This window comes from Rattus norvegicus, chromosome 1 (genome assembly GCF_021556685.1).
Source record: "Rattus norvegicus strain SHRSP/BbbUtx chromosome 1, alternate assembly SHRSP_T2T, whole genome shotgun sequence".
Classification (NCBI taxonomy): domain Eukaryota; kingdom Metazoa; phylum Chordata; class Mammalia; order Rodentia; family Muridae; genus Rattus; species Rattus norvegicus.
In genome coordinates, this window is record NC_141534.1 from 248,641,384 (window position 1) to 248,785,562 (window position 144,179).

Consider the following 144,179-nt stretch of genomic DNA (forward strand, 5'->3'; position numbering starts at 1 on the left):
TAAAAGAAACCCAACAGTGGGCCTCTGGTCTTCTAGCTCTTTCTGGGTAATTCACATGGCACTTGCCTCTCCCGAGGTTGTATATTGCCTATGCTCAGGCTGGCTTTTCTTCAATGTGCTTTGCTGTTGCATGAGAGTTGGGAAGCATTTGGGGACTGAGGGATGCTGGGAGAACCTGGAGGCCAGGTCTGCCTTGGTCTGTAAAATATGCATCTCAGTACCTTGCTCCGGGGTCCAAAACCAAACAGCGTTTTTTTTTTGTTTTGTTTTGTTTTTCACATGTTTATCTTGATGCTACTCTTCCCAGTCCTAACTCTCCTACGGTTAGGTCTCTCTGAGGGGAGACCTCTGAGAAGGTGGGATATCTTGTCCGATGATTCTAATCGGGACACTACTGATTAGCCAATTAGCTCCACAGATGAGGCTCAACCCCCTAGGGCTCCAACTTCTGTCAGTGGGGATCCCCTTCACTGCCAGCATCCAGCCGGTGTGGCCTGGCTCCGCAAAGGGGTGGTGGGTGGGAATAGGATTCCCTCCTGGCCTGTCAGAAGCTTACGTGGCTACAATGAGTCATGAAAGGTCTGCTTTAAAACTGGACTTTTTTAAAGGTCTAGGGAGAAAAAGTCGAAACCAAGCAGCTGTCTGGGATTAGCAGTCCTTAAGCTCTTAAGAGCAAAAGTCATCTGGATGTTCAGGAGAAGTGCAGATCCCTGGATCCCCTCACCGGATCCATGTGTCGTAAAGTGGCCCCTATTAGACTCGTAAAAAACACTGCTTTCAGCACAAGAGGATAAGAGATCATTTATTCTGAGTAGCCATAGTCCAGGAATGGAGATTCAGGCTACCTCAAATTCCATGTTCCAAAATGATAACTGTTTTATGAAGCTTTTGTTTTTTAATATAGTAAAGGGCGATTTTCAAATACATCGTTGGGAACATCAGGAAAAAGGTGTGTAACAAACCTCACTATAGACCTGAGATGTCTGATGACATTCTTTTTTTTTTTTTTTTTTAAGATTTATTTATTTCATGTGGGTGAGTACACTGTCGCTGTCTTCAGACACACCAGAAGAGGGCATCAGATCCATTACAGATGGTTGTGAGCCACCATGTGGTTGCTGGGAATTGAATTCAGGTCCTCTGGAAGAGCAGTCATTTTCTTAACCCCTGAACCACCTCTCCAGCCCCATCTGATGACATTCTTAGATTATTATCATTATCATCATCGTCATAATCATTATTATTATTATTATTATTATTATTATTATTAGCACCTGTCAGTCCCAAGAATGGTAGGCCAGAGCCAGAGTAGGTGTGGAATAACTATTAAGGGGGCTAAAAGTGGCCAAAGATAAACTACAGTTGGGCTCTGGAGCAGCTGCCCTAATCTCTCAACAATAATTTACCTTCTAGCTGGTTAGTCAGCCTTGTAGAAGGGTTAGTGTCAGGTGTAGCTCTTTATAGGAACTTTCGTTCATAGAAATTTTGTGTTTTACCAAGTTCCCAGTGGTCACGGAACACATTCTCACGAGCACTGCTGTCCCCCAAGCCACTGCCCCTCCAGCCATCATCCACCCCCACCACCAGCCATTGGCAATATGTCAGGGTGAAGTAGCACATGCGCACTGACGTGCGGGGCTCCTGAAGAAGGTGAACCCCAGGACAACCCCCTAGAGACCTGCTCTGAGGGTGAGAGTTATGCGGGACTTCGTAAGAGCACACAAGGCATTCCACCAACGCCAGAGACATTGGAAATCCTGGCCAGTAGACAGTGAGTCTAATGTGGGGTAGGGAGCAAGGAAGGACTCATGTCTTATTGCAATGCTTGATTTTCTTCCTGATTCTACAAATTGTGGGGACCGTGGAATAAGGGCGAAAGAATTCTCTTCTTGGCTTGGCTCTGAGTCAATCCCTTTGTTTATCACAGCCATTGTCAGGCACCCGCAAGAGCCCTGGGCCCCACAGTATGGGAACCCCTACGGAGCCTGATTGTCACTGGTGGGGGCTGTAACTATTAGTATCAGAAAAAAAGGACTTTCAGTCAGTAACCTACTTCCCCAGAGAGTCAATTTGCAAGAACAGCGGTGGTGTGAACACACAGAGGAGCGATGGTGTGAACACACAGAGGATGCGTGAAGATTAAAGGAGACAACTGATAAAATAAATGTCTGGCGAGTGGCAGGGAGCCAGGGGAAATCACAGCAGTTCTGACTGCTCACATCCTGGTGTTCTGGTTGTCAAGCGCTATGAGAGGAATCCAGTCTGTTCACGGGGCACCTGCTGTCCTTGTCTGATCACAAACAGGTGGCTCTAAATGCCCCACACAGTGAGCGGCGATCATGTAATCATGCAATAGTCAAGCACCTATTTTTTTAATTAGGGAATTAAAAGAATTGTACGGAGGACATTTTAAGCCGTTTTTGATGAGTTAAACTTGCCCAAATTGTGAATGATGCTAATGACTTTAAAATTACTTCCTCCCTCCAGATGCAAGGATCTTGGGAGAAAAGGCCCCACTCCCCACCCCCACCCCCCATCCAGAACTGGCACCGTGACTAAGAGACAGAGAGAGAGCCTGGGCCAGCTCCAGCAATGGAAGTTAGTAAGGGCCAATGACAAGGTCAGGAGATATCCCATTGGCTCTCTTCCCTCAGGACAAAGGTCAGAGACTGGCACGGCAGGCCCATAGACATAATGTCCTTCACATTAGAGGTTAGCAGGGTCCAGCCAGACTGCAACCCACCATCTCTGGTCTCACCCCTATCCACCAGGTTTCAATTCTCAGTCCCACGAAGCAAAACCAACCAACAGCAAAGCCCTGACATCGACAGTGACCTGTAGCTCCATTTTTTTTTTTCAAGACAGTGGGGTCCTGACTGTCCTGGAACTCTTTATGTAGCCCGGCCTGTCCTTGCACCCACAGAGGTCCGCCTGTTTCTGTCTCGCAACTGCTCCGATCAAAGCCACGCCCCACCACGCCCCACAATAGCTCCAGTTCTTTGTGTTTCCTGCAGATCACGAAAGCCTCGCGGAAGAGGCTTACGCTGAGCTTGGCATACTCCGAGAGCCACCAGATCCGAGTGTCCCAGCAGGACTACCGGCTCTTCCGAACGCTCTTCCTGCTCATGGTTTCCTTCTTCATCATGTGGAGTCCCATCATCATCACCATCCTCCTCATCTTGATCCAGAACTTCCGGCAGGACCTGGTTATCTGGCCGTCCCTTTTCTTCTGGGTGGTGGCCTTCACGTTTGCCAACTCCGCCCTAAACCCCATTCTGTACAACATGTCGCTGTTCAGGAGCGAGTGGAGGAAGATTTTTTGCTGCTTCTTTTTCCCAGAGAAGGGAGCCATTTTTACAGAAACGTCTATCAGGCGAAATGACTTGTCTGTTATTTCCACCTAACTGCTGGTGCCAGGTAAACCATGGTGTGCATGTAAAGGGAGTTAAACACCAGGAAAAGCCCACCAGGGTACCCTGATTAAAAAATGTTCAACTTCCAACAGTGCGCATCTACAGGACCAGCAAATTAAGGAACGATCGCTCAGTATAAAAAATATTTTTCCTTAAAAGAACTTTCTATGGGTTCCTTTTGTGAACTCTTATTTAGTGTGTTTGTATTATGATCAAGTTAATAAATTTTTATTTATCGCTGTTCCTACATATAAAGCTGTACCTTGTGGTTGCTGAAACAAACCTTAGGGCTGATTCAGGACTCAGATCTTTCTGTAAAGGGTCATGGCTACCCTGAGTCCCCACCTTGTGGATCATTTATTCATTCCTGTCAAGACTGCTAAAGGAATTTCCAGGGAACAATTAAAAATGACTTTTTTTTCCATGTATAAAAAGTGGGCTGGGGACATGGCCCAATGATAGTGTGGCCCTAGGTTCAATCCCTAGTACATGAAAGGAAGGAAGGAAGGAAGGAGAAGGAAGGAAAAGAAAAGAAAAAGAAAAATACTACAGACCACTTGACCATTTTAGTAGACGGAGCACCATAGTATCAAAAAAGGGAGGACAGGCTATAAAGGTGGAGAGGGAGATCAAGACTCGATGCTTTGTCACCCCACCTATGTCACCCCACCTATCACCCCTTTGAAACACCTGCCCTGGCTGTGCAGTGGTTTGGAACCCAGTGGTAGAGCTGATCGCCCTGGCTCTGTTCTCAGGGAGCGCACCTTCTCATGGAGGCGGAGGACCACATATGCTAACAGAAGTCACGCTGCACCCGAGAGTGAGCAGACACACTGGAGAAAGTAGGACGGGGTGCTGTGGGGTGACGGTTACTTAAGTGGGTAGGAGTGGGACTGGGAACACTGAAGAGCAGTAGTCAAGTTGAAAAGCAAAAGGTAAGAAACAAAGATGTGGATCCAGAGGAAGGACCTTTGCAGGATGAGCTAGACTGACGGGCCACGTGGTCTGGGAGGCTGACGAGCCACGTGGTCCGGGAAGCTGACGAGCCACGTGGTCACGGGTCAGTGGCAGCAGGCAGAGCTCAGTGGGCAGCCCTGAGGTTGACTGTGGGAGGTCTAAAGGATGATTGCTCAGGCGCAGGCTTGAAGGAGCAAGAATAAACATGGAGACTAGGTATGTGGCTGATTGAAGGAAAAAAGCTGGGAAGACCTTGAAGATGCATGGCACCAGTGAAGGATTGTGTGCAGCCGTCTTGGACTGTGCTTGGGAACGTGAGACACTTTACACGCATAGGGCGTCTCCTAGACTTTAAGCCTGGCACTGGTTAGATAGAGGAGCAGGACAAAGCTAAGGAAACCTGGGAAGCCAACAGGATTTCATTTACAGCATATGCTTGAAATCCCATGAGGCAGCTGGATGAAGAAATAGGGAACTGGGTCTAAGGATACAATGTTGCTGGGGAATGGGATGGTTGGCTACGAACCAATGGTTTTATGAAATAGTCTGGGAGAAGATGAAGAAAGGAAAGAAACCACAAACACTGAGCCCCAGGAGATGCCAAATCATAGGTCTGAAGTAAGATTTATGGTGACCATGACAGTAAGTACTTTGTTCCTGTGGGGTTAATGGGTTTGATGCACTGATGCTGTCTTGAAGGGGTATGTGAGTATCTATGGCTGTGGTGTCAAACTGAAGCCGAGGAGCTAGACAGTCCGCTTGTCCTGAGAGTGGAAGGTGGAGTTTTCTCATGGCTGTTTCCCCTGCCTTTGCTAGACTACAAAGCACACAGGCATTTGGTGTGAGGTCCCCATGGTCCTTAAAAAAATGTCAGCAAAGCAACTCCAATATATATCACAGATGTCCTCCTGTCTGAACCGTTTTCACAGCTCCTTCACGTGCTTGCAGACATTATATTGACTCTATCCTGTTAGGCAGGGAGCAATTGCTTCCCAAGTTTAATGAGAGAAGTCACAAAATCAGCCCCAAATCTTACAGCTCCAAACTAGATTCGATTTTAAAACCAAGATCCTCTGGTACCGCAGCCTTACTGAAAAACAGGCTCCTGGGAACCTGTGGGGAACCGAGACAGGTTCTACTGATGGTATGGTCCTGGCTGCTTCCTCTCCTGCCTTGATATTTCCCCGCATACTCTTGCCCCATCCCTAAACTTCTCCAAGGGAACACCAAGGCAGCCTGCTCTTCAACATTCTGCTGCCATCTGAAATACAAGGTGAATCATGCTAGAAGTAACGAAGAGCAGGGTGGCTTCCTAGAGTTCTCTCAGACCCATGTTTCTCAGCCTGCCAACTCTTTCCAGAGGCGAGCCTTCTGTCCTGCTCACCTCATGGGCCCTGGGCTGACAGCCATAGGTTTGACAGTGTGGCCACTCACTTCCTCTTTTGGCTGTCAGTGGCTTAGTAGGCCATTTTTAAGACCTTCTTAGTTAGGTCTTAAAACCCTTTCCTAGGATATTAGAAGCCAGTCTTTAATGTGGAGATCAGGTCTTGGCATCTCCAAGTACAGCCCACCTGCAGCTGGACCACAAAGAAGTCTGCAACTCACAGGAAGATGGTGACTATACGTTTAATAAATCAAGTTTGGAATCCCAAGCCTCAAACGTCTCTCGGGGAACTTCTCAGTAAGATACACGTTTGTGTGAATGGATTCAGGCATTCCCATGTATTTGGACGATGGTTTTAATGTCCACCTAGAGAAGGGAGGGGAGGTGGGGAAACTAAACTTCTAAGATAAATAGAGATGAAGACTGGATGAGAGCTAATCAGAAGTTTTCCAACTTTATACATCCTTGACGTTGCTACAAACTGTTTCTTGAGGGTCTGCTTTGACAGTAACCTGAAAAACAGAAAATAAAACCATAATGACAGAGAGGTGGATCAGGGCTTATGTAGATAAATGAACACCCGGGCTGCCATAGAGCAAGCCACCATTCATAGGCTTCTGTGTGACTGCATTTCACAAGTTCCCTGACAGTTGGCACTGGAGCTCTTTGAATTCTACAGGGAGCAGCAGGGCTGAGGGCACATGGCCTGTAGCATGAATCACTTTCCACTTACCCTTCGACTGATTCCACCCCACTGCATCTCCAAGTGACTCAAAGCCCATCCTCCTGCCTCAAGACATGAGGGCCACACCAACCTGAGCTCAGCCTCACTGTTATAGCTTTATAGCCTACGTGGTGTCCCTGTCCTACCTGTGTCACCAGAAGGCAACACAAGAAACTCCATAGTGACAAATATCTGAGTTTGCATTAAACTTAGCTATCTATCGGAGATCTTAGATAAAGTGTTTAACCTTCCTTAGCCTTGATTTTATTTTCCTCACTGGTAGAGTATGTATAAAGTGTCTCCAAGGGTTAACTGGGTTAACTGGGGTGACTTGGGTGAAAGGCTCTGCGATGCCTGGGGGGGTAACACAATCCTTCACTAGCCCCACTTTCAGCCTCCTCCCCCACCCCACCCTTCATTATCTATATGTCTGAGCTCACATTGGTGGTGTATTGGATCACTGAGATGCCTAAGAAAAATGTTCTTTTTTTTTTTCTACACTTCAGCGTGACCCTTTTTGGATTTTGAGGCCCAATTGTTCATACAAGTGAGTGCAGGTGAATTCAAAATAGACAGCCCACTTCCCCACCATGTTTCTGAGTTTTAAATTAGGATCCGTTAGGCAATAGCTATTAAAGTTTCCCACAGTTATCCGGGGACTCTCCCCAGGAAACCCGAGTGGAGGTCCCTTGAGCTAATTGGATGCTGTTTGGTTTTGTGAAGGGTAAAAAGTATCTCAGGCACCGGTCTTTACAGACCTTGCTACACTGACGCCTTTGTTTATGGTTTTACACAAAATGGATGCATGTTGCACCCAGTTCTCACTAGGGACACTTCCTCTCCACCAAACTCTAATTCCTGCAGAATGGTTTCTCAGGCTTGTAGCATCAGCAGCAAAATGTGGGGAGCAAAAACATAAGAAGAGAGTGGTTCCACAACTTTGGTTATAGAAAAGTGCCAGCGTTTAGGGGAAGAGAAACCTTTGGTCCCTTGTCTGTGTGGCTGATGGCAAAGCCCTAGGAAAAATTTAATCAAGACTTGGCCCAAAGGAGGCTCCTCGGGCAACCCACTTGCACAGATGCTGCACCTCTTATCCTCCCAGCCCTGCTAAGTTCCTCAGGAAGAGTTGCTCACCATTGTGCTCGATCCATCTGTACTGCCTCTCTAGGCACAGCTCCTCCTGTCGCTGCCTCACCAGCCTCCGTGTCTCCGGGGTCAGGCCATTGGGGTCACGAGAAAACACAAAGGAGTAGCTGTCTGCACAGGTGCCATCCAGATTCTGCAGGCGGCAGGAATACTGCAGAGCGAAGGTGTCGTAGTCCGTATCGATGATCCAGTGGTCATCGTCTGTAAGTCAGAGAGACACAGTAGCCCCGGGGCCCTGACCAACTTGCTAACCACTGACTCCCTGGAACGGGCAGGCAGCCTTTCCTTAGCGAGAGGAGGCTGCAGAGACTCCTGATTGCTTCTGTATAAGTGGGCAAGTGAAAGAGGATCTTGCTCTCTTTACAGAAAGGTGTCCTGGCACAGAAGGCACCTCCTGGTCTAGAGGGCACCTTATTCACCCCAACAACTCCTTGATAACTGATAGCATCATGTTTTTCTGAAGGACCTCTGTGGACACACTACTGTCTTCACTTCCTACCCGACAGTAGCACATGTCTCTGTCTATGTCTCTCCCAACTCCAGGTCATGACTTATCAATGCTCTATGGGATCTACCTCCCACCATCTCACTTAGCCCCACTGTTCTATTGGGTGAGCTAGAGACTGCCACTCTGACGGTGATAGTCTTTCAGCTCTACCCTTCTTTACGCTTGGGAATCCTATTCGCTTCCTCAGGTTGACGACTGGGATGCCAGGGGACAAAAGATGCTCACTACTGAGCTTCAGATACTCACTCGAATTTGTATTTTGGGGGTGCTAAGGGGGTGCCCAGTGGGTAATTGTGTTTGCTCTGCAAGCATAAGGACCCGAACTCAAATCCCCAGCACCCACATAAAATGCCAGACTGGCTACGTGGGCCTGAAAACCTAGCTCTGGGAGGCAGGGACAGGCAGATCCTGAGAGGTCACTGTAAGGTCAGCCTAGTAGAAACAGCGAGATTCCCCGTGCAGTGAAAGGCTGTTTCAGAGGAATAAGGCTGTCAGCAAGTGTTCTGACAGCCAATGCTCTGCTCTGGGCTGGTTCTTACGCCTTCACACTCACATGTATACAATGAACGCATGTACACATGGATGGCACGGTAGGCCATTCATGTCCCCACTGTAAGTCAACTGTGTGTGTGGCTCTCTACAAACACTTGGGATCCGCCTAGGATCTGGCTCAGCACAAACCCAGACCCACAGGAGCACTGCTCACTCAGGAGAGGATGTGCGGCCCTTCTCCTCAGCTCCTGCCCACAACAGACAAGAAGAAGATGAGCCACTCCTTTATCTCTAGGCTTTCAGAGGCCTGGCTTGAAAATGTCACTGCCCACAGCTCATCTGCTAGGCGGTGACCATGAAGGTTCTCAAAAGATGGACCAGGAACAGAAGCCACATGGCTGCTGCTGGGCCGTCCTCACCACAGACTCTACCCTCCTCCCCAGGCTCCTGAGCATGGGGCAGAGCCTTCCCGTCTCTGGATAATATCATGGGACCACTGTGTCACAAAGTGCATCCTGGGAGCCTGCCTCAGACAAAAAGGCACTCATGTTTCAACTAGTATCTCAACCCATTGTCTTCACAGCTATCAGTCTCTCACACCTGCAGCTTAGCAATTTTATCCCCAAATTGTTGCCAGAATATAAAATATGCCCTCAGAGCTAACTTTTAATGCCCGATTTTAGTGCCCTGGCCTGCTGCTTCTGACTTAAAAGAAGGCCTGAGTTGGTTTGGTTTATCTCCAGATTCTTTTTGGCAGCATAGTTCAGTCACGAAGAATCCTAATGAACTTCACCAGTTACTCCCTCCTAACAGTATTTGCCAGAGAAGCTCTGCCAGGGCACAGCTTGAAAGAACGAACTTAGCCCTCCAGCCCTCTCTCCTCCCGATGGGTGGGGTTCCTCCAGAAAGTCTTCCCAGATATCACCTAACTACACACAGTAGCTGTGGAGAGAGTGCCTGAGGCAGAGACTATGTGGCTGGCAGTCCCTGACTCCCCTCTGAAACCCCAGAATATGACCTTACACTGTGGCTGTGTCTACAATGAACTGAGCAGGTAGGCTGAGCACTTAGAGTTGCCTGGTTTCAAATGTTCAACAGAGGGAACTGTTTTGGTGGTTGGCTTTCTTAAAAGATCTGTCATTCACTGCTCTCCCTTGCTGTGGCCCTAGATAATGTTCCCTTGGCTCCCTAGACCCGTGTCCTCCAGGAGAGAAGCTCGCTATGACTCTCAGGCCTAAGGATCCAACTAAATGAATCAGGGTACAGATTCCACCCAATTTCCAACTAGTAACCTTAGTAAAGGAGTAAAGTCTGAAACCCCCATGGTTTGAATTATCTAGCCTACTGATTCTCAAACTTCACTGTGCAGAAGGAACTCGCCAAAGGAGTGGATTGGGAACGGAGATACAGTGCTCTACTCTGAAGAGTTTCTGACTCAGTGAGTCTGATTTGGACCCAAACATCTGCACTTTGAAAAAAATCCTGCAGCTGATTCAGCTGAAGTTCGCCCAAGGCAGTCAGTGACTTTGAGAAACACTGATGTAGACGTTCAAGCCCCACATTAAATAATTGTTCCTCCATTAACAAAGATCCCTTTGCCAAGAGAGTGGCGACATTTACTTGGGACAAGGAAGACATCTTAGTTCGTGTTTTTCTGGGAAGGCACAACAAAATAATGACATAGCTAATATTTAATAAGCTCTTATTGTGCACCAAGCTAAACACGTCCATGCATTACCAGGAGTGATTCTTTCAACAATCTTTTAAATAGGAACTATTCCATAACTCAATTTGATAGCAAAGAAATCAAGTTTCAGAGAATCTAGTCTTTAATTAAGTCTACATTCAACCAAGAGAGGCTGATGCCAACGTCCTTCACTTTTGAGATCTTACTCCGTGCTGGTAGAGTGAGAAGAGAAAGAGATCAGCACAGAACATGGCCACGGAGGGGGCATCAGGTCAGAGCAGTCTGCTTGCACGGAAGGATGGAGCACAGTTTTAGAGCTCTTGCCTAACATGGTTCTGGGTTTGATTCCTGGCCATTTATGGGGGGAAGAAAAAGTAAAAAGAAAATACCAAGAAGTCACCTCCTCATTTCACCCAGCTGACAAGCTCACTATGCATTTAGCTCTCTAATCTGCTACAATAGGGATTCAGAATGGCTGGAATTTTCTCGGAACTCCAGCATCAACTATAGAGTTTTATTTTATTTGCATTGAATTATTTCCAATCAGCCTGCCCTATTACAAATATATCCATCTGGTGAGGTGTAGAATGTGACAAGGAGAGAGACAGAATTTTGACCTCTTTGTGTGGCCTTCAACTTCCTGTCCAGATTCATGCTTAATGTAAGGTCAAGGAAGGAAATTAGCACAAGGAATGAACATGAAGTTTGTGAAGAAGGTCCCCAGATGAGCATATGAGACAGTGGAAGGCAGACACCTCAAGTGAGTCACAGATTCAGAAACCGTGGTAAAGGTGGTGTAGGCTAACGGTCTTTTACATCATTTGTGTCCCAACAGTTGCTGTGTGGCTGTTCCCCTGGGACATTCACTTCTGAACTTAAATAATAAACTTGAACTTAATGGTGTCTGTGGGCTCTCCTGCTCCAGACCCAGTGTGTAAAGCTATGATTTCTTTACCTAGGAGGTAACTAAGAAGCTGAAATATCAAACAGAATGTATGCCTCAGACACTCTTCTTAGTGCTTTCTGCCCACTAATGTATTATATCTTCACAGTCCCATGGCCTGGGTGCTGTGATTCTGTTTACTTTGCACCGGAGGAAACTGAGGCACAGAAAAGTTAAGTAATAACCCAGGGTCCCACAGGTAATAGATTAGTTAGGATTTGAACTCAGGTTGTGTGTGTGTGTGTGTGTGTGTGTGTGTGTGTGTGTGTGTGTGTGCCCCGAGCGTGATGTACAGGTGAAATTTATCCTGGATACCCCCTTCGTCCTAGGGAAGTGGCTCTCAACTTTGCTAATCCTGTGTGTATGTCTCTTTGATATGGTTCCTCGTGTTGTAGTGCCACCAACCACGAAATTATTTTTGTTGCTACTTCCTAACTGTAATTTTGCTACTGTTGTGAATCATAGTGAAACATCTGAGTTTTCAGATAGGTTTAGGTGACCTCTGTGAAAGAATAATTCGCCCCCCCAAGGGGATAGCAACCCACAAATCTAGAACCATGGTGAGATCTAGAACCCCTCCTCTCTGAGATCTCACGATACTTCTTCCCACCCTGAATTATCCCTTAGTTAATCAAGTAGCTTTCAGATTTATAATTTAAGTGAAATGGACTGGGGGTTAAAGAACGGGTAGATTGTCCTGAAAAGTACCCTAAGCTTTAGGGAACTTCGTTGGGAGTCCTCAAAATCCTGCCTTACATATGAGGTCTTAAGGAAAGGAGACTGTTGCAGCCAGAAAACTGCCTGGCTGGTGGTAGTCCACCGGCAAGGCCCGGGGGTTTTCACCCAGCTCAGACACTTGGTCCCTTCATCTTGGATATTGGTCTCTACTTCTGCCGATGTTCCAGATTGTCGAACTGTCTCAGGGATTCCACCCAACGGAACAGAGTGGAGTGGTGATGTGGGGAGACAGTGTGGTGATCAGGAAAATGGTACCCGACAAGCCCAAAGGCCCTTCTGAACTTGGATCAGGTATTTTAGGCTGAGAATCCAGTCCCTTCTAATCCCACGGCCCCTAAATTCAGACAGGGCCAGAGAGACTGCCTCTTAAAGCCCTTCCCAATGGTGCCACTGAATAGAATCACAGTGATTTGGCCATTTATGCCCCACTACTCACTTCCTCGCTGGAGAAAGGAGGCTACACCCCAGTACTTCATCTTGAACTTGGCAGGATCTTCTGTGTCTGTGAAAGTGCCCACCATGTCTGCACACACTTCCCAGTTGCTGAAAAAGCCAAGAGAACCCTGAGCCAAGCCAGGAAAGGGCTCCTACCCCATCCAAGGTGCTCCTTTCCCTTCCCAGTGAGGGTTGGGCTCCCAGCCAGCCAAAGCGGGGAGGCACCTTGGAACGCGGCACATAGCCCACTAGAGGCCACTGACCTCAGAAGACGGACTCGTCCCTTGGCTGTAGCGCTCATATGACCCTTCTCGTCCACAGAAAACTCAGCGATGATGTTGTCTTGCAAAAAGAGACCCTCGGGATCCTTTTTGGCGATGGCATACCAGAGCCCAGAGAACTGAGAAAGAGATAAGAGAGTTGGCGACTAGAGTCTGGGGTCCACCGCCGGCCCGCAGGAATCGGGGGACCGGGGCTGATACCTACACGAGCCTTGTCGAAGTTCTCCTTGACTCTGAAGCTGCTCACCCTGCAGTCGCGCTCGGCGCTGCCGCCTCCCAGAGCCGCCAGCAGCACGAGCGCCCACACCCACTCCATTTCACACCGGAGTCTGCCCTGCAGGACAGGCGCCGGGTGAGCGCGGATCCGGAGGACCGAGCCACCCGTCGCCCCCTCCCACCCCACCCCGCCCCGCAGGTCCCGGGGGGAGCGCGCGACCGCTCACCAGCAGAAGCCGCGTGCAAGCCTGGCCGCCGCGTTCGCGCGCGCGTGAAGCGACGGAGGCGAGCGGCTTCCCGACCTTTATAGCTCCGGGGGGAGGGGGTCGCGCTTTCGTAACCACGCGGGGTGAAAGACCGCGGGGAGGTGCCGGGGGCGGGCGGGAGGGGGGCGGCGGAGCTTGCATAACCCTCCCTGACTCACCGCCTGAACGCACGCGGGGCCCCTCCGTCAGCCTTGCCGCCCCATGATGCCTAGGCTACGAGCTCCGCTCAGGGTGGTCTTGGTGGAGCCAAACTCTCCAGCCCAGACGAGCCATCGGGGCCAAGAGCTGGGCCGGGAATCCAGCGACAGCACAGCCAGCTGCGGTCTTGAGTGTCCTCCAGGTCCTGTTGCCCTGGCTGGAGGCCTACGTGGCCATGGTGTGATGATGGTGGCCTCACTGAGCAAGAAGGGACCTATGATGTAGCCTGGCACATTAGTGTCCAGGCCCTGGCTTTCCCAAGTGGCCTCTGCTCCTACTGAGGAGCTGTTGTGCGAAGCATTTTGGCATATTTTGGCTGCGGTTTTTTCCCTTTAGAAAAGGGGCATATTTTACTCTTTGAGGAGTTGTGGTGCTGTTTGTGTCAATATTTATTCTTTCGTTTCATCATCTTTAGAAAAACTAAAACGCTCCCTGTTAAATATTCTCTAGCAACGCAACCTGGTCAGGGCAGGAAATCTTCTCGCAGCGCCAGTGGCCGAGTGGTTGATCGTCCACTTCTGTTGCCACACTTCCCTGAAACCACACCGAAAAACATAATTGCTAAGTGTTCACCATGCATTTTTATTTATAAGCCATACTAGGATTTACTTATTCCAAAACAGTGAGGAAAATTGGCTCAGGAAGAGAAAAAGGAGAGGGAAAGAATTCCATAACCTTAATGGTGGTGGCCAAAAGGTGTGTTGACCGGTTAATACTTTTTGCTTATGGCACAACACGACTCACTACGTTCCCTTCTGCGTTTGGAGTTTGCGATCTGTCAAACTGAACCCAGCAGTTCAAAGGAGGAAGATTTCGACCAATGAGATTTAGTGACTTTTTTTTTTTATGAGAAAGTATTTGTGTCTCCCTTGCCCAAAGTCTGAGCATTTGAGACACTGAATATTTTGCTATAGCTTTATAAGAGGAGATGGGGAAAGGAGAGGAGAGACGCCACAGAAAGAACTAGGTTGATGTTTCCTTCAACAAACAGCACCTTAGCCACATCTGGAAATCTTGTAAAGATACCTGTGGCTTCCTTCAACTTCCTGTGACCTTTTGGACATTCACCTGCCTGGTTCTCTGCTTTCTGTCCCTCTCCACCCCTGCACCCATTGTGTTCCTTGTAGTCTCTGTGGCACCAGAGACTATGTTTCAACTCCACAGGAACCTAGGAAGGACTACTGACCAGTAGCTAACTGGAGAATTTGATTGGACTAGTTTTACCAAAGGATGCATTTCTTGCCCCTCAGTTTCGGCTAGGGTTTGATTCTATATCCCCCAAATCCAAGGATATCCAAAGCCTCTGTATAAAATGATGCATTTGAATACAATCTATATGCATCCTCGTGTGTATTTTAGTCTTCTCTGGATTATAATGTTTAATAAAATGTAAATGTCATGTAAATAACTACTGTGCTGTAAACAAAGGACTATAAGTTCAGTATAGACACCAGGGTGGTGTGTTGTTACGCAAACTCTTTTTTTTTTTAAACTATATTGTTTAGAGAATGACGAAAAGTCAGCAGGGGTCTGGACATGAGTGCCTAACTACACGGTTCATAAACAAGATGAAGGTGTCCAGCACACACACTGAAGAAAGGCTGGGGGTCTATGGGATGGTATAAGGCCACCGCAGGGTATGTAGTATGTTACCATTCTCCTGAGTGTTCAACTGAGTGCTTCTTGTGCACGTTTAAGTCGTTTCTGTCGTATCTTTCTGTGCCCTTTTCTGCTAATATTTTCTGCTCACTGTTGGTTGAAAAGAACCCAGCAGCTCAAATAAGATGTGCTCAGAAGGTGGTGGAAGTATGTATTTGCTGGGATTGTGGTCTATATCTCTGTGCCCCGAAAGGACTTCTGGGTACTTCCCTGGCAACTGCCCAACACTGTATTCCTCTTCATACTCCAGAGCAGAGCCTTTTCCTGAGTAAACCCGAGTGACACGCTTCTGGCTGACCCATTGCCTTTGCCTGAGCATTTCTGAAAGAAAAGGTCTGTAATCTCTCCGGTCAACCAGTGCCCCTGAAGCATGTCCTGGTGGCTGGGCTGCTCGCTATATATCAAGATAAATGTGGAGGATTTCAGTGGGCCTCCACATTTATATCCTAGGTGTTTAGAAAGCTGAGCCATTAACCACTCTCTTCTCTTTCCCGCCCCCTCTCCTCCTTTTCCTCTCTTTCCTCTCTCAGACCTTGATGTTTTAGATCCCAGCAAAGAAAAACAGTTTATTTTGGCATTCTCTCCCGGATTTCTTCATGATTACAAATATGTGATTTCAGGTCAACTGATGCTTTGAACATTATAAGTAGCATTTCAAACATGCGTGTATATATACATATACATATATATACACATATACATATGTATGTATATATATACACACATATATATATACATATACATATACATATATATCCACAAAGGTTTAAATATTCACAGTGGTTATCCCTATATGATAGGATTTGAGACAATTCAAGAGTTAGTTTTCTTTGCACTTCTTATATTTTTTTTCAGTTTTTCTACAGACAAAATGTCAAACATAAAATAAATACTTCGTATGCCAGCATTTTTTCTGGCCCTTTTTATTTGCAAAGTTGTGTTCTGAGTTTGCCTGTAATGCACATAAAGTTCACTTCTTCGCCATTTCTCACTTCAAGGCTGAGAGCTGCTCCATTCTCCCTTCTATGAGACATGGCATTCACATACAACAGACACTGAAATCAATGATTTTTTCAGTGTAAGCTTCATATAAGTACATACTTAAAGACCAGTCAGAAACCAGACCACGCACCTTTAATTCCAGCACTCAAGAGGCAGAAGCAACCATATCTCTGTGGGTTCAAGGCCAGCCTGGTCTAAATGGTCATTTCCAAACCATCCAGAGTTACAAGGTAAGACTCAATAAAACAAAACCAACACAAAAACCTTTCTAACATCTAGTTTCTCAGGATTTAGCCTTTATGCCTGAGTTGAATACTTGTGCTTTTGTCTTTATGCCCCTTCCCTAAAGACTACACCATCAGCTCTTGCTTTCCTTGTACCATCTCCCCAAAGCTTCCTAAGGCCACAGCCTAAGTTCTGGTCTCTGGAATGTGTTACCTGTTTGTGTATGATCTGGCTCAAATGGGCTATGGAAAAGCTGCCTGTCCAACCAACCTCATTTATTTGCTGTCAATGAAACAGCCAAACTAGAGTGTGTGTGCGTGCATTCGCGTGTGTGTGCACACACAAACAGTGAATTTATTTGCATGAGAAATTAACTTGCACTGGATTACACCACTGGGACTGTGAAGGATCCTCTGGATGAGAAGTTAATATCAGCACTAACCTTGATGAGCAAGCCACTTCCTAGAAAACACTGGAAGATGTTTTATCACAGAACGAGTGCAAGGACATTCATGTCCCTGCCATCAGACAAGCCAAGCATTTTGATCACTACTCCATTTTGTACAAAGTGGTGTTGATCTTTTCAGGCTGTCCAAGAGGCCAAGGAAAATGAAAAACAAGGAAGTTGAACAGCATCTAAAGATACCAAAAGCATGGTTGAAAACGAAAAGGTTAGCTAGCGAATGTTGTTGGGTATGGAGAGTCAAACTGGTGAGGACACACTGTAGACAGTGGTCCAAGGGGGCAGGGTCCCCAGAGAAGCAGCTCTGAGAGTCTTGGTCAGCGGTCAGGGTGCCAGGAGGAATGGGTTTCATTTGCTGTTAGTCCCTGCCTGAAAGCTGTAAGTGAGGATGTAACTCAAGCAAAAAGAAGGTACACAGACACCAGGTCAAACCCATTCCCACACAGCACCCCACATTTGCCAGAAGCCCTCTAAAAGCTTCCTAGCTACCAGGCTGGTAGCATTCTATTTCTGGTGACTCCCCAACCTCGAGGAGAAGCCTTGGAACTCTTTGCTGTTTCCTCATTTTTCTATGTCGGGACTACTTACCTTGAGACCCTTTCTCCTGCCATGTGTGGAGTCAGCTAGGCTAACTGAACTAAGGGGCTTTTTACCCAGTGACGGAAAGCCTGTGCAATATTTTCTGGGGGTCCCTGTTGCTGTGTGGTAAGATGAATGCGTTTCCAGACTAACAAGGGTGTACTAGACCTCTAGGATGGGTTCTCTTGATATTTAGGCATAATTTCTTACATAAGGTAGCTCCTGAGTTTTCACTTCCGACAAATTGGGACCAATATAGTCAGCTTCTTCTTTTGGAGGTCCCTCCTGAAATATTTTTTTTTTGTGCACAGGGTTTGTCTTTTTTTTCCAGATTTGGAAAGAAAGGCAAGCTAGAACGTTTAACTAAGCAAATCATGGAGGTTCCAAGGAATGAGGAGACTTAGCTATGATATATTTCCTATGATTAAAAGTTATTAAACATCTACAGTCAAAGTTCAAACGCACATTTATTTATAAATCGATAGCGATTCTTAAGTTAGCGATCTGTTTTCGGTGGCTGTGCTGGCTAGTTTTATGTCCTCTTGACACACAAGCTAGAGTCATTTGAGAGTGAGGGAACCTCATGAAAACCCTCGCTGAGATCAGGCTGTAGGCAAGCCTGTAGAGTATTGTCTTAATTAGTGATCAATAGAGGAGGCCCCAGCCCATTGTGGGTGATGCCAATCCGGGGCTGATGGTCCTGGGTTCTATAAGAAGGCAGACTGAGCAAGCCATGAGGAGCAAGCCAGTAAGCAGCCCTCCTCCATGGCCTCTGCATCGGCTCCTGCCTCCAGGTTCCTGCCCTGTTTAGGTTCCTGTCCCGACTTCCCTCAGTGATGGACTATGATGTGGAAGTGTAAGCCAAATAAACTCTTTCCTCTCCAAGTTGCTTTTGGTCATGGTGTCTCACACAGCAATAGTAGCCCGGACTAGGACAGTAGCATTTATAAGGACTGGTTTAACAAACAACAAAATGTACCTCTAGTCAGGATTTATTTTAAAGTCTTTGAGTTTTACCTGAGCTTTATCTAAAAGTTACACAAAAGTCAAAAGTGCATGGAGCTAGAGATGGTTCAGTGATGTAGACCATTTTTTTTTTTTTTAAAGAACTCTGGTTCAATTCCAAGACTCCACATGACAGCTCACAATTATCTATAACTCCAATTCTAAGGGGATTTGACAGCATCTTCTGACTTCTGCAGGTACCAGCCATGCATGTGGTGAATACATATACATGCAGGAAAAACATTCATACATGTAGAATAAGATAAATCTTTTTTAAAATGGAGAAAAAAGTTAAAAGTACCAGACTGGTGCAACCAACATTCTGGGTGTTCAATAACCATGACTTGCAGTCATGCTAGTAGTTTAAGTAGTCACAGCCAAATAGTTTAGTCTTTGCTTTCCACAATCAACTAGGTAAAGGAGACTATAGGCCAGCTGCCAAAGACTCTGAAGCTCTGTCAAGTCATCTGTATGATGAGACCGGAGCCAGAAGCTGCACCTCACCAGTGTACATTTTTCAAAGAAGAGAGTCAACACAGAAACAAAATGCAGCCCCCCCGTGCTTCCAAAGGGAAGACTACAGTCCGTGAGAACCTGACCCCTCCCCAACAGGTGACACAACTGGAGAGAGGGGTGGGGGAGGAAAAGAAATGAAGGAAGGAAGGAAGGAAGGAAGGAAGGAAGGAAGGAAGGAAAGTTAAAGAGGAGAGAGAGGAAAGAAATTAAGGAAAGGGAAGAAGTTCAGAAAGAAAGAAAGAGAGAGGGAGAGAGAGAGAGGGAGGGAGGGAAGGAAGGAAGGAAGGAAGGAAGGAAGGAAGGAAGGAAGGAAGGAAGGACAAAAATAAGCAAGCAAGGAAGACCGGGGAGGAAGGAAAGAAGGAAAATAAAGGAGCCAGGGTTCCTCTGAAGCTCATGTAATTCTTGAGAACCAGAGCTTCAGCTGGTTCTCAAAAGTGGGTCTGTATCTTCATCTACACAACAGTCAAGAGTCATGGGGAAAGAAGTCCTGGAGCAGAACACAGAGTCATGATGGAGGAATAAAGCCAAGAGCAGTTAATTTTGGTCACCTCATGATCTTAATACCTACCGGGAAAGAATAACCAATATTAGAAAGAATGATTTTTCGCAGTGTAAGGAACCATACTCCCCTGACATTAGGCCTACATTAACCATATGAGATGTTATATGGGTGACCATTTCTCACTAAGGATTTTCTTCTTGGTGAGGAAAACTCTGCCCAGATACAGGACATTTGGCCTTGGCTCAACTTCATGATTGCTTCACCTATAGGAGAACCTGGTTCTCTGCCTAGGGCTTGCAATGTTAAAGGTTTCCATTAACTCATGCCATCTCCTACTGGGATGGAGTCATTTCTTCTGCTCAAGAGCCAATGCTTCTATTTCTATTTTGTAGACGTGAAAGCAAGAGAACTCTTTTTGTGTGTGTGCTTATGTCTGTGTGAGTATATGCACATATGTATGAGGTGTTCAAAGAGGCTAGAATCAGGCATTGGGTCCACTGGAATTGAAGTCATGAGCCATCTATGTGGGTGCTGGGATCTGAACTCTGGTCCTCTGTAAGAGCAGTAAGCAAAGTGGTCTCAAAAGTTGATATACCTTGGTAGCCATAGAGAGGGAACTCCTCTAAACTTATTCTACATACCCAGCATCCCCTTGCTACCAGATTAAACTGTAAGGAAGAGTCCTCTCCTACTTCAAAAGCTTCAAGCCCCCCAGCATAGCCTCTGAAGTCCTGTGACTGGGACTCAGTCTACCCTCCTAGGCTCATCTCCACTTGTTCTGTCAGCTATCCTTTTACTGACTCAATCTCATTGCCTGTTGTTTGATGTAGGGCTTTCCTATCCTGACTAGGACCTAATGTATCTAACGATGATGTGAAGGAATTAGTTACTTGACAAAAGCCCTCCTGAGGGGGAACTTGGGTGCTATATAGCAGGAATAGGAAATGTGGGCACCGTACCAGATTCTTTGGGGTGTCAAGTGAATCACCATTATATAAGTGGGCATAACTTTTAGTGCTGGCGTGAGTTCTTTCCCCTTGGGAATATGAAGAATTTCTGTTCTTGATCTGAACCCTGCAGTCTCAACCTTTCTCTTCCATGACTACTGAGATTACTATATTTTAGTGAAGCAGATCTTTGCATTTAGAAACTTAAACAAGACCTACCCATTGTCCTTTAGAAGCCGATCTAAGTGTATCTCAGGATACACTAACAACTGGTAGTCATTCTTTTTCATTTCAACGTTGTCTTGCAATGTTTGAAGCTTTATTGAGACAGTTAAAAGATTCATCAATCTTGGAGTCAGCCCTTAAATAGGCAAGCCAACTGGTTCAGAAAATGTTTCGTTTGATTTAGGATGTGTGATGGCGTTGCTTGAGGAAATGTACTTAATAGATATTAAAGCTTGATAAAATAAACATTAAACAAAACTTAGTAGCTCTGTGTACTCTGCTCTCTTGCAGCCTCTGAGATGGCGAGGATCCTAGCAACAGAAGACACAGCCCGTGTCCTGTAGATGTAAGAAGCTTCCTCAGAGGGAATGAAGCTTGATGCCCGGTTACTATTACTGAAAACAAATCCTGCCTAATATGCTTAGTGGTAGAAGAGCCAGTTAGGGACAACATGGGTCACTTCTGTAGTCATGTCCTTGACAGGCAATCAAAAACTGTGGTTACTTTGCACTTAGATTGCAGCCAAATGTTATTTTTAAAACTATATACCTCTAACTCTCTTAGTAGTAAACTTCAGTTTTGTTCCCTTGAAAGGGGTTCTAAGACCAAGCTTTCTAAAATGGAGGCCCTTGAGAAGGGAGACTTTTAGGGAAGAGTGGTGAGAACAGCCCAGGGCTTTCAAAAAGCGGGAAGAATTAGTGTTCTTTTGTGTGCGTGTGTGCGTGTGTGCGTGTGTGCGTGTGTGTGTGTGTGTGTGTGTGTGAGAATGTGTGTGTTACACGGAAACTAAAACCTTCTGTCTCTCTGACCCATACTCACTGAAATGGTTAAAGCTGCTATATGCATAGAAACAAAAACCCTAAGTACTTGATGTTTGTATACAAACCACCCCGATAGCTACCACGGAAGAGCAATTTAAAGGCGCTGCCTGCGCTGTTATAAGGTAACCGGTGGAGCGGTGGCAATTCTTCCTGGCTGTGGGCTGCGGCTGAGTTATTCTTCTGGGATAGACATTGCCACCTGACTCCTGCCCGGCTGCTCAAAAAGTCTCTGAGGACTTAGAGGCTAAAAATGTTAAGGATTTTGTGACTTAAAGCACTCCTTAATCCACTGCTTCCTGCCTACCATAAGCCAAGATCTCGTGAGTCCCAGGCAGCTTGGAAGAACTACTAAGCAACCTTCCTGCTTCTCTTTTGGGGATTTAATGAGGGACCACCTGCGGCTTCCTTGGTGATTTTTGACCAGGATGTATTTCCTCGTTATGCTGCTCAGGGTATCGCTCTGAGGAACCCTCCGCTCTGGGTAGCAGCAGCAACACAAGCCACAACATGGGGGAGATCAGCCAAGATGCCGTGGAGCGCTACCTGGAGGAGAACCCTTGTTTTGCCAAGGAGTACTTTGACAAGAAGCTGCGGGTGGAGACACCGGGGGCGATCTTCAAAAACAGCCATGCGGGGGTCCAGGCTGGCACGTCTCTCCCCCGGATGACACAGGTGGAGGAGTCGGCCTTGTGCCTGGAGCTACTACAGCATATGCAGGACGAGACAGGAAGCGCCGAGCAGGTGGCTCACAGGGCCCTGCAGAGGCTGGCTCGGCTTCTACAGGCTGAATGCTGCAGTATGTTCTCATGCCGATCAAGAAACGGCATACCGGAGGTGGCCTCCAGGCTGCTGAACGTCACCCCAACTTCTAAGTTTGAGGACAACCTCGTGGCCCCTAACAGAGAAGTTGTATTTCCGTTGGACATTGGGATAGTTGGCTGGGTCGCTCATGTGAAGAAAGCCCTTAATGTCTCAAATGTCAAAAAGGTAGGTGGCCCTCCCTGTAGTGGGGCAGAGGTAGAGGGACAAGGGGGAACCGAAGGGAAGGAGTTGACAGACCTAGCCAAGCTAGAGTTAAAATACAAAGTACCAATAGAACTGGGATTTCAGAGAAGAGGCGGATACAGCATTTTGGTGCAAGTGAGTCTTGATGTGAATTTTTGTCAGATATTCCTGACTAGGCCTAGTGTGTTCCTCCATTGCTTCAGAGACTTATCCTGCCAAGACCACCAGTAGTCAGCACAGTGAAGGCTGGCCTAGCACAGGGAGCCTTTCCATGCCTCTAGTCACAACCCTCGGAGATTGTTCTGGAATAAGCTGGCTCACAAACAGATTCTTTCATCTATAGGTCCACATTGGGGGGGAGGGGAGCATTTCTACTATTCAAATGTTAAAATATTTTATTTGAGTCATAACAAATGCGAATTCAGGAGAGTGAGTGTAATTGGCCCCTCCCGCACAACTGGGATGGTCACAAATTCCAATTGTCCCGGATTCCGATCCTTTAAGGAGGCATGTGCTCTTCACTAAAGACCAAGTCTGCACAGTGCTAAGACAAGGCATTGGTATCTATGCTCCTTGTGAAAACAGGAAATCAACTCTTTCTTCTGACCACCGCGCCTCTCCTGGTCCTTTGGCAGCACGGAGAGATCACACGCCTCAGTTTCTGCCTTCACTGTTTTCCTGCCTACACCCCGCTCCTGTGATTTACTATTGACAGAAGGGGTCAGCACGGATGGAGAAGATGAGTCAGAGGGCAGCCCCTGAAGTGCCCTGTGCAGAGTCCATAACCTGGCTCGTGACTAAGGGCAGCTGAGAGGTTGGAGCTAATCTCCAAATCCCTCCTGAAGCTGATTACAGAAGGCTCTCACAGACACTGGGGAATCAGTGTGTCAAACATTAGCACCGCTCTGCAAACAACTGCAGGGCGCTCCTCAGGTACAAGGGTTGATGTGTGCTCTGAAGACAGCTTCTCTTGACCCTAGCTAACAGGCTATGTCCGGACACCTGGAATGTTCTAATGAGAACCTGCTTCCTCCCATCTCCACGATTGCAAAGGCATCGAACTTCAGACTCTGACGTGCACATTTTTTTCCTAAGACCTTTTCCCCCCCTAAGGAGAACGGGGTAAAATGATTTCTGGTAGGGAAGAGATAGCAACGTGATGTTGCTGTGTCCCTGAGCTGTCTTGTCTGTCCCCAGAGCCTTGCTTTAGGGATGGTGAGCTCAGGAAGAAAGCATCTCCCTCTTCCTTCCCTTGGCACTCCTGATGTGCAGAACAGGACGGGGAGGCATGAATGGTAAAGACGGACATACTGAGCTCAGTGGGAGACAGACATCTCATTTGCTGTCCCTGTAGATTATAAGCCCTTCGTCCGCTTGCTAGCATGATACTTTTCAACTCAGGCTATACATTAAATCCAATTAATAATACGAATGCTTGAGACTCCCAACAGAACGGCCATAGCAGACTCCATTTGGGAAGTGGGCTCCCCAGGTGGTACTAATAGGTAACCAGTGCTGAAAACCACAGGTCTATTGGGTGAGCAGATGCAGGAGGATGAAGAGACCTTCCCGTTAAATGTGGGAGATATGAGATGGCAAGGCTTGGTGACTCTGTAGCTCCACCCTTTCCTGTGTCAGATGGGAAGTCTGAGGTCATAGAACAGTGTCTCTTCCAGACCAAGGTTCCCAAGGCCTTCCCTTCTCAACACACCACTGACCACAAACACCCGTGTCTACACTGCTACCCAGACAAGAGGAGTGTGTGATCAGTAGGTAACACCTAGACAAAGATCCAGAGTTGGTTACTCCTGACCGTGGAGGCCCTAAAGGGGGGTAACGGGGAAGCCGTGGCAATGCTCTGAGGTCACTGTAATGGACTGAGTGTCCACCCCTGAGAATGGAGACAATCAAATAAAATGGTTGACTTGCAGTACTCGCTCAGTTAACCACAGCGAACATATGATTATCTTGATGTGAGCAGGAGTTCGGAGACCTGGTAGCCAAGGTCAAATAAAAGGATCAGTGATTGTCCATGGTTGAAACTAGGTTAAGAGGGAGAAAACTTTCAACAACAGGAATCTGAGAGATACTCCCCTTACGCTGCTTCTTTTCCTGTTGGGGAAGCCGGTTATCTGCTTAGGCACTGCTCCATCAGACTGGTTGGGAAAGAAGGCTGCACGAGGCTGATGTTTTCAATAATTAACTGGATGTTTATAGACCCATTTCCTCCCTTCTCTCTTCCCCTTCCTGCCTCCTCTTCTGCCTCCTGACCTCAAGAGTTAGCAGTTAAAGTTCTGGCCTTTAGACCCACTGAGCTAGCGGAAATGGTGTCTTACTGCTACCGTGTCCTCCAGTTGTTTTTGGGACCTTCTTTGGAAAAACAACTTTGGGAGAATTTGGGAGTCCATAGAACAAAATAAACTTAAAAAAAATCTGGAAAGCCTCCCTCCCTACATCGACGGACAGTTTTCAGATGTGCTAACAAGTTAGCACTAAATTTTGAAAGTTAAAAGTCACCTTTTCAAATGGCCCAAGAGTATTTGGGAGCGCATGCTTGACTTTAGTACCTATATTAAAGTAATGTCAAGTGTGACACGTGTTCGGAAAGACACACTACCTACCTCCGGGCTACGTTTTTGGAGTTCCATTTTTCTCAGTTTGTGCGTGTGACCGCTGTGTAAAAGGAAGCTGGTGTAAGCAGTAGTGGGTAACAGGGTCGAAGCAGGTGGCATCTGGGCAGCGAATCAAGAGAAAGAACCTAAAGGAGTTTGGAGACATTCTGACCAAGGGTGAGGATGGCGCAGGAGCAGAGGTAGTAGATAAAGGGGCCAGCAGAGAACTGTGGCACCCAGCAGAGCACCGGCTCCTACAGGAAGGGAACCTTGGGCACAGGATGCCTCTACCCTGCTGAGTGCCTAACTTCTTCTGTGACTAGAACTGGTGAGAAAAGTGAGGACTAGAAGCAAAGCAGACACCATGGAGAAAGAACTGCTTCTCCTTCCTGTGAACGCGTGTAGGGGGAGGCTTCTCTTTTCCGTGTTTATCCAGTGTCTGATGTGCACAAGACCTTTCTGCCAATGGTGTGTCTCTCCATTTTCACACTGTGAACTCTGGACTTGACGCAGCACCACTTTGCTGTTTTAGATTAGAAAACACGGAATCAGGCAATAGTGGTTTGCATCTTTAATCCCAGCTCTCAGAGGCAGAGGCAAGTGGATCTCTGAGTTCAATCTACAGCATGAATTCCAGGACATCGAGGGCTACACAGAGAAACCCTGTCTTGAAAAGAAAAACAAAAAACAAAAAAGGAAAAGAAAGACAAGACAGACACAGAGGGTAGAATAGGATCACAGAGCTAGGAAAACAGGGAAACCAGAAAGCTTATTCCAGAACCTTCTCTCTCACGCATGCAGCCTGCAAAAGAAATGGTGTTCTCTCAGAAAGATCATACTATATATGGGTGAGGAGAGGCAGCCAATTGCCCGGCACCCCCATTTGTTTCATGAGCAGGACCATTCCAAAAATCTCCCAAAGCGGCCCTGCGTCCATTAGGTTGAGCATGGGAATTACACAGCACATCTAAATACCTAAATCATGTGTGGAATGTAGATGCTTGGATTTTAAAGGTTACAGCAATCTGATCTACCTGATGGGGTCCCCCATGGCACAGCTATGAATTGATGCTCTGACTTGAACAGTGAGTGTCACTGGCCTTTGAGGCCTTTGTCTGGGTGTGAATTCCAGCCTGTAAACCACACTCCAGTGAATTCTCACATTTTTCACTTTGGGAAACTAGACAGAGCAGACTCCAAGGTCTGTGCTGCTTCTAGAAATATAACCAATAAGGAAATGAAAATAATTCCATTTAAAAAAATGAATGAACGAACAAACAAAAACCCCCACGTATTTTGGGCCAGAGTTTCATCGTTCTAGAGAGTGTTCTCTGGAATTACAGAGCATATAAATGCCTCCACAACCCATTTATCTTGATTTTGAACACTTACATCCCCAAATTTACCTCAATTCTTGTCATGCTAGTCATCAACATTACCTTTGCAGCTCCTATAGGAGTTATATCCAAGATCCGGTTTTTTCCTCTTCTCTCAAAAAAAAGATTATGAAAGGAAAGACTTTAGCTTGAGATGGCCTTTGAGGAACCTGTAAGCATTGACAGTGGTAAGGTGACCTTTTCACACAGTTGAAGGGGTAAGAATTTTTAATGTGCAAGACATGGTGACATATGCCTGCAATCCCAGTCTGTACTTGGGAGGCCAAGGCAGATGGATCTCAGAGTTCAAGGCCAGCTTGATCTTCATAGCAAATTCCAGACCAACCAGGGCTACATAGTGAGATCCTGTCTTTAAAAAGAAAAGAAAAAAATCAATCACTGAGTGGTGATGGAGCAAGCCTTTAATCTTAGCACCCAGGAAGGCAGAAGCAGGCAGATCTCTGTGAGTTTGAGGTCAGCCTGACCTACAGAATTATTTCCTTCCAAGAAAACCAGGGCTGCACAGAGAAACCGTGTCTCAAACGAACAAACAAATACACAACATACCCAAACTTACAGGACACAAGGTGACTCTAAGAGGCAAATTCATAGCACCAAATGCCTACATTAAAAAATTGGAGTGATCTCATTCTAGTAATTAACAGCACTCCTAGAAGTTCAAGATTCTAGATTCTAGATTCTAGATCAGTGGTTCTAAACCTTCCTAATCCTGGGACTCTTTAATACAGTTCTTTGTGTTACTGTGACCCCCTAACCATGAAATTATTTCATTGCTACTTTGTAACTATAATTTTACTACTGTTATAGATCCTAATATAAATATTTGATATGCAGGATATCTGATATGTTGAGAACCACTGATCTAGAACAAAAGGAATATATCACACCCAAAAGGAGTAGATGACAAGAAATAATAAAACTATTTATTGAAATAAGATTAAATTAGAAACAAACAATAAATAGAAAGAACAGTGAAAGAGTTGGTTCTTTGGAAAAAATCAGCAAAATCAAAACCTTATCCAAATTAACTAAAAGGCAGAGAGAGAAGATCCAACTTAAATCTAGAAATGAAAAGGAGGTGACCACAACAGTCACCAGGGAAATCCAGAGAATCACAAGGACATACTTTAAAAAACTCCACCAAATTGGCAAACCTTTAAAAAATGAAAGTTAAATCAAGGTCAGGATAGCAGTTTAAACAGACCTATAACTCCTCACCCCAGTGAAATAGAAGGTCCTGGTGAATTAAAAGTTTCCAAACCATAAAAGCCCAGGGCCAGATGGTTTTAGTGTAAAATCCTACCAGACTCTCTCAGGAGAGTTAAGGCCAATACTCCTCAGATTATTCCACAACAGAAACAGAAGGAACTTTGCCCAGGTGATTCTCTGGCCACAGCTACCCTGATATCCAACTTCATAAAAACTCAAGAAAGAAAGAGAATGACAGAACAACCTCAGACAAAGTAGCAGGCTACAGAATGGGAAAAGATTTTTACCAACTGCACATCCAACAAAGGGTTAGTATCCAAAATAAATAAAGAACTAAAAAAGAGCTAGATTTCAAGAAAACAATTAACTCAATTTTTAAAATGTGCCAAACAGAGATTTCTCAAAAGAGGAAATGCAAGTGGCTGATGAACACATCAAGAAATGTTGAGCATCCTCAGTTATCAGGAGAAAAGCAAACCTAAACTGCTTTAAGATTTCATCTTACTCTAGTCAGAATGGCAATGATCAATAAAGCAAATGACAGCTCATGCTGGCGAGGAGGTGGAGTAAGGTGACCTCCATTGCTGCTGGGAGTGCAAACTTGTACCGCCACTGTGGAGATCAGTGTGGCGGTTCCTCAAGATGGGAATAGATCTACCTCAAGACCCAGCTACACCTCTCTTGAATATCTACCCAAAAGATGCTTCATCCTACCACAAACACGCTTGCTCAACCACGTTCATTGCTGCTCTATTCACAATAGCCACAAACTGGAAACGGCCTACACGTCCCTCAGCAGATGATTGGGTAAGGCAGCTGCCATGCATTTGCACAATAGAGCATTACTCGGCCATTTTTAAAAAGTGAAATCTTAAAATTCCCAGTTAAATGGATTGAACTAGAAAATGAAATTATTCAGAGTAAGGTATCTCAGACTAGAAAGACAGACATTGTATGTTTTCACCTATGTGCTGATATTAGTTATTAATTCATTGATAACCAAGCTACATCCACAGAAGCACGGAGGTTAGGGATAGAGTCAAGGAAGTGGAAATAGGATAGTAGTTATGGGTAGATTGGGGCAGGGCCTGGAACAGAAGGATCAAGCAGAGAGAGAGAGAGGAAAGGAAGAGGGGGATAAGGGAGGGAATGTGGGGAGAGACAGCTAAAATTAAGGGCTATTTGAGGGGTAGTATGAAAATTCAATAGAAGCTTATATACATATATGGAGGTGATCTAAACGAGATGGCCAAATAATGGTGGAGACAGAGCCCCAGATGGCCCTTTCTTGTCACCAAATGAAGCTTCTAATACTGAGACTGGGTGGCATCTAATTGAGTTCTTGGCTAAATGGATCCCGTGGGAAGCCCCCAAACAATCAGGTTGTTGCCAAGTCTTTTAGGTTGCTCTCTACAAACTGATTTCAAGGGCCCATTGTTTAAGACAACACTGCACAACTTATTAAACATGGAGGTGTTGAACTGGTGCTTACGTAAAGCCTTCACTCCTATGTTCTAGTGTCTTTGGAGAAATGCAAACACCAACCCAGCCACTAACCCATTGATTACAATGGGGTCCTGACTGCAAAATATACTAGGGCAATGGTGGCACAAACCTTGTGGGAGTAACCAACCAATGTCTGATTTGACTTAAGGCCCACTCCATGAGATGGAACCCACTGCTTGGGTAACCAAGCATCTGCAAGCAGGTGTCCCAGGGACCCAAGATAAAAACCAAATAACCACTGTTCTGAAAACAAAACAAAGTCCTAGGAATAAAATGACTCCTCACGACATTCTGCTATACTCATAGATCAATGCCTCGCTCAGCCTTCGTCAGGGAAGCATCCTCCTGTAGCAGATGGGAACAAGTACAGAGACCCACAGACAGACATTATCCAGACAATGAGAGAGCCTGGAACATTCAGCCCTAAAAATGGGTGTCTCTATCCAACCGTCTCAGGGTGACAAGGGTGGCTGCAGAAAAGGAGATGGAAAAAGTGCAAGTGCCGGAGGGGATGGAGGACACCAAGAAAGCAAGGCTCCCTAACAAGACAAATGCGTATGCATGCACAGACCGAGGCAGCAAGCACACACAAGGCCTCATGGGTCTGTACCAGATGGGGTCCTAGAGCTGAAAGGAGAAATGGACACAGGCCCCCATCCCTCAGAAGCTATCTCCAATTGATAGCCACTTGCGAATGAAAATGTATTTTCCTCCAAAGGAGTCTCACGGGGGAAACAAGCTACTGTAAATGGTAGCCCGCATGCCCAGCAGTGGATAGCCAACAAGATGACCTCAGTGCTGTCCTTAAGAAGTTCCTTGACTTATAATGTATCAGGGATTGTCATATATATATATATATATATATATATATATATATATATGAGTTTAATGATTTTATTATGATTTGTGTATGAACAAGTGGGTCTCTGTTTCTTGTGCTTTCTGTTTTTTGTTTCATTTTGTTTTGTCCTCCTCTAATGTGTTAGTTTTTGTTTTATCATATCATATCATATCATATTATTCTCCCTTAGACGCCTGTTTGTTTTCAAACAAGAGACAGAAAGAGGGCGGATCTGGACTGGAGGCAAAGTGGGGAGGAGCTGGAAGCAACAGAGGAAGGGAAACCATATTCAGGAAACATTACATGAGGGGAAAAAATCTATTTTCGATAAAAATAAAAAACAGATTGTCTTCAAAAATAAAAAGAATTTTTAACATTTCCAAAACAAATCTGCGTAAATAAAAACTTCATAAGACTTGTTCCTCCAGCCAAAGGGGCCTTCATTCTGAAAATCTCAGAAAACTCAAAAGCAGGAATGCCAGGGACAAGTTGTTCACAGAGAGAACTGTGGACAGGTTGTTCCTTAGAGGACAGCTCAGCCCACACAGGTACAAGCATGGCGTGCCGGCTGAGAATCCCAAAGTGGAGTCCACAGCTACATGCCTCACTGTGCAGGGAAGTCTCTAAGAGACAATGTTAAAGGTTAAGACATCACATAGAGCTAGGAAAATAAACTTAGAGGAAACTATAGTAAAACTGAAGTTTTATTAACGTTATGAATCACAGTGTAAATATTTTTGGAGGCAGAAGTTTGTCAAAGGGGTTGTGACCCACAGGTTGAGAACCAGTCCTCTTGAAGGCGTATTGATTTTTTTTTTCTCATGTTTTGCTAGAGAGGTTCGTGGTTCCAACTGTACATTTTGCATTTGCAGTTAAATAACGTCCCTATGTCCAGCGAGCTTTCCCTCCCTGCTCATACAACTGTAACCCCGTTCCCCCTTTCATCTCCTTTGCACCTCACTTTCCACCAAGTTGTGATACCACCTCTTTCCTCCTGATCCAGATAAGCTTCGTCTTCAGTGGGAAATGAGCATTCCAGAATGGTGGAACCACTGAACTGGAGCCATCTGTTGGTAGGATTTTAAATAGAGCGCGTCTTAGGCTCTACGGTTCCGACCTATTTTGGCAAACACGTGAACTTTCTTTTTTTTCTCTTCAGAACAGCCATTTTTCTGACTTTATGGACAAGCAAACTGGATATGTCACCAGGAATCTGCTGGCAGTCCCCATCATGACGGGCAAGGAGGTTCTTGCTGTGGTCATGGCAGTGAACAAAATCAACGCTCCCGAGTTTTCCAAACAGGATGAGGAGGTACTGCTAACCTGGTGCTTGGCCAGACACACGGGAAGTGACTTGTACAACCAAAGGAAGGGATCCCAACCGTAACTTGTTCCTCTCTGTGACCTATAGGTCTTTTCCAAGTACCTCAGCTTTGTTGCGATCGCTCTAAGGCTGCAGCACACCAGTTACCTGTACAGTGTGGAGTCCCGGAGAAGCCAGGTAATGGGACATTAGCTGTAATCCTCCCTTGCTCGTGTACTCTAGCAGAGGGAGCCAAAAACGGCAGCAAGCCAGGACCGTCTTATCCCTCGTGGGGCTTAAGTCACCTGGAGTAGATTCTCTTTTTTTCTTTTTTTTTTCCCCAGAGCTGGGGACCGAACCCAGGGCCTTGCGCTTTCTAGGCAAGCGCTCTACCGCTGAGCTAAATCCCCAACCCCTAGATTCTCAAACCGTAGTCCCAGTTGTCCTCTCAGTCATCCCTCCACCCAGCGGTCCTCCATCTGTACGCACAACCGGCTGGCTTGTTCAATCTGTTCTGGGTGCCTGTGGGCTCTTCACCTATGATGCGATGATTACAATACCCACCTCATACGGTTGGCATAATTATTAAACAGTCATTAGTTCTCATTTAAAGCGTTTAGTTCCTGGGTCACCATCGGAAAAGAATCACTCATTTGTGGTTTTTGTTTCCCTGGGATAGAGGTTAAAAGAGGCATATCAGCAGCCATGATCTCCGGGTCCCTCATTCGTATAATACAGTAGTGGGCCCTAGGATGAATGCATCTAGGTCCCTCCCCATTCCGACTTTCCAGGTTAGGTGAACTCTGAGTAGCTAAGGATGCATGGATGAGTCATGTGACTTCCTTCCCACTAGGTCCAGTGGCAGCCCTCTGATACTGGAACCTTCAAAAAGATTAGGAACATTTGTCCTCTGAGCTGGATCAATCCTGTGTCCTCCCTTTCATAATCCCATGGTTTGGAAAACATCTACCCATCACCCCACTTAGAGAACCCATGGTGTTTGTTGGTGGTTCAAACTAGAACTGCAGTTTCTTGTGAGATGTGTTCATTTTCTTTTTCTTTCTTTCTTTCTTTTTTTTTTTTTGATATACTTCATGCTTTCTTTGAACTAATATTCACTTTCTGTCTCTGTCTCTCCCCACATTCTTACTTGTTCTTCCTTCCTCCCCCTCCCCCTCCCCCTTCTCCCCCTCCTCCCCCTTCCTCCCCCTCCTCCCCCCTCCTCCCCCCCTCCCCCCTCCCCATCCTCCCCCCTTCTCTTTGCTCTCTTCCAGATCCTTATGTGGTCAGCCAATAAAGTATTCGAGGAGCTCACTGACGTTGAGCGACAGTTTCACAAGGCCCTGTACACCGTCAGAACATACCTGAACTGCGAGCGCTACTCCATTGGTCTTCTGGACATGACCAAGGAGAAGGTTTTCATGTTCCATGTGCATCCTCTCCCCTTGGTCACCTAGAAAAAGCATACCCGAATGAAACATGGCCCACTGACAAATGGATATGCTATGTAAAAAACCAGATAGCAGGAAGAAGCGCTGTGAAGGCACAGAGCTAGTGGGGGCAGTAAGGAGCAAAGTGACACAGGCTTAATTTAAAGTTCGTCTTTTCTATTCTGCACCCATATCCATCCAAGTCTCCTGTTTTGATTAATTAATAGCCTTTCATTTTAGACTAGCTTTATGGTTATAATAAATGGAAGAGAAAATAACGAGAGAGATAATGCAGAATGCCATTATCATCCACCACTCTCACCTCCAGTTTTCCTGTGGTTAAAAATGTTGGGTTGGTGTGGTGCATATAGAATAGCTCAGCTCTAAGAACCATTGGGATAAAGAAAGGCTATTGGTATCTTTGTGAGTTGCCACTTTGATGGGTATCCTGTCAGCTCTAAGGATTTCCTGGTGGAGCCTTTGAAGCCGTTCATGTATAGGATCATGTCATCTTGCAAAGTCATGTATGCTGACTTCTTCCTTTCTTGCTTGTGTCCCCTTTCGTTCATTCTTTCGTCTTAGTGTCCTAGCTAAGACTTCAAATATTATATTGAATGGGAGTGGAAAGAGTGGACATTCTTGTCTTGTTCTTGAGCTTAGTGGAAATGCTTCTAGATTTTTCCTCATTAAACACAATGTTGGCTGTAGTTTATCTTACATTTTCCTGTATTCCTAGTTTTGTCAGGGCTTTTATTATGAAAGAACGTTGGTTGCATTTTGTCAAAAGTTTTTTTCTGCTTCTATTAAATGGCCATGCAATTTCTGTACTTGAGTTCATGTGTGAGATAGATGCATCACAGTTACTGATTTACATGCCTTGAACCATCTCTACCCTTCAAGCTGACTTGATCAGGATGAATGATCGTTTAGATGTGTTCTTGAATTTGGTTTGCAAATATTTTTTTTTTTGGAACTGGGGACCGAACCCAGGGCCTTGCGCTTGCTAGGCTAGCGCTCTACCACTGAGCTAAATCCCCAACCCCCAGTTTGCAAATATTTTAATGGGAATTTTATCATCTGTGTTTATTAGAAAAACTGACCAGTAATATGAGAGAGAGAGAGAGACAGAGACAGAGAGAGACAGAGAGACAGAGAGAGAGAAGGACAGAGAGACAGAGACAGACAGAGACAAAGAGATGATATTTTATTAGGATATCAGAGTAATATGGTAATATTGGCTTTGTATAATGAGTTTAGAAACCTTGCTTCCTTTTCTGTTTTATAGAATTATTTGATAGGATTGGTGTTAGTTTTTTGCAGAGGTCTGCTAGAATTCTACAGTGAATCCACCTGAACCTTTACATTATTATTATTATTATTATTATTATTATTATTATTCTACTGCTTGAATCTTGTTACTTTCTATAGACCTATTTAAATTACTGGTCTCTCTTGATTTAACTTTGATAAGTAGGTCATACTCATCTAGAAAGTCACCTGGTTCTTTAGGAAATTTTGTTGGTTTTGCTTTTGTTTTTTGTTTTTTTTTTTTTAGTTTAGTGGAATTTAAGTTGTTAAGGTATGTTCTTAACAATTCTCTGAATTTCCTTGGTATCTGTTGTATTCTTCCTCCTTTCTTTGCTAGTTTTATTAACATGCCCTCCTCTCTTCTCTCTCTCTCTCTCTCTCTCTCTCTCTCTCTTTCTCTTTCTCTCTTCCCCCCCCCCCACATCTGGTTGGGTTAGCTAATAATTTGTCACTTTTATTCTTTGAAAGAACCAACTCTGTTTCATTAATTTTGTGTTTTTAATTACTTCTTTCATTAATTCCTTTCATGGTCTTAATTATTTCCTTTTGTGTACCGCTGTTGGGTTTGCCTTGTTCTTTATTTTCTCAAGGCTCTAAGGTGAATCCTTAAGTCATTGTGCAAGAAATCTCTGACTTTTTAAATGTAGGCACCTACAGCGGTGACCTCCCTCTTAGAACTGCTTTCTTTATATCTCATAGGTCTGGGTGTGTCTTCATGTTCTTTCAGTTCTGGGAATAATCTAATTTCCTTCTTGATTTCTTTAGTAACCTGCTCATCATTCAGTTGTAATCTCCATAAGTCTGTAAATTTCCTGTGCTTTCTCTTGCTGTTGATTTCTTGCTTTACTCCATATGGTCAGATATGACACAAGAAGCTATTTCTATTTTCACGTATTTGTTGAGACTTACTGTGGTTGTTTGAATTTAAAAATGTCCTTTACAGGATCGTGTTTGTTAACACTTGGTTTCCAGTTTATAGTAATAAACCTTTAGGAGGTGGAGCCTTACTGGAGGAAGTGCATCACTGGTGGTATGGGGATGGAAGTTTGTCGTATGTTTCACTTCTCTTCTTTTACTTCCTGTGTGTGATTGAGTCTTAGTTAGGGGTTCTATTGCTGTGAGGAGATACCATGACCATGGCAACTCTTATATAAGACAACATTTAACTGAGACTGGCTTCTGTTCAGAGGTTTAAAACGTCCATTATCATCATGAGGAAGCATGGAGCACTCAGGCAGACCTGGTGCTGGAGAGGTAACCAGTTCTATATCTGGATCAGTGAGACACTGGGCCTGGCTTGAGCATCTGTGCCCTCAGAGTCCACCCCCAGTGATGCACTTCCTCCAACAAAGCCACATCTGTTCCAACAAGGCCACAACTCCTATTAGTGCCACTCCCTATAGGCCTATGGGAGTCATTTTCTTTCAAACCACCATGCAGTGAAAATATAATCAGTTGGCTTCCTGCAAGTGCCACCAAGCCATGGCTTCCCTGCCATCATGGACTCTGTCCCTCTGGTTTTGGTCATGATACTTTACATAGTAACCGAAAAGTAATCCACTTGCATTGTGTCCTAATATGTGATCTGACTTCAGAGAAAGTTCCATTGGCTTCTGAGAAAAATGTATCTTCTGTAGTACTTGGATACAGTGTTCTGTAGACATCTGTTAAGTCCATTTTATCTAGGATGTCATATGACTTCTTGGTTTCCATGTTTTTTGGTCAGGATGACCTCTTTATTGATGAAAGTAGGATATTGAAATCACTTATACTGTGTTAAGGTTTATTTGTGACTTTATGTAGTGTCTTATGAAACTGTGTGTCTCTATGTTTGTTGTGTAAATATTTAGAATTGTAATGTCCTTTTTTTAAAAGAAGGAAAGTTGGTTTGTGGTTTCTGTTATCTAAATTGCTCTTGTCTTACTTTTCCTTATGTAATTAATTTACAGAAATGAAATGCCTTTTTGATGGATTATTCCACTGATCAGTGTGTGGCTTTCTTGGTTGCCTATGAGTTAATTTGATTTGAAGTCGATTGTATGAAATGTCAAGATACTGACTCCCATTCCGTGGAATATCTTTTTTCATCCCTTTCCCCTAACCCAGAATCTATCTTTGAAGGCATAGTGTGTTTCTTGGAGGCAGAAACTAGATAGATTCTGGTTTGTTTGACTCAGTATGCTAGTCTGTGTCTTAAGATTCGGAAACTAAGACATCGAAGAGTTATTATTTAAAGGTGTGTAATAATTTATGTCATTTTGTTGATTTTGTAGTGTCTAGTGTTTTCTTTGTCCCCACTTATTTAGCTATGATCATGCCCCCTTTGATTTTTTTTGTCTCCACTGTCCCTGACTGTGTTTATCGTTTTCTTCAGCTTGAAAAATTCTGCCCAATATTTTCTGCAGAGATGGCTTAGCATTCACAACATTTTTAGCATGCTTTTAAAAAAAATTCATTAATGTTTTTATTTCTACACCAATTGCAAAGATAAATTTTCAGGGTATGGAAGCCTGCTTGGCAGTCGAGGCTTTTCAGGACTTAGAATGCGTCTTTCTCTGCCCTTCTGGGTTTGTAAGTTTCTTTTGTGAGTATTGCTTGCAAACCCAACCAAGTCCTTTGTGGTGGAGGTAAGATGGCAAAGAGTCAATGAGCAGACTCGGGAGTCAGGCAAATGGCAAAAGTAGACTCATTTATTGTAAGAACTGGGCAAACCTTTATACCCACCTCCCAGAATCTCATTGGCTCTCAAGTAGTCAGATGTGGTGCTGTCTCTTTCTCATTGGCTCACTCCATTTTGGATCCCAGCATCAGCTGTTTCTATCCGTGCAGACAGATTCTAGGCTGGCTCAGGAGGAAATATGAGCTGTGTGTGCCACCATTGTGGCTGGGCCTGCTTGGCCCACATGCAAGTTTGGCTGTTACACTTATGGGCCTGCCCTTATATGTAACCTATTTTCTCTTGCCACTCTTAATTTGCGTTCCTTTTCTCTCTTAATTTACGTTCCTTGTGCTATGTATTTAGTGTTTTAACTGTGATATGATGTAGGGAGTTTCCCCTCCCCCTTGTTTTTCCTATTTGGATTTTTCTTGCCTCTTCTACTCAGACAGACCTCTGGTTCTCTAGGTTCAGGCAAATTTCTGCTGATTGTACTGAAAATATTGTCTATGCTCTTTGCATGGAGTTATTCTTTTCTGTGCCCATAATTAATACATTTTGTTTCATGGTGTTTCAAAGTTCTTGCATACTCTGTATGCCTTTTAATAAATTTGTTTTCAGCTGAGTGTACCGATCTTGTCTTCAAGGCCCACTGTTCCGCCCTTCCTGTGAGCCACACTGTCAGTGAGGCTGTCCATTGAGCTTTTAATTTGAGTAAAATCTTTACTCCCAGTATCGTTTCAGCTCGTCTTTTCTTCCGTACATTTGTCTCTTTATCAACCTTGTTTCCACATCGTATATTGACTTCCTTTCTTTTACGCAGTTATTTAAGAGTTCTCCTGGAATTGATTCAGGCATTGGTTTTTGTGTTCTTTCATTTCTTTAAACATTTTTATTTTTACTCCTTTGGAAATTTCTTGTCTGGAATCTAAGTCACTGTCGTTGAGGGGCATTTATGTGAGATTTTGGAGGGGACAAATGGCCTTGGGTTTTCATGTTGGGTATTGTTTTGAGATCTGTGTTTCAGGAATTGGACGTTGATTGCATTGAAAAAAAAAACCTACTTTGAACTTAAGTCACCTTTTCGCCTTCGGATGAAAGTGTGTGCAGTGTTCAGAAGAGAACTGGCCATAGTAGGTTGAGGCATCGCTCTCCTATGTAAAACACGCAGACACCAGACTGTATTCCCAGCCCGACCCTGTGCCGACAATCAATACGCAGAGGGACTATAGGGACTACCTAGGGAAATAGTGACAGTTGGTTGTGCCACAACTGCCCCTTAACTACTCATTATTTTAGGGAGTAAGAGGGTATTGATAATATCGTGTGTGCTAACAGATTAGTCATCATGGGTGTAGTCGGTGGCAGGGAGAAGTAGAAGAAATCCCAGTAAGATGGTCGTACTGGGATGATAGAAGAAAGTGGAAGAGAAAATGCATCAGGCCTTGAAGACAAGATATAGGAAAGGTACCTTCCATTGAAAACAATAATACATTTATTATTTGTAATAAATTGAATTTATTTTTATAAAATGTTATAATATATCTTATAAATTTATATAAATATATAAGTTTTAAATAAATATATTTTTATATTTTATAAAAATATAAACACTTTATGTTTTATTAAATATGTTTATATCTCATAAAATATATTTTAAAATATTTTAATATAACAATTTTTAATATTTTATAAAATGTAAACTTTTATATAAAAATGAAATAAAATTATTTTTGATACATTTATTTTGAAATCCCTCAGGGCGATGAGGGTATTTAGGTGACAGGCAGACTGGAAAGAGAGACAGACTACAAGACGGTGTAGATAGCCTTGTCTCTCAGATGACTGAGGAACTAGGACCCTACGAGCTATGCAGATAATGTTCTTTGGGAAGAGAAAGAAGCCAAGAATAGGAAGAGGCAAGTCTGAGAGGAGAAAGAAAGCAGGCAAGCAGGAAGCAAGCAATCTACAGCAAGAAGAGAGCCGAGATGGCCTGCTAAGATGGCCTTGGGTACTAAGCAGGAGGGACAGATGAGGAGGGAGAGAAAGACGAGTGGAGCCAAAGGTTGCAAGACTGATGGTCTGAGGCTGGCTCTCCCTCATGCTCCTGCCTTTTGCTGTCCTTCTGAGGCAGCGTCTTAGTATTTAGCCCAGGATAACCTCAAATTCAAGCAATGCTCCTGCTTCAGCTTTCTGAGTTCTAAAATTACAGGCATGGACCACCACGCCTAATTTTTTGGTAACTCACAATTTTTATCTTTTAATTTAAGGAAGTGATGGTTGTACATATCTATGGGATACAGTGTGATATTTTCATATATGCATATACATAAATTCTGAAATGGTTACACTAATCAACATGGTGATCGCTTTACATAGTGATACCATTTACGTCTAGTCCCATGACAGCTTTGAAATATATAATACATTGTTTTTCTGTAATAAGTCCTGAGAATTTACTGCCTGGATGGAACGCTGTGCTATTTGGACAGCTCCTTCCTGTCCAGTTGACGATGGCTCTACCCATAACCTCTGGTGACGATGTTCTGCCTTCTGCTCCAGTGTTGGATGCTTTCAGATTCCACACGTACATTGCATGTTTGTCTTTTAGTGCCAAGCCCATCTCTCTTACCACCAGGTTTGCTGACACTGTCAACATCTCTCTCTCTCTCTCTCTCTCTCTCTCTCTCTCTCTCTCTCTCTCTCTCCTCCCTCCCTTCTTCTCTCCCTCTCTCTTTTCCTTCCTTCCTTCTGTCCATCTGTATTTCTATCCTTCCTTCCTTCCTTCCTTCTTCCTTTTTGAGGCTGGATAGTATTTCATTGAGTACATTCAACGTTGTCTTTGTTCATTCATTGATAGATATGTCAATTCCATGTCTTGGCTAAAGCTCATATATTTTCATTAGAGAGTAAGAATCTGCCCTAAGGCAGCCTGATTCTCGGTAGTGAAGGCCATTGTGGTTGCTTCTAGTTTGGGGCACTTATGAATAAGGCTGCTGTATCCACCATGTACAGGTTTGTGTGTACATACACTTTCAAAAAAGTCGAATTATTGGATCATCCAGGGAGACTGTAATCCGTCTTGTCTTCCCAAGTGACTATCATTTTCGCATATCTGCATTCTCACCAGGTCTCTCTATTCAGGTCTCATCCACTTCGTGACATGTGGTAGTACGTCACCATTTGAATCTGCACTTCCAGCCGCGGACAACATTGAACGGTTTTCACCTGCGTAGTTCCCATGGTGTTTCTTGTCTGGTGAAATGTCTGTTCCGGTCTCCTGCTGGTTTATAGGTGGAGCTTTCTGCTTCCTGATGGTTAGACTTCAAAAGATCTTTACAGCCAGAAGTGATAGCACATGTTTACAATCCCAGCACTCCTGAGGCTGAGGCAGGAGGATAACTTGAACTTAAGACCAGCCTGAGCAAACTGGAGACTCTGGATACTAGTCCTGCAATTGCAAATATTTTTCTCCCAGTCCCTTCATTCTTTTCTGAGAAACATTTCTGGAGCAGACATTTTAAATTGCAATAATCCCCAGTACTTTTCTCTCTGTACACTGTGCCCCTGGGCTGTGTCAAAACAAAACAAAACAAGGAACGAAGCCACCTGCAAACTCATAACTCGTCTGGATTTTCTCCTGTGTCCACTTCCAGAATTCTTATAGTTCTGTGCTTTATATTTAGGCCTATAAGTCATTCTGGGCTTTTTTTTTTAAATTAAAGAAATAAGATTTCTTCTCTTAATGGATGCCATGGTTCCAGTACAATTTGTTGAAAAACCAATTTGCCCCTGTGACCTTTGCTCCTCTGCCAAAGATCAGTCGTGTGTGTATGTCTGTGTCTGTGTCTGTGTCTGTGTCTGTGTGAGTGTGTGTGTGTGTGTGTGTGTGTGTGTGTGTGTGTGAGCACACTTCTCTCCAGTCTCTTCTGCTTGCTGATTTCTCTCCCCGCTAGTCGCACACTGCTGTGGTTGCTACAGACCTGACGCAGGGCTTGAAGTCAGGCACTGCCAGTTCTCCAGCCTTGATTTCAGCAAGATTTTCCATCTCCCTGGTCCTTGGCTTTCTCACCAGCAAAGTGTGGACATCTCTTTTATCGTGATATACACACGGTATTGAGTACATTGTAGGTGCGTAAGGTTAGTAACTATTTGACGTTTCGTATCTGAAAAAAATCTTAAAGTAGAAAGGAAAGAAATTATCATTATTCGTAGTATGGTGCCCTCTCTCATCTTTAATTCTCTTGGAAAGCTGAGAGTTCAAAATCCATACCATTTGTCTTTCTTGCCATTCGTGTGATTGGCAGTTGTTTTTCAAAGTCACTGTTCCAAGTGGGCAACATAAGACCCTGCAGCAGAAGAAGAGCAGGGTTCTAATCCCTGCTTTGTGACTGCAAGGATGCTTGGGGTGCTTTTGGCCACAAGGGAAACACCGCTTTTATTATTTTTCAAGTGAGAGACACCTTGATCCTGTAGCCCCTCAGCTGACTCCCCCAGCTCCATTCACTGGTCTAAACGGAACCACATACCTGCCCTTACATTAGCATCTGCTTCACGTAGACCGCCATAGACTTTCCTGAACAAATTACCACCTGACATCTAAGCAAAATGAGGATCAACTGTCAAGGTGGGGGAGAAAGGGTGTTAATTAAGGCGACTGACACTGCAGGCTGCTGTGAGCGACCTTAACTAAGCTTCTTAACCCACCAGGCTTAGGTGCTTGCCTATAAAGCAGACACTGCACACTGCAGGCATTGTACATAGAGTGCATGCAAGAGTGTGGCATAGGTTGTTTATTTAATCTTGGCTACAGGCGGAAGTCGTGCTGTTCCCATTTAGCAGGTGAATACAAGATAAGCAACTTGTATACAGTCACAGGTTCGTAAGCAATATTGCTGAGAATTACAGGGTTTTTTTTTTTCAAGCCTAAAATTGCCAAACTATGTAGACTAGCATAAAGTATACGAGTACCTATAACTCAGATAAGTCATGGACAACTTGTTCAATAATGTTTAAATATAATTGTCTCCAGGAATTTTACGACGAGTGGCCAATCAAGCTTGGAGAAGTTGAACCTTATAAAGGACCAAAGACTCCAGATGGCAGGGTAAACTCGAATGTCTTCCTCACTGTCTGTGTATGATGCCAAGAGACTGAAGTGCACAGAGGAGAGACCCTGCCTGTCCTTCTCTGTCCTGTACAGTTGGGTAGACCTTAATCTCTCAGGAAGCTATCGCTTTCCTTTTCCAAAGACATCAAGCTTTCTGGGTGGGTCTGTGTATCCCTGTGTGGAGCGAGGCATCAGAGCCAATGGAACAACATTCTAAGATGTGCTTGGTCCCTTCTCAGCTGGGCAGGATGACTTCCTGGGGGCTGGGTTATATTTACAGCCGCACTCAACTGCAAGCTTCATGGGGGAACGGGGAGAGGGAGTGTGTTTGCTTCTGTACCACCATATCCTCAGACCACGAAAACCAGAAATTGACAAGTTTGTCAGGGCCTCAGATTCTTCATCTGCCCCTTTCAACTTCCAGCATTGGTAAGGCATCCATTAATCTCTGTTGTGAAGGTGCCTGCTGAGATTAGCCAGTGAGAAGAGATCTGTGTGCTTTCCACATGATAAATGTCTGCTTGCAGTTGATCAAATATGTGATTTCTTTTTCCCTAATGAAGTCATTAATGTCAGCTACATCTGGACAACGAGAAGTAATCAGTTAAAAGTAAAGACACGCTTTTGGGTGGTTTGGTAGTCAGACACACCCAAAAGCTATTTAGGTAAATTTAACTTTTTAACAGTGAACCCACTCATGTGTGTGTGTGTGTGTGTGTGTGTGTGTGCAGTCAATACTGTTTCTTATCTGATTATAGGACTGTAACTTATATATGAAGAGTTTAGTAATTTACATTATACAGAAAACTGTGGCTAGGAAATTAGATGCTATTTATAAGACTTGTAAAGCACACATTCTTCGGTGAAGACTATTTTGGGGGGGGGCGGTGGAATAATGTTGTGCCCACAATCTTTTTCCTTCCTAGGAAATCATCTTTTATAAAATCATCGATTACATTTTACATGGAAAAGAAGAGATCAGCGTGATTCCGTGCGTGTTTCCCTGAAGTAGTCATGGGAGTTGCCACTGGGGTTTCGTACCCGATCAGTATGTTCCAATGACTTTTCTAATCTTCTCCAAGGTCACCTCCAGCAGATCACTGGACACTCGTTAGTGGATTGCCAACATACATTGCTGAAAATGGATTTGTAAGTCATTAGACAAACTTAAAGGCTACAGTGCATTATGGTGTGCAAAACACTTACTAGTTACAAAATAAATATAGCCACTGAATCAAAAACGAACGAGACAAGGGTAGATGGCTTTCTTGGCATAGGAGAAAGGCTAGGGGAAAAAAATAAAATAGGAATTGATTGGTTTGTATCTTTAAACCACATTTGGGGGATCCACAGTTCAAGAAATAACATTAAATATTCAAGTTAGATCATGAAATTAAGGATGGCACCAAAGAGTCCTCGGGTTCTTAACTTATGACTGCTCATGGGAACAGCATGCAAAGCTACGCAGGGAAATCCAGACTCAAAGAAAGAAGCAAAAGACCCCCAAAGGAAATACGCACAAATAAAGAAACCAAAGCTTCAGAAGGGTTCCATGTTTTCTTTGTAAGGCTAGAGGACAAAGAGTAGACATGTTTCATCCACTCCTAGAAGGCACTTAACATCAGCTCACAGAGCTTGGAGGGTTGGGTAAGATACACTTCAACCTCAACACAAACTGTCGGGTTTTTCCCCCCAGAATTTCATGAGTGGGTAAATGCTGGTAGAAGTATTTACACCAGAAGTAGTCTTCATGGTAGGGGTATTTGCACTAAGGTTTTCCATGGTAGGGGTATTTGCACTAGGGTTTCTCCCGCCCTTACTCAGGAGAGCCCATCCCATCAGCCCATCCTGTCAACCCCTCTTTGGAGTTTCCAAATCATGATTCAAGTTTCACCCAGTGGATCTGAACAGAGCACTAAACCTTTTTGGACTTCAATGCCCTCATCTTTTAAAGGAGACAATGACTCAACCATTACCACCAGACTTGAAATGCTATCTATCATTTTAAGTGGAACTCTGGTAGAACGGAGAGTAGAGTCTTGCATTAAGGCCCACCTGTGTATACGACCCAGGCACAGACAATTCAGAGCAACTCAAGATGGGTATGAGAAACAGTCTCCGAATTCTGTCAGTAAGCGCAGTATTTCATACGGAATTCTTACTTTAGAGCGGGTGAAACATTGTCTGGCCTTTTCCCCTTGCCCCTCAAGCCACCTTACTTTTTTTCCCCCTCCATCTTTATTAACTTGAGTATTTCTTATTTACATTTCAATTGTTATTCCCTTTCTCGGTTTCTGGGCCAACATCCCCCTAACCCCTCATCCTCCCCTTCTATATCTATATGGGTGTTCCCCTCCCCATCCTCCCCCCATTACCACCCTCCCCCCAACAGTCACATTCACTAGGGGGTTCAGCCTTGGCTTCCCCTTCCACTGGTGCTCTTACTAGGCTATTCATTGCTACCTATGAGATTGGAGCCCAGGGTCAGTCCATGCATAGTCTTTGGGTAGTGGCTTAGTCCCCGGAAGCTCTGGTTGGTTGGCGTTGTTGTACATATGGGGTCTCCAGCCCCTTCAAGCTCTTTCAGTCCTTTCTCTGATTCCTTCAATGGGGGTCCCGATCTCAGTTAAGTGGTTTGCTCAAGCCACCTTACTTTATAAAAGAATAAAGCAAGATCAGCCCCCACGTTCAAACGTTCCTCAGCAGGGCAGTCTTTCTCTTTTGCTTGGGCTGAGGAGGTTGTTTGGTAGTTGAAGGGCATCACTCGGATGATGACATCACTTGGAAGTGGGAGAGTGGGGAGGAGCAAAGATAGCAGGAAATGCCACTCAATGGCATAGCAGAAGAGGAGGTGACTTCAGTTAGCAAATATGGCCTAATGTATGGAGCATGCCTTACTGTGTTTACCAAGCAGCCAAGAGCTTCGTGGGAAACTCACCCCCAACATGCCTTCTCTCACCCTCCTCCGTGGGCTTTCGTGGTCCTAACCTCACCATGTTTCAGAATGACTCTGTCTCTTACTTCACAGATCTGTAACATGATGAACGCCCCTGCAGATGAGTACTTCACATTCCAGGTAAGGGTGGCCATATCCCTGCCTCATCCCTCAGGACTGGGAGCTGGGTGGGTGCTCCCTCTTTCTCCTCATCCATGGAGTCTAGCTTATGTGTGCCTTAGGTGTAGTCAGCTGCCACTCACGGGGCGCAAGTTCCAAATCTCTAGCTTGGCCAATGACCATCAAGAAGATTCAAAGAAGGGGCCTCAGAGAAGAAAGATAAAAGAAAAGCGGGAGGTGTGTGTGTGTGTGTGTGTGTGTTGTGTGTATGTGTGTGTATAACTGTGTGTGTCTGTGTGTATGTATGTGTATCTCTGTATGTGTGCGCATGTATTTCTGTGTATATATATGTGTGTGTGTGTTTGTGTACGTGTGTGTGTATAATTGTATGTATGTGTGTCTGGATGTGTATGTGTCTGTGTGTGTCTCTGTATGTGTGTCTGTGTGTGTGCGTGTGTGTGTGTGTGTGTATGTGTGTGTGTCTGAGTGTGTGTATGTGTGTGTGTCTGAGTGTGTGTGTCTGTATTTCTATGTATATGTGTGTGTCTGAGTGTGCATGTGTGTATATGTGTGTGTATGTATTTTGTATATGTGTGTGTCTGAGTGTGCGTGTATGTGTATATGTGTGTATGACTGAGTGTGCATGTATGTGTGTGTGTGTGTGTGTGTGTGTGTGTGTGTATGAGCACATGCATGCACACTGCCATACCTCCATCCCCTCCCACTCTTGGTTCTGTAGGGGCAACAGCTGAGCCTGGTGCATGGCTGGTGCTTTTAGCCCTAATTTGCATGACTGATTGGCTGGAGACATTGTATGGCCCAAATCCAGCCTTGTGGCGTCTTTCTAGGCAGCCCTTCCTACAGTATATTGTGACCGTGATCTGAAAAAGAAAAAAGTTCTTAGCGGGTCCCTGGATTTTATCTCCTTTTCATCACCACCCAGGAGCCCACTTCCTGGAGAGGAGAGCCCCCAACCAGCCCCGCTGTACTCACCGCTTGGCTAACCCACCGCGGCCCACCATCACAGCTGTGGCTTGCGTGTGACCCCTTAGAGGTCACGTGTTGAAAGCTAAATCCCCCAGTGTTTGTACACATTAATTCTTCATGGCTATATTGAGACGCAACAGAGCAGATGAGGGTGGAGCCCGAGGCACGGGAGGGACATTGCTAGAAAAGGAAGAGGACTCAAGTTGGCAACTCCAGCCCCTCTTGTCCACTGATGCTCTCTGGCATGTTATGATGCAGGGAGCGGTCTCTCTGAGACGACGGGGCCATACTCTTACACCTCTCGCTCTCTCAAACTGCAGGAGACTTAAATTCACTTCTCCTTAATAAACCACCCAGCCCAGGCTAGTCTATGACGGCAACAGCAAAGCGATCGTAGCGTCGACCAGGAGCTCATCTTCTTCAGAGCTTCATCTAAGTCTCCGTAACGACCGGCCACCGTCTCTGCTTCCTGGTCCCTTTGAGAACTAGATGAAGTTGCTGTGCCAGCGTGCCGCAGTCTCTCCTCTCTGCACGCTGGCACTCCCTGTCCTGCATTTCATAAACATTAAATCCGCGATCGGAGTCAGAAGTAGAGACTTCCCTCCCAAGGGCACCACTAATGTCTGTCTTTCTCTGTGCTGTTTAGACCTGCAGAATCCCATCAATGCTTAAATGGAAGAGATAGCTTCCTCTGGGTGTGGGTGATCCCTCCCCAGCAGCGACTAAACCCTGCCTTGGGGAAACCCAGACACAGCTGTTAGGATAAACAGAGGCTTCCCCGGGCTCTGCCTGCCCATCCCTTTGCTTACTGATGCGGAAACACACAAACACCATATGGTCCTGTTGTTTCTTGTACCTCCCTTCCTGCAACCAGAACTTGCTTGTGGTTATGTTGTACCCAGCGGTGGCCCCTAAATCTATAGCAATTGTGTGCCAGGGTAGACTGCACTGATAAGAAAGGTGAACAGTGAATTTTTAAGTATCTGGACCTGGAGCAGCTGCTGTGGAAGCCGGGGGTGAGGGTTGAGTTCATTCAGCATAAGTAGGTGCACACTGAGGCTTGAGGAAGCCTGGAGCAACACTGTGAAAAGGATGGGGGCCCCTCACTGTGGTTTCACGAGTCCCTGAAATGTAACAGATCTCCAGTCTATAGTTATTTCCCCCAGAATCCCAGCACATTTCAGTATGGTACCCCTGGAAGCATGCTTATCAGAACAGGGCTACTGTGTTCTGCACTCGCTTTTGCTCCAAGGCCCTGCCTCCCAAATAGTTACTGAACATGACATGCCCATCCCAGGAGGCAGCCAGACTCCTCAGATGGGAAACATTGGCCTAGGAAAACCCAGCAGCTCTATAGATTGCTCCAGAGCTGGGCTGAGGTGACTTTACTCATGCTGTATCCAGCATTTTCGTCATAGTCTGGGTAAGACTCTTGTCTATCAAATAGTCATCTCTAGTTCTCTCCTCAAATCCCACCTCCCAAGAATGGACTAATACAGCCAGAGAAGGCTTCATGGTGAGCTGAGACTCAGCCTAAACCTCTGTGGAGGGCTAAATCAACCATGAAATGTTTGAAATACCCTCATTGTGGGGTGCTGAGTCTTTGGATCCACTTGCCTTAGCCACATACTTATAAATATACTCCGTGGATCTCTTACTTGAGAGGGCATTAGAATTGCTGAGAGAGGAGATGTATCCAGATGCATCCCTGAGACTACATAGGCTTAAAAAGAATCTGTTGTGGAGGCTGGAGAGAGAGCTTGGTGGTTGAGTTTGTTCTTTTCTTTCAGAGGACTAAAAATGGATTCCCAGAATCCATGTTGGGCAGTTTACAGCTCCCTGTAACGTCAGTGAATCTGGTGCCCCCTTCTGGCACCTGTGTGCACTTACACACACACACACACACACACACACACACACACATACACATGCACACCTACCCACTTGCCACCCCACATGTATAAACATAATTTAAAATTTTAAGTATATATAAAAAGAGAACATTTTTTAAAAAAGAATCTGTCACCTTCAGCCACACTTTGAGAAACACTTCTGCAGGAATTGGTCCTCATCTCTCACCAACGTGGGAGCATCTTGACGTAGGGCCTGTGGTTGACTCTCACTTGCCCTAGCAACAACACTAGCAACATGGCTTGGTTTTGGATAGTCAGCAGGCCTCACGGGTTTTTACTATAACCACAACCTACCATAAACTAAAAGATTATTTGATGGATCAGACAAAAATTATACTAAGTTCTTCACTAGAGAGATCCTAATGTCGGAAGTTAACTTCATTGGCATTGCAAGATGGTAAAGAGCAAAGGGAACAAAGAGGTCATGTAGAGATAAGAAGCTCTTTCCATCCCCAGAGCTGGGGAGGGGGGTCAAAGGAGAAAGTTAGAGCCAGAATGCAGATGCCCTTGTTCTGGTTTGTTTGAATGGATGGCTTAGAAACTTGTCCTAACTGTGTTCTGACCCTGAGATTTTAAAATAAGCCAAGCAGTGGGTGGGTCGGGGTGGTTGTAGGTGTAGTGGAAAGGTACCTCGTGCTGGTTGATTCAGTTGATTCTAATAATAGTGAGACCGGAATAAGGTCTATGGGTTGTATATTGTCTGTTCCATGCTTTTGGTACCATACCTAAGTTACATGAAATGTTTTCATTGGTGAGAACCGGATGAAGAGTCCATGGACTTCTCTGTACATTTCTTTCTTTTTTAAAGATTTATGTATTTATTTTATGTATACGAGTACACTGTAGCTGTCTTCAGACACACCAGAAGAGAGCATTGGATCCCATTGCAGATGGTTGTGAGCTGGGAATTGAACTCAGGACCTCTGGAAAAGCAGTCAGTGCTCCCAACCACTGAGCCATCTCTCCAGCCCTCTACATTTCTTTTGAAACATCCTGTAAATCTATACTTATTTCAAAAATAAAAAGTGAAAATGTTAAAGTAACAATTCCCTTATTGTTTATAGAAAGGACCAGTGGACGAAACTGGCTGGGTCATTAAAAATGTCTTGTCCCTGCCTATTGTCAACAAGAAAGAAGACATCGTGGGTGTGGCTACGTTTTACAACCGGAAGGATGGGAAACCCTTTGATGAGCATGACGAACACATCACTGAGGTAAGCGTGGGAAAGAACAGCAGATGTATCTGAGGATATCACGAAATGATGCCAGCCGTGGAGCTACTCCTGAGTCTGCAGGGATATTGTGAAGAGCACGTAAGACACGAGTCTCATAATTGTAATCAGGATATCGTTACTGTGCCATTTCTGTTTCCAGGTTGCTATATACTGCAACATTTTCTGTTTGATTTCACCCAAAATCTTTCCAATCCTATAAAAACATTGAAGAGTACTTTTTATTCCTCCCTTTCTTTTTATAATCTCTCTCCTTCTCAGTCTCAAACTTCTGTCTAATTTTTAGCTCCTACTTTATTTTATTCTCTTCGGCATTCCTTTCCTGCAGGAGAACATCCTTGAGGCTTGGCACTTTGAAAAGCAAAGCTTGTTAATTTTACTGTCTGGGCAATAAATTCAGTTTTTTCCCCCTTAGGTTGATACAAAGAACTGGGTTGGCATTGTGAGAGAAGGAGGGCTCCTGAGTCCCACCCCTTAGCTGAGGAGCCATCGTTAATTGGTGGCTGCTGGAGAAGGGTCAGTTTTCTTTAGGAAAGAGCCCCTGAGAAGCTACTTATGCTCCAGTAGCTGGTTCCACACCCACGCACATACAGGCAGCCCTGAGTGGCTCTGAACACACAGGTCATGAAGTCAGGAAGTAGGATGGTAGGGGAGGAACTAGAAAGAAGAGAACAGAGGTGAATTTGATTAAAGAGATTATATGCACGCATTCATTTCTCAAGCAATAATAATTTTTTAAAGGCAAGAACTGGGTTGGTGGTGGTGGAAGGAAGATCAGTATAGCAAAGTATGCGGGGTTTTGTCCACAAAGCAATTTTTATTTAATGTTAGAGGATCTGAGTCACCGTTCTTCCACTTCAGACTTTAACCCAGTTTCTTGGATGGTCTCTTTTAAACACCGATACCTATGAGCGAGTGAACAAGCTGGAAAGCCGAAAGGACATTGCTCAGGAAATGATTATGAACCTCACCAAAGCCACCCCTAGTGAAATCAGCTCTATTTTGGTAAGTGGGGAATCCAGGCCTGTGAACAGCAGGTGGCATTGGACTTCAGTTTCTGCAAACCACCGGTGAGCAGAGGCTTGCTTCTGGGGTCAAGAGATGAAGATAGAGGAGAGGTCGGGGAGGAAGGAGCCCTGTCAGCTGGTAAGCTTTTCTTCCTGGAATTCCAGACCACAGTGTTACATTAGCACTTGGTGAAAAACAGCTCCTGAGTTTGTAGGAGCAGAAACAATGTATCTGGATTCATGTATATCAGTGAGGAAAAGAATATTGTGAAGAAGGGCAACATGTCAACCATTATCCTAGCAGGCTGTGTAACAACCAGTGTTTCATCTCAGTGGCCTTCGTTAATAAGCATCTACCTTCTCCTTACTAGCTGTGGGTTGAGCGGGCTCTAAGTGACCTTGGTGACCCAGCTGTGAGTCTCGTTTGCCCTATGGCCTCTTATCTTTTGTGGACCAGCAGCAACCTGGTGATGTTAAAGTCTTTGCTCACATGACAGTCTCTAAAATTCTCACTGGCTAAAGCCAAGTCAGGCGATCGAGTCCAATATCATTTTCTGATGAGGAAGCCGGTGGATTTTTGCTGAAAATGTTCTAATTACCACAAAAGTAAGGGGAAAACACCCCACAATCACTTTTTTTTTGCTCTTTTTCTTAATTTTTTAGAGTGTGTATTTAGATGTAGTCTGGTGTCGGTGTCTGGTTTCGGTTTGCTGGGGCCATTAAAAGTTAAAAAGATTTTTGACTAAAGTATTTGAGATGATAAAGATGAGGTCATGGGCGGGAATCCTTGCAACTGCTATTGGCAATCAAAAACAAAACAAAAATCCAACCAATCAACCAACCAACCAAACAAACAAACAGAAAACCCCTTTTCCTTTTTTTGCCTACCTATAGCCCATAGCTTGGTTTTCAGACGGCTACTGCTACATTTTGGAGAGTGAGAGAACTCAATTGTTTTAGGACATTTCTTCGAAACAATTCTTCCTAATCACTTGCTATCAGTCTTTCCTCATGCAGAAAGTCTTCATTTGTAACAGATGGGTGGCCTATTTTAGATAGAGCTCAACTGGTTTTAGCATTAGAGCCACCAGACAGAAATCTCTGTAGTAATTCCATACTTAAATTGTGTTTCCATTTTAGAAATTTAAAGAGAAGTTAAACATAGATGTAATTGAAGAATGTGAGGAGAGACAGCTCCTGGCCATATTGGTAAGTGTTTCCTTCTGATCCTGGTGCCCTTTTAATAAAACCTGTTTTGAACACACACTCTCATTTTTCAAGCAAATGTTGATTTTCTTCTTCTTCAACATTATCCAAGACTAAAAAGAAAGTTCTTCTGTTGACTGACTGTTTTAGTCAGGGTTTGGTTTTTTTTTTTTTTTTTTCTACTCCTATACAAAACATCATGACCAAGAAGCAAGTTGGGGAGGGAAGGGTTTATTCTGCTTACACTTCCATATTGCTGTTCATCACCAAAGAAGTCAGGACTAGAACTCAAGCAGGTCAGGAAGCAGGAGCTGATGCAGAGGCCATGGAGGGATGTTACTTACTGGCTTGCTTCTTCTGGCTTGCTTTCTTATAGAATCCAAGACCACCCGCCCAGGGATGGCACCACCCATAGTGGGTCCTCCCACCCTTGATCACTAATTGAGAAAATGCCTGACAGTTGGATCTCATGGAGGCATTTCCTCAAGAGAGGCTCCTTTCTCTGTAATAATTCCAGCCTGTGTCAAGTTAACACACAAAATCAGCCAGTACACTGGCCTTTTGGTTTCCTGCTTTTTCTTCATCATGGTTCGATATAGTTCATCCCACAAAGACCCTTTACAATTGCAGCTAAACTAGATGGCTGCAAGAGTTACCTCAGGATCTAGGGAGACTGGCTAGGTTTATCGTCTTAGTGGCTTTGGGTTGCAGAATGGCCATCCCAGAGGGCCTGCCTGCCAGGGTGACAGAGCAAAGCCTTTCTCAGGCCAATGACCATGACAGGAGAGAAAGCACGAAGAAGGAGGAGTTGGCAGCAGCTGTGTGGTCTACCTCAGACCTACAGGGGAACTCATCTCAGTGACAGTTGGCCAGGTGCACTTTTTACCCTCAATACCGTGTTGAAGAGAAACGAAAGTACAGGAAAGCAGGTCACTTCCCTCCATGAGTGAAGGTTCCCCTGAGCTCAGTTTCCATACATTTGAGCACCAAATGGCAGGCGCATATGTTTGCTTTAAGTAAAACTGGTTTCCGAGGCCTGGGCTGCTCCTTGTTCTCTGCTCCCTCCTGATAGTCCCAGTGACCTCCTGTTCCCCCTCCTCACCACTATTTCCTCTATGACTTGTCTCCTGCCCTGGCAAGTCCTATCTCCTTCTCCCTTCATCCCCTCCTCTGGTCCTTTTTTCCTCCTAGTAGCTTAGCTTTGGAGATGTCCCTTCAGCATCTCCCTCATTTGATTGATGGGAACCTGTTCCCAACCATTGTTTCTCCCATAGCACCGAGAGCATGGTACTGTTCTCTAATAATCTCGAGCCCCCGGCCTTCCTTGGCCCCTGTTTTATAAAGCATTTCACTACACTAAACTCCTTGTTGAAAAGATACGACTTTTTGTCTCCCAAGTCACAGCCATGACTATGTGCCTCCTTCACCTCTCACCCCCACGTATCCCTAAGCCCTTTGAACCCACGACAGGAATCCCCACTGTAGAAAGAAAAGAGCCCCTGGGATTAGATTGGAGTCAAATCCGCTGAGAAAATTTTAAACGTGGCTCTAAATTGCGGCTTTACTGGTTATCGGGTGCTGGTGTACACGGAGCTGGTATAAGCAAAAGGGGAGTGAAGACAGAAGAGGGGACGGAGGAGAGAAAGAGGTTCCCGCGTGCGTGCGTGCGTGCGTGCGTGCGTGCGTGCGTGCGTGCGTGTCCGTGTGTGTATGATATAGGTATGGATCATGTGTCCTGGGCACACGTGGAGGTCAGAGAATAACTCATGGAGTCGGTGAGGGCTCCAGGGATTGAACTCCAGTCATCAGGCCTGGGGACAGATACCTTGAGCTGCTGAACTACTTCCGCATCCCCTCCTATCAACCCTTTACCATTGATAATGGGTGTTCTGCATGGCGGGCTCTAGGCTGGATGTATAGTGAAGCAATCTGTCCTTCCAACAGAAGGAGGAGCTGCCCGACCCAAGAGCAGCAGACCTGTACGAGTTCCGTTTCAGCGACTTCCCCGTTACGGAGCACGAGTTGGTTAAATGCGGGCTGCGGCTGTTTTTGGAGATAAATGTGGTGGAGAAATTCAAAGTACCGGTCGAGGTCAGGTGGCATTCTCAAAAGCTGACTCTGTTGCTGGGCTTCCGTGATGTTTTCTGCGGTTCCAAAGATTAGCTCAAGTTAGGATTTCAAACTATCATTAACTTTGTGACTACACTGGCTTAAACTCTGTCAACAGCACCAGCATACCATCTTAGATAAGTGTGCCCCGGGCCACCTACCCTTTAGAGTTCTGTTCTAAAGTCTGAATGGTGTTGTTGCCTTTGGGTAACAGGTTCTTACACGGTGGATGTACACAGTTCGGAAAGGGTACCGCCCTGTCACCTACCACAACTGGCGACACGGATTCAACGTGGGGCAGACCATGTTCACTTTGTTAATGGTAGGTACGGATGCTGGAAGCCACTGAAAGTCCTTGCAACTGTGAATAGTTCTCCTCTTGAGAAGTAACAAGAAAAGGATATGTCCTGTTGTGTCACTATCCCTCAGACTCCAACCCTTCTGCAGTTGGCTAGATTATCGACCAGAAATTCATAGGTTTACCATTGTAAAGGAAAAATGCAGGTACCTGCTGGGTTCTGAAACTTCCCTGGGATGCCACGAGACTCACTAAATAAAAACCTAATCTTTGGTAGAAATGTGGTAACTGCCCCTTTCCTTGCAGGCCAACTGGGCTATACCTGGAGTAGCCCGTATTGGCCGCTATAAATGTGTTCGTACGTCTTTCTAGACTGGGAGACTAAAGAAATACTACACAGACCTCGAAGCTTTTGCCATGCTTGCTGCTGCCTTCTGCCATGACATTGACCACAGAGGAACCAATAACTTGTACCAAATGAAGTAAGTGAGGGTGCGTGCTGTGCTGACGGAGGCTGGAAGATGCTGGGGAGGGATGGATGCTCCCCCTCCTGTCCTCTGAGACCTGGAGCCAGTCACTTCTGCTGCTTTTAGTCTCAGGAGTGTTGCATCCCCCCCTGAGCTTCAAGCTCGGGATATCTGCTTTTTTCCCATGGTGTCTGCCTCTCTCCCTCTCTCTGTCTCTCTCTCTCTGTCTCTCTCTCTGTCTCTCTCTGTCTCTCTCTCTCTGTCTCTCTCTCTGTCTCTCTCTGTCTCTGTCTGTCTGTCTCTCTCTGTCTCTCTCTCTGCTTCCACTTCTCAGGTTCCCAACTTTGTTCACATAACTTTAATCAGGGAATCACATTCAATTTTCCTAGTGGATTAAATCTCCCTTGCTCAGGTTAGAAAACATATCTTCTGGGGCTCCTAATCCTTCACTTCCTGGTCCTTTGGTTCCTCCACTCCCTCTCTCAGCTGGTTTTCTAGGCTAATGTCCTGCCACCTCCTTCTCTTGTCCCCAGGAAGGAAGTGTAATGATACAGGTGCGGACTGTGTCGGGCGGATTCAGATTCACAAGTCATTTATTTCCCGAACCCTGAGTTCCTCCTCTGGGCGATAGGAGTTACACTAATGATCTGCAGCTGCTAAGATTGGATGGCATCAAGCATCTAAAATCCCCAGCCACACGTCAGCCTCAGCTCTACCACGTGACCATCCTCCAGCAGTAGTGAAGTGTTCCAGAGACCATAGGCTTGGGTCTGTGGGTTCATGGGTTCCGACTATTTCCTGGTTGAAACGTAGGCAACTCACTTATTCCCAGACTCAGTTTCTTAACTTTAAAATGGCTCTAACCTTGGCCTTTCAGAGATTGTTGTGGGGGTCAGGTGAGATTACATCCATGAAACCTGTGTGTCAGGGACTCGAGATAAAGGCCAGTGAATGAAAAGCACATTCTAAATCTGAACAGTCTCTTTGCACTTTGAACAACTGGGCTGTCAGCCTTCATCTTGAAAGCAGCATCTCTACTGAGACTTGATCCCAGGACATCATGCCTGAGCTGGCCATTCTGTCCTTACTAAGGCAAGGGTCATGGGGGCCAATGGAGTCCTCTCTCATTCTGTGCCAAACAAACAAACAAAACAAAACCCCTAGACTTACTGGGTATCTTATTGGATATCTCTCTTTTCACTTATTTTTTTTCTTTTATTCTTTCTTTCTCTTTCCAAGATCATGTTGCCATCTAGAATAGGCTAACCTTAACCTTATAATCGTCCCACTTCAGTTGGGATCACAATTGAGTCCCACCATGCCAGCAGTGTGGAGCACCTAAGTCTTCGTAGACCTTCTCTGGTTCCACCTCCTGCTGCCTCACGTTATTCTCCTTTCAAGGATGAGTAAACAGACTCAGAAAGATGATGTCAGGCCTGCTTTAGGTTACAGTCAGCAGCAGAGCTGGATGAGGCCCCTTCTTGCTTGTGGGTTTTTGAGATGGATGAGGCCACATCCTGGCCTCATATTGCCCTAAGCTGTTGGTACTTCCCAGATATTTCTGCAAATTTGGCAGAAGGAATGTGTGGTGACAGAAGAGTTTCTTGACACCAAGACCAGGGACAAGCCGATCTTCTTCAGTTTTAGCCAAGTGGCACCCTCTGGCAGATTCATTAAGTTCCTCAATCAAATGCAGCCTTTAAGTACTTGCTTAAAAAAAAAAGGCCACAGCGAGCCCCCTTTATGTCGCCCTGGAGGGATTACTTGGAATTCCCCAGAGAGACTGCTACATTGGCAAATAGAGTCATTGGAAAGGCTGACTAAGACTGGATTGTTCTCGCTTTGATGGTAGCAGGAGGGGTGGGGGAAGACCACCTGCAGAGTGCCCAGAAGCTATTGGGACACAGGGGACATCTCCAGGCTTGACCCTGTGCCTTTGGTCTGATCACTTGCCTCCAGGATGTCTGAGTGCCTTATCTCACAGACTATGCCCTCTGACAACACCCAAAAGCTCCCCCCCTTTTTTTTTCACATTTTTATTGCCCTTCCGAGTTCCTGTGGACTCTGCTCATTTGTTTCTGCAGCCAGTTGGTTTTGTTTCATTCTTTATATTTTTAGATTTCTTTTCCCTCTCATCCCCTTTGCTGTTTTGTTTGGGTCTCTGACATGTCCATCTCCTTGGACAAATGCAGCGATAAGAATAATATTAAGAATTATGAATGCCCCCCTATACCTTCCTGTATTTTGTAGTCTCCACTTGACTGTTTTGCATAATGGAGAAGACATCTGCTCACACAGCTCAGCCCTCTCTCTATTCTTGGATGATTCTAATCACATTTAATGATGGTGTGTACTCCATGATATGGAACTGGAATTGATCTCCCTATATGCATTTTCTGCTTCTCCTGGTTTGGGTCTTTGGATCTGCAGGAATAAACATAGTCTCTCACCCATTGGCCTGTTCTCTATATATTAGAGAGAATTAAAACATCTTTATCCTTTCTTCTTAAAGTATTTCCTTCTCAGGCTAAATACACTAAGTTTTGAAAACTTCGAGGGGTATGCTGCATAGTGCAAACTGACTCAAATTTATAATCCTCCTGCCTCAGCTTCCTGCATGCTGGGATTATAGGTATGCACCACACCAGCTAGCATGAGCTGCTCTGTGAACATTAAAGTTCCCACCACAGAGTTTGTTTACCATGATTTCCCCCACTCACTTCAGCGTTTTTAATGTCATTTCCAAAGTATGAATCCCAAAGTTTGACATGGTAATCCAGACATGTCTTGAAATACTTTGTATTTAATCCTACTGAAATTGAATCTCCTAAAAGTCTTCAAAAATGTTAAAATTACATTTATTGAATGTGTGTGTGTGTGTGTGTGTGTGTGTGTGTGTGTGTGTGAGAGAGAGAGAGAGAGAGAGAGAGAGCACCACAGTACACATGTGGAGGTCAGAGGACAACTTTGGGGAATCAGTTCTCTCCTACCTTTTGAGTCCTGTGGATATCAAACTCAGGTTTGGTGGCAAGCACCTTTACTCACTGAACCATCTTCCCAGCGCTTAATTCTTTAATGTCTTCTTAATTGACATGTCCATTTAAGCCACACTTGTCAGACCACCACTTAAGTTTTTCCCCCCAGTTATTTTGTCATGTGGAGATCAGATAGTCATGTTTCCACTGATACTGATACTCATTTGAGTCTGGGTAACATTGTGCTTCAGAACGGAGCAAGGGCACATGACTGGAGAGATATTTAAGGAAACACCGCGTGGGTGACCACAATCCACATCCCAACACTGATGGGAGGAACCGTGAGGTGCCTTCCCACCTGACTGGCTGAAATCCCCACCCAGCCATCCCTAGGCTTCCGCAGAAGGACATCTCCTGCTGCCTTGGCCTGGCTTTCTCTCCTCAAGTCTTCTCTGAAGGTCTCAGTGACTGCTTATAGACCACCTGTTTAAACAATTACAGAACCAATCTACTTCTTGAATTTTAAGACAAATTTGGTTTGTGTCCAGCCTTTGGTCACCAAACTATTACCTCAGAATCTCCTAGGGAATATTGTAGATGGTCTCCTAACAGCACACATAGCTTCAAAGATCTGTGGAATGATTGGAAGTCAGTCATTTGGGCAGAAGTATCAGCCCTGTTGGAATTTTAACCTTCAAGGATTAGTCTCTAGAAGATAAGGAAAACCAGAGGGTTAAATGATCAAACTGCACACATCACTTCTGTGGTTCAAGCTTCTCTCTTCTCTCTAGTTATTTTTGCCTCCCCAGTTATACAACATCAGTCTGAAATAGGTGTTTTGAACCTGTCAAGCTCACTGTGGCCAGACATTCTAAAAATAGAAAACTATTATTGAATCTTATATTTTTTCTGAATCCTTAAGATATCTTCAAAATCCCCAGTAACTTCTCCAAAAATCCCCATTCTTGAAAATTGCCATGTCAAATTATTTTTCTTCCATGAATACACGTATATGATATATACGGATATGTATCAATTCTTTTCTGTTACTGGAGTATTTGTGAGTTGTCTGCAAATGCCCAGGCATCGTGTTCCTAATTATTTCAACAAGTGCTTTCCAAGCATAAGAGGGGTAAACACAGAGAAACATAGCAGCCCCACCCCCACCCCAAGGAAAATTTCCAGTTGAGCTGTGTCCTATTAAGGTGGTACAGACTAATTGTCTGGGCTTTTTGCAGTTATCTTAAGGCTGTCCCGCATGCGCAACCCCATCAGTTGACTTGAGATATAATCACGAGTCCTTTGTGGCATATCATTGTTGAATATCTCTCTTCTCCTTTAGTCTAGGGTAATGTCTTTGCCTTTTTGCGTGCGTCTCTCAGGATGTTGTTTTTGAAGAGCCTAAGCTAGTTATTCCCAGTATCCCTTTCCAACTGCTGTACACAATTGCTTCCTGATCACTATAAATAATTTTATCAGTTCTTTGTATCTAAGAGCCCAGGTATCACTGTGCCCCGTTTTCTGAGCTTTTAAACTGTGTATAGTTTAGATGGACATGCTACTGTGTTGTTTGGCAATCTCTCTGTGAGGTGGAACATTCCCCAACTCTGTAGCAGTATTATGTCAACAGTTATTTAACTTCCCGTTAACAAATTTGACCAATTAAAAGTTTTACAATTTGTTACTAGTTCTTTGAGGATTGTGTCCACATCTTAATCATATTTAACCCCTCTTCTTCCAGCTCTTCCCAGACCTACCCCTCTCCCTATCCACCCAACTTTATGTCTCTTTTCTCACCAAAACCAATTTGTACTGCCCAAATATTCTTCAGTGTGGTCTTCTACTAGAACCTGATCAGGGTTTGCACACTGAGAAAACTGACCATGATTTCCCAGCAGCTGCCAGCTGCCAATATTTCTACACCTAGGAGTGGGATTGGGTGCTCAACTCTCACTCCATTCTGGAAGTTGGTCTGGCTTGGGCTTACACGGTTCAAATGTGCAGTTGCCCTGCTGTGTCTAGAAGTCAGTATTTCCTGGTAGGTATCTACTGTCTCTGGTTCTTAGACTCTTCCTGACCTCTGCCCTTAGATTTATGTTTCATTTTGCATAGTTATCCCTGAGCAGTGGGAGGAGAGGGTACAGAATGTGCATCCTATTTAAAGATAAGAAATCTGCAATCTCTTAAAAGATTTAAACATTTCACTCTTTTCTAACTGAAACTAAACTTAAAAAGAAATCTCTGGTGCAGACACAGTGTAGATACTGACAAGTTTGTTTTAAATGATCACTTCTAATATTGGTTTACTGCACCTGTTGGTGATGTAGCAATCCATCCTCCCCAACAAAGTTCTGTTCTTTGTGAAGCAAAATGAAAGTTCTCGAAGGCAGCCACCCATGTTTCTGACATCTTCCTTAAAAATGTTTATTTGTATATCCATGGAAAATTTTTCCATGACCTGCAGAATTTTGGTCTCAGCCTCTTGTCACTTTTTCTTCCCTTTACCTTTTTATGTTTACTGTATCTTCTCCTTCTAGCACAGGGTCACTAGAGACAAATGGTACTAGGAGTGGGGTCCTCTCTCCCAAAGAGCTATCCTTAGTTCTTAACAAATGGAGATTGTTAGATGTCCATTAGTGTCTCGGGGAGGAAAGAAAGGACACTTTACACTGATTTGCATTTGTTTCCTAGATCTTGTATATTTATTTGTTTGCTTTAAATTAATTTGTTGTTTTTTGAGACAAAACATCTCAAAAAAAAAAAAAAAGGAGCCAGCTATATCCTCCTGTCTTTTGGTTACAGATTTGTGATGCCCCGCCCCGCCCAGGCCTTGCTTAGAAATTCTTAATGGAAACTTCCTATGCAGATAGCTTGGTGACTGCCACAGTTGCTAGATGTTACATAATTATAGAACACACATCACAATCACAAGCTCAGAGAACCTAAAGATTTTATATCCATGAGATACACCACACTTAACAGTTTAAATCATTCAATAACTTATACATTGGAGTCCCACTACCTTTTTACTATTTATTATTTTGGAAATGGTTTTACTATGTAGATCTGATTGTCCTGAAACTCTTTATGTAGACCAGGCTGGCTTTGAACTCACCAAGGTCAATCTGCCAGCTTCCCAAGTGCTAGGATTAAAGGTGTGCCATCATGTAACACATTCCTATTTTCTAAGCTAAAAATGTTTTTCCCAATATTTGGCCATTTTATCAACCTTGAGTAGGGAAGGAGACAAGACATGAACAAAAATTCTAAAAGAGTAAAGACAGTGCATTGTATGGATTTCTGTGTAATCTCTGAGCCAATGAAACTGCCGTTATCCTCTTCTTCCTAGGTCCACATCTCCACTGGCAAGGCTTCATGGGACTTCCATTTTAGAGCGACATCACCTGGAATATAGCAAGACTCTCTTGCAGGATGAGGTACGAGAGTTCTTCTCTAAGGAAACTTTCAGGTTCTGGATCTAAGATTACCTCAAGTACGTGAGAAGACTTCAGTTATGACACAGGCAATGTGTATCCTTGTACCAGTATGGTTCCCATTTCCCTGACTCAGCCCACTGACAGAGTTGCTATACTGCATTTGAAATGCCAAGGTATAGGTAGGAAAAGAAAGAAAGAGGCACGGAAAGTCATGGAATCTCTGGACCCATAGATAAAGAATGTGTCTGGGCTGTGTGAGCCTTGGAGCATGTATTTATAAATGTGAAGGGGGGACAACAGCTATGCAGCCACTGCTATTCTTACTCGTGGGGCACACCTTGCAGTGTGGGTTTGGACCTTGGAGAAAATCAAATTTTGGTAATAGATGTAGGTTCAGATCAAGATAAACTGCTTCTGCAAGAGAGGCCCTGTATCAGGGTCCATTTGTAGGAGGAAAGGGGGAGGGGTCATGGATGGCTTAGGCAGGATGAACGGACTTGAACCCATTAGGGCTGCCACTCACTGTATATCACTAACTTTCCATAGGGAGAGGCCTGGTGCTGCCCTTTCTTAACTTTGTTCCAAGGGTTTATGGGCATGTGCAAAGTCACAGACATGATCAAAATACACTTTATTAAGACAGCTCCAGACCAACAACAACTCAAAGGACTCGTTTTTAGAATGAAGGAAGCGGTGTTTTGCATAGACAGAGAATTTGCTTAGAGTCACACGTTCGTGTTTCTCAGTTTCAGTAATAAGGTCTTATTAAAGGCTTATTAAAGGAGCCAAATAAACAGACCCAGTCTAGTCTAGAAATAGAACACAAGTCTTTTAAGTGATGAAGGCCATGAAAGTCAAGTGGAAACATCTTGTAAGAATCAGTGATTGGACATAAATGTAGAAAAAAGGAAGAAGAAAATGACATGACTGGTTCTAATAATCAAGGATCAATACTGCACCAAATACCTTGTCTACCCTACACCTGCCATGATAATGCTTTAGCTACAACGCTGGTGTGATGCACTAATGTTATATCTATTTTCTTTTTCTATAACAAAATATCAGAGTCTGGGTCATTTACCTGGAACAGAAGTTTATGTTGGCTCATGGTTCTGAAGTCCGGAAACTTCAAGATCAGACAGCCACGACTCTTTGGCCTCTGTTAAGGACCTTGTGAGGGAAGGTCAGGCGGACACACACAAGGGAGACAAAACACAAGAATCCATCCCTTTCTAACAGCCTCATGCTCTGGTGACAACAAACCCAGGCCCACAAGAAAGACAGCAATTCTTCCTAATGATACAGTTACTTCTTAAAGGCTCCGAGTCTCCTTCTAACACTGTGGACACCAAGAATCAAATGTCAGTGTGGGCTTGGGAAGGGCCAAACTATCCCAGCCATTGATTCTTTGTGAGTATAGATGGTGGGTCTCAGAGAAGGGCATCTGACCCTGCTGCTCCAGGATCGTCTATTTAACAGGGTCAGTGAGTAAGAGCACAGACCCAGGCCTCTCTCCCACTTACTGACCAGACTCTCCTGAGTTGGAGCCTAGATTCTACGTTTCAACAACTCACTGTTGTCCTGATGTGCAGAGAGACTTTCTCTCCACACAAAATTCAGGCCACAGATGACACCTGTTTTAGGGTAACGGAAAGAAGGAGCAGATGAAAAAGATTCAGGGAGGTGAGACTCAAATGTCAATGTCTTCATGGGAGCTCTGGAGAAAGTATTTTCTGTGCATTCCTCTCTATACCATAGCGAGGCAGTGTCAGTTATAACCCATAAGCCAGACTGTGCTCCTTCTTTTTATTAAACTTTTTTTAAATGATTTTATTTTTTATGTGTTTTCCCTGCATATATGCCTGTGTGAGGGTGCCAGATTCCCTGGAACTGGACACAGTTATGAGCTGCCATGTGGGTGCTGGGAATTGGAACCCAGGTCTTGCAGAAGAGCAGCCAGTGCTCTTAACCTCTGAGGCATCTCTCCAGCTAGTGTGGCTTGTTGTTGTTTGGTTTGGTTTTGTTTTTGGAGACAGAGTTTCTCTGTGTAGCCCTGGCTGTCCTGGAACTCACTCTGTAGACCAGACTGGTCTCAGACTCAGAGATCTGCCTGTCTCTTCCTCTGCCTTCTGAGTGCTGGGACTAAAGGCATGTGCCGCCACTGCCCTGCTCACACTGTGCTTCTTGAGGCAAATAATATTTAAAGACCTTCCGCCAAGTAACTTAGAAGGCTCCTTGTAGCTTACATGTTTTGCCCTCTGGGGTTTGACAGTTTATAACAGAAATGCACTTTTCTATCTCTTTTTTTTTTATGTTATTTATTTTGCTGTCTCACCTGGTGTGATGGCTACTCTTGGCCCACCTCAGGGCTGTGAACCTCAGTTGAGGAATCACCTCCATGAGTTTTGCCCGTGTGCCTGTTTACGAACCATTTTCCTGATTGATAATTGTTGTAGGAGAGTCCAAGCCACTGTGGGCTGTGCCACTCCTGGGTAGGTGGTTTTGAGTTATACAAGAGAGTTTGCTGAGAATGAGGCTGAGGAACAAACCAGGAAGAAGTGTTCCTCTGTCAGTGCCCACCTCCAGTTCGTGCCCCAGGGATGAACTGGGATCTGCAAGCTAAAACAAACCCCTTCCTCTACATACCGCTTTTGGTTAAGGTGTGGATCAGCTTCAGAGACGCAAACTGGCACACCTGGCTTTGATGACTATGTAAATGATTATTATTCTTTCTGAAACGGAATATTGCCTCTCAGTAGTGTACACCATCTTTTCAAGGACCTGTCGACAATGCTATTCAGCCTTTAATTGCAAATGCTTAAAGCTCTGTCAACATGGTTGCTAGACAACACGATCACACAGCCCATTTATGAGCAGTCAAGTTGACCACAAAAAATTGACACTTTAGTTAATAATGCATGCCTCCTTTTATTATCCTGTAAAGAAATAAGCCCACTAAAAGCTTGCTTATGTTTAACATAAGAAATCCTTGGAATTTATTCAGCAATCTTGGCTCTTATGGGCAAGATTCACTCAGACATTTTGTTTCTCGTATTATAATACACTGAACTGAAATGTCCTCATTTTTCGTAGAGTTTGATGAACAGGATTTCCTGTGTTCCAAACCAGACAGGAATCAGCTTGTGATCTGAGCAAATAGGTGGAGACATTGTTAGTCAAATCTGTAGGAACACACACACACACACATGCACATACTCAAACACATACATACACACACATATACACACACACATACACATACACACTCATATACACACACACACTCACACACAGATTCATACATATACATGCATACACACTTTCATACACACCCAAACACAGGCACACATAGACAGACAGACAGAACCACAGCAGCAAAGCAACAGCTAATTAGGGGTTGGTCTAGCTAAACCTGGGCTGGAGACCAGAACTCTTGGTTTGTTTTGGCACTCCTGCCTCTCTCTACCTAATGTTTCCAGAACAATGTGCAGGTATAGGGAGATGAAATGTTGCATGCTTATATAGTTTAAGAATGAATTGCCTAGGACTTTAAAAAAACACACCTATGTCCACTATAAATATTCAAGTAATAGGTAAAATGTAGAAGAAAAATATGAATGGAAATTGATGGCCTTCATACCACCCAGAAATGGCCATTCCATTAACACTGGATGAACTTCGCTGACATAGCAGTCTGTTGGCATAGTGCTAGATGGCATCCCTAGCATCCCAACACTTGGAAGGTAGAGGCAAGAGCATCAGGAATACAAAGTTATTCTTGGCTACATGACCTGAGCTACATGAAACCATGCCTCAAAAGAAAACAAACAAACAAAAAAGCAAAAAACAAAAGCTAGGGACTGGAGAGATGGCTCAGCGGTTAAGAGCACTGACTGCTCTTCCAGAGGTCCTGAGTTCAATTCCCCGCAACCAGATGGTGGCTCACAACCATCTGTAATGGGATCCAATGCCCTTTTTTGTCATCCAAGCATGCATGTAGAGCACTCATACACATAAATAAATAAATCTTTAAAAATAATAAAATCATTTTTTTAAAAAAAGAAAACAAAATAGTCAAAACCCACATTGGACTGGACTGAAATGTCTTGTGGCACCATTGCGAACAGTTCCGAGTAAGAATAGTTTTTTTCCCCTTTAATCTGGAAGTTTGCTGGCCATTGCTCAATTCTACCCATCTAAACCATTGACTATTGTTGCAACAATGAACACAGTGGGTTTTTGTTTGTTTGTTTGTTTGTTTGGTTGGTTGGTTGGTTGGTTGGTTGGTTGGTTGGTTTTTTGAGACAGCGTTTCTCTGATTAAGCCTAGCTGTCCTGGAACTCTCTCGGTAGGCCCTGTCCTTGAACTCAGGGATTTGCCTGCTCAAGTGCTGGGATTACAGGTGTCACCACTGCCCAGCTTGAACTCAACATTTTACCAGAACAAATGCTAGATTCCTGTCCGCCAGTCACACATGCCCTGTGAATTACCAGTTCTTGTTCCAAATGATATGAAATGATGGCCTTTGTGAAAACTTAGTTTGTCTAGAACTTGAGTTCTTGGGCAAAAACTCAAGTCTTTGGGAATGACTGACAGCCAGATTTGGATTTTGGTTTAAAGATTTGTTTACTTTTATTTTAACCTGGAGCTGGTCTCAGAACTCTATCTAATACTATTATCAGATCCAACAGTGAGTTAGTTTGTAGAACTTTTAGTTTCTGAGGGATTCCCCAGGCTTGCCTCATGGAAGTGACCTTGTGCGGGTCTTTATTGAGCACAGACTAAGTAAGTGTTAGGCAGTTGGAAGGACAAGTTTACCCAACTGAGAAAACAAAGGCAGATGTTAGAGCTGTGTCCAGGAACACAGCTATCAATAGTGGGGCTGGGACCTGGTCCTGAGCATCTTGCCAAAAGGCATTGTGGGTAAAAGACTGAGACCACCCACTGTGTGGACAGATCACATTGGTTCAGATCAGGTCTGCCCTGTTCTGGCTGTTTAACCCAAAGCAAGTTGCTTAATGCCTCTGTGCTACGGTTCGCCATAGATTAAGAGCATTCATGAAGCATGTAGAAGCTGGTAGTGGGTAAGAAATACTCACGTGCCCTTATTATTCTGGAATTCCGTTCAGTATTCCTTTCTGCAGCATATTCCTCTTGCCTCTCCCACAGGCCTACAGGCTGTTAAATAGTCCTGTGCTTTGGTCACTACAACCTTCATTTAGCAACACCATTGCACATCTGGCCACTGCCCTGCATAACTAAAATTCTCCGTCCAGAATACCATGGCTTTTAATACCCAGTCCAAGTTTTATATTCTAGTCATCTAGAAAATGAAAAACGAAACAGATTCATATATGAAGAGATTATTAATGAGAAGTTCAGGGGGAAAAATCTACTAATTCTTGTAAACTATTGTAAGAAAACAGTTTTAGGACCAGGGGAGAGGTTCACTATTTTTCCCTGCATACATAATTATTAGTGTAGTTGGTGGTTTCTGAAAAATGGGTGGTTTCGTGGTTACTCTAGAGTTAGCTGGTCAGCGGCACCCCATGCCTAACCATTGGGCATCCCCAGAAATCCTTTATCTCAGTGCCTCAATTAGTAAAAGTAAGCTTTGATTCTGTTGTTTTCGTTTTTTCACACGGTCCTGAAAGAGAACAATTTATTTATTCCAAAGAGGTAGACGTGGAGTTTCTGAGGCTATTCTTAGATTTTGAATGACCTTGCTCAAAGTAGAATAGAGAAATTTACTCAAATCAGGAGATTAAAAACAACAACAACAACAACAAAAAGACCAGATGTCGGGCTGGAGAGATGGCTCCATGACCGCTCTTTCAATTCCCATCACCCACATGGCAGCTCGCTCCAGGGCATCTAACTCCCTTACAGACATACACGCAGGCAAAACACCAATGGGCCTGAAAATAAAAATAAAGAAACTATTAAAAGAAAAACCCAGACATTAAAAAAGGTAGACAGGCTATTATCTCATTAAGGATAGTTTGTGTTGTTTCTTTGTTTGTTGACCCAAAGGCCAAGTGGCGGCTGCATTTCACTGTGGATTGTTCGTCTTACAGAGTTTAAACATCTTCCAGAATCTAAGCAAGCGGCAGTTTGAAACGGTGATCCACTTGTTTGAGGTTGCGATAATAGCAACTGACCTGGCACTCTATTTCAAGTAAGTACGAGGCTGGGTGTCAGGACACTGTCCGGCCCTGTGTTCTGCCTGCTGGGAACTGCACTGAGAGTCCAAGGTCATGGAGAAACCGCTCATTACTTAAGAGCACTTGATATTCTTGCAGAGGACTGGGGTTGGGCTTTCAGGATCCATGCTGGGTGGCTCACGGTGGCCTGTAACTTCAGCGTGAGGAGTATGATGTCCCATCTGACCTTTGTATTCACACACACACACACACACACACACACACACACACACACACACACTATTTTAGAACAGGCTCACAAATCTGTTTTCTTTTCAGAATGCCAGTTTCCCCCCAAGATAGTTGACTGCCAGTAAACTTACTCTGTTTTTGGAGATGTAGTTTTGAAAATGCCAGCCTCTCCAGTTAAATAACCTGTGACCCAAAGAAGCTCAAACAGAAGGAATCAGTGTGCTCTGCCTAAAGAACAATATCACCAAATTGCACCCGTGGCTTTGTATCCCTGTGACTCACCATGGTTCGGAATCTAGTATTTAATTGGACTTGTTCAGTGCTTGCCCAGATTGTTCAGTGGTAGAATGCTTGCCTGGAATCTGGTATGTGGTATTTCAGGCTCAGAAATTTGATCCTGTGAGAGTTTTGGGTTGAACAATCTTGATGATTCTACCACACAAACTAAATTCACAAGACGTGAGCTTTGCACAGCAGAGGGCCAAGGAGACTAGACGTGCCAAGTGTCTGCACACTTTCTTCTAAGTAAAATATTAAGTTTCCTGGTGACCATTGATTAGAAAGAGGTGGGCTATTTACAGGATCTAAATATTAGGTGACATTTTGGCTCTGTCAAAGTTTGCCTTGCTAATCCTCCTTTAAAAAGAATCTAACTATTAAACAGAATACATATTTAATTGGATAGTTTTCAGATAGTATACAAGCTAGCCAGGACATAACATATAGATATTAAGCCTTTCTAAAGCCAGGATAGATAACAGAAAGTACTATTTAATTGACAAAAAATGATAGGCTGGGTGTTGGTGCATTTTATACTTTATAAATCACAGAATGGTAATAGCTGTGCTCAGCTTACATTTGAGAGAGAAGTTCTTTTCTTTTTAAGACAGAAAGGGTGAAATGTGGGTTGACATCCATATGCTGGTGAGGGCAGGCACGAGATAAGGCAAGGCCTGTGAGTGAAGAAGTAGGGCGGGCACAGAGTTTTGGAGAGAGGAAGAAGGAGAGGAACCAAGATAAAGGCGGAGAAGGACGACCCAGATCTGTGAGGCCTTCAAGGGCTACAGGTAGTTATGAATATTTCATAACGGACGGATTTCATAGGACAATTTGTCTTATCTAGGTGGGCAGTTTACATTAATATTAATTGGTTCAGAGTTTGTTGTGTGGACGTTTTGTGCAGTGAGGATTTACTGATATAAATCCGATGGATAAATAAAAGCAACGACGACAACGACGACAAAGACAACAAAACCAGTCCAGCTGTGACAAGTGCTTAGAATAACATGGTCTCCAGATACCCAGAGCTCACCTTCCCCCAGCGGTGACCCCCAGTGTCTCATGTGCTTCAGAGTTCTGTTTTTAAGGACAGCGAGGAAAGTCGTGGTGCAGTTGGGGCGCTCAACCCCCGTTTTATCATGAAAAGTCCTCTCAGCTTCCCAAGAGAGCCTCTGATACTGATACACCCCTTCCTTTCCACTCCTGTTCCTATGTGTGTTGAGTGTGTTTCGATATTTTCCCACGTATGACACTGGACTGACACTGGACTGTTTGCAAATACCTTTCTGCAACTCGCTTTCCCCGCACAGCGTTGTGTAAGGATTTGCCTTTGGTGACACGACTCTTCTAGTTTAAAATATTCCTGATGAGGCACTACCACTGGTTTATAAGGCATTTGCTAGCACATCAGATTCAAGACCTGACCTTGATGAAGCCAAGCAAAAATGCAATTAAGAGCTAATAAAAGGGCAGGCCAGAGGCTCAGTAAATAAGCATGAAGCTCTGAGTTTGGATCCCCTAGCACCCATGCAGGAAGCTGAATGTGGCGGGAAGTACCCGTAACTCTAGCATGGATGGGAACGGTAGAGAAGGAGGCTGGGTAGTGACCCATCCGCACAGACATCTGATGCCCAGCCTGGCCTTTACACACAGACGTGTACTCACCTGCCTCCCATCCTACACAAGTACACACACACACACACACACACACACACACACACACATACACACGTACACACACACGCACACACACACATACACACACATACACACGTACACACACACACACACACACATACACACACACATACACACGTACACACACACATACACACACATACACACACATACACACGTACACACACATGCACACACACATACATACACACACGTACACAGACACATACACACACGTACACACACGTACACACACACGTACACGTACACACACATATACACACACGTGTACACACACGTACACACACGCACGTGCGTGCGCACACACATACACACACGTACACACACACACACACACACACACACACATATGTCCCTTTGCAGCATCAGGTCCCACCACTGACATCCCACCTGCACTATGCCAGTGTGTGCTCTGGATCAGGGCACATCTGGATTTTCATTTGCTAACCGTTTGAGTATGAGATGATACCCTCTTCCTTAGATCTGTATTTACCTAATTGCCAGTGAGGTCGGCCATCCATGAATATCGGCTTCTGTGTTTCTGTTGGGTGTGTGTGCGATGCTGGTACAGCTTGTGGCCTCTGAGTTCTTTTGCTCTTTTCTTGTCTGAACTTTTTGGTTTTTATTGTACTTAAATGTCCGTGGGTTCTCTCCACTCTGTGGTTTGCACTTTTTCTGCCTCCAGCCCTTTCTATGCCAGGGATAGTCAGAATTGCCTGCTCTCTACCCTGGCTCTTGGCCCGTGCTCGGCAGACAGCCTGAGACAGAGTGGGAACACAGAATATGAAAGGCAAGCGTTTAAGATCATTTTCTGTGGTAAAATTGTTGCATAGCTGTATGTTTTCCAGGAAGAGAACCATGTTTCAAAAGATTGTTGATACCTGTGAACAGATGCAAAGCGAAGAAGAAACCATCAAATATGTAACCGCCGACCCGACCAAAAAGGAGGTCATCATGTGAGCAGACCGAATGTTTCTTCCTTTGGGGCAAAACAGCACATTTTGTGTTTTTTAGCATTTCATATTTACAGTTTAGTCATTTTTCTTTTCTTCATAAGGGCCATGATGATGACTGCCTGCGACCTGTCTGCCATCACCAAGCCCTGGGAGGTGCAGAGTCAGGCAAGTCTCATAGCATTTCCTTCCCTGTCACACACCTGTGACCTGTCAGTTACACACCTGTGACCCATCACACACCTGTGATATGTCAGCCACACAATCTTCCAGTTACATACCTGTGACCTGCAACACACCTGTGACCTGCCACACACCTGTGACCTGCAACACACCTGTGATCTGTCATACACCTGTGACCCATCACACACCTGTGACCCACCACACATCTGTGACCTGTTAGTTACACATCTGTGACCCATCACACACCTGTGATATGTCAGTCACACAATCTTCCAGTTACATACCTGTGACCTGCACCACACCTGTGATCTGTCACACACCTGTGACCCATCACACACCTGTGACCCACCACACACCTGTGACCCACCACACATCTATGACCTGCCACACACTTGTGATTTGCCACACACCTTTGATCTGTCACATACCTGTGACCTGTCAGTTACACACCTGTGACCCATCACACCTGTGACCTGCCACACACCTGTGATCTGTCACACACCTGTGACCTGTCAGTTACACACCTGTGACCCATCACACACCTGTGATATGTCAGCCACACAATCTTCCAGTTACATACCTGTGACCTGCAACACACCTGTGACCTGCCACACACCTGTGACCTGCCACACACCTGTGACCCATCACATACCTGTGACCCACCACACATCTGTAACCTGTTAGTTACACATCTGTGACCTGCCACACACCTGTGGCCTGCCACACACCTGTGATCTGCCACACACCTGTGACCTGCCACACACCTGTGATCTGTCACACACCTGTGACCCATCACATACTTGTGACCCACCACACATCTATAACCTGTTAGTTACACATCTGTGACCTGCCACACACCTGTGACCTGCCACACACCTTTGATCTGTCACACAACTGTGACCTGTCAGTTACACACCTGTGACCCACCACATATCTGTAACCTGTTAGTTACACATCTGTGACCTGCCACACACCTGTGATCTGCCACACACCTGTGATCTGTCACACACCTGTGACCCATCACATACCTGTGACCTGTCAGTTACACACCTGTGACCCATCACACCTGTGACCTGCCACACACCTGTGATCTGTCACACACCTGTGACCTGTCAATTACACACCTGTGACCTACCACACACCTGTGACTTGTCTGCCATCACCAAGCCCTGTGAGATACAGAGTCAGGTAAGTCCTATGGCATTTCTTTTCCTGTCACACATTAGGTGCTACCTAAATCCTATGAAAGGCCACACAGTGAACTCTGACAACTCCAGAGTCCTATTCTGATGTTCACAAACAGCAGCAGGCCATCAGGTCACTGGATCATGTCCCAGAACAAGGAAAGACACAGACGACTTTGGGGGGGTAGCAGAATTTGTTATTATTGGACAAGCTATAAACTTTTTATTTAGAATTCACCAGACATGATATCTCAGTCCTGTAATCTGACTACTTGCGAGGAGGCTGAGGCAGGAGGATTCAGGATTCGGTGGTAGCCTGGGTTACCTAATAAGACCTATTAAATGAACTCGCTGTGTGATCTTCTCAGTATGGGAGATAAGTCAGAAGAGGCCACAGTAGAATGGATGGTTCATTCTACTTAGCTGGCCTTGCTCCCATGGTCTCTTTACTGAACCTGGAACTTGCTGTTTGAGCTAGACTCATTGGCCAGTGAGCTTCAGGGATTCACGTGAATCCCGATATAACCACTGTGTGGGGGTTATTCCTAGGTTTTTACGTGGATGCTGGGGATTTGAACTCAGATTCTCAGGGTTGTGTTGCAAACACTTTGCCCACTGAGCCATTGCTCCAGTGTGTGTGGGTGTGTGCTTAAACCAGACATCCAGGATCTCCCTTGAGCTCATCATTTCTAAATCTTTTCTGTCTGTCACACCTAATATGGCCTCTGTTAAGACTATGTCGGGGGGGGGGGTAATGGGGGAAGGATGGGGAGGGGAACACACATACAGAAGGGGAGGCGGAGGGTTTAGGGGGATGTTGGCCGTGAAACTGGGAAGGGGAATAACAATTGAAATGTAAATAAGAAATACTCAAGTTAATAAAGATGGAAAAAAAAAAAAAGACTATGTCCAGGACTAAGGATGTGTCCTCAGTCGGGAGAGTGCTTTTCTAGAATGCAGGAAGCCTTGAGTTCAGAATCCAGCGCCTCATAAATTGGACATATTGGTAAATGCCTCTAATCTCACTTGAGAGGTGAAGAGAATCAAAAGTTCAAGGACATCCTTGGCTACCTACTCAATTTGAGGCCAACCTGGGCTACATGAGATCACATATTAAAAAGGAAAAAAAAATTTATCCAGACTTTGACGGGAAGTCTGGTGTTGGCCTCCCAGCTGATCTTCATCTGTGACTCCCTGTCCTCTTCTGTCCTCTGACCGGAATTATCTAGCTCTTCTGACTGCTCCATGACTGGAAAGGGTTGTCAGTGATGCACTGCAGAAATTTCCCAATGCATGCAAGAAATGCATTTTTTGAGCTGGGCACGATGATGCACACCTATGAGACCAGAACCTGAGACACTGAGACAGGATGACTGTGAGTTCAAGCTGCACGGGATAACATAGCAAGACACGGTCACACACACACACACACACACACACACACACACACACACACACGAAGTCTCCTTTCTTCTCATAACACTTGTACAGAAAAAAACAACCATTTGATAAAGAAGGAAGCTTTGACCTGGAGATCTGAGTTCATCCTCCCCAATAAAGTACCTGCCTGCCATTTATTACCTGTCCCTACCTCACACTCCTAGGGTCATCCCCATCACCCCAAGCTGTCACCACACACTCTAAACTCTTGGATAAGCCTCAGGCCGTCTGTTTCTCCTGGGGCATCGCCTTCTCCACCTTTATAATCTAAAGACCTATTACAAGCAGAAACACTGCCACCCTCCCTCTGGCATGAAGTGCCACTTTCCTTCCCCCTCCTTCATCCGTAGCAGTACGCCTATTAGTGTTGGAGTATGTTCACACTGAGGGCAAACTGTCCTCACTGCACCCTGAGCATCAGAAAGACAACATCTCATCTTGTCCTTCTTGGCATCCTGGTTTACATTGATGTTGGTCAGCAAACCAGTATCCATCATTAGGGTGTATTCATTTTTCATTATATGAATTAACCTCTCACTGCTATAAAAATGTGTGTATCCCCTCTTCTCTCTCTCTCTCTCTCTCTCTCTCTCTCTCTGTGTGTGTGTGTGTGTGTGTGTGTGTGTGTGTGTGTGTGTGTGTGTTCAAAATATGCAGACCTATGCCAGATGACCACAGGAGATTAAAACAGGATTGGAAACCATGAAAGCCCAAGGCAGTTTGGTTTGAGAAACTCAAAATCATCCCATCCCCCTCTTCACTGAGAAGTGATGGAAACGACTTCAAGACATGGTCCTCAGAGTTGGTCCAGAACCCTCCAGTAGACCTCATTTTATAACTCCAGAGGAGATTGTTTGATGACAGCTCAAACATTGGCTGGAAAATCCTACCCTCAGATATCACTCATGCTAACATGTTGGGAGTTCTTGTCTAGCAGGGGGTATCACAAGCCATGCCTCTTGTCTTTTGCAGGTAGCACTTCTGGTTGCAAATGAATTTTGGGAACAAGGAGATCTGGAAAGGACAGTGCTTCAGCAGCAACCAATTGTAAAGACCGTTTCGTAATTTGTTACTTATTAGAAACCACCCCTAAGGCCCTGGAAAACGACTAAAAAGGATTCACTTCTCTTTCTAGCCTATGATGGACAGAAACAAAAAGGGTGAACTCCCAAAACTTCAAGTGGGATTCATTGATTTTGTTTGTACTTTTGTATATAAGGTATGTAAACAAATTATTTGAATGGACTGTATAATCGTTTCATTGAGAAGTTTGCTTTCCGACTATAATTAAAGTGAGCTAGGTGTGGTGGTGCACACCTGCGATCCCAGCACTCGGGAGGCAGGAGTCAAGATTTCAGAGTCACCTTGGACTACATGCTAAGTTTCAAGCCAGCCTGGGCTACATAGCAAGACCTTATCTAATAAATAAATAAATAAATAAATAAATAAATAAATAAATAAATAAATAATAAATAAATAAAACTAACCAAAGTAAAAAAAAGTTAGCAATGAAGAAAAGCCATTAGGTTATTCCTCCCCTAGTAGTCTGAGTACTCACGTTTTTTTATTCAGAGTGGAGTAAAATGTACAAGAACTTACATATGAGCCATTGACAGACCTCAAAGAGCACCCATCTTTCCCAAGCTTCAGACACAGCCAGGCTCACCCCAGCAGCTCCAAACTCTGCTCCCCTCACAGCTTCTCTTTTACACAAGAACGCTACTGAAAGTCAAACATCTGATTAGCCAGTCTCCCACCTCAACTTCTCTGCAGGAGTTCTCTCGCTTTCACGGGGAGATCACCCCCATGCTGACCGGCCTTCAGAATAACAGAGTGGAATGGAAATCACTGGCGGAGGAGTATGAGGCGAAGGTGAAGGTGACTGAAGAGGAGGTGGGAAAGCAGGAAGAAGTTACCTCAGATGGAAAAGGTTAGCTGTGGATTCATCGGTTGGTATGTGTGCGTGTGGGGGCGGGCAGGGGGGTGTTGCTTGACAAAAACACAGACCGTACTAACAGGAAACTGCTTTGCTGATGCAAGCAGGTAAGGTAAGAAGTTTGTGGTTATCAGGGTTGTTTTGCTCCCCAGACAAGATCTTATGCATAATTCTGGGTGGTGTTAACTGTTCCAGACTGGTCCGCCTACAGCAGAGGCTACAACTGGACACTAGCGCCCCTCTCAAAGGAGGCTCTAGGGCTTCTCAATAAAACATAGGGCCAAGTGTCAGGAGTAGAGAACACAGTGCAAGTCTGACAGCCTCATCTGCTGTGACACTCTGGACAGCTTGTCTGGGAGTCTGGAAACTTTCTCTAGGTTATACAAGGGGTCTTACAGACTGACATTTTAAGGAAGTCCTACAGGTAAAGTTAAAGTTGGCCAACCACTTGGGGTAGCTTGAAGGAAACTCCAAGTCTCCCAAATACCTTCACTGGCTTGAAATTCCTACTCCTGCAGTCATTTCTGGGGTTTATTGCTGCTTTCAAAAAGCCTGTTAAAATGCTTACAGTGAATTATTTATTAGTTGTTCTACTGAGTGTTCATATTCACAGTGGGATGCTGGGCTGAGGCTGTAGTCAATGGTAGAATATTTCCTAGCATGTGCAAAAGCCCCAATTTTGATTCCCAGCATGTCAGAAAGCAGAATGCTAATTCGATGGTAGTGGTAGGTTGCTCGTGTGTGTGTGTGTGTGTGTGTGTGTGTGTGTGTGTGTGTGTGTGTGTGTATACTGAGGTTGGGGCCTGAGGAGCTGTGCACCTTGCCATGTAAGATAGGTTTTGTAACTGGCCTGGAGCCAGCAAAGCTGGCTGGCTAGTCTCACACCTGTCTCTACCCTACAACCTGACACCTGAGTACTGGGACTTCAAGCATGTACCATCATGCCCAGCCATTTCACATGGATTCTGGGACTCAAATTTGGGTCCTTGTGCCTGAGTGGCAAGCTCTTTTCCTACTGAGCTATTTCCTCAGCCTGGGATGTTAATGTCCGTCTGCAAAGCTTGGCACCATAAGCAATTCCTATTGGCAAAGAAACCATCTATGTGTAGAAGGCCGTCAAAGACGAAGCCTCTATACAATTCTACCACATGGTCAGATTTTACTGTTCATCGGGGTTAGGAAAACCAAAGTTATGGAGGTCCCTCAACAGAATAAAGGCAGGACTGTCTGATGCCCCTGTGCCCACTCATTAAAGCATTCGAGGGTGTGTTCCTACAGCTCCGTGTCAGACAGGCCTTGGGGAAAGACAGGGACCTTCTCTCCAAGCTCTTAACCTCTGAAGGGAGAGCTGGGCATTAAGTAACCAATACAAAACCCAGTAGTGAGCCTTGGCGTGTGCGTGGGGTATGTACTAGGAAGGCTCCCCAGAAAACAGGGTGTCTCTGCTAAGGTCTGAAGAAACTAAGTCCCAACTCACGCAAAGGAGCAGAGGTGGGTGAAGAAAACGATAGGATACGCAAAATAGCTACTGAAGCGGGAGTAAGCTGGGTGTGGCAGAATAATTGAAAAGTATGTCCATGTGTAGTCAAGAGGGGACAGAAACCGAAGTACCAGATGAAGCTGGTAGTGTGGGTGTCTGGCCAACAGCACGCAGACTGCAGCCAATGCATTACAGTCAATGAGGGGTCAGCGAGGGGAGGTGTGACTTGCACCCGGGGGACACGGGAGAAGGGATTTTGATTAATGTTATGCTGTCTTACACATGAGAATGGGAGTCCATAGGGAGATATTTCTTAGGACTAGGAAATTTGGTGACACTGACACCTTTTCCAAGTGACTCCTGACGTTTACGTATTAAGTTTATTGGAGGCAGGCCTTCATTCTTTAATACAGTATTTTTTATCAATCCTTTGAGAATTTCATGCATGGACACCATTTACTGTGACTATTTTGATTCCAACGTCTCCCCTAATTCCCCCCCAGATTGCACACGGGTCCTCTGTGCTTCATCTGCATACATTTACTTCTAATTTTTGTCCATTACTTGGAGAATTCATTAGGAATTAAGAGCACTGTGCTAGCCGTAGGCTTCAGGGCTCATGCGTCTGGCTCCGATTCTAGCTTGTTTAATCTTGCTGAGGCGGACGCCGAGATGGTTTTTTGAGTGTGTAACTGCTAAGCAAATGTACCTTTATTTTGTATTTGAGACAGAGTCTCGCTATGGAGCCTTGGCTAGCCAGACAGAGATCTGCCTGACTCTGCCTTCTGACTGCTGGGATTACAGGGGTGTCCACAGCCGGCTTTCTTTCTTCCTTTTTTTTTTTTTTTTTTTTTTTTTGAGACAAAGGCTCACCATGTAGCTTTACTGTCCTGGAATCCACTATGGCCTCAAACTAACAGAGGCCTCTGCCTCCCATGTGCTGGGATTAAAGACGTGTGTCACCACACCTGGATCTTGAATTTTATTTTTCAAATTTTTCCCAATGTCTGTGTATGAGGAGTACCCTGCCTGCATGTGTATGTGCACCATGTGTGTGCCTGGGGCACAAAGAGGGCAGAAGAGGGCATCAGATCCCTTGGAACTGGAGTCACACTTTTAAGGGAGCCCATTGTGAGTAAATGATTGTTAAACAGTCAAACCTTTGGAGTTGTTCGAAGCAACTGTTGTTACAGCTGTGACACAAATACCATGGGGATGTAATAGTACAAGCCCTGTGTCACGCTGACTCCTGATAATGCTTTTTTCTGGTCTTTCACTAGCTGCCACAGATTTAGGAAGCAGCACAGATGACAAAAAGTCCAAAACGTGCTTAATGTTATAATCTAACCCGTCTGTATTTCAAGTATCATCTTAGTTCCCATGGGAAAATAAAAATGTCCAAAAGAACCTCCTTGAGTTCTTTCAGTGACCATGAAATGACGGAAGAGAAGGAGCCCCAGAGACTCTGCTATGGGACTATGCCCAGATCATCTATTGATGACCCGGAAACCTGCGAGCTAAATAAAGTTCAGTCAAAAAACAAAACATGACAAAAACAATGGATTTTATGTGAGTTTGTTTTAAATTTTAAAAACTGCTATCTTGAAATGAGTTGCAGGTTTTATGTACTGTGTGTATCTATTAGGATTGATTTTTATGTGTGTCTTCTTTGAGTCTGTGTGACATATGTGCCAGTGCAGGCGAAGGCCAGAAGGGGGCTGGCTTCAGATCCGCAGGAGCCTGAGTTCCAGGTAACTGAGCAGTCTGACGTGGGTTTGGGATCCCAAGTGCTCATGAATGCCGAGCCATCTCTCAGCCTGAGATGCTAGTGTAAAATAGATCACTGGTTGTGGTCATTTTTAAAACTGTCATAACAAGTACCACATGTGAGGTGGCTCAGAAGCACAGCCATTTATTTCCTCATAACTACTGGGCTGGAACCTGTAGGTTTAAGACCAGGGTGCTGGCATGCTCGGTTTTAAGTGAGGCCCCCTGGGTTTTAGGAGGCCATTTACCCCGAGTTGTCACACGGACGTCTCTGTCCTTTGCTTATAAGGACGCCAGTTCTACTGAACTAGGACTCACTCCCAAGACTTCATTTCAGCCATACTTACTTCATCAATGACCTTATCTTCAACATGTTGTACTATAGATTGGGATTGGTAAGGGGAAGGGACTCAGCCTGTAACACTCACACTTGTGATCCATACTTCTGCTTTCCAAACTAAAAATCATTCATCAGCATGTTCAGAGAAGAGGCAGGATAGAGTGAGCCATGCATATAAATACAGTATGGAAGACAGACGAAAACACAAAGTCGGAAGAAATCCACACACTCTCTCCTCTCTATTTTTGTCCTTTGATAATGGCACAATGGCCAAAATATCTTTAATAGTTTATTAAAATCTGTTTTTCCCTATGCTTTCTCCCTTTCAAACTCTAAAATAATTTTTTCATTATGTACACTAAGAAGACTTTTAACATGCATGATTACTCTTATTGAAAGAATTTTGGTAAGACACCATTGGATAACTTTATAGTTAAGTCAGTTAATAAATATTCAGAATTAAGTATTTAATTGAGCAAGAACCTATTATCAGAAGACATCTGGAAAGACCAGTTAAGATTACTTTGGGGCTTGTGTTTATGGTTGGAAGGCTGTTTGTCCCAAAACCTAGCCTGTGGAGGTGGATCCCCAGAGCGGGCAGGCTTGCCAGCTCTGCATTTGATGAAGAGACCTTGCCTCAGGGACTAAGGCAGAAGAGTGACTGAGAATGATTTGCAACACCAACCTCGGGTTCTACATGCATGTCACAACATGCACAAACATCCACACATCCACACACACACACACACACACACACACACACACACACACACACACAAGAAAATTGGCAAAAAAAATACATAAAATAGAAATAATAAATTGTTAAGAGAAACTAAAGACTAACAGTTAGTTCCAGGACATGATATACGTCTGGTTGTATATCAGGAAAATTTAAAATGTCTTCTCTTATATATGTAATCACAGGCGAAAGTAGAAACAGAATAAACACCATGTATCTGGCCAAGCTTTTGCAGGAAAAAAAGATATATTACGGGGTTGGGGATTTAGCTCAGTGGTAGAGCGCTTGCCTAGCAAGCGCAAGGCCCTGGGTTCAGTCCCCAGCTCCGAAAAAAAGAAAAGAAAAAAAAAAAGATATATTACATTGAAGATTAATGCACCTCAAGTACATTACATATAAAATAAGACTCAGGGATTTTTATGTTATTTTTTATTGCATTGGTGTTTATGCCTACATGTGTATGTCTGTGTGAGGGTGTTGGATCCCCTGGAACTGGAGTTACAGACAGAATTGCCAAGTGGGTGCTGGGAATTGAACCCATGTCTTCTAGAATAGCAGCCAATGCTCTTAACTGCTGAGCCATCTCTCTAGCCTTGGTAAGATTCAGGTTTTTTTAAGCAATGCATTTTGGATGGGTGGAACCATGTGGCCTGTGTCCTTTCCTTTGTGTCTGCCACCTCCTCCTGGTCCTCACTAGGCCTGTGTTCCCTTGTTGACTCTCAGTGACAGTACCACTCCGTGCTCTAAGGGAACCTGGACCAGGACTCTACAGCCAAGCTCAGTGGCAGTGCAGGTGCCACACATCTCTGCACAGCCAGTGTAGTAATCAATGTGCCTACTTTGGTGTTCAAAGTAATCAAGAATCAAGTTTTTTGTCTTGAAGCTCCACGGCAAGACTGATGTAGAAATGCTCTCTGTAAATTCATGTTTATAAAGATCTGGGCTTAGGCAGTTTGGGGTAAGTAGAGATTACTATGGTCATGGAATATGAACTTGGGTTTGAAATCTCTGATATCGATGCAGAAAAGTTAATGCATCCATGAGAAGTTGAAGACTGCATGTAAGTGAGAAGGATGGATATGATAACACACCAGCGCCCTCTCCTCCCTGAGAGGCCTCGGCTAACTCTGGTGAGCAGCTGGAAGTGAGAATATATCGTGGCATCATGGCTGGCTGCCAGTATCAGTCAGAACTGAGAGCTCTGCCTTTGAAAATGAATTATAATAAAGCAAACAAACAAGATTTAGTTTTAAACAGACAAGAAATCAAGTACCACCTGCTTTGCTTTTACAAGCCAGGTGCCTCGTCTCTCATGTTAGTGACATAAAGACCAGGAAGGAGTTTTTGCCAGGTTTGCTCCGAGCTCCATCTTGGCATCTACAGCAGTGCCCGGCACATGGTAGGCACCCAGTCCATAGAGTGAATGATACTCCAAATGTCATTATGTGGAAACAGCTATGAGGAGAGACTGATGCATACACACTGCCTTTTCCCTTTACTTCACTTAAGACTCTTCTGGAGTCACTGCTATTTCAGCTACCAAATAAGAAACTATTCCTATAGTTTTTATGCGATCTTTTTTTTCTTAACTCCAAACTATCAGTCAGCTCAAGTAACTTCTCCTCCCTTAGAAGTTAGCACTTGAATTGAGGCTAGTGTTATGTCTGATGAAGTTCTCTAATATGCATTTGGCTTCAGAGTCTGGTAATTTGAAAACAGAACCCCACAGCCTCCTAGCCAAGGGCCTGATCAAGTCACCATCACTGACTGAACTGAGCCATAGCATGTAGCGGCTATAGAGGTGATGTTAGACTTGCAAAGACTCCGTAAAATGACTCCCATTATTGGCCACTGCCCTAGATTGCTGTGATTTTATATAATTATCTAAATTCATACATGAACTTGATATCATAGACTGTATTGCCATTCCAAAATACATTGTTCTACTGTAAAATGGTATGTACTGGTCCCAGTAACCATTTAGTCTTGCGGAACTCTATTTTCTGATGACCACTGAATGATCAATACATTTTCATAGTGAGAATGCTTAGCTATAGAAATCCCACTACTATACAAATTCCAACTTTGATGTTGGCTGTTTCAGATAATTTCCCTCAGAAATCAAGGTTGGTTTCTTTTTACTCAAAATAAGTACTAATATAAAGAAATATCACCTTCAAGCAATAAGGAGACTTACACAACATTTATCCCTGGTGCACTGACACTAATTCTGCTACTTTCTGATAGCTCAGAAAGGATTGTAAAATGACTTCCAAAGCAGGGCTCAACATAGCAGTTCATACACAGCAGAAGCCTGGTAAACACTCACATAGTGAGTTAATAACAATTATTCAACAAAAGGAAAAACTGACATTTTAGAATAAGAAGCTAAGCAATTTATTTACAGCTTAAAGCCAATCACTCCACATTCAATGACACTTGAAACAAGTTTGTCATATGCCAGAGAGCTAGAGCCCAAACAGGTGTTAGATGAGCTACTGAGAAGCCACACCAGGGAAGGAGAAAATGTCTGAAACGTCCCGTGCCTCTGAAGTATCTGTCCCAGTGCTGTCCGGACTCAACAGCATGGACACGGTCATTGAGTGTCTGCGTACGTTTCCTCACCAAGAAATAAACAAGGTTCTCTCTCCCAGGTCACAGAAACAAATCCTGAAAATAATCATCAAATTCTTCTTCCCTATTAAAAAAAGTACAAATATTGATTATAATCAAGAGTACTCAATAAAAATTAAAAAAATCAAGAGTAAAAATTAAGTGATATAAAAACTAATACAAATATTTTCATCTAGTATATTAGCTATCATTCTGTATACCAGCATGCTTTCAGAATTCAAACAATTCTTAGTCTCTAAACAATCACATCTATGCTCAAAATGGTTAAAATTGAATACTTCACATGCTGGTACCTCTCTCCAAACCCCTCAGTTTTCTCTGAAGTCTTTTGTGAAAAATCTTTGCCTCTCTTTGCTTCTCTGTTGACTTTATACCTTCTCTGTTCACTACCTCAAATTACGATCTGCTTAAGAAATGCCTGAAACAGAAACTATGTCTAAAAAAACAAACCAAGTCTCACTCCCAGGAATGTGAGGACATCTGTTCGGGCCACAGTGCTCTATTAGTCTGAGAACAGTGGATACGTATTTAGTTAGTAGAGGTTACATCTAAACGACGAACAGAGCTTTGAAGGGACACTACATTCAGTGTAACACGACACATACAGTGAGAAGTACCAAGCGCTAAATATCGTTCGTGTTTGCAGCCAGCTACAGCTCAGGCTTTGGAGTCAACAGCAGCAGAGAACAAGTGCGCTGAGTTATCTGTGGGTGGGAGGCTCAGACAGCTGCTGGCAAGGAATCCTCTACACCTGTGTAAATCTTCGAGGGGCTCCTCAGCATGGGTTATGAGACTCATAACACCATGGGACAGGCTGTCCTAAATGCAACTGAACAGTGTCTCAGAAAGAATCCAAGCAAGAACAGAGGGCTGTCTGTTAAAGTGAACTGACGCTGGACCCACTGGCTGTTTGCATCCCAAAACAATGACTGGCAATAAACTTTCACCTTACCCGGACAGGGAGACTTAGGCACTAAATAGACACCCACAGCATTCAATATTTCATTAACTGCTATCAAGAACGGCAGTATCCACAGCCTCCTAAGCTATGACGGGATGGAGCATCTACGAATCAACACTTACTGTGACTTTTCATCTGTCTCTGGCAGTGGACCCTTCCAGAGCTCAGAGTCTGAAGCACTGTCTTCCTCACCAGCGTTTCCTGCTCATTTAGAAGGAAATGTTGTCGTTGTTTTTAACAGAACACATTTTGAATTATTTACCAGTGCAATTAAATTAACTATGAATATAGCAGGAATTTAGCTTCAACTTCTAAGATTCCATAAAGTTTAACATATTCCTCCAGATACAGTAAATTTTAAAAATTAAACAATATGAAAAAAACCACAGCTTCAGCAAAAAGGGCGGGCAACGAATATCTTATGAACAATGTCACAGTAAAGTAGCAGCTGACTTAGTGACTTCCTTGATCACACAACGGAAATGAAATGGAGACTTCTGTAGAGAACACAGATGTACAAGGACCTAACTCAAGAACAGCTCCTTAGGCTATGGGTTGTCACTGGAGAGGAGTCACTTACTGATGTAACTACATCATGGGATAGTTTGTCTACCTGACACTACATTAGCCAATACTGAATAAATTTTAGTTGAGCATTAGATGATTCATATGAAGCCTATTTTGTTATATTTCAAAAATAGAAATATATTATCTTTAGTGATTTTAGAGGTGATACACAATGTCACTGTCTCAAATAAAAGCAATTTGGAAATGTTTGAAGTCCTAAGGAAAAGTTATCCCAAGCCACAAGTAATACAATCACTTTTGTAGTTTTGTTGGCCTTTATAAACTTATGATACCTAAGTTTACATGTATGTATATAACATATACCTTTTTAGATTAATTAGATTATATTGCATATAATTTTGTAACTATGAAATATTTAAGATAGCACAGGCAGTTTTCCTTGACAATACATATAAATATGTCAAAGTTTTTATTCTGAGATTTTTTCTAGAATTTATTTTATTTTTAATGATGCATATGTTATGTACAGGTGTTTGCAGAGGGCTGAGGTGTCAGATCTCCTAATGAAGGTGCCTGCAACTGAACTTGGATTCTCTCCAAGACCAATCAATATGTGCTGTGACCACAGAGCCATCTTAGCCCCATGAAAACTTTAAAAAAACGAACAAAACAAAACAAATACAGTTGTATAGAATTTGACTAACTGATCGTTAACTCCTGATTGGTGGGGATGTAGGCTGTTTCCTACTTTTATTTTTATTGGGGTGAGGGTGGGGAGCAGTCTGGTGGCTAAACCCAGGGTCTTAAACTTGCTGCTAAGAGCTCCACAGTGGGCGCACCGTCCAGCCTGGCTGTTCTTCTTGTTGCAAAGTTTGCATTTCTGTCCATGTTTATCTGAGGTGCTTATCTATTCCAAATAAAATATCAAATTCCAAAAGCAGCATCACTGGCCACCACACGTGTTCTAAACTCAGTAACAAGGTCAGGTTTTCCTCCAGAAGAAAGGTTACAGTTTCTATTCTTCTGAACAATGTCTGAGAAAGCCTCTTCTTCTCAGAGTAAGTTTCTCTAATTAAAGTAATAAGCATTATTTCTACAAAATGTCTGACAAATACTTTTTCAAATGTAACAGCACAGTCTCACACAGAAGCTTAGTTCTTGATGTGTTCATCCTAGCATAGTGTACTCTTTACAAACCTTAACTTACACAACTTCCATATGATTAAAGGAAAGATGCTAAATCTAGAATGACGTAATAAGAGATAATTCCCCTGTAGAGTTCTGACTTAACTCAGATTTGGCTTGCCAGAACAGAATGTCCCTCAGTTCAGCAGAGAACAAAAATAAAGCCACATTGATCTGCCACGGTGGTTCTAGCCTTTTACCTGCTGTACTCTGACCCTTGATCAATGTGGACGCCTGCACGTTGATCCTAACTGAGCCTGTTGTGGCACCGACTTTAACAAACAGCGGGGGAGGCGGTGTCTAATGAGCTATGTACACATGATGATGAAACAGTAAAGTCTTGGAGGAAGAGTCCTGTTCTGTGACAGCCACCCACAGTTCCCAGGGTCCTGAACTAATAACAAAAGAAAGAATAAAATCTTCCACTCCCTGAGATAAGAATGAACAGAAAACCCAATTATGCCTAATGAAGTTATCTGTGCAGCATTCTGTACAGATGTCAGAGAGCAGAGCCTACATGGCCTTTGAAACAAGCAGCTAATTGTAAAGTCACACACTGCAAACGGCTCTGGCGTTCACTCTCTTCCCTCTGAAGAATACTTTCCACAAGTCAGCTTTCCTACACTACTTTCCTCTCTCTGTATAAGTGTATTTGACTATGTGTGTGGTATGCACAGGCACAGTGTTTGCACGTCTACATGGAGGCCAAAGGTTCTAGTGTTATTCCTTGGGTATTGTCCACAGAAGGGGTCTTTCACTGGCCTTGAACTCACTAAACAGGTGAGGCTTCCTGATAAGGCCGCAAAGATCTGCCTGTCCCTCCCTCCCCAGCTCTAGGATTGAAAATGTCTGCTACCATACTTGGACCACTTATTGTCCACTTATTTTTATATAGGTGCATGCAGGGGTGCAATGCAAGACACAGTATGGAGCTAGACAAGTTATGGGAGGCAGTTCTATCCCACTGCCACATGGGTTCCAGGGATTAAAATGTCCTTCACCTTCACCCACTGAGCTGACCTTGGCCCAGTTTTTAAAGTGGCCTCTGAGGGCTGAATTCAGTACCTCTTGCTTTCATGGAAGCACTGTACCAAATGGACTATTGCCCCCGTCCATTGTTCATCAATTTTCTATTACCAGATAATGCAATTTTACTTTTAAATAGTTAAATCATCTTAAAATAAATTCCTTTGGCGAAGTATCCATTGGAAAAGCGGCTGTTACCTAAGAAAATCAAATCTATAGGAATAGACTAAATGATAAGTTCCTTCCACCCTGAGTCTAAAACTTCCCGATTCCCTGAGGGTGAGAGTCAGTACAAACAGTTACAACTACAACCATCCATCTGCCAGGGTGAGCAAAGGGTACTGCTAAGGAATGACAGGTAGAGCGGTCAATACACAACGGCTTCTTACAGCCTCACTGCCAAGTCTGCAGTAAGTATGGGCAAGAATTAGTTCTTTCCTTCTCTTCACTTTCATGTGTGTGATATAATGTGAACACCTAATGCATGTGTGCAGGTCAGAGGACACGTGAGTCCCAAGGATCAAATCAGGTCATCAGGCTTGGCAGCAACAGCCTGTATCTGCTGAGCCGCAGCCTGCTGCTCTACTGGTCTCTGTGGGTCTGCTCAGCCAACTCTGCCTGCGAAGTGAACCCAGCCACTGTAACACTTCCAATAATAAGTAGCATCCAAGCTGTCTCCTGGGACAGACCACTTCCATTTGCCAGAGAATTCCAAGAGGCAGTTTTCCTTAAATTGAGGCCAAAATGTGTTTTTAAGCTCTTTTTATCTACAGACTCAAGTTTTATGAACCAGTCAACAGAAATACACCTCCCATCTAGTGACAGCCTCCAAACACCTCCAAGTTTTATGTCCCCCCTCCCTCGTGCTTGCCTTCTCCTAGTCCTTCACCTTTCTCCAAACTAAATATCCACAGTTCGCCAACATTCTTCCCACGGCACAACTGCAGTTCTCGTAACATACTGGCGCTCTGTGTCTGACCTGCTTCAGCCTTCAAAGATCTCCTCAGTGTATGGTGCTTAAATGCTTTGGATTTTCCCAGATGCTTGCATTTGGTGGATACTATATGAAAACTAAAACTCACTCGACTGAGGGTGGTAAATGTCTCTAATAACCATAATAAATGGTCAGGTATTAACTTTCCATCTGATCAATTCAGAGAGCAAATACAGACTGTTTAGTGTCTGGCATTTTTCTTCTTGTTGGCATTGCAACAGTTACAGGTTATCAAGGATTTCCTTTGTGTATAACTGACTTTTTGTGTATATCTTCTCTTTTAACAATAATTCAATAAGGTTGACCTGTTTATACCCATTCTACAAAAGAAGCAAGACAGGGACAAATCAATCATTTAAGATGGATCTATCTATCTATCTATCTATCTATCTATCTATCTATCTATCTATCTATCTATCTATCTACCTACCTACCTACCTACCTACCTACCTACCTACCTACCTACCTATTACAATGTAAGCAAAATGCTCCCATTTGACTCCTGACAGTGAACAGTTATTGACAGTAAGGGTAAGGAAGCACTGAGTTGGGGACTATAAGCTTGTATCTAACCCATCTTTGACATTAACTATTTAGCCTTGAATAATTTCCGTGAGCGCTCTCTTCTCAGGGCATCTACTGAGTAACTGAGAGAGAGCCTGAAGGCATTTGCCTGTAATTCTAGAAATTTGGGAGAGTGAGACACAAAGATTAGAAAGCCAAGAATAGCTTGAACTTGTCTCAAAATAAATTTGTACATTAAAATGTTTAAATAATAAAAATAGTATCTTTTAAAGACGGAGGGAGGCCAGCAGTGGAGAGGCGGCACAGCATGCGAAGCGGATGCTGCTCTGAATGCTGCTCATAGCGGATGCAGCTCATGCCAAGAGCCTGGGTTGGCTTCCAGCAGCCGCACGCCCTCGCCATTCTATATTCCGGCTCCAGGGAGCCACTGCCCATTTCTGCGCTTCAAGCTAGAGCAGATATACGCACATATACAATGTAAAAAATAATAAAAATAAACCTTTACAACTTAAAAATAGAAGTTTTTTTTCTACCACAGACAAAAGTTTAAAACGATGTTTCTAATCCCGCAGGAGACTCCTCTCTCAAAGTTGCCAGGGAAAGGTAAATGAGCACCAGGGTCTGCATATCTCAGAAGGGCTTCAGTCACTCTGCTCCAGCTGTGGGGAGAACAGCCAGAGCTGTGGTCTGCCTTTGCAGTCTGGGACGAGCTTTGGTAAAAGAGTACAGTCTTGCTTCTACCTCTATACTGTGATTCCCCCTTGTTTCCCAGTACTCCCATATCATTAATTTTAAAACAACTCTGTGTACTTTTATGTCATTGTGAAAACTCTGGGAAGCATTTCATGGGAAATAGAGAATTTGCAGCAATCCTTTGGTAAAATCAGTGTTTTGAAAGAAGTGGTGATTGCAAGACTAAAAAGCACCATTCACAGCAAGAACTTCTCACAGGAGAACCACACTCCATGTGTCCAATCCAAAGCACCACAGCGCCTCAGACTCCTGCACAGGGAGCTGCTTTCTTTAAATCATATCCGCCTTTCCTTCCCCATCCCAACCTCGCCCTCTTCTCCTCCTGCACATCGTAGTGTGAAATGCACACTCCCCCTGCTTACTAAAAATGCTTCTGATGCTTCCTATAATTGAAATAAGAGACTTTTAATTGTAAAAAAGTAAATAGTTTACGATAAAATTGTAAAAAAGTAAGTAAACATTTTCTTTTTGTCCTTTATGATTCTTCTCATGTTATACAAAAATAAATATAATTTACATCACAGCAGGATACAAATAAAAAAACCCAAATTACAAGTGCTTTGAATCTATATAATTCTATTGATAAAGAAATGTTTGGTACTTACTGTTTCTAGAATCTTCTGACCTTTTCGAGGATGAATGTCCTGAAAGAAAACAACATTGTTTTACCAACCTTCTCTGGGTGGTGTTGATAGTTATAGCTAACAAACTGTCCTACGCTCTCACAGACGAAAGCCTTTTACTCTTTCAAGAGTCTTAGTCTTATCTCCCCAATTAAAATATTAGGTCCTTTTAGGTAATGTTCATAGAGCCTGGGACGGCTGATACTAACACAAAACCTAAAAACTGAAAGCCTATGAAAACTCTTACATGGCTTAAATAACACTTTATACGTTGCAAATAATAATGATGATGACAGTGACAGCAGTGACAATAATAAATTTCCTTTACTTTGTAGAGATGCTGTGCTCTTCCACTTGCACGGAAACTCATTTTCTAGACTTTCTTCAAGGTCATATACAAGTAGAAATGGAGATGGTGAGGAGTTAGGGCTTCTTCTTTCCATATAGCATGCTAAACAAATGTTCTACCACTGAGCAGCATCCCCAGCCACACTTGCCCACAATCATATGCAGCTGTTAAGGCATCATTTTGTCAAAAAAATTAAAAATCTCATCTCTGCAGTAATTACTGAGGAAGGCAAGAAGGAAAAAATACAGAACACCTATGGGTATATATATAGAATAATATATTACATATTTTATACATATTTATATGTATATATTATACATATTATATTTATATAATTAAATAATATGTTTGTTTAATTATATTATGTTAAGTAAACTATATATAATTTAATGTTATAAATTTTTAGAACTAAATAACCCATCAATAGGCATATATATATAAATATATATACATATATACATATATATATATAATAGGACATATAAATAAAGTAGTTTTAGAGATAGGGTTTCAGGGTTTCTTGTGTAGCACTGGCTATCTTGGACCTTGCTTTATAGAACACGCTGGCCTCAAACTCACGGAGATCTGCCTGCCAGTACCTCCCAAGTGCTGAGATTAAAGGTCCCCAACAAGCTATACATGTATAAATTACCACTCCACAGAACCCTCCGGAACAAGCCCTCAGGAGAGGGATTCCTGGAGGGTGATAAAATAAAGCACAGGTGACAAAACAGCACCTCAATAAACTGGATGAGAGGCCAAGAAGACTAAGTTTGAGTCTCTTAGAGGCCAAAGGAGATTCAACAAGTGCGGGTGTTCAATGGGCTCTTAAAGAGATAGCTCAGGAGTTAAGAGCACTGACTGCTCTTTCAGAGATCCTGAGATCAAATCCCACTAACTACATGGTAGCTCACAACCATCTGTATTGGGATCTAATGCCCTCTTCTGGTGTGTCTGAAGATAAATAAAATAAATACATCTTTAAAAACAAATAGGTGGAAAGGTTAGGGTTATTCTGCAAATCCAAGCAGACAAAGTGGGAAGGCGTAGGTTGTCAAGGGAAACCTGCCAACACCATCTGACATGTGAAGATTACTGTGGTGTTCCTCCTCCCTGAGATGCTAAAGCAGTCAGAACCACCACATGCCACAGGGCAGAGCCTCCTGCACACTTGTCTGGTGTGTGAGGACCCACAAATCACAGGGGCCTCTGACAGTAACTTCAGACCAAGTTACAGCTGATCACAACACTGCTGGCCAGAGCACCATAGTTTGAAAAGCAAAACACCACAACATTTTTATTATTGTGTTTAGGACGGATTTCTGGAGTTTCTTCAACTGTGAGAAAAATGAGTGAATTCACTGATTCCATCACTAATATCTAAATAAATGCCTACGGTCTTAGGAACTGGGGTTGAGTTAAACAGCTACATAATCTGTAATCCCTTTTCTCACAGAAATGAACTTTTGTAAGGATCCTGTGCATCTCTAAACAAGTACAGAGTGCTCTTAGAATGTATCGAGGGATCTAATCTGGGTTGAGGAAGTGAGGCTGACGTTGTTAAGAAGGGCCTTTCCAATTGAGCTGAAGTGAAACGTGAAGGGTGAGGCTGCTCCAGGGGGCATGGAGAGAGAAGATATTGAAGACTGGTCCAAGAGAGGGTATTTGTAGCCGAGTATTTAGTCCTTCCTTTCTTGCAAAAGCAAATAGCTCTTCAAACACAAGCTATTGATTTGTCTTCGTTTTCTCTCTACACATTCATTCTGTCACTCGGACTCAGTTGTCCACTCAGCCACTCACTGACGTAGCCCCTCTATGGTGGTAACAGTGAAGTTATAGAGTACATAGTCTCACATGAGGGGGCAAGGGATGTCTAGAGATAAAACCAGGAGCTCCTACTGCCCAGATGCTCAGTCATTGTTAAAGATTATTCCAAATTAAGAAGGTCTAGGTAGAGATAAGCTCTTCCTTAATTTATAATAAGCCATGATTACAGTAAGAAGATAACAATATTATTAATTCAAAAGTGGATATAACTGAATTTTTGAATGCCACATTACTATTTGAGCATATTAGAATACAAAATTTTAAACTCAGGTGAGATTTCACACTTATTAATTAAGACTTATTTTGGAGTTAGGAAATAAGATAGACATGAGAAGGCTTTCAGCTTCAAATGCCAGCTCTCAGTAAAGAACAGAATGACACGTCTACTAACCCCCATTCCGACTCAGTGACGCTTTATCTGTATGCTTTAACTGATGGAAACTGATACACAAGAGGGAAACTGAAAACATCTGAGACAGCTACCTTTGCATCTAGAGCAAGGGGGCCCTCTCCTGTCCAGATCTTACATTAACATTGGGCTAACTTCAGTAGACGTTACAGCTGGTTACCTTCTGGTGCGAAAAATCAACTAGAAATAACCTTCCTACCAGCTAACGCGGTGGGTATTCGTCAAATTGCTAATAAACTATCTCTATTTTTCCCATAATCCTATAAGACAGCTACTATAATCAAGATTTTTAGATTGAATGACAGACTGTAAAACTGCTTTACAGTTCTCTGAAAGCCTTTAAGTTCTCATCTGTCTCTTGACGAACATGCAGGCAGGTGTTCACATTACCCCGGCAGACATTACCCTGGCACACATTACCCCAGCAGACATGGAGAAGGTAAGCTCAAGAGAGTCAGTGTCTTTCTTATCCAAGTCACAAGGCTTGGATATAGCCAGGAATTGACCACTATTTGCAGTATTATATAATTCTATAGTATATGCCCAAAAGGAACCAAAACCATTTCTGTTTTTAAAACTGCTGTAAGTGACTGTAAATTCACATCTGAATTCCTGACCACTTTCAGTTACTCTAAAGCAGAGCTCTAAGCACCCCGGCTGGATGCTGAGGGGCACTGCGGCTGACTGGATCTCAGACCAAGGAGCTCTTAGTCCCTTACCTTCATCCTTCCCCTGGGAGGCCTCCTCTGAAGATGAGGATCTGGAGTTCTTATGAGGTGACTCGTCAGACTCAGTCTTGGTTTTAGACCTTTTTTTTGTGGACTTGATTTCTTTTCTCCTTTACGTTAAACAGCATAATATTGAAGTTAATTTTTTCAACTGATTTTATAAAAAATAACATCTGAATTAAAGAAAACAGTTAAAGTAGATATAATTTATATAATAAGGAACTTTGAAAGATTATGTACATTTTTTAGTTTAGTGGGGTTTTTTTGGGTTTTTTTTGTTGTTGTTGTTTTGTTTTTTGAGATACAGTGTTTAACCTTAGTTGTACTGAAACTTACTCTGTAGACCAGGCTAGACTCAAACTCACAGAGACCCGCCTGTGTCTGTCTCCAGAGTGCTGGGAGTTAAGGTGAGTGTCACCACTGCCAGGCTAGAGTATGTAAATATTTTAGGTCACTATATAAATTAAGATAATTCTGTAAGATGATAAAGCCTAAACAGAGACAAAGAACTATTTTGTAAATTCTCTACACAAACAGTGCACTTTTAATGTCCATTCCCTTTCCCAGCATGCAACTCATATCCACTGAGCACTGAGAAGTGCTGTGATGGATCTAGTCCACAGTGAGAGGACGCTCTTTTTTCAGAATAAAGACTATAGTAAACATGTCTAGGAATGGAGATAAAGTGCTTACACTTAACTCAGGGTCATCATTAAAGAACTTCTAATTTACCTTCTCATTGCTCTGGCTTTACCTCTTCTAGGCCAGGTTTACAACAGCACATTCTTGGTCAGTATGACAAGTGAGAAGCAATTAATTTTAATTGCTTAAGAAAAGAAGCATGGGAAAACAGCCCGCAAGTATTTGCTTGATAGACTTCTGCCTAAGAAACCCATGCTGATGTTATCATGCTGGCACAGCAGTTAATCATACTTGGTCTTTTATCAAAGTCATTCTAATTTTGAAATGACACTCAAAAGGGAAAGTCACAAAATACCTTCAGCCTCTCAGCATCACTGACAGAAAGAGGAAATTAAGGTTTGGGCTGGCCAATCAAGTATCATAAAAAATCCTGCTGGTTTTAAAAATGTATTGTTTATTTGTAGCAGATAAAACACAATGTAGACATGCTTACACTAAAACTTTATAAGCCACGTGCTAGCATACACTTAGAACCCCAGCACTCAAGAGGCTGAGACACAGGAATCACAAATTTGAGGCTAGCCTCAGATGCATTCTGAATTGAAAGCCAGTCTTCCTCAAAAATGAAACAAAACAACAAAACAAAAAATAAGCAAATAACAAGATAAAACCGAGACAAATATTCCCCACATGAAGGGTGTGGTGCAGGCCAGTGGTACTCCTAACTCACTCAACACAGCAGACACATCCAGATGACCTGACTTTATCAATGTCTCTCTTATCATTGAGAAACTCTAGCTAAAAGTCTATTTGACCCAGCACTAGGGAGGCAGAGGCAGGCATATCTCTGTGAGTTAGAGGCCAGTCTGGCCTACAGAGTGAGTTCCAGGACAGCCAGGGATACACAGAGAAACCCTGACTTGAAAAACAAAACGACAGGGCTGGAGAGATGGCTCAGTGGTTAAGAGCACTGACTGCTCTTCCAGAGGTCCTGAGTCCAAATCCCAGCAACCACATGGTGACTCACAACCATCTGTAATGAGATCTGACGCCCTCTTCTGGTGTGTCTGAAGACAGCAACAGTGTACATATATAATAAATAAATATTATAATAATAAATATTAAATATAAATTTAAAAAAGTTTGTTTAAAAGTCACAAGAAGGACTGGAAAGGACTGGAAGATGGCTCCCAAGAATCCACATAAATGTCAGGTGTGACCATGTTTACTGATAATCTCGGTGCTTGGAGCAGGAAGGTGGAGACAGGAGCATCACTGTGGCTCACCAATTAGACTAGTCAAAAATGGCAAGCTCCAGGTTTAGTGAGAGACCTTGTCTTAAGTGAGTAATGGAGAGAAAGTCAGAGAGCACAACACTCAGTGTCCTCCTTTAGCTTCCCAGGAAACACGTGGGCACACAGGTACAGAGGTACTTGGGCACGCAGGTACACAGGCATGCACACATGCTCCATTTATGCAGCCAGATTTATAACATCACTTCTAGGGCTGTTACAGTGTCTGGCCACTGGCTCCAAATTAACCACAGGCACCTACTGCCCCACATAGACCTTCGCATATAAACTTGCTTGGGTGATGCTCTCTATTCTCTAAACAAATCCACTTTCCAAACTGAGATTTAGACACTCAGTGTGATATGGCCTAGGTTACTAAACATGAAAAATGGCGTTTTAAAAGAAAAATTACCTGTGATGAAAATTTAATTTAAAGGAACATTCTTGGCATAATCCTAAAAGAGAAAAAAATACTACTGAGCTTCTGAATCCATGTAATTGTATTGCTACTCTATTTTAATTATAATTTCTCATGTTCTTATACCCCTTACTATACACTTAAAATAAAATAATACAAAGAAAATAATAATATTAAATCTCAAAATTATATTACAACGTTTGAGGATTGAAAATATTTTAACAATGCTTTGTTTTAAATTTTTTTCATACATTTGATCATATTCTTTCCCCTCCCTCAGTTCCTCCAAAATCCTACCTCCCTACCCACCCCACTTCATATTTTCTCTCTCTTTTGAAAAGAAAGTATTACTCAACTAAAGAAAGCTTATTTTCCCCTTTCCCAGCAGCTACCAATCACAAACAGCTTCCTGGTTAGGGGTAGGACTTTGTACCCACTTCCCCACGTCAGTGCTGGGATTCTAACTGGTTTGTCTTTGTGAGTTCATATGCGCATCAGCCCTGTTAAATCTGGAAGTGCTGTTTTAAAGGTGCTTTAAAAAGTCTTACCCATTGTGTCATAGAGAAAATTAGTATCTGACATCAAAGATCTCTCTTAATATAACAACATGATGTAATAATATGCACATATCAATGATAATGATTATTGTTATTATTTGGGTATAGCATCTCTAATGTGTTTAAGTAAACAGAGAATCTTCAAATACTTCCACTACAAATACTTCTTCTTTTCCCTAGTCTCATTCCAAACTAGTTGACTTTTCCAGACAGGTGCTTCTAAGAGGAACTCACACAAACCAGTCTGTACTAACAGGAGTAGACTGAAAACTCTATTACAGAGCCAGAAAAGCTGATGGTCATAAAAGTAAGGAAGCAACTGAAAGATAAAAACGAATTAAAAAACAAACAAAACAGTATAACACTGCAAACCACAGTTATGGGAAACTGTTGTCTGCTGGCGAGCTCCAAGTTCAGCAAGAGACCTGGTCTTGAGCAGTGCTGAGAAACTCAGAACAACACTCAAAGTAACATTTATCTCTAAACTTGTTCTTTCTTTTTAAAAGTTATATGTATGAGAGTTTTGTCTACATACATGCCACGTGCATATATGCTGCCTGTGTAGGCCAGAAGAGGGCACTGGACCCCCGGAACTGGAGTTACAGAGGGTTGTGAATCATCATATAGCTACTGGGGATCAAACCTGGGTCATCTGGAAGAGCGCCAATGCTCTTGAGCTCTGAGCCATCTCTCCAGTCCCTCATCACTGTTTCCCAATTACATTTCATTTATTTTGTGGAAAGGGGATGTGCATGCACCACAGTGAGTGTATGGAGGTCTGTGTACAGCTTACAGAGTCAGTTGTCTCCTTCCACCATGTGGGTTCCAGGGAATAAACACAAGTCGTCAAGCTAGGCCGTCTCACTAGCCCATCTCTATATTAAACAATACTGACTAGTGCTGCTGCTCCTCGTTGCCCATCACAACCAGAAGGGAAGGCTCTATTGAAGATGCCATATGCTTTGCTTGTGTGAAAAAGAAAGCTGAAGTGGAGCTGGAAGCTTCCTGTCCACAGGTGAGCTTTCATAGTGCTGGAAGGTACTGTGCAGGTTGCTCTGGGAGGATTGTCATCAATGGCCTTACTCAGCTATGAATCCTTCATGTTACACAACCCAACTCCCTGGCATGATGTGTCCACTGGTGTTACAGTGGCATGACCATCATGGGGTAAGCAGCTGATTTTGGATGGTATTTAAGCCTCACTCTACAGGAGAAAATTCACATGAAGTGCTAGAAACCTTACTCTAAATCTGGTCACGAGCATGTGGCAGGTTCTGGTAGGGAAGCTATTGCTATTGCTTTCCTGAATAGTCTGGTGTGCTTCTCAAATCATCTCCTAATTACTCAGAATGGTGCTAGGGTCAACTTTTTGGCAGTGGGAGACAATTATGAGTGCAGTTAGGGTGCAGAGATTCATAACTGGTCAAAGGACTGAGAATAACTGGCTCAGCTCTTAATAGGGCACCGATATTAGAACTCCCAAGGCCCAAAGCAGAAGAGAAAAAAAGAAGATCCAGAGGTTGCACAGTATGTCTTATAACTCTGTCCTCTGAGCATGACATAACTACTACACCCTTCAACTCTGGGCAGCCGTGATTACTTGTACAAAACCTGCAGACTATTAAATGCATGGAGTTGGGGAAGACTCACGAGTCTGTACTCCTGAAGATTTCTTCAGAGGTGTAGCACCTGGTAAGTAGGGTCCTGTAAATAATCCCTCACCATGTAAGTAGCCCTAACTACACATACTGGGTCACACACACATGTACATACACATATATACACGCATACACACACGAACACACACACACACACGCATACACACACGCACACAGGAGGGCCAATGAGGAAGAAAAAGGGGATCAGTCAGTGTGTGAGGATGAGAGAGTAAGTGGGCAAATATATATGGATATATAGGCATGTGTATATATGTGTATGTGTGTGTATATATGTGTGTGTGTGTATGTATATGTGTGTGTGTGTGTGTGTGTGTATAGGCATGAAAATGTCATAGTGAAACCCATTATTAAGTAAAATTAATATATTATATAAGTTAGTTAAGTAAAAACTTTTTTAAAAGGATACTTTCCCAAAATTTTCACTCACTATCAAAGAGGAAATTTATTTATGGCTGATACATTATGGCTACAGAATCAGACGTAAGTTCTACACTGCCTTTTCTGACACTGCTACTTAGACTCCTAATCTAGTGCCATCCTCAAGGTTGTGGCAGCTCACTCTACAAGCTACCAGCTGAAGTCTGACATTAGAGCTGTCTTATCAAGGCGCTTCCACAATGCTAAAGACTTTGGGTTCAAAATTTATTTGAGGTTTGGAGAAACTACAAGGAAAAAGAATACTTTCAGGAAAACATTCTTTTTAATTAAATTATAAATAGTACACACATTTTTCAATTCTAAATTCAAGGTAAACTGGGAAGAAATCAACTGCATCTCCACTGAACACAACTTACTTAACTTAACAAGCGCATTTCTCTTTTCACCATGCTCAGTATAACCAAAGTTGACTTCCCAGCTCTTCAAACCTTCTTTTTCATCACAACACTTATTTCCACAAAAAAACTGGCCTGCAAAAGAAAGGACTGTCACCCACAGTGCACAACAGGATTTGCCTACAAACGTATCCCTCTCAAATTTTCATTAAAAAAATGTAAATAAATTTAATACAAATTCAGCATGAAAAATAATTGACCACAATAATTATAGCATGCATATACAAAGTATGAAATCAAAGAGATGCTTTTTTTTCTTTTGCAATGGGAACTGAACCCAGGATCTTGTGCATGCAAAATATTTGCTTTACCATTAAACCACATCCCAGGTTTTTAAAAAACAAAAACCCAAAAACTATTATTCTTTCTTGCTTGCTAGAGTTGAGCTCTTAAAATAAAAACTGCGACAGTTTTTATTTCCTGTTGGTAAACTGTTTAAGTAGAATTTTAATGAGCCTATATTAGAGAATCTTACACTTTGCAAAATGAAAATATTAAGTGTATTAATTATAACCCTGAAAAAGATCATTTCCCAAAATACATGCTCTTACGCATGACATGAATCCTTTCAGTATTTAACTAAATGTTAAAATCAATGTTTTCAAGTATACCATTTACTTAAAATTCTAGCTAAAAACTTCTAACTAAAAACTTCTAAGGACAAAAAAAAAAATACGAGACAAGAAAGGACAACTCAAAACTCTATTTTGGCAGAAAAAGAGAAAGCACAAAATGATTTATACAAAGAACAATCTCCACCACAGTAATTTGTAACAAGAGTAACAAATAGAAACCATGAATGCCTTTTAATAAAATGCAAGACTGCCAAAATGAAATTCTAACATCAGCATCCAAAAGGCTAATTTGTAACTAAGTCTTTTGAAACAGGATCTATCACATGTACCCAGACTAACCTTACACTTACCATGTAGCAGAGGATGACTCCAACTTCAAACACATTTTTTGCATGTATGTATGTAAGTATGTATGTGTATATGTACGTATGTGTGTCTGTGTTTGTATGTGTGTCTGGGTATCTATCTATCTAGTGTGTGTGTATACAAACATGTCATGCCATGAACTGTGTAAGGAAGTCACAGAATGGCTGCACACGCCATCCCAGAAGAAGAGCTAATTAAATAAGCATGCGTTTAGCATGTTTAGTGATGTCTGTTAAACCGCAACCCCAACCTTCTGTTCCAACAGAGCAACGGCCTGTTCCAGCTTCCCCACTACTCCTACATTCACTTAAGAACTTAGAGGATGCCTGTCATTTGTTAAAGGCAGTTTCATATACTCTCCTAAAAATTTTACTTGACAAAATTAATAGATATTTTTATTACTGACATTTCAGATCTCTCACAATTTTAAGTAAAGATATAAAATAAAACATGACCTTAAGACAACTTTTGAATTGCCTTATTTTTTAAAATGTTTACTTAGCTGGAGGTTGGGAGAGTAGAGGGGAAGGGGGAGCTGGGGGTGGTGGTGGCAGTGGTGCCCACCTTTAATTCCAGCAACCAGGAAGCAGAGGCAGGGGGATCTCAAGTTCCTAGCCAGCTTCATTCACAGAGCAAGTTCCAGGACAGCCAGGGCTACACAGAAAAACTCTTGTCTCGAAAAAAGGAAAAGCCAGAGAAGTGTATTTAGCATTGTGTGTGCATGGCATGCCTGTGGGGACAGAGGACAAATCTGCTGAGTGTTCCCTCCTTCAACTCTAGCTTCCAGGGATTGAAATGAAGTTGTGAGGCGGGTGTGGCAAGTGTCCTTATCCACAGGCCACCTCACGGACCTGAGGGCTGCTTTACTTCATTCTCCTCCCTTCTCTGCCTTCATCACTCACAGACAACATCCCTGCCAATTACATAAGTGCACGTCAGGCCTGGTGCTGGGAGAGGTAAGAAGGCTCCACATCCCCTGGAACTGGGGGCCTTTGACCACCCTGAATGTTTGATGTTTTGATATTGGACTAAATATTTGAGTTCAACCTAGAAGTAGTCTGTATAAAACTTCTACTGGGTTCATGTATGATATTTAAGTTCTACTTCCAAAATATTGATTTTTGTTGGAATATTGTACTACCAATATTTTATTATAATTGTTAATCAAGCACTCACTTGTTCCTTGTTATTAAATCTTTAATTCTATAACATTGTCCACATATCTTCAATATTCTAAGGACCAAATTCTAAAGAAGTCATGAAAGCATTAAATTCTGATCTTTGCTAATAATATATTTATCAGAAATAAATTTTCCCAAACTTTATTTTAGATAATAATTTATTGTTTACAAGCAGGAAAAATCTCACCTAGTGATTTTAATTCATAACAAAAAAAGCTATATTCTATTAGAAAGTAAAATTTTTTAAAAAGTTACCTTTTCCTGAAATTACTTCTTTTTCTATTCGCCACCTAAATCCAAACTGGCAAAAAAAAAAAGTATATTTATATAAAAATAAATGCAAATACAAAATTTAAATTAATATATGTACATATCTAAACACGAAGTCAAGGATGATGACATTTTCAGCCTGAAAAATAACCTTAATTATTATTGTGATGGCTTTTTCTCTTTTTACAGAAACTTAAGGCTATCTCCCAACAATTACCAACCTCTGTTAAAAACGACTGTTCAAATGCCTAACTGCTGCAGGAGTTGAGGGGAACATCTGTACTTAAAATCTATGCGGAGTATGCAGTACTAACAAGAATGGGGTGCTGTGGTTAGAGCCAAGGGTATTACCTGAGAACCAGTATTCTAAGAAAGAATTCAGGGGCCAGAGAGATGGCTCAGAGTGTGAGAGCACTGGCTGCTACTGCAGACAACCAGGCTCAACTCCCAGCACCCGTGTAGTGGCTCGTAACTGCCTCCCACTCCATCTCAAAGGAGCTGACATCTTCCTGCCTCCACGGGCACTGCACACATGTGGTACACAAACATACATGCAGGCAAAACAGACATACACATTTTTTAAAGGGGGAAATAGAAATAATTCAGATAAAACATTCAATTTCTTGTTACCATTCAGCTTAAGTTTTTAATCATTTATTTCTTAATTTGCCAAATTTATGTATCTTAAGTTCATATTAAGATTCAAAAAAATGTCAAAACATTATAGTTAAAATGTAAATAAAAATGAAATTCTCCAAGTCTGTGGGGAAAAAAGTAGAATAAATAAGTATCAAAAAAGAGGTAAAAACTTTAAAATTTTATGCTCAAGCTTACATCTGTGTGTAGATTACATACATTCAACACTGTCTCGGAGTGTCTATGAAGTACTAGCAGGAGTTTCCCTTTTCTTTCATTCAGTAATCTATTTAACAGATCTGTTTGTTAAGCGACTACTTACTAGACTTGTATTTCCAATGAGAATGACAGGTAATTATTAACCATGGGACTGAGGAAGTGGCTCCGCCGAGAGTACGTAGTGCTGCTGCAGAAGACCAGGGTCCAATCTCCACAGATGGATCACAACCATCTGTGCCTCCAGTACTCGGGCGTCTGACACTTCTCGTCTCCACAGGCACAATACACCCATGCAGTACACATATACGCATGCAGGCAAACACTCATACACATACAACAAAAATAAATAAATCTTCACCGGGCAATATCCATCAGGAGGAAAGTTATAATCTTACGGGGAATAAGAAGCTACCCTGTGTCACCTCCGTAACCTCTGTATCCTTATAACCTTTCCCAGTTCTTCCCACTGGAGTCAAGCTGCAGCTACTCAAGGGTTGGTCGGTCCTGAACCCTGCTTCCTGCAACACAAATCCTGTCTACTTGGACTTTTTGTAAAAGAAAAATAGTTTTTGACTAATTTTTTTAAAAGATTTATTTATTTATATGTAAGTACACTATAGCTGTCTTCAGACACACCAGAGGAGGGCATCGGATCCCATTACAGATGGTTGTGAGCCACCATGTGGTTGCTGGGATTTGAACTCAGGACCTCTGGAAGAGCAGCCAGTGCTCTTAACCTCTGAGCCATCTCTCCAGCCCCTGCTTTTGGCTCATTTAAGGAGGTGTTTTTCCTTATGATTATGGCTGAATCTAATTCTAGTTGAAAGATGAACTCAAATACAGTGCCAAATATGAAAAGTTTTCAGAGAAAATAGCAGGAATGCAGAGTAAAAGAAGAGTCATTAGACGTGCCTTAAGTATCTACTCTGTAGAGCTGCAACAAATACAACCCCTCCAATCTTCCTATTCTCTCATTTCCACACGCAAACCCAAGTCATAATTTATTATCCCTTGTCTTCATTTCACATGCAGTTACCACCTTCTAGTAAAATACAATTTCTATCAAAATTATTCTCCTTAAGGTAGTCACACGAGTGCATGCACACACGTGTATGGGGCCAGAAGCGAGGCAGAAGAGTGGCTTAGATGCCTTACTCACCCTTACCTATTCCTTTGAAGCAGGGTCTCTCTTCTTGACCCTCAGCCTTGCAATTTTGCTGGGAACGGGGGATAGGATGGAAGCTAGCAAGCCCCAGAGATCTTCCTACCTCTGACTACATCCAGCTGGTACTGCAGGGTGCGTGCGTGTGTGTGTGTGTGCGTGCGTGTGTGTGCGTGTGCGTGCGTGTGTGCGTGCGCGTGTGTGTGCACGTGTGTGTGTGCGCGTGTGTGTGCGTGTGTGTGCGTATGTGCACGTGTGTGTGTGCGCGTGTGTGTGCGCGTGTGTGCGTGTGTGCACGTGTGTGTGTGTGCGCGTGTGTGTGTGCGTGTGTGTGTGTGCGTGTGCACGTGTGTGTGCGTGTGTGTGTGCGTGTGTGTGTGTGCACGTGTGTGCGCGTGTGTGTGCGTGTGCGCGTGCGTGTGCGTGCGTGTGTGCGTGTGCACGTGTGTGTGTGCGCATGTGTGTGCGTGTGTGTGTGCGTGTGTGTGTGCGTGTGCGCGTGCGTGTGTGTGTGCGCGTGTGTGCGTGTGTGCGCGTGTGTGTGTGCGCGTGTGTGTACGTGTGTGCGTGTGTGCGTGTGTGTGCGTGTGTGCGTGCGCGTGTGTGTGTGCGTGTGTGTGCGTGCGTGTGTGTGCGTGCGTGTGTGCGTGTGTGTGCGTGTGCGTGCGTGTGTGTGTGCGTGCGTGTGCGTGCGTGCGTGTGTTTACATATGTGTGGTTGCCTGCCTTGTTACATGGGTGTTGAAGTCCAAACTCTGGTCCTCGGGTCCTTATGACTCCCCAGCAAGCACACTGAGCCACCTTTCCAGCTCCCTGATTCTAGTAACTGTTCTAAAATAGAGACTTTAAACACTTGCTGTATCATCTCTTCTCCTCAGCTAGACTACAACACTGTTTTTGACAGTATCTCCCTCAAACTTGCTATGCAGCTTAGGCTGGCTCCTGCCACTACCTATTGAGTGCTGGGTCTACAGTTGTACACCACACCCATCTGGACTGCAGCTTTTTCTAAAGAACAGTCACTATAGTGTCCAGTCCAATTTCAATAAATACTGGAATGTGTCATAAAAAAATCTATGGCTTAAAAATCTACGTTGCCACATGACCCTAGAAAGGTATTTCAGACTTGGTTGACAATCTAGTAATTGCAAGTAGCCCGGGTTGCTGTGCTGGCCCCAGGTTAGTTACTGTGGTGATTAGCTGGTACAGACAAGCGCTATGGCACAGCACTCACAACTCATTTGTCAGGAACTGAGAAGTCTTTGGTCCACCACAACCACACAGATTTGTATCAGGAAAATGCAAAGTAATTATTGCTACTGTCTGTACAGAACCAGAAAACAACTCACAAACTAAAGACACTAAAGAAATTAAAATAAAAAAATCCTCAGAATTTCTTTTAAGATAGTTGTTTATAAATGGATTTTTTTCTTAATAGAATACAAATATTCACTCATTCCTTTTGGTATTTCCAATTGATATCATCAATTCTTGGATTACCTTCTCTAGTTCCTACAGAAGTTGAGCTAGGAATAAAATTTGCTTTAATATAAACTAAAGATATAATGTGAAAAAGGGAATCTGTCACTACTAATGAGCACTGACTGAAAGTTAATTTTACCAAAATAGAAATATTTATGTAGCAAAAGTGCATCTGCCACTCCATAAATGGCAATCAATCAAAAAGCTGTTGATTTAAAATATGATCTATAAATGAGACATCATTCTGAAGTGTTTAATCACTAGAGGCTCAAGATGAGAGCCCGGATGGAATCCAGTTGCCAACTGTAATTTTAGACTTACAAACACAAAGCACCTATCCTTCATAAATCCCACAGACCCTTTAAACCCAAGAGCACAGAGGTTAAGCAGTCAAAATGATATTCCAAAGTTCAAGATAACAGATTCAAATCAGTGCCATGAAAGAATAATGTGGGTCATGGTAGTTAATAAGAATCAATGCTATAGTTGAACAAGAGCTCTAGCCATAAATATTCATAGGGCATACCTTATTTTCTTTGTATCTACTGAGATCTGCTATGCAATATTCCTTGAATAATTTATCATAGTATTTCTTTGCAAGTCTCTTCTCCCTAAATCCATAAAAAGTATGTATTATACATTCAGAAATCCAACCATAGTTTGCTACTTGGAAAAAATATCAAATAGATGATGTATATATGATATAAATATTAATGCTCAAAGAGGCCTAATACAGACAAATATGACGACTGTCTGGAGATGAACTGTTGCGGCTCTCAGAGAATGAGCTGGAGAATTACTCTTCATTTATTATCCTCAGTGATGTCTGACCTTGAAAACCACTTTCATGTATTTTACTTTCCCAAATTATTCAAAGCATTTTATAAGGAACACATAATAGCTTATTATAAGACAACAGACAATAGCATAATTATTTTGGAAGACTAGGTCAAACAATTACAATTGAAATTAAAATTGCCAAAGATTACAAACCAGAATCAAGAGTCCTAAATGTAGATTTCTCTTCTTGATTCAGAAACTGTCCACGAAAGAGCAGAACACCCTGATAAATGATGATTAAGACAACATGTATTGGGACTGCAGAGAGGGCTCAGTGGTTAAGAGCATGTGTTGTACTTCAAAAGACCTTAGTTCAGTTCCCAGCACCCATGCTAAGCTGCTCACAACCTCTTATAATTCTAGATCTGGACAATCGGATGGCTTCCTCTGGCCTCTATGGGTTCCCACAAACATATGTGTATAAAGGCATGCACCTGCTCACACAGAGACACACATACACACACACACACATAATAAAAGAGAAAACAGAGTAAGAAAGATAAGACTATAACACTTGTTCCATTAGATTCTAATGGCAAAAATCGCCAAGCCTTCAGACTGGCAAGCCAGTCTAATTAGGAAAGGCTCTGCCACGAATCCTGATGATCTGAGTTTAAGCCTGAGAAGCACATGGTGAAAGAACTCTTCCCAGTTGTCCTCTGCCCTACACACACACACACACACACACACACACACACACACACACACTAGAGTAAAATTACCAAGTCATGTCTGCTTCATCCTCCTCATTCCATAGGAATCTGTGATTTTCTCGTATAACATCCAGATCTGTCTTATCATTCTCCCTAGAAAATAAAAACTTTAATTTAGCATAAAAATAAAACTAGACAGATTTAGGCTAAACAGTGATGAAATTTTTGAAAATTTGAATAAAAATATAAAAAATATACTTTTATTTGGAAATTTTTAAATAAAACAAATATTTCAATATTTTTAGAAAGTACTTAAAAAATGAAAGGAGCGAGTTCTATAGAGAAACAAATCTGACCAACTCTATAGTGGGTTAGTTACACAAATGCGCTTTGCCACCAAAGCAAGGACACAAAAGCTCACATGGACACTGAGTGAGGAAATGTGAATAAAAACAAATTTCAGAACAGAGCTCTCAGTAGGACACAATGTTACATCACTTTACTAGGTTCCTGGAAAGACCGATAAAGGAAGAAAAGTAAAGAGGCCTGGCTTGCAAGCAGAATAAATAAACATTTGAGCGGTGTGGGCTCAGTGGACAGGGAAGATAAAAGTGGGGTGACTGAGGCAGTGTTAACGTCTTTAGGACTACCTACTCAGATGTCAAGTCAGAGAGAGTCCATGCAAGACTCAGAGCCTCAACAAAGGAAGCATCTTCTTGGATGGGAATCCCGAGTGAAGTTTCCTGATTGCCTTATTTTTTAAATAACACTTTTACTTTTGTGAGATTATAAATATTACATCATTTCCATCCTACCTTTTCTTCCTCCAACTCCTCTCACATACCCTCCCCACTGCTCTCCAATTCATGGCCACATTTTCAATTGTACCATGAAAGCTAGTCCTTAGAAAGGAGGCTTTCAGATCAGAATCATCTCGGGTCATCTGAACCCTGTGTCTAAGTGTCTGGTGTCCTCAGCAGTAGGGACTTCTTGGACCTCTGGAAGAGACCAAGGGCAACAGCAACAGACTGTGTTTGGGGAGTCTTTTGGACACTGCCTTATTTTTGCAAAAGCAATCCTGGACACTACTGTCTAAATGTGTCACTGCTTCAGAGGTCCCATCAACAAGACACAAGAGCAATTCTCACATGTACTGTTATTTCCAACATCATTCTTGTTCAATCATGAGGACACTCCCGAGGCCTGTTGCCAAGTAATTTACAATAGAGGCCTCGAAGATCATCTGCACTTGCCCTATCATCCTCTGTAAACTTCCCAATACTTACCCCAACCGCTTAAAGTCCTCTCTTTTGCCACCATAGTACAAAATATAGTCATTTACAAACTTTGTGTGCCTTTGATACTGAAATGCAAAACATTAAGGATTTTTGTAACTGTTCAGAAGTTGTTCCATTGTAATATATTACTAAATAAAAAGAAAACATGGCATGAGTCTATCTAGCATTTTTAAATGTGCAAATCATGAGGGACACCTGCACAGCAGACTTCCACTTTCTGCTGAAAACATTTCAAGCATGTATTACCTGTAATGTTTGGAACCTTTTTCATGCATGCATTATTCTGTGGTAAAATTGTATAGACTGAGGGGAAAGAGGGAGCTTTCTGTTCTGCTTCTAGACTGCACACAGCTTTATTCTCTCATCCAGTCTAATAATCAAACATGGAAATTGGGGCTTCTAAATTAATGGTAAAAATTAGAATTTATCTTCCATTATTACACAACGTAATAATTAATGATAAAGTATATAAATATAGGATATGTTTATAAAATTAAATCCCACGAACATTAAGGTTTCAAGAACGAAACACAAGCATAAGCAGTCAGGAGGGGAGGTACGCTGGCTCCCACTTCGAATACCAGCATTCAAGAGGCAGAGGCAGGGGGAGCAACTAGAGTTCCTGGCCAGCCTGGGCCTCAGGGTAAGAGAGTGTCTCAAACAGAAAAGAAATCACAGTAATATTTTTTCTTCTCTTTTTAATATTCAGAGAATCCACAAAACCGTATCTATTTTTCATGTGAAATAACAAGATATATGGACATTTAATGTTCACTTAAAAACCTTGGCAGCACTCTCCATACTCAGGCATGGGCAAACTGAGCTGTCTCAGCTTCAGGGATGACCTCCTTCAGACACAGTGATGTTCCTGACACAGTGTATTCTAATAGAGTACTTAATAAGGACATGAAACTAAGGGGGAGGCAGCCCAAACACCTCAAGGTCTGGGTTCAAACTCTCCAACTACCACAAATGGGCATGCTATTTGAACTCTTAATTTTTTCTGTTAGGAGCTAGATGACAAATTTTGCAGGCTTTGCAGTAGTGGTTTCTGCGGTCACTGCTCAGTAGGCTAATGTAACATGAGGCAGTCATAGGCAACTGGGAGGGCTGTGGTCAATACAACTTCTTCTTTTGCTTCTTGAGCAAAAACATGGTGGTGGGAGACAGAGTGAACAAAGAACTATTCCTCCTCCCTACCCCTGAAACTAACAAGTCCCACTTTGGGCATTATTATAAAAGGCACACCAGGGACTGCCCTTGTATTGAACTAATTCATTCCCATTCCCCAGGCTTGTTTTTTGTTTTGTTTTGTTTGGGGGGGGGGGGTGTGCCTCATCTATCCAGTGAGACTAGCAACTTGAAAACACCAAAAGACACAAACTGAAACAATTACAACAGCCTGCTCTCCCTCACTGAAAAGCCAAGAGTAACTCTAGGAAGACTACTGTGGTGGATTGAATAGGTTGGCCCCTATATATCCATGTGTTTGAATGCTTGGTCACAGGAAGTGGCACTATTAGGAGGTATGGCCTTGTTGGAGGAGTGTGGCCTTGTTGGAAAAGATTTGTCACTATGCAGGTGGGCTTTGAAGTCTCCTATGCCCAAGCTCAGCCCAATCTGGGAGATATTCTCCTCCTGGTTGCTTGTGGGGGATGGGGGGGTCAGTTCCCTTCTGTTGACAACAGATCAAGATGCAGAACTCTCACCTCCTCCAGCACCATGTCTGCCTGCATGCTGTCATGCTTCCTGCCATGATGACAATGGACTGAACCTCTGAACTGTAAGCCAGCCCCAGTTACATGTTTTCTTTTATAAGAGTTGCCCTTGGTCAGGTCCCTTCATTATGAAACCTTAACTAAGACAGCCACTAACTTTTTGGTTTTTTTGTTTGTTTTGTTTTTGTGTTTTTGAGACAGGGTCAAACTATGTAGTTTTGGCTGGCTTGGAGCTTACTATGTAAACCATGCTAGCCTCAAATTCAGAGATCTGCCAGCTTCTGCCTTCTGAATGCTGGGATTGAAGGAGTGCACCACCACACCTAGCAAAATCACTGACTTTTAACATAGTGACTCTTCCACTATAGCTAAACACACCCCCAAACCGAGGTCCTCTACCATCCATGCCAGAAAAATAGCACCTATATTTTTATTCACATGAGGTGCCCTATTGCTCTCAATGAAATGTTAGATAAGGGATAACATGTTTAGCTAAGCTAAGCTTCCAAAGGGTAAGAGAGATTAAAAGAAAAATCTAGAACACAGTAATTTAAAGGAAAGGAACGACTCTAGTGTGGTGCTCCTTTCTGCAGTCCTGACCTGGGAGCGAACACTCAGGTCTTGCCTGGCCTCCCCTGTTCTCTAACAACCCGTAGTGGCGCGACGTCAGGGTAGCGGTGCACGACACAGCCTGACTTACAGCTTAAGTCTCCAGTCACACCTGAGGAACGGGCAACAGCAGGCCTAGAGGTGGCACTCAGACAGATTTAATTTTAAAACAGAAGTTTTGCAGAAAATTTAAAATAACCAAGAAGCAGGTAGAAAGGGAATAAATTAAAATGATACCAAAGAAGACGAGAACAGAAAAGGGAGATGCTGGGAGCCTGACAAGAACAGGCTGGAATACGTGTCAGTTCCTGGACTTTTTAAGTCTATTTGTAGACCACAACTACTATTTTTTCATTAAAAATGAATTTTTCTTCTAATTTTTTCTATATATTAGCAAAAGAGAATTACATCTGAAAATATAAATGGTAAACTTCTATATCAATAATCACTAACCTGTAAAAATAAAACTAGTCTACTTGACAAGATTTTGATGTTTAAAAGTTAGAAAACATGGCTAACAAGCAAAATACTCTATTAGTCATAAAAATAGGGCTATAAAAAGGATACAGCATCCATAGCTATGAGATGAAACCTTCTATTTCTTGCTTCTTCCCTGTTTAAAAGAGAAAAGTTTAAGTAAATTCAAATGTCCATATTTTATTAACATAACCAAACCCACAGGTTCTGAGACTATAAAACAGCTTAAACCGAAGACCGTCGTAACAGCAGAACACCATACCTGTCCAGCAAGTCTGCAGCAACTTGTTTATGGGCCACCTTTCCATATTTTTCTTTTTGAAATGGTTTTGTAAGCAGCAACTCATCTTCAACTGTCCTAGATAGTAAAAAGAAAAAGTGTTAAGAGCTAATTTTTCTTGAAGGATTCTGCCTGATTCCATGTTTGTAACTGCATGGCAGGTATTCTAACAGCGACCTCCACCTCAGCTCTTAGGACAGCGACCCCTGCTGGAGGAAGTGGATCGCTGCAGATGCATCGACATTCTATAACCCAGCCTCACTTTGTATCTGCTCTTGGCTTCCTGACTGCAGATACAATGTGTCCAGCTACTTCATGCTCCTGCCTCCACATGTTACTCCTTCTCACTGAACCCCTTCTTAAATCTTGACCCAAAACAAATTTTTCAGTTTCTTTTTGTCAGGTACAGGTTCACATCAAGGAAAGTAACTAACACAAAGTAAGGGTTTAACTTTAAAAGAGTTTCTGATCTTTTTTTTTTTTTTTTTGGTTCTTTTTTTTTTGGAGCTGGGGACCGAACCCAGGGCCTTGCGCTTCCTAGGTAAGCGCTCTACCACTGAGCTAAATCCCCAGCCCCGAGTTTCTGATCTTTAATGAAACATTTTGTTTCTTAATTTTATTTAATACTTATAAAATAGAAAAGATTAAATAAAATGGCTAGTTCTAATCAGCAGGTTCCTAGTTCAGTTCCTGACTCAATTATTTACCACCCTAAGTTATTTATTTATAAAGTAGGAATAAAGAAAACTCAAGAGTTAAAAAATATGGAAAGGAAAGTTTGACTATAGAAGACAAATGATCGGCCTTACTGATATAAATAAACAGAAGCCTAGACCATAGCACCCAACTAAACCTGCTCAAATTCTATTCGTAAGCCATTTCTTTCGAGGGAGGATCCTTAGTATCCCAGGATGGCCCAGAAATCACTATGTAACCAAGGACAAACCTGAACTGATGATCCTTAATCTACCTCTCAAGAGCATGTGCCACTTTCCTTTGTTTAACACAGCACTGGGACAACCTGGGGCTTCATATATCCTAGACAAACATTCTACCAACTTAGTTATATCCTCAGACCAGAAAGTAACATTTCTTAGTGAAAATCTACCAAAAAAAAAAGAAAGAAAGAAAGAAAAGAAAAGAAAAAGAAAAAAGAAAGAAAAGAAAAGAAAAAGAAAAAAGAAAGAAAGAAAGAAAAGAAAAGAAAAAAGAGAACAGGGCTGGAGAGATGGCTCAGTGGTTAAAGGCACCATCTGCTCTTACAGAGATTCTGAGTTCAAATCTCAGCAACCACATGGTGGCTCACAACCATCTTAATGGGTTCCAATGCCTTCTTCTGGTGTGTCTGAAGATAGCTACAGTGTACTCATATAAATAACATAAGTAAATCTTTTTTTAAAAAGAAATAAATCTAAAAAACATACATTGTTATAATAATTCATAATTTTACTATTGTTATTGATAAAGACTGACGATCTTCTAAAACATTCAGTCCTAGTTAGTGATAACATATTAGTCTCACTATAGAATAATAAACCAAATTCTCTAAGTTCTGCTACTATGAATCAAGCACTCCTATGTTACTACATAACATGAAATGTCTAAGTCCTGATAGCTAAGAACAATGCTCCCAAACACAGCAATCTGGTGAAGATGTAGCCTCCGGGTGGGCATGGCAGTCCATACCTGGAATCCCAGCATTTTTGAAGCTAACCAAGATTGTGTCATAGGACAGCCTGGGTTAAATAGGGAATTCCAGGCCAGCCTGAACATAATACAACCGTCTCAGGAAACAAAAATGACAACAAAAGACTGGGTGAGGCCCAGGCTTTGATGCTAGAGGATCTTGGTCCCCCCAATTCTGACCTGCTCGTTCAAGTAAACATCATAACTGCTCTGAATTACAGTTCACCCTCCACATGGACCTCACTGGGAAGACAAGCACTAGCAAATAGGCCTCCTTTAAGCTGTGACATCTGCAGGCACACACTACTAACAAATGAAAAAACAAACAAAACAAAACAAAAAACCATGCAATAGAGGAATCTTTCCTTTTCCCTCTATCCCTTTCAATAAAATCCTTCACAACAAAACTTCATTTTTCCCACAACTACTTCCCAATTGAAATCCATTTATTACGGTGTAATGAATAAAACCTCACTTGCTACAGCACTTGTTCCCATACAAAGTCAATCCAAAACCTTTCCATATTATTTATTTATACTTCATGACCGTCTAGAAAGAATGCAAACTACGGATCAATAAAGACTTACTTCTTCCTCTTTTTGCTGGATCCTCCACCTTGCTCATCATCACTAAAATCAGAGTCATAGCCCCCATGCCCATGCATCTGCAAAAGAGTGCAAAGTCAGCTGTGCGGACCTGAGAAGTCAAACACTCAGGAAACACAAGAGTGAAGATTGAGTGATCTTAAACGGCTACAAGCTTTACAAGTCACGGTAGGCAGAGCGTGGTCTGTGGGCTAACAGCCACCTAACACTTTCACTCCCTTTGAAATACGTGGACAGATACTTGAGAAACGCACAAATGTTGTCTACCTTTAATTGCTGTCAAGGGAAAAAGGACATTAATCATGCTGTGGAGCAACTGCATGCAAGGGACGGCACTGCATCACTTTCATCTGTGTTACACACACCCTAGAGATGTTTCAGCCATTGACAGACCACCGGAAAAAAGTCGACGTTATTGCCTAGTACTTCCAACTATGTCTTTTACATGTGCAGCTATGCCTGGCTGTGCAAACACCATTTTAATTTTCTACAGTAATAATTAAAATAACATGCTCTATAGGTTCATAGCCTAGAAAGCTACTCTTTTGGGGGCTGTCTGTAGTATAGGTGTTTGATGGCTGTGCCACTGTAAGCATACTTGTGCTGACTTGATGCTTGAATAATGAAAAGTTGCAAGAAGGTATTTCAGTGTCTCTCTTGTTAAGCAATGAATGACTACATCCTTACTTTGTCATAAACACAGTGATAAGCACTCTATAAACCATGTTGATGATTTTTCAAGTTAAAAACAAGCGCTTGCATTTTAGGAAGGAAAATGTAGCTAAACTGATCTCCTTGACTCTTAAGGCCCCAGTTTCGACAATCTCTTGGGAATACTAGGCACACCTTGCCAGAACTAGTATTTGTAAACAGTATATTATCAACTGATTAAACATTTCCCTTTAAATTTTAAGCATGAGTTCTGTCTTAGGTCTCCTTAAAATAAGTTTCCTTACTCCTGGGCTTAGTCAGTTTTATTATTTTCAGACTGACATTCTTGGAATTGCTGAAAAGCTTCAGCTGTCAGTCAGTCAGCCGTGTCTGAAAAGGCATCTGATTCCAGCATCACACAGAGCTTGGAAAACACACACGAGCAAAGGTATAGATGATTTCACCATTGTATCAAGTTATCAATATTCAACTCCTACAGCTGAAAGGAGCCAGTCCAGGTCAAGTAATACTATTTTCTAGCTTTGGTATTTGTGTCAGCAAGTACACATAATTTGTAACACACATTAATAGGAATAAGGGTGGGCTGCAATCTCTACAGCTGAAAGGAACCAGTCCAGGTAAAGTGACATTAACTTTAGCATTTGTGTTGGCGAGTACAGCTAGGACAGCCAGTGTTTCCATTCTTGACTACCTTCCTTATGTCATTCCATCTGGTAAAGGAGATATGTCAAATCAGTAAATTCTGTTAGTCTCTGTAACTCCATTTTCAAACTTGGGTATACCTCTCTTCCCTATCCCACCAAATGCTAAAGAGAAGAGGACAGCCAAGCTTGATGGCACAGGTGTGCAGGCCCAGTTCCCACCTTCCCTGACTGACATCTGTCATTGCCTTATACACTTAGACTTCACCTCTATCCTCACTTGCTTCATAGCTGATGGAGGAAAACCCGCAGTGTGGGGCCTGGAGCTTTGCAGAATCTTCTCGGCTTCCCCGCTTATGTAAAGGTTAACATAAAGGTTATGTAAAGAAGTCCGGACGTCGCAGGAGTAAGACGTCGAGCTTAAAGAGTTTGGGTACGGTATCCAGTACAGTAAAACCTGTAAATCGAACTAGCAGATCATCTTGACCCCCTCATCCGTGATCCACTTCCCTGCTCCGAATGCCCATTTCTTTTTCCTCTGGCAGCTTCATCCATCCCATGACCTATCCTAACTCAGTAGCTTCACTAAAAAGCTCTCACTCAAATCATGCTACCAATCGACTGGAGTTAAGGAAAGCTCGAGAATGGGGCATCTGCTGCCTCCCGAAACTGTCAAAATAAAAATTAGAATCAACTCCTAGGAGGAACCAGTTTCAAAGTCCTCTCTGATACCAAATACGCCCACGGCTCTCCTTACACACCCCTTCCCTTCCGCTCCTCTCTGTCTGGCAAGTTCGCCCCAAGAGTCCTGACAGCTGCAGCGACGACCCACGGCCTCAGCGAGCCGCTGCAGGTCCGCGCCGGTCCTCCAGAGCCACGCAGCGTCGCCGCCCGCGCCACAGCCACCGCCCGCTGTACGCCTGTCCCTACGGGTACCGGCTGGGAACCGCTTCCGGCCCGGCTCAGAGGCGTGTCACATCTACAAGACACCTTCTCCGGCGTGCCGACGGTGTGCTGCAGCTAGAACGGCTCGGGGTAAACAAGGACGGCGGAAGAAAAGGGCCGGAAGAGGAAGCAGAGGCTCCCTGCTTTGGTCCTTCATTTTTCCTTTGAGCCATCTTCTTTTCCCTTTAGGGAGTCCAACATGTAGTACAATGTGGCACTGCCCAGTCCACATCCTTCTTTGGAAAATGTATCTGGCTATAGAAAAACAACAACAACAAAACAGAAAAACAAAAAACACCCCTGTCTGTCACCTGCGATCCTCTCTCTAGTAACCTTAGTAACGCCTCCACGGAGCATCCTCGCCCAGCTAGCGGCTCAGCCTCAGATCTGCCTTATAACCCCCTCCTTTTCCCCTACGAAAACAGTGCTCATAATTAGAACAAAAATAGCTTCTCCGCGTTCCGCCACCCACACAATAGATACTGTTCCAAATGCAGTGCTGGCTGTTGAAGAGATCGAGTTGGCGAGGAAGAGAAAAAATGGGGAATGAGAAAGATTTCACAGGGTCGCGGATTCTATGCCAGTAAGCGACCTAGCACACGCGGAAAGGGCATGCAATATAGAATTAAAAAAAAAAAAAAGACTAAGGCAGGCAAAATTAAATTATTTTAAGCTCCACTCGGTTCTTCCTGCATCATGCATATCCTACACAGTGATGTCCCATTCCTCTTTTCACTGGGTTCAGATCTTGTTTCCCTCTAGTACCAGCGGTTTTTCATCTCACCCTAGGCCGCCAACACTGTGTCTTTGAAATCACAGGAGCTACTAAAACATTTGCTGAATAAAACTGGCATGCTTCTCGCTTTTACAACGGACCCATTTTAAAGAAAAACTCTGAATCTTAATACACGTTCTTTTTAAATCTTTTACCTTAAACAGTATATTGACAATAGCCCTGTCAATCAGTTTAGGACTATTTTTATTCCTCGCAGCAAATTATAGATAAATCCTGATTTATGCAGAGCAGTGAATGTGGTCTTGTTAATTACATGATTATAAATCCATGTATTTCAAGATAATAAAAATGTTTCCTTAAAAATGTAAACAGGAAGCCTTATAAGTTATTACAGCATTGAGTTATTTTGCCAAGCAGCCATTTTTGATAGATATCTAAAAACTAAATCTTTGCCCTTTTATTACTAATAAGAACACCAGTAGCCTATATCTAACTCTTTTATACCAATATTTGACATGCCTTAGCATTTCTGCTCCTTTTTAGCATTTTATGTTAACTTCATTTTAGTTTTCCAACAACCCTGTGCTGCCTTTGTAGTCCTTACATTTAAATTTTTTGAACTTTTTGCTTATGTATAATGTGTGTTCCTGATTCTCCATGTTACATTACTTGTGGAGGACAGAAGATGGTGTTGTAAGCCCTGGAACAGGAGTTACAGAGTGGTGTGGGCCATCTGTTGTGGGTACTGGGGAGCCAAACCCTGGTCCTCTGAAAGAGCATCAAGCCTCCCAATGGCTTTGCCAACTATGGTGGTTTGAATGAGAATAAGCCATATATATATATATATATATATATATATATATATATATATGGCATATATATAACAAGAATAAGCCCCATAGACACACACATATATATATATATATATATATATGAAAGGCGTGTGTGTGTGTGTGTGTGTGTGTGTGTGTGTGTGTCCATACCTTAGTACTCTATCCTGTAACTTGTAGATCAGCATGTGTGCTCTCAGCTACTGGTCCAGCACCATGCCTGTCTGCTGCCAAGCTTGCAAACCATGATGGTCATAAACCTACCCTCCAAAACCGCAAGCAGGCCCCCAATTAAATGCTTTCTTTTATAAATTGCCTTGCTCATGGTGTCCCCTCACAGCCACAGAACGGTAACACACTGTCCCTTCTATCCGTGCTTTTGTTTTACACATGAGAGAGCTAGGCATGGGCCTTGACCCTGCAAGTCCATGAGGGTTTGGAGCTGGGCAGCACTTCCCTTTTCCACGATTCAGGTCCTATCCCTCAGTTCATGATTCCATGGGGAGTAGTTTCTGCCTTGATATGTGTTTCTATTTTCCATTCAATCAAAGGTTTCTGTTTTTTGCTTTGAGGTGAGTAGCTACTGGAAACGTTAAATACAAAATATGTGCTATAGGTAGATCTTATAATCTGAATTTGAATCAACACGGGACAAAAAACTTACCTGATTGAAAAAAAATCTCAAGTAAGCAATTACAGTTCAATATTAAAAGACACAAACGCCCATTAAGAACTTGATTTGGGCGGAGCAGTCATTGAGATTACAGATATGTAAAAACCACTTCTTTATCTCAAAGACAAACTAGTTTGAAAGACAGAGAATATAACATAGCAAAATCAATATATTCTATCATACACCATAAGTATATGGCATATGGAAGCCTATGGGTCCCAACTTTAAGATACATTATCAATGATTAAAAAAGGAACAATATATTGATGCTATCAATATCACAATATCACAAAGCAACAAAATGCTATGGTAGGTATGATAATGGCCAGAGATGGAAGGTGGTGGCCATAAAATATAAAGCCATGCTTTTAATATATGTTCTGTTGATTTATGTCTGAACACACTTTATTTTCCAAAAATGATCACATGAATATTTTTTCATTAAGGTTGATGCGGCATTGATACTTCTCCATGGTAACCTGATATCTGTAGTCTCTGCCCCAGATGTCAAGGCACTATAGAAATAATGTTGAGTCTCGTGAAGATGAATTGTAATGATGATGCAGCTTCTGCCTGACCCCCTTCTGTTTCCTTGCCCGCAAGACAGACCCGAGCCATCTTCACTGAGTCCGACCCACATTGCAGATTCATGTAAATTAAAGGTTGCTTCAAGCAACCAGCTTTTGGGGTGGTTTGCTATTTGCTGTGAATTGGGATTCCCAGAAAAACAAAAAACAGCCGCCCACCTTAATCATTCTACAAAGTCAACTGACCGATTACAATTTCAATTTGTGGAAAGTCAAAATGTTTGCAGATCCAGTAACAAATACCTTGCACTATCTTTAACCCTTAAATAACCATGTATTACTCACCCGTGTGTGATCTAAGATTCTTGACAAGATTAGGTAAATCCTTTTGGAAAGCACAAACATCTCCTACCTTTCCCACCCCTTGGTGAAGAATGTAATTAGATGACCTATAACAAAGATTCTCCAACTTGGTTATAACCCACCTACTTCATATTGTCATCTGCATTAGTTAGGGTTCTCTAGAGGAACAACACACACACATACACACACACACACACACACACCACACCACACACACACACACACACACACACACCACATACCACACACACACCACATGTCACACATGTCACACACACACACACACACACACACACACACACACACACACGATTACAAGGTCCAAGAATCCAGTAGTAGTTCAGTCCATGAGGCTAGATATCTTAGTTGGTTTTCAGTATACACTGGAATCCCAAAGAGATAGGCTCCAATGCCAGTGAAGGAATGGACTTGCAAAAGCAATCAGGGAAAGAAAGCAGGCATTTTCCTTCCTTGTGCTTTATATAGGCTGTCAGCAGAAGGTGTGGCCCAGATTAAAGGTGGGTCTTCCTACCTCAGGAGATCTAGATTAAAAGTGGATTTTCCCACTTCCAGTGATTTAAGAAAAATATCCCTCACAGATGTACTCAGCTATTGAGTTCTCATTAATTCCAGATGTAGTCAAGTTGACAGCCAAGAATGTCCATCACATCACTAGTGTATCCGAAAGCTCCTTGATTTATGATTTCTTTACTATAAAGCTTCATGAAATTGTGCCCACATTGCAACATTGTATTTGAGATAACCTAAATCTGTCTTCCCTGGGCATGGTTGGCCTTATTTGGCTCTAGAATAAACTCTGTTACTCCCTTTGAAGTCAGAGCTATGTTTTTATGTCAGCAACCCCAACAGAAAACCAGAACTATCTGCTCTCTCAGTCCCCTCTGCATTGGATGAGAATCACTTCTTCCTCTAACTGGAATCTCCTTCCTGTTTACCTGCATAACCCCTCCTTATCCTCCCAGCTTCAGCATAGATAAAAGGAAAGCTTTTCATAACCAAACTGGCTTAGACTGGGTGAGATTACCATAATGCACACCTCCCTTTCAATACCAACCACCAACAAATATGGGAATGGAAATTTACCACTAATGGTTTATCCGGTAATGATTTACCACTAATGGATAAACATTAATGGTTTATCCCATTCTCCATCACTGAGATATTTGCTCCACTAGAATAGGGATTATGGCTCTCCTGCAACCCTCAGTCAGTCCTTAGCACAATGGCAGATAAGCAATCATCCTAAATATTTGTGAAAGGGCTGGAGATGAGTCGATGGCTTGAGTGCTTGCCTTGCAAGCTTGAGAACCTGAATTTGAATCCTCAGAATCCACATAAAAAGATGAGCCTGCTGGTGAGCCCCTGTGATCTCAGTGGTGGTGAAAAAGAGGCTAAAGAGGTGATTCCCGGAAGTTCAATGGACCAATTAGACTAACTACCTGTCAGAGTCCAGAGCCAAGAGAAGCACTGTCTCAAACAAAAGGTGGAAAACCTCTGAGAACCAACATCTGGGGTGTCCTCTGACCTCCACATACATGGTGAAATACCCACAGGTTCATACCCACAAAAATGCACACGTGTAAACATCATTAAACAGGACAAAGTAGTATCATCCCTGTTTTACAGACCAGGAAGCAGATTTAGAGAAATTGTCTTCACCGAAGTTGTGATGATGTGAATGGGCCCAAATGCTACCAGCTCTGAATTCCAGGTTTGCGTTTAATAGATCTATTGCCTTTCAATGAGGCCGATGGCAGTTGTGATACTTGGGCAAATTGGGAGCTATTTTTATGGAGAAAAGTGACCAAATAACTTGAGAAAGAGATTAGTAAAATGTGGGAAAGATTTTAGAAGAAATGAGACTTGAGCTATAATTTAAATGCAGATCTTAAATACTAAAGGATATGGAAAGGGGGATAATAGTCAAGACAGTGCACTTTCAGGAAAAAACTGGAGGTAGAAATGTCTATGACTTGTCTAGGGGAGCATGAGGGGTGTGACCTCATTGAGAGCAGAATTTAAAGGAGTAGTGAGGGTAATGCCACAGAGGGAACTTGAGGCAGATTTAGAATGTTCTCCAATACTAAATGTTGGCATTTGGTCCATGATAAAGGAGAGTTGTGAAATAGAGGTGTCATTTTGGATGGACAGGGATGGGAAAATCAGCTTAGATGTTGCATTTATAGGGTTCCGCTTTGTAAAGGAGACACTATGGGTAGTGCTGTAGTCGTATATTATCCCTTTAGTAGAATGAAGAATAGTCTATTACCCACTTAATAGAATGGCCAGAGGCAGGAGGGACCGTGGGAGTTCATCAGGACAGATGGCAGTCAGTGTTGGGAACTGAAAGAAATAATTTAATAATTGAAAGAATAGGTGGTAGAAGTTGTAGCTGATAAGCTAATAAGGACGTGGGACAGAGAAATGAAAGGTGCTTCTAAAGCTGAAAAGATTGAAGGGTTGTAAGCATCCCAGTGGAACCCAAGAGGATAACTTCAAAAAATTATAACATTTTTCTGGAGAGATAATTCATTTGCTTTGGAAGGAATTTGAAGCTTTAACAAAGCTCACAGAAGATTAAAAATATCTCTTCTGTAAAACAAAAACCTTGATATCTGTGTACTTCAGTTAAGACTTTTTTTAAACCTCTTCATTCTTTTCTTAAGATTTTTAAATCATTTTTATCTTGTGTGCATGGGGTCTTTTGTTTTTGTTCGTCTGTTTTTGTCTTTGTTTTCTTTTTGCCTGCATGTATGTGTGAATGTAAAATGCATGCAGTGACCACAGAGACCAGAAGAGGGCATCAGAACCCCTGGAACGGGAGTTACAGCTGGGATCTGCCATTCGAGTACTAGGAACCAAACCCAGATCCACTCTGTGCTCTTTACTACCGAGCCACCTCTCCAGCCTGGTTTTGTTTTTTTTTTTTTGTTTTTTGTTTTGTTTTGTTTTGTTTTTGTTGTCGTTGTTGTTGTTTGTTTGTTTGTTTTAATAGCTTTTATATCTCTCTCCTAAAAACATAATATCATCATTGTCTTCTCCTATCAAAAGCATCTCAGATAGCCAAGTCAACCAGAATTTCCCTGAAGTGGTGTTCCTGCCACTCACAAGCCAGAGAACTCCAGGGAAATTATTTCCTTACCTGTAAAATAGGATAATACAAGTATCTATATTATAGTGACTGATGAAGTTTAAAGTGAAGTGATTCTGGTGAGATGATGCCTTGTTCATAGTGACTATAGTAAGTGCTACTTGTGAAAAGAATCTAATAACAACAGAATAAATCAACTATTAACTGCTTCTCAAGTATGCCCAAGATCAACACATACACAGCCCTGTGGTTAACAGCATAGGATTAAATATGGTCTGGCTAATACATAGTTCTGGGTCAACTGAATAGAAAAATATTGTATGAGACTTTTTCTGGGGAAACATGATACTCATCCCTGCTACTCATTCCAGGTAGGAGACCAAAGGAACAATACCGCCAAAGTCCAACTCAGTGAATCAGTGAGTTTATTGGAGTCACTTAGAGCAGCATGGTGAGGGTTACTAACAGGAGCACAGACAATCCACAGGCAGCAGCATCTACTAATGCTTACCTGGTATGGGTGAAAACTCATAAAAAGCAAGCACCCTGGAGCTCTCTGCACACTCTTTCAGCTCAAGAGGTTAGAGTTCCCTCTCCTCAGTTGTAATAACCTTGAGGAGAGAGAGGCCTTGTGAGCCTGATAAGTTTCAGGGACTTCTTGAGACTTGGGAGTTGATTGCTGCCTGAATCTTAGCAAGCCTTCCTTTGGACCTTACAGAGACTTAGGAGCTTCCCTCCAGAATGTAATATTTTAATTTGGAGGAAATTGGAGCTGAGAGATGGCTCAGTGGTTAAGAATGCATACATACTGCTCTTACAAGAGCTAAGTTCAGTTCCTAGCAGCTACATCATGCTACTGTAATCTGCCAGTAACCACAGTTCCAAGCATTCCAGTGCCCCATTCTGGTCTCTTTGAACACCTGCTCCCAAGTGTGTACATGTATAAAGACAAGAAGAAAATAAAACTTTAAAAAAATAAAAAGAAGTTGTCCAATTTGGAAGAAATTGCAGCACAACATATGGTTTAAAAAGTGAAGCTTGATTCCTACCTTACACCATATATAAGTCAGTTTTAAATAAAAGAGAAAAACAACTTTATGGTATTTTTAAATATTTTTTTCTTAGAGCCAGAAAGACTTAAATAGAGTGCACAAGGAAGCATAAATAAGTTAAGACTTCTGTTCATTTAAAAGATTTTATTAAGGAAATAAAAAGTTAAGTTACAGGGTGGAAATACATAAATACATACATATATATATTTGTACAAACGCATGTATATACACAGACATATATATATACATATATATATATGAGTGTTTATACATAGCCAATACATTAAAGAATGATATTTAAAACTATTATACTAGGGTCTGTAGAGATGGTATAAAGGCTAAACACACTTGCTTATTATGCAGAGAATCCAAGTTTGATTCCCAGCTCCCACATGTCAGTTCACAAACATCTGTGACTCCGGTTCTAGGAGATCCAATGTCTTCTGCCTTTGTGGGCATTTCACATATGTGATATACAGATATACATGCAGGGAAAACTCTGTATAGATAACAATTTAAAACTTTCTTTTAAAAGCATCAGAAAAATGTATTACACTAGAAGAAGAATCCCAGTGGGGAAAAAATGGCAAAAGACTTGAAGGGTTCCTCCACTGAAGACGACAAAAGCCAGTGCACACGCAGCAAGGCACTTGCATTTGCTGTTATTGGACAGAGGCAGACTGTGAACACAGAACACAGGATTGCACACCGGCGTGGATAAAGAAGCAGCAGCTGATCCAGTGACGGCGAGGATGTACTCTGACCTTCACTTGTACACACCGGTGCTGAGACTCGGGAGGATCACTGAATAATACTCACTAATGCTGAGTAAGTTTGACCCTTTAACAGCAAAGTGTTCATATTCACTGAAAGACCTGAACTAGAACACTTATAGCAAATCTATTCATAAGGAAGAAAGCCAGAAGCAACCCAAGTTAAAGTAGTTGAACAAGTTTGGTTTAAGTGCACAGTGGACTACTGTACATCGAAATACTTGAACAATCTACAACTGAACACCACAGTCTGGATAAATCTTAAGAGCAAAAGTAAACAAATGTGGTGCTCATGTAGAGAATGAATATGTTAATTAACTACACCTAGTCTTTTCACGTTGTAAGTACATCTCAAAGCAATATGCTGTGAGGGTAAGTGCATATAAATTTTATCGCAATTTGTAAAAACAAACAAACAAACAAACAAACAAACAAACACAAATGGATGTGCCAATCCTGCTGTCAGTCAATGGTGGAGTCCAAGGAATAAAACTAGAAAGGGAAGAAGCCGTGAGCTGAATGCTCTGGGAATGGGAATGGTCTATGCCACCCTGGTGTTCATGGTGTGAGTGGCTCTTTTATTGCTATGATTTATATACTTCCACATATATGTGTTGTAGTTGGTGGAAATTGATTATTAAATTATTAATTAAATATTAATTTAGTTGAAAGGCCATTAATTGATTATTTAATAATTAATTAGAACTATTAGTGTGCATTAATAATATTGTTGTACTTTGTGTGTGTGTGTGTGTGTGTGTGTGTGTGTGTGTGTGTGTGTATCTCTGTGTTTATGGCTCTTAAAAACTTCAAATGGAAATGAAAATTTTGTTAAAGCAATTTCAAGCATGAGCAAACAGGGTTGGAGAGTGGATAGGTAGAATGTAGTGTGCCCTCAGAAATCACATCACACAAATGCTCACATAGTCAAAACCAAACATCCTGTAGGCAGCAGGGGCAGAGGCTCTGGGAATGTCAAGAAGACGGGACTAGCACCCAGAGGACCTTGAATTTGGCACAATTGGCTTGTACTTCACGAGCCCAGATCTTGACGGTAGCTAGGGAACAGCCTCAGTAAAGCGCAGCCTTTGGATAGAGAGAAAGGAGGCGACCAGGTTCCTTGCCAGCTGGCCAAGGGTCATGCACTCACCTGTGTAAAAGCCTGGAGGGTGCTGCCAGATGGGGCTAGGGGAAGTAAACACTGCAATTTGAATGTGCACTGGGAGAGGATACAGAGGGAGCTGTGTACCAACCAATTCACTAAATGAATTGATTGTTGTTTTTTTACACCTGTTCCCAAGAGACGATGGTAGAGACACGCTGTCTATAAAACCTTCTGCAAGGCAGTAGTGGTTGAGAAACCTTGTGATCAAGAGATAGGGGGCTACTTAGTGGTACCGATGAGATAGAGAGCAGAGCTCAGGAACACTAAATGTCACTGGAAAATTGATGTGCTGAGTTTTGTCATATGATATCCACGGCTATTAAGGTTTCAAGCCGCACCCAGGAGCTGCTCTGGGGAAAAGCTGCTGTGGGGATGAAAGGGGGGCGGTGTACGCTGTCCTTGGATCAAAAGCTGACTAGACCTGGGGCTCTGGTCATGGCTCTCAGTAACAGGCTATACAATACCCTATGGTGAGCAAGAACAAGAGCAGACCCAGGAAGCTATGGAAACACCAGGGAAAAGCCCCTAACTCAAGAGAAGGGAAACCAGAGACACTTCAGACATCAAAGACTTCAGAGATCAAAGGCTTTATGTTTGAAATGTTTTAAACTACAGGAACTAAGCCCATGTCCCAAATTAAGTTAAGCTTTGTATCCAAAAGAAAAGGAATATGGGAATGTTTCCCCAGGATTCCCTCACCCACCAATGACATCCAACAGCCTCTCCTGGTGTATAAAAGAGGTCAAGAAGTAAGAGGTGACCAAAGCATGCAACGTCACATTTAAGGAGATGTTAGTTGGTCATGAGGCACATACGATGTCCAGGTAAGCATTTACGGACACAGAAGACCTTACATCCATGACACCAAGTCTTAGTGAGATGAGTCAGCATAAATTTGGTGGCATTGATTGCATACAATTTCCCCCAACTGCTATCTTGACTAACAAAGCCTCTGAAAGCAAATTCCCTTTGCCACCCTGTGCTGCTACTAGAGGAAAATAGGTGCCTGCAGGAAATGGATATGCAGACAGAAAACAGAGTGACTGAAAAGGTCAGGTGACTATTGATGAGTGGAAAGAAGACGGTGAGCCTTCTTCACTTTGACTACATAATAGCAACAGCATCCAAAGTAATAGCTGTTTTCATAAAGAAGTATTCAACTTAATACTTCACTGTCTAGGATATTAACTAGTTTAGAAGGCAAAAAGTATATATACATAGCCAGAATTGCTGGATTTTCAGATTCAATATCCTTGATATTGAATATCCTTGATATCAACATTCTTGATATGGGCTTTTAAACACAAGTTTAAAAAACAAAGCCAAGCCCTCTGGGAACAAAGCACCATTGTGCCTTGAGTTCTATCCATAGGATGCATCCCTTCCTCAAAACGACGCATCCGTTGTCATCAGCCCAAGAGTGGGCCTTTAGGGTAGACTTCGAAACAGAGTATAAGACAGGACCTTGGTAAGTCAAACGTGAGAACCCATTTGAGGGGGAGTCAAAAGTCTTGGGCTTCGAGAACACTGGCTGCTCTTCCAGAGGACCCAGGTTCGATTCCCTGCACCCACGTGGCAGCTCACAGCTAGAACTCTAGTTCAAGGGGATCTGATGCCTTTTCTTCCTAGACATGGATATGGTACACAGATATCTGTATAGGCAAAATACCTTATATATAAAAATTTTTAAAAAGTTAAGGTTTTAAGCATTCAAGAAAAAAAAAAGGGTGTTCCTCAAGTCCTGGACTGAAGCCTGTGGTGCCTCAGAAGACAAAGCTGTCACCCAGATAGAAGGGGTACAGTTCCCATCTCAGAGAATGTTGGCAAGATTAGGGTTTAGCTGCGTCTTCTGACACTGGAAAACAGTGTAAGAGTTAAAGGGATTCTTCTCTTCCTTACCTCACCTTTTCTTGCGTTCTGGAAAATAGCTTTCTATAATGAAATTCTCTTTCCCATTTGACTTCCATAAGACAACAGAAAGGCTGTGATAGTTAATCTTGACTGTCAGATTGGCTGGATTAAAAGTGATGTGTTTGGGTGTCAATTGGACAAGGGATGGTCAAGTGATGGCTAACCTTCATTGGCAATTTGACCTAGGAGACAAACCTGGGCATATTTATGTCTGTCAGAGCCTTTCCAGAGAGGTTCAGCTACAGCAGAAGGAAGATCCACCCTGAATGTGGATGGTACCATGCCATGAGCTGGGAGTCCCGGAGCAAGCAAAACAGAGAAAGTGAATGCATCTCAGCTCTTCTCCGCTTCCTGATTGTGGATGCAATGTGACCAGCCTCCTGCCCCATGCCCTCCCTGCCTGGATGAACTAACTACACCCTCCGACTTTTGAACCAAAACAAAGCCTTCCTTCCTTAAATTAATTTCTATCAGGCATTTGTCACAGCGGCAAGAAAAAAAGCAATTCAAAAGCAAATCTGCCCAAACTCAGCAAATTCCCACTCTTGGTCTCATAAGCGATGAGTGGGACTGCACAACCCCACCACTCCACTGACAAACCGCTCACTAGCCCAACTCTGGTTAGCAGTCTCCTTTCACGCAGCCTCTCTCGAGAACAGGCTAGTCTCTGAGTGAGACATTCTGATGTGCCATGCCATTAAGTCAACTTTTGTCATATTTCTCCACGTGCTTACTCTTTCCAGCTGTGTTTATTCATCTCTATAAGAGAAACGACTTTCTGCCTAACTCCTCATAGATCCCACGGCCCCAGGGTTCTCTCTATTGCAATGGCGCACCTCCCCTTTGCACCATCCCTTCCTTCCTAGATGTATTTTGAATTAAGTCTTCCCCTGTTAAGTCAGACTGATTTATCACTTATCGGTGTGTTCTTATGCCGGTGAGCCTGTCCAGCAAAGTTTCTGACATGTAGTGTGTTGTTTGGAAAGGTTCTGTTTAAGAACACAAATCTTGGCTATGAGTATCGACTCTCTGGGAAGGAATTAAGCAGCCACTGAACTGACCCCACTAGAGTTTTTAGCAGTCGAGAGTAAGATCATTGCTCTCCCCTGTGTAGTGGAGGCTCCCATTAACTAACCACACCAAGTTTCCTCTCTTCCTTGGAGTCTCTGCCATTTGGGGATCCTGTTTCTCGGGGTTGGGGGTGGATATTTTTCCTATCTTACTCTTACCAACTACTCCTATAGCCAAAAAGACGATCAGCACGCTGATGTGTCTTTCCAGTCCAGAACTGAGCTCCAGACTCACACATTCACCTCTACACTTAACGTCTCTGCAACTACTCCAGCTTCCTGTCAAGACAGAAAGTGGCCCCAAGAATATGAGGTATTGCTGTGACAGACTGACCATGTTGTTTGTGGGAGGATTGGTGGGAGACTTTGGGATTTTGATATAGGAAAACCATTAAGTGTTCAAAGTTGGGGGAGCTGTTCTGTGGGAGCTTGGAAGATAAGACTGTTGGGAAAAATACAGATGCCGGAAGCCTGGCTGTGAAGTTTCAGAGGAACGTTTGAGAGTCACTCACATACTTAATCATGAGCACTGCATGTCTGAGTCAAGAGTGTATGGTTCTGGTTTGCTGGGGCTGAAGAATAGGTGCCAGAACCATTCAAGGGAAGCCTTTTTGCTTTGTTTGACACAAGCCATGGTCATTTGAGAGGAGAGACACCCCAGTTAAGAAAATGACTCCCTAAGATCTAGCAGGTGAGTCTGTAGGGCATTTTCTTATTTAGTGATTGATGGGAGGAAGGCCAAGCCCACTGTGGGTGGTTCTACCTCTGGGCTTGTGGTCTTAGGTGATAAAAGAAAGCAGCCTAGGGCTGGAGAAATGGCTCAGCCGTTAAAGGCTAGGCTCACAACCAAAAATATAAGAAAGCAGCCTAAGCAAGCCATGAGGAACAAGCCAGTAAGAAGCCCCCCTTCACGGCCTCTGCATCAGCTCCTGCGCCTTCAGCATCTGCCCTTAAGGTACCTCCCGGACTCCCATTAGTGATGGACTGTTACCTGGAAGTGTAAACAGAATAAACCCTTCCCACCTCAAGCTGGTTTTGGTCATGATGTTTCATCACAGAATGGAAACCCGAATTAACACAAAGTCCATTCATTTGTAGCATATATTGGCATTTTATTCCTCTAAGTGGTTGAATAGCATCCCCCACTGTATTTATATGCAATATTTCATTCATTCATTCATTATCTGCTGGTTGATTCTCTCTATCATGCGCCCCCCCCCGTGTGTGTGTGTGTGTGTGTGTGTGTGTGTGTGTGTGTGTGTGTGTGTGTGTGTGTGACAGGATCTCTAGGCTGGCCTTGACTCTTGATAGTCCTACCTCAGCTTCGTAATAAGATCATAGATATCTACCTGGCTTACCTGGCTTCAGATTACTTCAACATTGGCTGCTGTTACTAATGCTGCTATGGCCATGCTCAAACATCTGTCAAATCCCTGCTTTCAGTCTCCTGTATTTACATCTAGGAGTAGAATTATCAAGGACAGATGGAGAAGTAGGGAGGGAGGAATAGGGAAGGAAGGGGAGAGAGAGAGAGAGAGAGAGAGAGAGAGAGAGAGAGAGAGAGAGAGAGAGAGAGAATTTTCATGCCAGACTGTAGATCTGAGTTCTGAGGGCACCCAATTTCAGGCTTTTATACTGTGTCAAAGGAGTCCACCGGGGACACATGGTTAGAGACAGAATCAGACTGGAGGGAAAATGCTCCTTCGCATAGGTGTGGCTAGAGTAGTGAGGGGGAAACAAATCAAACCAAAGCACGGGGTCACAAGGTGAGTAACCTTTATGGTTACACAGCAACCATCTACCTGGCTCCTATGTCAAGGGCTTTTCTGCAGACTGATGTTAGTTATGTGAAGTTACATGGGGACAGTCTTTGTCTATCCTCTGCCAGCTTGCCTTTGTCCTGTGGTCCTTCCGCTATGCCAGGAGAGCTCAGGCTTTGACCTAACAACTCTGGTGACATTCACATGTGCTTTTGTATTTTCTTTAGAGAGCTGCCTAATTGAAGCCTTTGACCATTTTTAATTGGTTTTGTTATTGTTGTTGTTTTGTTTGTGTTTGTTTGTCACTGCTCCTGTCGGTATTGCTGAAGTTTAGTTCTTTATTCTCTAGATGTGATTTGTGTGTGGGTTGGGTTTTTTTTCCTCCATTTGTAGGGGGACTTTTCATTTTCCTGATAGTATCTTTTGATGCACAAAATACTTGGTTTCCATGAAGTTCGAATGAAAAAAATATTTTTAAGAAGCTAAACATTTGACTCAGGTACAAATATGAAACTAATATGTCAGAGATTGTCAGAGATGTTATTTTACCAACTAATGAGGCAGTCAGTAAGATGTTCTGACTGGCTCAAAGGAGAATTCTAAGAGCACACGGGACCTCAGGAAAACTATGGCGCATTCAGATCTTGATAGTCGCAGGAAAAGCGCCAATTGCCCCCTCTACTGGGCAAACATCTATTGGCAGTTTTACATACAAGAATCATTTATATTACTGTCAGTTTTCTGCCTTTCTGCACCACATGCCTATTGAGGACAGTTTGCTTCAGCTCGGGGACTGCAGGGTGGTAGGGCTTGTTCATGCTGTCCTTCCGGCTTCCTGTTGATCTCTGTTTTGAACCTGCATAGAAGGGGTGTGAGGCAGCCTGGTCTCACCCGCCTGGAGCCTTACTTAACTCCAGAAGGAGACAGGAAGAAGGAAATCAAATAATTACAACCTGTGATAAATACAACAAAGGCAAGCGGTTGCTAACACAGGATCACAAAAAGGGACCACAACCTGGCGGCCAGGTCAGGCTATTTATTCCCAAGAGAGAACTTTTAAGATGAGACCTGACCAGTGAAGAGGAGCTCTTAGAAGTATATGGGTAGGAGTGGCTATGGGTAGGCGTGGCCATGGGTAGGCGTGGCAGGAAGTAAGCCCAATTGCAGCTCTGTAGTCTGTCCTTATCCTCCGTGCTTCTAGGGTCTGGCCTATTGTGACTGCAGTTATTGCTTATCCTTGCCCAAGACCTAGAAGGTCCAAGTCCTGCCCTCCCAGCCGTTTGACAGGCTAGTTTTCAGTCTACGCTCCTAGAAATGTCGAAGAAGAGAAGAGCCAGCCCTTCTCAAATCAGCTCGCCCTATCCCTTGGTCGTGCCCTTCTGAATCACCCTATCTGCTAAGGGAAGCCTGAAATAACAGGGTTGAAACCACAAAGACGGAAAAAGGCTTTGCAAATGCCAGTGACTGGGAGAGTTGGCACATTAGTGTGACCGTGTAAACAGATCAGCTCTTCCCTCGGAACTAATTTGATTAGAAAACTGCAAAGCAGGAGATCTTAATGGAAGAGGAAAGGCCCAGAGCAGGGTGGGGGTGATTGGAGCAGCAGCGTCAATATCACCTTCTTCACAGCTAAGTCCTGGACCCAGGCTGAATGAAGTACAACTCTGTTCCAAAATCCACGGATCTCACCAGGAGGCTGGCACTCACCAGGGCAAGGTTGGACCATCTGCCCAAGTTGGAGCCATGCCCCAGGGGACAGACAGCGGAGGAAGGAGCAGAGAGTCTGGGGACAGTGGTACAGGCTGGAGAGGAAGTGGGAGATGGAGAACAGAATTAGAGAGCCCACAGAACTTGGGGAGGAGGGGTGTATCATAGCAACCAAAGGGAAGTGTTTAAAGGAAGGATGCTGCCAATTATGTCAATACGGAGGACTGTTTCTCAAAATGTGGTTCTGAGAACACCCACGTTAGAGTCGCTCGGAGCTGGTAAGAATTCAGTAGGTGCTGGCAGTGCCCACTTCAGAACCTCCGCCATTGGAACCAGAACCAAGTCATTTAATAGGCACTCAGGAGTTCTCCCGCTGCAGCCTCCGGAGTTCTGTTGTCCATGATTTACTTACCTACACAACTTGCTGCACAAAATGTTAAATGGAAAAATCCCAGACATGAATAATTGATGAGTTCTAAATTGTTCATCATGGTGAGTAGTGTAATAAAACCTCAGCCTACCTGGCTGTCAGGTCCCAGAGAAACTCAGGGACAAATGGCAGCAAACCAAAGCACATGCTGACCTCTGGGTTCTCTCAGTATTGTAAGTCCCAGTTACAGAGTCTTGGCTCTTCTCAGCTCTTCTCACTATACCGCTACCCTAAACCTCTATAGTCCTGGGGCTTGACTCCCTTCCCTGCCAGCTTCTCTCTCCTATAGAACCCTGGCATTTCAGCCCCTCTTGGTTGTTCTGTCTCTCTTGACTTGCTCTTGGTTCTCTTAGTCTGATTGTCCCCACTCTTCTTTTTCCCTCTCACCTCCACCCCTTGTTTTTTCCTCTTATGGCCTGGTTTGATCTGAACTCTCCCAGATGCCTCTGGCCGTACTCTGCCTCACGTCTACATTAAAACCTTCTCCTCAGCCATACCTTAGGGCAATCATGTCCTCGTATCATTCACTGGCTCCATCCGGTTGTGGGATATGTCCCTCCATCCAACGTGTGCACACTGTATATGTTACTTGCCTGTCAGTCACTGAGTGGAGCGCGCACCCCCACTATCAGATAAAACGCTGTGGCAGAGTGTTTGCGTTCAAGCAACCTTTGTTTTACTTTCCAAGTCTCCAGAGTGCTAGAGTATTGATGCTGGCGGTCCAGGCCTGCCAAAGGGAAGCAGAGAGGTGGCTCCTTTAAGTAAAAAGGTAAAAATTCTTGCTAAGGAAAAGGGGGGGGGGGTGGGGGGAGGTCCAAACCTCAAGTCAGAAAGATCCAGAGGGGCTTTCGAGGGTGAGAGACCATGTTCACATTGTCAGACCCAAGTTTTTGACATTAAACAAAGCCAACATTCCTCAGGAATTTGTGGAGCCAGTTCTCCTCTACCAAAGAAACTTCTACCTCCGGCAGAAGGGCTACTCACGGTGCCCATTAGCACACCAAAGTGCGTGCTGGCCTCTGGTACCCTCAGTATCACTAGAAGCTGTTAGATATTTCAGAGTGCCTGCTGGCCTGTTGGCTTGTCTCTTGCCACCCCTTACCCTGACCTTCTCCCGCTCATGGGCTTTCCTCCCCCAGCTCCTCATCTCTCCTCACAACCCTGCTATTTCACCTTTGTCCTCTGTCCACACTTTCTCTGTCTTCCTCTCTCCCTCTCCCTGCTTCTCTCTCTCTCTCTCTCTCTCTCTCTCTCTCTCTCTCTCTCTCTCTCGCCTGCTGGCCATGGTTAATGTGCTAATTTCTTTCTCTGCTCTGGACTCTTCCAGATGCCTCTGGCTGTACTCTCCCTCCTTTCTACAATAAAAACCTTCCCCTTAACCATAATTCAGCATGGTCAGGTCCTCAGTTTATACATCTAGTGCTGAAACCCTCAGTTTATAAACATATCACGTCTTTCGCAGTACAGTTATGGTGGCTCTCTTTTATTATTTATCGTACAAGGCAAAAGCACAGCAAACAAACATAAGGTTGTGTGTTACATGCAGTTTTAGTCAGCCTCCAAGGGATTGGCATCTATCCTCCATGGATATGTGAAATTCCTGCGATTGAAGTGTTTAAAATGTGTGGTTATTAGGCAAATTACTTATTTTCTCTGAGCCTGTTTTCATTCATAAAGCAATACTTAATTCATTCACAAGGTTGACTTAGGATAACCTTCACATAAGATATCTCTGTATGCTATGAAGTGTTTAGCATCTGCCTGCAAACAATTAGATCAGAGGACTAACAGTCAGAAGGAAATTCATCGGGGGGCCAATGAGATGGCTCAATGAGTTAGCATGCTTTCTGTGCAAGCTTTACGGCCTAAGTTTGATCCCTGGAACCCAGGTAAAGGTAGAAGGAGGGAGCGGGAGAAAACTGTCTCCATAAAATTGTCCTCTGACAAAGATTAAGTGTCTCACTCTAAGTCACAGAACTGTGTACAGTAGAATCGGCTTCTGAAACAGGCCTGCTTATGTTAGTAAACATCGGTGGTTGGCTGTTTTCTACTCTACCTGCATGAGAGATATATAAGTCTGACATAAGAAAGATTTCACTGTTGGTGGTAGAAATATTTAAGAATCACCTTAACATTTTTTTTCTGAAGACCAGAAACTCTATATAACTCTATATATGGCTTTTTCCTTCAAAAATAGGACATTTCCTTGCTTTGTAAACAGCAATGAAATGTCTTTAACTATTAATTCCATATATGTTAAAGAATACTTAATGAAATAAAATGTTTCAAAAAGAAGCAGTTAAAACTATCAACAGGCTAAGTAAGCTACTGCATGAACATGGACGAAAGGGAGTGAAATGAATCAGTGTAAAAATCATGAAGCCATAAACATGAGCATTCTTTCCATTGAGAAGGTATCACAAAATGTCTTTCAATGTGGGAATGGAATTTATAGGGAGGAGGGGATGTTGACAGAGTGGGAGATGGGGACAATTAGAATGCATTTGATTCATGCATATATATGTAATGTCCACAGATTTAATTAGTAAAAATTTTTAAAAAGGAAAAAAATTGTTCTCTGACATCTGCACATATGCTGTGGCTTTACATCTGACTTCTCTCTCTCTCTCTCTCTCTCTCTCTCTCTCATATACACACGTGCACAAGCGTGCCCGCGCATGTGTGTGTGTGTGTGTGTGTGTTTGTGTGTGTGTTTCTTAAACTAAAAAAGAAACACCATTGGGTATGAGAAGAAGAGGAGATTTCCTAGGAATTAAAATGGAAATAACATGGATAAAGACTCAACAGAGCATATGAAGATCATAAATTCAAGTTCAGGAAAACTTGCAACACAAGGAAAGGTGGTCAGATGACAGAGTGGTCACACTGAATGTTTAATGTAATAACAACAACTAGAGGGTGATTGGAAGAAGGTACCAGTCAAGTTTCCATGGTGCAGACACCAAGGAAGCGAACAGGACTTAGGAGACGCTAGTTCCTCTGTTCTTGAACTTCCAGGAAGGAGTTATTGCAACAGCCACCAGTGTGACCCCAGAACAAACACCATCCTGGAGCTCGTTAGATGCGCACTTGGAGGCAACACCCTAGTCTTACTGCATTGGAATCTCCGGAGGGCATGTCTAGCCATTTGTGTCGGGGGTGGGGGGACTGTTTTGGTTTCATGCGTATGTATGTGTTAGCGTGTGTACACATCCATAGGTACCTCTGTAGCGTCTAGAAGTCTCATCTCATTTTTTGAAACAGGGTCTCTCGATAGACCCAGAGCTCGATGGCAAGACTTTCTGGCCAGCGAGCTCTGGGAATCTGCCTGCTTCTGGCCTGCTTCTCCCCAATCAGCACTAGGGTCGCTGGTGTACACTTTCCTGACCACATGGATGCCGAGGATTTGAACTCACAGCCACACGCCTCTGCAGCAAGCACTTGATCCGGTGAGTCGAGTTCCCAGCCCCCAGTCTGTGTTTAGACAAATCCTTCAGGTGATTCTTGTCTGCTTTAGGCCTAAGACCCACTGAGCTGGAGACAGCACTTGACTCCTACATCTCGAGATCTTATGGTATCATGACTAGTTATAGTGCATTGTGTATTGAAAATCGGGTAAGAATACAGATTTTTTTTTAAGGTGCTTTCTACTTATGTGTACATGTGGACCCACACACATAAAAATATAACTGAAGGGAGTGAACATGCTACTTTTCTTAATTTTGGGGATCACAACAAAGCATCATGCTGTAATCTTATACACACACACACACACACACACACACACACACACACGATAAAAAATAGAGTTGTGATTAACTATGGCAGGTGGCAAAGATACACGGTAAATGACTGCCTGGGGAGCCTACAAGGTGAAAGGATCCACGGGAGAGGCAAGACCGTCACCTGGGTGGGAAGGGTCAGAAGGGAGGTGGACTCCTTGGAGACCAGCTGCAACATATGGGTTCGTGTTTAATCAGGGCTTGGGTCACGGCTGCCTATGGTATTGAACATGAAAAGGCCATGGAGAGAAACAAGCCCTCCTCCCTCCATACCCTGTGCCACTTCCTTCTGTAGGAACAGAAGTGTTATAACTCACTCACCTTCAGGGCTTTTCGGTTCAGCATACACTTGAACCAGCACTGATGTTTTTGACACCTGTGGATTTTCGTGTTTTGTTTGTTTGCTTGTTTTTTTGTTCTGTTTTGGTTTTGTCCAGATCACACTTTAATACTCTTAAAGGCCAATGTAACACCCACTGGGAATTAGAAGGAAATCTGACTTATTCAAACCTGGCTGGCTTTGACCTCCAGGCTTTCTACAGAGGTTGGGATTTAAAATTGAGAACTCAGAAGCCCAAAGACTCTTCATTTGTCTTTCTGGTGCCTGGTACAGTTCCTTGGGCCTTGGGTTTCCTTTGCTCTTTGTGAGGGACACTAGACCCACCCAGGATAAAGTTTAAGACATCACACTCACATCATTCACACTGATGGGAACCTAATTCAGGCTAAGGCATGAGGAACCAAAGCCCTAAGCGGCTGATGTGAAAATAAACCGAGACCCCTGGTCTCCTAACTCCCTCATGACACCAACTTCCTCTTCCCTCTTCTTGGAATACAACAGCGAAAGTCCAAAACGAAAATATTTTAAACTCAGAATACCCTGGACCCTGGTCTGATTAAAAGTGCCCACAGTGAGTCACAATCCAATATCCACAATTCAACACCTCCATCAATTCAACAGTCAAAACAGCACTGTGTAAGCAGGATTAGTTTAAGAAGGGGAGAAAATGAAGAATTTTCATAGCCTCTATGTTGTATTTACCATCAGCAGTGATTGATCGTCATGGGTGCTTCTCTAATGCGTCACAATGGTGGTTCTCTCTGGGCTGTGTTTGCCTCATCTCCAGCGTCCATTCCATTAGGGATCAAACCTGCTGAGAGGGAACGACCATCCCTTATGTATTTTTAAATTCCTCCTGGTTGCCTGGCCTGGTTTTAGCACATTGTTCCTACTGAGATTTCAACATGGTCTTTAGTTTTCATAAATATTTGCTGTATGACGACCCGTACAGTAACCCAAAGCCAGTGTTTTTGCAATGGTTATCTTCCAGATTTAAAGGGAGCCAAACGGCAAAACGGAATGTGCCCTACCAGTGGGGGAATTTAACAAACCACCTTTTAAAGAGAGAATGGCTGAGGAGGTGACAGGCTCAGATACACAATTCAGAAATCAGAATCACAAGATGAGTCGGAAGCATCGGATCAAACCATTGGAGGCAAATTAAAGTTTCAGACCGTAGCAACCCGGGCGAGACCAAATCAAACATCAAATTACATTTACGCTAATTTCCCCTTCTATAGCTAACGTGTCGTTTTGAGGCAAATAAAAATAATAACACATCTAAGGGACTGGACGTATTGGCAAGTTTTGAAAGAAAAGCTGCCTGCTTGCTTTCCTGTCGAAATGGGAGGAAGGGGGGAGGGGGTGCCTACCATGTTACAGCTGAAACGTAAAACCAGCTCCCGGGCCAATAACTGAAAAATGAAGGGGAAATTGTGCCAAACACTTGGCAGCAGCTGGAGCAATTAAGTAAGCACCTGCTGCCAGCTTCATCTGCTGCCCCCCTCCACCACCCCCACACACCACCTCCCTGCTTCATTTGGGCTGTTTTCTGGGGTTTTTGAAAACATCCACAACTCACTGTTCAAACATATAGATATAACTTTTCTCTCTTTCTTCTGTCCCCTTGGCTATTGTTGACTCAAGACAGCCAAGTAGCAGGAAGCCCCAGGCAAGGTGGTAACAGCATCTACATCTTGAGCTTTCGGACTCTGACAGGAGAGTGCCAGTGTTGTCTTCTCTGGCCAAGGGTGTCACCCCAGAGAGACTCTGCAAATAAAGAAATAGATTAGACTTCTGGAGGCTGGATTGCTATCGATTTAGTCTAGGACAAAAGCAAGCTGGGCTGCAGAGATCTGGGCTTACCCATTGTTACAGATGAAGCACACAGGGTTAGCAGAGTAGCCACAGAAGACACGTGACCAGGCTGCGAAGCGCTGAGTCGTGCAAATGTCATGCAGGTGTTAATGTTGCAATGTTTATAACAATTCGACCAAGGGAAACGAAATAACAAGTTGTTCATCTACCAGAAGTGAACTGGCACAGTCCAGAGCCCCAGGCTACCATTTCCCCTTGTTGTCTATAAAAGATAGGTAATGACGCTCTCTTCAGAGGTGTTTGTGAGGTCAACTGAGATGTATGGGTGAGCCACTTTGCTCCATGTCTCCCTTATAAAAAGATAATTCGTGAATGCGGATTGCATTTCAAGTGGAAAATCAAGTTCATTATCCTGAGAATTCTGCCTGCTCACGGCCCACCAATAGAAGCTTCACATTAAATTACATGTTTTCAATAGGGAAAAATGGAAGGGTTCCCATTAACACTTGACAATCAGTGAGGCTGGCTGCTTCTCTCCCACGGAGAAAAAAAACCCGAGGGGATGAGACAAATACCCACTTGTCCCTCAATCTTAAATGTCAAATTAACAATTCTCCATCCATCCGGATTCCCACTCTGTTCCCTTGGTAGGAAATTATTTTAAATCAGCTTTCGAGTTCCTCCTAATGCAGCCAGGAGCCTGCAAAGAGAATTCTTAGAACACAATCAAAGCTTCTGGCTACAGCGTCAAAGCTCCCTGAGGGCAGGAACCACTCTGCCTGCCTGGCTCCCCTGCCTTCTCCCAGCCTCTTCCAGAATGCTCCCCCACACAGTGGCACTCTTCGTGCAATTACAGCAAGACTTCAGTGCACCACCATGAGGAGGAAGGAGCTGAGGAAGAAGACTAAAGTTGTTTGAATTTGTCGACTTCGTGGGCATGCCCCACACGTGTCTTGCTGTTTAAACCGTGACTCTGACATTTTAATTTGCTGATGGGGGACACTTTGTCTTGCTCTTCATAGCTACTTGTCTTGCGAATAGGACTCAGAGTTCTAGAAGCAGAGTCTAGAATGGTTAACTGTCAATTAGTTACAGTTCACAGAAGAAACCAGAAAGATTAGTCAGTCCCAAAATCCTAATAGTTTAATAGCTTAAACGCCTCTCTCTCTCTCTCTCTCTCTCTCTCTCTCTCTCTCTCTCTCTCTCCTTGCTCTCTCTCTCTCTCCCCTCCCTCACAAACTGACATAAAGCCCCTTTGTCCTCCAAGCATGTCTATGATTAGATTAGCAGATGCAGCATCCAGTCTACTCTGTACAGCATCCAACTTACCCCATCCTCAGAATCCTGCTTCAGTATTCTCCCTCCCATAAAACCTGGGACTCCTGTGCTCAAGTTCAAGGGGCTAACACTTAAGCAGAACCGTGGAAATGGAAAGGAAGATGAACGTGGAGAAAAGGGAAACTGACCTAAGACAGGAACAGGAAACCCAGAACATGAGCAACCTTCATCATGTAGGTTCATCAACAATCAGGTAATGTGGACACCCAAGATACAGGAAGGCAGGGACACTGAAGGTTCTAACACCGTCATGGACTGAACAGAGAAAAGAGGGATCAAAATTAAAAGCAGTCTCCATTGTCTCTGGCACGACACAAAGCCCCGAGTGTGCACTATCTATATCAATTTTAAGCTCAGAGAAAGTAATAGAAGCCACTGATATGGTTTCAGTGCCCTTCAGACCAGTGATGGCCTCAGAGTGGCCTAATGACTTAAAATGGCACATGGAATGGACAGTGTTTCAAATCCATAAAGGAGAACCTCCGAGGCAAGTCTGTATAGCATGGACTGATTCTATGACAGGAACCTGCTAAAGATGCGTTAGGAGCCCTGGAAAGCATCCTGGAGTGGATCTAGGATAATCAGGGAGGTGACAGATGAAGAAAGTGAACCCTCTTAAAGCTCATCCTTCTTGGTTAGTAAAGAATATATTTTTAAAAATGTATTCCTTTTATTGGATATTTTTTACGTACATTTCAAATGTTATCCCCTTTCCCAGTTTCACTTCCAGAAACCCGATATCTCCCCCTGCTTCTATGACAGTGCTCCCTCAACCACCCACTCACCCACCTACTCCCTCCCACCTCCCCGCCCTGACATTCCCCTATACTGGGGCATCAATCCTTGCCAGGACCCAGGGCTTCCCCTCCCATTGATGCCTGATGAGGCCATCCTCTGATACATATGTGGCAAGAGCCATAGGTCCATCCCTGTATACTCTTGGGATGGTGGTTTAGTCCCTGGGAGCTCCGGTGGGGGGGTCCTGTCTGGTTGATGTTGTTCTTGTTGTTGTTATGGGGTTGTAAACCCCTTCAGCTCCGTCAATCCTTTCTCTAACTCCTCCAATGGGGACCCTGTTCTCAGTCCAACGGTTGGCTGCAAGTGTCCCCCTCTGTATTTGTCAGGCTCTGGCAAAACTTCTCAGGAGACAGCTATATCCGGCTCCTGTCAGCATGCACTTGTTGGCATCAGCAATATTGTCTGGGTTTGGTGGCTGCATATGGATTGGCTGGATCCCCAGGTGGGGCAGACTCTGGATGGCCTTTCCTTCAGTCTCTGCTCCACACTTTGTCTTTGTATTTCCTCCTGTGAGTGTTTTTGTTCCCCTTCTAAGAAGGGCTGAAGAATCCACACTTTGGTCTTCCATCTTCTTGAGTTTCATGTGGTCTATGAGTTGTATCTTGGATATTTTGAGCTTTTGGGCTAATAGCCACTTATCAGTGAGTGCATACCATGTGTGTTCTTTAGTGATTGGGTTGCCTCACTCAGGATGATATTTTCTAGTTCTATCCATTTGTCTAAGTATTTTATGTAGTCATTGTTTTTAATAGCTGAGTAGTACTCCATTGTATAAATATACCACATTTTCTGTATCCATTCTTCTGTTGAGGGACATCTGGGTTCTTTTCAGCTTCTGGCTATTATAAATAAGGCTGCTATGAACATAGTGGAGCACGTGCCTTTTTTATATGTTGGGGCATCTTTTGGGTATATGCCCAAGAGAGGTATAGCTGGGTCCTCAGGCAGTTCAATGTCCAATTTTCTGAGGAACCACCAGACTGATTTCCAGAATGGTTGTACCAGTCTGCAATCCCACCAACAATGGAGGAGTGTTCCTCTTTCTCCACATCCTCCCTAGCATCCATTGGCACCTGAGTTTTTGATCTTAGACATTCTGACTGGTGTGAGGTAGAATCTCAGGGTTGTTTTGATTTGCATTTCCCTGATAACTAAAGATGTTGAATTCTTCTTTAGATGATTCTCTGTCATTCAGTATTCCTCAGTTGAGAATTCTTTATCTCTGTACCCCATTTTTTTTCTTTTTTTCAGAGCTGGGGACCGAACCCAGGGCCTTGCACTTGCTAGGCAAGCGCTCTACCACTGAGTCAAATCCCCAACCCTAAACCATTGGTATTCTGTTTAGGAAATTTGCCCCAGTGCCCATGTGTGCAAGGCTCTTCCCCCACTTTCTCTATTAGTTTCAGTGTGTCTGGTTTTATGTGGAAGTCCTTGATCCACTTGGACTTTAGCTTTGTACAAGGTGATAAGAAAGGATCCATTTGCATTTTTTTACATGCTGGCCACCAGTTGAACCAGCACCATTTGTTAAAAATGCTATTTTTCCCCCCACTGGATGGTTTTCGCTCCTTTGTCAAAGATCAAGTGACTATAGGTGTGTGGGTCCATTTCTGGCTCTTCAGTTCTATTCCATTGATGTACCTGCCTGTCTCTGTACTAATACCATACAGTTTTTCTTTTTAATCATAATTGCTCTGTAATACAGCTGGAGGTTAGGGATGGTGATTCCTCCAGAAGTTCTTTAATTGTTCAGAATAGTTTTTGCTGTCCTGGGTTTTTTGTTATTCCAAATGAATTTGCAAATTTCTCTTCCTGAAGAATTGACTTGGGATTTTGATGGGGATTTCATTGAATCTGTAGATTGCTTTTGGCAAAATGGCTATTTTTACTATATTAATTCAGCCAATCCATGAGCATGGGAGATCTTTCCATCTTCTGAGGTCTTCTTCAATTTCTTTCTTCAGAGACTTGATGTTCATGTCATACAGATCTGTCACTTGCTTGGTTAGAGTCACACTGAGGTATTTTACTTTATTTGGGACTATTGTGAAGGGTGTCATTTCCCTAATTTCTTTCTCAGCCTGTTTATCCTCTGCATAGAGGAAGGTTACTGATTTGTTTGAGTTAATTTTATATCCAGCCACTTTGCTGAAGTTGTTTATCAGCTGTAGGAGCTCTCTAGTGGAATTTTTGGGACCACCTAAGTATACTATCATATCATCTGCAAATGGTGATATTATGACTTCTTCTTTTCCAATTTGTATCCCTTTGACCTCCTTTTGTTGTCTAATTGCTCTGACTAGGACTTTGAATACTTTATTGAATAGGGAGGGAGAGAGTGGGCAGCCTTGTTTAGTCCCTGATTTTAGTGGGATTGTTTCAAGTTTCTCTTCATCTAGTTTGATGTTGGTTACTAGTTTGCTGTATATGGCTTTTACTATGTTTAGGTATGGGCCTTGAATTTATGATCTCTCCAAGACTTTTACTATGAAGGGGTGTTGAATTTTGTCAAATGCTTTCTCAGCATCTAACGAAATGATCATGTGGGTTTTTTTTTAGTTTGTTTATATAATGGATTATGTTGATGGATTTCTGTTTATTGAACCATCTCTGCATCCCTGGCATGAAGCTTACTTAATCGTGATGGATGATCATTTTGATATGTTCTTGGATTCGGTTTGCAAGAATTTGATTGAGTATTTTTGTGTCGATATTCAAAAGGGAAATTGGTCTGAAGTTCTCTTTCTTTGTTGGGTCTTTGTGTGGTTTGGTATAAGTGTAATTGTGGCTTCATAGAAGGAATTGAGTAGTGTTCCTTTTGTTTCTATTTTGTGGAATAGTTTGTGCAGTATTGGTATTAGATCTTCTATGAAGGTCTGATAGAATTCTGCACTGGGCTTTTTTCTTTTTTGGAGACTTTTGGTGACTGCTTCTATTTCTTTAGGGTTTATGGAACTGGTCCTTGCCATCTGCATTCCTTTCTTTGCAAATTTGTCCATCACTATGCAAACAATGCAGTTAATGATTCCAGGGTCCGAGGGCAGCTGGAGTTTCTCAAGCAGCAACTTGAGTTTCTCTCCTTCCTCTTGCTCATACTATATAGTATGAGAAATCGGCTGCTATGATAGAAAACCACTGAAATTTGGGGATTTGGGGTTTTTAAAGCGCAAATTAACCTATTCGTACTAATAAAACAATCATTATACATATTACATAATTGTGTGTATTAAATGCTTGATAAGTAGTGGGTACTATCTATTATGTATCTACATCACTTGAGGCACATGGATTTTTTTCCCATGGTGATTTCTTCCCTTCGACCACAAGTCTATGGTGCCAAGGTGCGGTGCTACCTTGTCTTTTAGCCCGATCACAATTTTAGTGACGAGCCTCTCTCCAGACCTTGATTTTCTAACCCCATCTCTTTGCAAAACTCTGGGAAGGGTGTAGAGGGGATGTTTCTGTTGACATGATAACAGTTCTGAAGTGAGTCAGAAGCACGAGGCGGTCCAACTGGCAGGGTTCATCACAGCTCCATTTTTGCTTTCCACATTTCTGTACGAAGAGTTGAATTAGTTTGAGAGCTGAGTCCAGGAGCAGCACAATCTGCTCCTCTGGGGAAAACATTTCATAGAAACCGTTCCTGTCGAATTTTCATGCAACTTCCAATTTTTAATTAGAAACGGGGGTTGGGGGGACCAGATGGGTGGTGAGAGGAATTTAAGGTAACTAGAGAGCAAGTGCTTATAGCCTGAGGTTGAAATCAATAATTGTGATTGCTGGTGGCACTTAATCAATATAATTAGAGTAGTTTCAGGGTGTGCTTTCTGGAGGACCTCCGACATCTCCTGCACTTCAAGTTGGTAAGACCTGAAGTTCTTCACAGCAACTCAGTTAATGCCTCTTTGCAGTTTTGTTTTTGAGATATGGTCTTGCTAGGTAGTCCGGGCTGATCTTGAACTCATGATCCTCCATGTGCCTATCCTCCCGAGTGCTAGGATTAAGGATGTGATATTTCTTAGACCTCGCAATTCTTCTGCAAGTCATAATTTATAGTCACAGATGAGGAGACTCCATAAAACCAAGTAATCTGTACAAGGGAGTAAAGGACGGAGCAAAAGCTCATCGACATAGCCAGGTGTCACCGTCTCTCTACTGTCCTTGAGTCTGCTACAGTTAAGGTTTCATTCTTTTGGATTAAACATTTCCTGAGTAATTGATCACCCAAACAAATACCTTATTCTAATCTTAACATACAACCAGAAAATTTCTGGTACTAGTAATTTAGGATCATAGAGGCCAGCACAAGAAATCAAGTACAGAAGCTAATGAGGTTAAAGTACCAGTCCTCTGTTTAAGTGCAAATAGCCTAGGATGGCCCACTATAGGCAACTTCTAATGTCCTGTGGGATCCTCCATCACCTGAGAGGAAACGAATCAATAACGGGCCCAGAATAAGCATCTCAGAATATAAAGAAATGGGAAAAAGGAAGGAAGGAAGGAAGGAAGGAAGGAAGGAAGGAAGGAGGGAGGGAAGGAAGGAAGGACAACATGCAACCTCATGGTTGCTTCAGGGTCGGTCTGATCGTGGAAGATCTAAGATCTCTAGCTAACAGAGTCCGTGGTTCTTACCACTGATGTTTTAAAACTGTTACTGTTGAAATGGGGAAAATCTAGAGTTCACAAGAAAAATAAATCCCAACTTAAGAGGCCTTCTCTTCTCTTAAAGTGTGTCTGAACTCTAGAAATATCAGAGTTCTCTGTGTGCTTTTTAAAAGGTCAATGGTCTGACCTTTATGCAAACACGAATGGGTATGTGTCAAGGATTTACTTGGTTTACTAGTGTGGTTCAGAGGAGAGGTGACGGCACCTGCATCATGCGGGAGCTAGAGAACAAACATCCTAACGGCAGCTCTCTAAGACCGGTTAATTCATATGTGAGCAAAGCCAAAGCCTCAGCTTTTAACCTTTCAAATTCATTCACATCTGTTCTGGACTCGGGGCTGTACGCCAAGGTATGGCCTCTGGTCCTGAGCCTTTGATTATGTGATACAAACAACAATGTAAAGGAAGAGAGATTTACTTTGGTTTCTGATTTCAGACTTTCCAGTCTACGGTGCTGGTTGTGTTACAGCTGGGCCTGTGGGAAGGCAGTGTTCACTATGAAGAGCGTGAAAGAGGGGGGCCATTGAGCTGATTAACAGCTTCAAGGAAGAAGAAAGAGCAACGGAAGGGACAAGAGAAGATCTTCCTCTTCCTTCCTTCCTTCCTTCTTCCTCTTTTCTTTCTTTCCTTTAAAAAGATTTAGTTTTTAATTTTATGTGTGAACATATGTTTGCTTGTGTCCATTGTGGCTTTCTGGAGAACTAAGAATGCTGATGGCAAGAAGCAGAGAGGGGATAAAAAAGTAGCCCCTGAGCAGGCTAACTCAAAGTCCTGGAGCTGCAGGATGCAAGACAGGGGTGTGGGCACTGGCTTGTGACTTGACAAAGGCCAGGACAAGGTGTGGCAAGTTGAAAGAGTGGCACTTTTTGTTTCCTCCTGTAGTTCGTGCCGTTGATAACTCCTACCGAGGATATCGGTCTTTATTCTACCCAAAAACCCTTGCTAGGAATAGTGTCACCTTCATCCTTAGGGGGACTTTTAAAAAAGGGAAAAAATGGACTTAATGGAAAATGGCCAGACCTTGCAAGGTTGCTCAACTGGTAACACTGCTTACCACCAAACCTGGTGACCTTAGTTCCATCCCTGGGACCCAGAAGGTAGAAAGAAAGAACTGACTCCTCCCACATACACTGTGACATGTGGACACACATCAACAGACAAGTAAATGAATATATGCTCTTAGAAAGACAAGAAATGACCAATTATATCTCCTTGGGTTCAAATCTTATTTCTGCCTTGCTAGGTTTGTGAATGGTTGATCCCACGACTTTCTTTACTGAGAAGATGGGCACACGCTCAGTGCACACCTCTGAGGGCTGCTGTGAGGAGTGAGGGATGGAGTGTGGTACATTCTAAGGCTCTTAGCGCAGTGCTCAGTGGGAGAGGCAGTGAGTGTGGTGCCTTCTTCTTGTCCACTGTCCTTATTTGTCATTCTCCTCCTCATCTCTGATGTCCTGAAACCCTTCACAACTTCTTTCTGAGGACTGGAAGGTAAAGCAAGAAGGGTTGTTCCTACTCTTTCTGAAGCAAAATGGCCAAGAGGGGAGCTGTCCACTGCTACATCAGCTGATGTATGCTACAGCTAATAGGAGGAGGAAAGCTAAGCCCTGGGGATAGCCCATGGGACAGACTAAGACAGTTATAGAGACTTAAGCATAAACTTAACCAACAAATTAGTCGGAAAATCTGTGGGGCTGTTGCTGCCCCCTAGACTGGCCTGGCCCTTCCCCATACTCTGCATCAGGATTGTGTGAGGCTTGAGGACAGGAACTCTGCAGGTCTCCTTTTAGATGAATGTCTAGTGTCATGCTGTGTTTCACATGGAGGACATATACTTGTTGAAAGAAGTGATGGAGGAATAGTGTGTTCACAGTTAAAAAAAAAGATTAAGGGGTTGGGGATTTAGCTCAGTGGTAGAGCGCTTACCTAGGAAGCACAAGGCCCTGGGTTCGGTCCCCAGCTCCGAAAAAAAGAACTAAAAAAAAAAAAAAAAAAAAAAAAAAAAAAAGATTAAGCAGATTCAGTGTTGTGTGGGTAATCTAGGTAATGTAATATATCAGTGAACCTTGGACAATGTACAAGCCAACCACTCACTCGAGGCCTGTGCTATCACTAATGACACTTAGAAGAGTCACAAAAAGAGCTGCGTTCTTTGTGATCGTTTAAATACTTAAAGTTTGGGCTCTTTTGTTAAGCTAATTCTTCTTATATCTGACTCAACTTCTGAAAAGAGACCTGAGCTATGCCTCTGGATTGCTCT

General features: G+C 43.1%; 4 protein-coding genes and 1 long non-coding RNA gene across 16 annotated transcripts in view; 2 read left to right on the forward strand and 3 right to left on the reverse strand.

The window, feature by feature from the left end:
- Ffar4 (free fatty acid receptor 4) overlaps positions 1–3,661 on the forward strand; it is an 18,029-nt gene extending 14,368 nt beyond the window's left edge. The window contains 1 exon segment of the mRNA NM_001047088.1: positions 3,015–3,661. Coding sequence (NP_001040553.1) covers positions 3,015–3,404 — 390 coding nt within the window. The 3' untranslated portion in view covers positions 3,405–3,661.
- A 2,319-nt stretch (positions 3,662–5,980) lies between these two features.
- Positions 5,981–13,183, reverse strand: Rbp4 (retinol binding protein 4). The gene is made up of 6 exons (NM_013162.1): positions 13,152–13,183; positions 12,914–13,042; positions 12,691–12,827; positions 12,429–12,535; positions 7,613–7,825; positions 5,981–6,266 (listed from the first exon to the last, which is right to left on the reverse strand). Exons 2-6 carry the CDS (start codon positions 13,022–13,024, stop codon positions 6,229–6,231), a joined length of 606 nt encoding a protein of 201 aa, NP_037294.1. The 5' UTR covers positions 13,025–13,042; positions 13,152–13,183; the 3' UTR covers positions 5,981–6,228.
- Positions 13,184–21,650: 8,467 nt separating this feature from the next.
- Pde6c (phosphodiesterase 6C) lies at positions 21,651–77,489 on the forward strand. The gene is made up of 22 exons (NM_001416003.1): positions 21,651–22,322; positions 31,065–31,217; positions 31,317–31,406; positions 32,483–32,623; positions 41,635–41,709; positions 42,639–42,703; positions 42,795–42,861; positions 44,741–44,788; positions 48,732–48,881; positions 49,761–49,904; positions 51,047–51,115; positions 53,057–53,203; positions 53,436–53,543; positions 53,892–54,001; positions 60,311–60,398; positions 66,476–66,576; positions 69,619–69,726; positions 69,828–69,891; positions 73,503–73,577; positions 73,666–73,749; positions 74,304–74,460; positions 77,227–77,489. Exons 1-22 carry the CDS (start codon positions 21,843–21,845, stop codon positions 77,286–77,288), a joined length of 2,586 nt encoding a protein of 861 aa, NP_001402932.1. The 5' UTR covers positions 21,651–21,842; the 3' UTR covers positions 77,289–77,489.
- On the reverse strand, positions 63,185–69,749 carry LOC148007903 (uncharacterized). Of its 2 annotated transcripts, XR_015648206.1 has the most exons (4): positions 69,652–69,749; positions 69,264–69,528; positions 65,498–66,316; positions 63,185–63,546 (listed from the first exon to the last, which is right to left on the reverse strand). It is a non-coding gene; the product is annotated as an uncharacterized LOC148007903 (long non-coding RNA). The 2 variants fall into 2 exon arrangements; XR_015648207.1 differs by lacking the exon at positions 69,264–69,528.
- A 3,676-nt stretch (positions 77,490–81,165) lies between the features above and the next one.
- On the reverse strand, positions 81,166–113,042 carry Fra10ac1 (FRA10A associated CGG repeat 1). 11 transcript variants are annotated; one of them, XM_087578017.1, is made up of 14 exons: positions 112,886–113,042; positions 110,794–110,870; positions 108,503–108,598; positions 108,331–108,376; positions 105,425–105,501; positions 104,208–104,291; positions 103,172–103,256; positions 99,133–99,178; positions 96,717–96,830; positions 93,681–93,723; positions 91,326–91,444; positions 88,004–88,042; positions 82,510–82,591; positions 81,166–81,490 (listed from the first exon to the last, which is right to left on the reverse strand). In XM_087578017.1, the coding sequence occupies exons 2-14, from the start codon at positions 110,868–110,870 to the stop codon at positions 81,448–81,450; spliced, it is 951 nt and encodes a 316-aa protein (XP_087434143.1). In that variant the 5' UTR covers positions 112,886–113,042; the 3' UTR covers positions 81,166–81,447. The 11 variants fall into 11 exon arrangements, with proteins under 11 accessions (XP_087434143.1, XP_087434139.1, XP_087434129.1 ...); XM_087578013.1 differs by having other exon boundaries at positions 82,510–82,588; positions 112,405–113,042; XM_087578003.1 differs by having other exon boundaries at positions 112,405–113,042.
- Between the last annotated feature and the right edge of the window lie 31,137 nt (positions 113,043–144,179).

Coding starts and splice junctions, on each gene's coding strand:
- Rbp4 (NM_013162.1), bottom strand. CDS start 13,024: ATGGAGTGGGTGTGGGCGCTCGTGCTGCTGGCGGCTCTGGGAGGCGGC. Junction 12,828..12,913: donor AGAACTTCGACAAGGCTCGT/GTAGGTATCAGC, acceptor TCTCTTTCTCAG/TTCTCTGGGCTCTGGTATGC. Junction 12,536..12,690: donor GGACGAGTCCGTCTTCTGAG/GTCAGTGGCCTC, acceptor TGGCTTTTTCAG/CAACTGGGAAGTGTGTGCAG.
- Pde6c (NM_001416003.1), top strand. CDS start 21,843: ATGGGGGAGATCAGCCAAGATGCCGTGGAGCGCTACCTGGAGGAGAAC. Junction 41,710..42,638: donor CAAAGACTCCAGATGGCAGG/GTAAACTCGAAT, acceptor TTTCCTTCCTAG/GAAATCATCTTTTATAAAAT. Junction 60,399..66,475: donor AGACTCTCTTGCAGGATGAG/GTACGAGAGTTC, acceptor TTCGTCTTACAG/AGTTTAAACATCTTCCAGAA.
- Fra10ac1 (XM_087577988.1), bottom strand. CDS start 112,413: ATGAAGCAAGTGAGGATAGAG. Junction 103,257..104,207: donor GATGAAGCAGACATGACTTG/GTAATTTTACTC, acceptor TTATGGATTTAG/GGAGAAGAGACTTGCAAAGA. Junction 93,724..96,716: donor AAATGCGCTTGTTAAGTTAA/GTAAGTTGTGTT, acceptor TTTCTCTTTTAG/GATTATGCCAAGAATGTTCC.